The 144,179-nt window shown below is 41.3% G+C and overlaps 2 protein-coding genes across 6 annotated transcripts in view; one reads left to right on the forward strand and one right to left on the reverse strand.

Annotated features, from left to right (window-relative positions):
• Positions 1 to 26,154: 26,154 nt before the first annotated feature.
• On the forward strand, positions 26,155 to 106,439 carry LOC140715956 (scavenger receptor cysteine-rich domain-containing protein DMBT1-like). Of its 3 annotated transcripts, none has more exons than XM_073028553.1 (19): positions 26,155 to 26,269; positions 39,379 to 39,503; positions 41,855 to 41,890; positions 48,235 to 48,552; positions 49,489 to 49,794; positions 50,550 to 50,858; positions 51,294 to 51,608; positions 52,575 to 52,880; positions 54,065 to 54,370; positions 62,885 to 63,199; positions 64,942 to 65,247; positions 74,226 to 74,531; positions 76,019 to 76,321; positions 78,372 to 78,677; positions 79,326 to 79,640; positions 94,314 to 94,607; positions 96,731 to 96,763; positions 99,043 to 99,159; positions 106,223 to 106,439. In XM_073028553.1, exons 2-19 carry the CDS (start codon positions 39,476 to 39,478, stop codon positions 106,309 to 106,311), a joined length of 4,308 nt encoding a protein of 1,435 aa, XP_072884654.1. In that variant the 5' UTR covers positions 26,155 to 26,269; positions 39,379 to 39,475; the 3' UTR covers positions 106,312 to 106,439. The 3 variants fall into 3 exon arrangements, with proteins under 3 accessions (XP_072884654.1, XP_072884656.1, XP_072884655.1); XM_073028555.1 differs by having other exon boundaries at positions 51,297 to 51,608; XM_073028554.1 differs by lacking the exon at positions 26,155 to 26,269 and adding an exon at positions 37,776 to 37,888.
• Positions 106,440 to 124,017: 17,578 nt separating this feature from the next.
• LOC140715957 (uncharacterized) overlaps positions 124,018 to 144,179 on the reverse strand; it is a 56,620-nt gene continuing 36,458 nt past the window's right edge. The window contains exons 17-25 of one of the 3 annotated variants that reach the window (XM_073028557.1): positions 143,510 to 143,803; positions 141,761 to 142,063; positions 138,595 to 138,885; positions 137,144 to 137,434; positions 134,990 to 135,280; positions 131,180 to 131,479; positions 128,334 to 128,627; positions 127,192 to 127,305; positions 124,018 to 124,360 (exon numbers count right to left, since the gene is read on the reverse strand). In XM_073028557.1, the coding sequence (XP_072884658.1) occupies positions 124,293 to 124,360; positions 127,192 to 127,305; positions 128,334 to 128,627; positions 131,180 to 131,479; positions 134,990 to 135,280; positions 137,144 to 137,434; positions 138,595 to 138,885; positions 141,761 to 142,063; positions 143,510 to 143,803 (2,246 nt within the window). In that variant the 3' untranslated portion in view covers positions 124,018 to 124,292. Of the gene's footprint in view, positions 124,361 to 127,191; positions 127,306 to 128,333; positions 128,628 to 131,179; positions 131,480 to 134,989; positions 135,281 to 137,143; positions 137,438 to 138,594; positions 138,886 to 141,760; positions 142,064 to 143,509; positions 143,804 to 144,179 lie in introns of all 3 variants that reach the window. The other 2 variants (XM_073028556.1, XM_073028559.1) reach the window with 2 other exon arrangements.

The following is a 144,179-nucleotide window of genomic DNA, read 5'->3' on the forward strand; positions in this document are numbered from 1 at the left end:
TTTGTTTCATTTCTCCCAGTGTCATAAAACTAAATTTATAATCTCAATAAACCCTATGTGTTGAGTGCACCGATAGAGTACACATCAATAAAACTTCATGTAGTTGAATAAAAAAAATGCAAACTAATTTTGATGATTACGGTCTATTGAATTGAATAACGAATCCGAGATCTTGCATCTTACTAATCCAAAATACCTCTCATACGCTAATGATAAATTATTGAGCTTTCATTGTGTTTAGTCGTAGATTTTGCACTTCATTGCTTTATTTAAACATTGCCTTCTTTGTAGCCTGAAAACGGAATGTTTTCCTTTGATATATTTTTATTTGACTGTTGTCCTATTTGTATACGGGACAACCATTTTCAGGCACACAGACTTTCCTTTTAAACTGCATCTAGGCACTTGAGACGACAGTAAGCAAGTTACCAGATATAAAAAATAAACAAAAGATAATCTTTAAAAATTAGCGATTGAAGAGGATGAAATAAATATGGGTCTTAATTCGTTGGCAGATCTATATTGTGAGTGTTATTACATAGACAGCAATTATCCTGCTTTTCATATATCTGGACAGACGTTTATGGATTCTAGCCATGTACAAAATATTTGTTATCGATTGCTAGACTTACCAACTACGGGTACATGCAAGCTTGTACTTTTTTCTGAGTCTATTATGTGGCCTGATATCTCCGCTTGGTAGGCGCACCAGTAGATTTCTGAGTGATTGACTGATGTTTCAAACACGACAATATTGTAACCAAAGTCAACACTTAAGCTCTCAACCAAGTGGCCGTTTTTGCCTTTGTACAAAGCAAAATTGCGAACGTAATATTGACTTTCAGTTTCGCATTTCAGCCGGATAGTCTCCCCTTTGAGAAACACATTTCCATTCCAATTTGTACTGATTGTCGGCTTCCGTGGGCGTTCTGATTAATGGATAGTAAACAGAATTCATTACACTTGGAAACATTATTTTAATGCCTAATACATTAACTATCAAATGTGATATAATATTTCATCAGTGGCATTATTACCGGTTATTGAGACCCTGATTCTTTCACTGTGTTCTGAATATTCCCAGTTCTCCCTCACGTATATTGCAACGACGCAGGAGTAATAGTCAGTGGCGCTTGGTGTAATCCGAAACGTCATGAAATGTCGACCGTTTTCAGTAGGATACTGAAAATCGGATGTTTGGAGTTCACTATTGTATAAATAATATCTCGTAGAAGAAGCATAAAATTTAATGGCGCATCTCAGTTCCACGGACTCTCCCGTCACAATTAGGTCTTCTGCGTGATTTAGAGAGATGGTTGGCTTCGTGGGCCGACCTAAGGACAGGTAGACAAGTAGATGAGGGGTTGGTTTATCAATGCGAGACTGAAAAAGAAAAATGCGTCACTCAGTAAGTCAAGACGCATTTGTGGGAAAGAGAATCAGAACCGATCTTTCAGGTTGGATATTGTTTATCAGAGAAAAGACGTATTCAATACTACAGGGACAGTCGGGGAGGTTGTTTTACGCATGGTACTAGAAAAAATATCTGTTCGATGACTGCAGAGCAGCAGATGGACCGTTGGTAAAAGAAAACAAGGCTGGGAAATGCAGAGGAAATCCTCTAGCCCCCGGCGAAAAACGCAAATAAAAAGAAAATCGATAACCTGATATAAAGTCTTGAACGGACAAATACAACAGAAACAAAATCAAGCTCTCTGTAACTCCTTCCGGGCTCAACACAAAGATAAGACGCGCTTCTTTATGTTCGCGCTTTAAAACAGACCGATAGCTAACAACGGGATGTCATTGATGAGTAAATTGTTGTTGAATAACAACAGACAAGGTTGGAAACAATGTAAGTGAATTGTTACTTCAACATGGAAAACACAGTATCACTGTCCTCTTTCATGTGTGATTCTGAGGGGGGGGGGAGAAAGGAGAGAGAGAGAGAGGGAGAGAGAGAGAGAGAGAGAGAGAGAGAGAGAGAGAGAGAGAGAGAGAGAGAGAGAGAGAGAGAGAGAGAGAGAGAGAGAGAGAGAGAGAGAGAGAGAGAGAGGGAGAGAGAGAGGGAGAGAGAGAGAGGAGAGAGAGAGAGAGAGAGAGAGAGAGAGAGAGAGAGAGAGAGAGAGAGAGAGAGAGAGAGAGAGAGAGAGAGAGAGAGAGAGAGAGAGAGAGGGGAGAGGGGAGAGTGCCGGCTGTAGGTGTCCTAGATAATTTATTTACAGTTAAAATAAAAGGTCTATAATCTTGGAACATCACAACCACTACAAACCCACCCCTTGTCGCGGCAAAACATATTGTCCTTAAACATACGTACTTATAACAGATACCCTGATCACATTACTGGGATATGATGTCAGCCACACTCCCGATACTGATAAAGCACATTGGCAGGTGTAATGCTCAGACCCATCCGGTACAGTTTCAAATGAAGTGACATAATGGGTATGGACGTCACGATGGACTGCTTTCTTGGATATTGCCTTATCGTTTCTAAGCAAGTACAGCTGATTACACGAGAAACTCATACTCAGTTGACAGGTAATCTTCACGGTCTCTCCTATCACAAATATTGTAAATTGGCTATCCAGATGTATTTCCGGTGTCATCGGACGATCTGAAATTAGAGGAAGGTAAAGGTGAAACAAACACTGCAGCAAAACAGTATGCATTTGCTATCGCGCTGCTATTTAGGACAATTTTATTATTGTCATGTTCAAGGTAGATCAACATCAAATTTCTGTGGATTTGTGGAAAAAGTTGCCGCACGATGTGCTATAAAACATTAAAAGATATTTGACGTGGCGTTTCGATAGAAAATGTTCAGAAGAATTGGGGCAAAAAGATGAAATGCGTTGAGGGCAATATTGCTAGCAGTTGATTTTTAATGAGATTTCACAGGTTAGGATTTCATTCGTTGGAGAATAAGAGGCTGAGAGGTAACCCCTCGGAAGGCGTAGAAATCATGATGGGAATACTCAACATAAATGGACAAATTATTGTTTTTTTTGCCAAAAAAGAACTCAAATCAAAACCAGAAGGCCGAAGTTTAACTTCAGAATAGAAAGGCTAATAATACACTCAGGAGCCAACTCATTAATGCAGACACTGGAAGGCTCAAGTGCAAGCTGGAATTGAAGAGGCAGGTATATCAGTAGCAAAACCTCAGGTGGATATCATTCAAACGCGCAGGCAAATCGGATAAACAGATAGATATGGGCCAAATGAGCTAAAGGTCATGTTTTTAAGCTGCATAACCTCATGTCTCTGTGATCCTCTATGGTATTATCCCTGGTTGCCGTGGATAAATTAGGGCGAAAGGATGTTTTTTGCTATTATGTGACTCTTATCTTGAGAATAAATCGTACGGATGCGCGTGTGCGTATATGGGTGGGGGAGGTGAGAATTCATCACGTACCACTGTGTGTTGATGTTGCAGGCTAGTACAAATGAGGAAAATAAATATACTTCCATTCGTGCTTGAGAATCCAGCAGTTTGTTCGGATAAAAATTGCTTATTTGAGGAGAAGCACAAACATCTGGATTAAGTTACGCCTCTTATCACCGCGAATATTTGTTGGTCTTTCCTCGAGACATTGGCGAATGGGTGATGGAGACATATTCCTGAGAAGCTTTTCAACACAAATTGAATCTACATACTGACCTGCATGTGAACGTATATGTCAACAACTACAATGATTCAAACCAAGTTTCACAGGCAAGGGAATGTCTAAACAATAGGAATTAATAAGCTACATAGCTGGGTCTGACCTAGGCAGCATCTATGAGTATAGTTAACCAGCTGTGCAGACGTCAGACATTTGCACACACAGTTGTTGATTTATTCTCTATGATTACTTGCATGGGCTTTAAGGAGTGTGAAGAAACACTTCAGTAAAATCTCTTTTTATTTCTGGCTTACATTGAAATCATCATTCGCTAGTGGAAATTGGAGTGTCGTTTCAACTACAATATGTTCAATCATTATGGCAATATTCTTAATAAAATAGAGGTACGAGAATTAGCATGCGTTTACGAATACATTTGTATTTGGCACTCAGGGGACGCACGAAATATAACAAGAAAAGGTATCACTAACACTGTATATGAACAACGGAGTTTAACTATTCACTTAAACAAACAATCTGTTGGAAAAACGGAAGTGATTCGAGCAACATCTGTTGGAGGAAATTGATTGTCGACATTTCGAGTCGAAACTCTGTATCAGGACTGAAGAGACGAGATGGCCAATATAAAAAGGAGAAGGGAAGTGCTGAGAAACGCGTGTGGTAATTGGTGGACTGATTAGAAGGTGACGGATGTGCTGTGGCGGGGAGCGAAGCAGGAGTAAAATTAGGCCATTTGACCCATTAAGTCTGTTCCACCATTTCACCATTGCCGATTCAATTTTCCTCTCAGCACCGGTCTCCTCCCTTCTCATCGCATTCCTTCCTGCCCTGACAAATCAAGAATCTATCAACCTCTTGCTTAAATATACATAAAGACCTGACCTCCACAGCTGCCTACAGCAATGAGTTCCAAAGATTCACTACTCTCTGGCAGAAGAAATTCATTCTCATCTTCTTTCTAAAAGGATGTCCATCTATTCCGAGGATACATCCTATGGTCTTAAACTCTCCCACGTTAGGAAATATCCTCGCTATATCCACTATATCAAGACCTTTCACCATTCGATTGATTTTAATGAGCTCAACCCTTATTCTTTTGAATCATAGTGAATACAGACCCAGAACTATCAGACTTTCTTCATATGATAGCGATTTCATCCTGGAATCATTGCCGCGAACGTCCATTGAACCTTCTCCAGTTTTACCACATCCTTTCTCAGATAAAGCGACCAAGTGACGCCTCACCAATGCTTTATAAAGATTCAAAATTACATCCTTGCTTTTATATTCTAGTTCTCATGAAATGAATACTAACATTATACTTGCCTTCCTCGTCACAGACTCAACCTCCAAATTAACCTTTAGGGAATCCTGCAAAAGGACTCCTGAGTCACAGAAAGCCTCGTTTTTTTGTAGTTTTCCTCTATTTAGAAAATAACCAATACTTTTTTTTTTCTTTTGCCAAGTGCAAGTCCATACACCACCCGACAATGTATTGCATCCGACAATTCTTTTCCATCCTTCTACTGTCGGTCCTTCTCTAGCCTCTCTACTACCTAAAATCTACTTGCCCCTTCATCTGTCTTCGCATTGTCTGCAAACAATGCAATAGCTATTAATTTCATCTTCCAAATCATTGACATATAACATAAAAATAATCGGTCCCAACACATATTTGTGTAGAATCCCGGCAGCCCGTCAGAAAAGGGTTCCTTTATTCCCACTATTTGCCTCCTGGAAATCAGCCACAGCTTTATTTCTGCTAGTATCTTTCCTTTTATACCTTGGGCTAGCAGCTTGTTAAGCAGCCTCATGTGTGAGACATTGTCAATGGACTTCTGAAAATCTAAGTACACAACATCAACGTATTTTCCTTTGTCTATCCGGCTTGCAATTTCTTCAAAGAGTTCCAACAGATTTCTCAGGCAAAATTTTCACTTGAAGAAACCATGCTGACTATCGCCAATTTAAACATATGCCTCTAAGTACCCCGAGACCTCATCTTTAATAATCGATTTCAAAATCTTCCCAACTCTAGGCCATTCAGACTAACTGTCCTATAGTTTCCTTTCTTCAGACTCTCTCCATTCTTGAATAGTGGATTAACAATTGCAAAATTTCAGTCATCCAGAACCATTCTAGAATCTTGTGATTCTTGGAAGATCATTATTAGTGTCACCATAATCTTTTCAGCCACCTATTTCAGAACTGTGGGGTGTTCACATCCGGTCCAGGTGACAAATCTAACTTCTGATCTTTCTGCTTCCCGAGATGCCTTCTTCATAGTTATGGTAACTTCACACACCTCACACCTCCTGACACCTGACACTTCCGCTATACTCCTCGTATCTTTCATAGAGAAGACTTATGCAGAATATCGATTTCCAGCTGTCACATAAGCAATCTAACCTCTTTTTTAGACTTTATGTTTCAGAAGAAACTTTTGGTATTGTCTTTAATATTATTGGCAATATTTCGTATTCCATCTTTGCCTTGAATGAGACAAGAGCAAGTAGTAAACAAGCAGAGAGTGTGAGAGGGAAAGGGAAAAGATAAAAAGATGGAGCCTGCTGGGGAGAGTTTAAAGGTTCCTCCCTGTATCTAATTACGTATCACAACAATAAAATAATTCTTAACTTGTTCTGTTGGCAATTATTATCTATAACCATTTCTTCTTGGGTTATAAGGAATAAATGGATAGTGTCCATTGGAACATAGTGTGTTCCTAGTGGGATTGTGGAAAGAATAAAAAAAAAGTCAGATTAAATAAATGGATGTTGGATGTTTGTTACGGATGTGCTGCACGGAAGCTCACGTTTGCATTCTGCATCTTTCTATGTTTCAATGAGTTATTAGAGTCATAGAGTTATACAGTACAGAAGAAGAGCTTCGACCCAACTGGACCAAGCTGATCTAAATAACTCGGTTAATTTGATCCCATTTACTAGCGTTTACCCATAATTTTGCAAATTTTCCTATCCGTGTCCAGCTGTGTCAGTCAGACTAAAATATGGAGACCAAACATAATTTCAGAATCGCTTTTAAGATCCTGAATTTACTGAGCTGCTGCCTCACAGAGGCAGCGAAGCAGGTTCATTTGTGATTTTCCGTACTGTTTGTCTATGGTGTTTGAGGGATTTTCCTGAAAGGGTTTCCTTAAGGTGCTCCGGTTTATACTTATGCGTCCTAGGTGTTAGATTATTTGGCAAATTTAAAGCATCTGCAGGCATTGGTGAGGGGTTAAATACTGAGGGTGAGAATAAAATAAGATTAAGGTAGAGTCTGTTGAAATTGGTGCTTTATGATTATAGGAACATAGAAAACCCAGAGCACAATACAGGCCCTTCGGCCCACAAAGTTGTACTGAACATGTCCCCACCTTAGAAATTACTAGACCTCCCCATAACCCTCTATTTTTCTAAGCTGTATGTACCTGTCCAAAAGTCTCTTAAAAGACCCTATCGTATCCGCCTCCACCACCGTTGCCGACAGCCCATTTCACGCATCACCACTCTCTGGGTAAAAGATTTACCCCTGACATCACCTCTGTACCTTGGATTGTCTTGTACTCGGTGAACGTTAGTCCTGTATCTATGTTATAATTCCACTTACTTGCCTAGGCTGTTGGTATTCAACCTACAAATGAATTTCTGTAAGGTGTGACGGAATGGAGCCACATCTATGAGAGGAAACGAATTGTGGACTGAAAGGTCTGTTCCTGCGATTATACTGTTATATGTTCTATAAGCTATAAACAAGCTCATCTGGAATTGTAGACATTTGGAAATAAATGCTAGCAAACCTCTTCCTCCCACAGATATAACCATATGACGATATAACAATTACAGCACGGAAACAGACCATCTCGTCCCTTCTAGTCCGTGCTGAACCCTTAATCTCACCTAATCCCACTGACCTGCACTCAGCCCATAACCCTCAATTCCTTTCCTGTCCATCTACCTATCCAATTTTGCTTTAAATGACAATACCGAACCTGCCTCAACCACTTCTACTGGAAGCTCGTTCCACACAGCTACCACTCTCTGTGTAAAGAAATCCCCCCTCATGTTACCCTTAAACTTTTGTCCCCTAACTCTCAACTCATGTCGTCTTGTTTGAATCTCCCCTACTCTCAAAGGAAAAAGCCTATCCACGTCAACTCTATCTATCCCCCTCATAATTTTAAATACCTCTATCAAGTACCCCGCCCCCAACCATCTACGTTCCAAACAATAAAGACCTAACTTGTTCAATCTTTCCCTGTAACTTAGGTGCTGAAACCCGGTTAACATTCTAGTAAATCTTCTCTGTACTCTCTCTATTTTATTGACATATTTCCTATAATTCGGAGACCAGAACTGTACACAATACTCCAAATTCGGCCTTACCAATGCCTTGTACAATTTTAAAATTACATCCCAACTCCTATACTCAATGCTCTGATTTATAAAGGCCAACATACCAAAAGCTTTCTTCACCACCCTATCCACATGTGATTCCACCTTCAGGGAACTATGCACCATTATTCCTAGCTCACTCTGTTCTACTGCATTCTTCAATGCCCTACCATTTACCCTGTATGTCCTATTTGGATTATTCCTGCCAAAATGTAGCACCTCACACTTATCAATATTAAACTTCATCTGCCATTGCTCAGCCCACTCTTCTAACTGGCCTAAATCTCTCTGCAAACTTTGAAAACCTACTTCATTATCCACAATGCCACCTACCTTAGTATCATCTGCATACTTACTAAATCAATTTGCCACCCCATCATCCAGATCATTAATGTATATGACAAATAACATTGGACCCAGTACAGATCTCTGAGGCACACCACTAGTCACCGGGCTCGAACCTGACAAACAATTATCCACCACTACTCTCTGGCATCTCCCATCCAGCCACTGTTGAATCCATTTTACTACTTCAATATTAATAACTAACGATTGAACCGTCCTAACTAAACTTCCGCGTGGAACCTTGTCAAAGGCCTTACTGAAGTCATTATAGACAATATCCACTGCTTTACCCACGTCGACTTTCCTCGTAACCTCTTCAAAAAATTCAATAAGATCTGGCAAACATGACTTTCCACGCACAAATCCATGTTGACTGTTCCTAATCAGACCCTGTCTATCCAGATAATTATATATACCATCTCTAAGAATACTTTCGATTAATTTACCCACCACTGACGTCAAACTGACAGGTCTATAATTACTAGGTTTACTCTTAGAACCCTTTTTTAACAATGGAACCAAATGAGCAATGTGCCAATCCTCCAGCACCATCCCCGTTTCTAATGGCATTTGAAATATTTCTGACAGAGCTCCTGCTGTTTCTACAGTAACCTCCCTCAAGGTCCCAGGGAAGATCCTGCCAGGACCCGGAGATTTATCCACTTTTATATTCCTTAATAACGCCAGTACTTCCTCCTTTTTAATCGTCATAGTTTCCATAACTTCCCTACTTATTTCCCTTACCTTACACAATTCAATATCCTTCTCCTTAGTGAATACCAAAGAAAAGAAATTCTTCAAAATCTCTCCCATCTCTTTCGGCTCCACACATAGCTGTTCACTCTGATTCTCTAAGGGACCAATTTTATCCCTCACTGCCCTTTTGCTATTAATATAACCGTAGAAACCCTTTGGATTTATTTTCACCTTACTTGCCAAAGCAACCTCGTATCTTCTCTTAGCTTTCCTAATTTCTTTCTTAAGATTCTTCTTATATTCTTTATATTCCTCGAGCACCTCATTTACTCCATGCTGCCTATATATATTGTAGATATCTCTCTTTTTCCTAACCAAGTTTCCAATATCCCTTGAAAACTATGGCTCTCTCAAACTTCTAACCTTTCCTTTCAACCTAACAGGAACATACAGATTCTCTACCCTCAAAATTTCACCTTTAAATGACCGCCATTTCTCTATTACACCCTTCCCATAAAACCAATTGTCCCAATCCACTTGTTCTAAATCCTTTCGCATCGCCTCAAAGTTAACCTTTCTCCAATCAGAAATCTCAACACTGGGTCCAGTCCTATCCTTCTCCATAATTATATTGAAACTAATGGCATTGTGATCACTGGACCCGAAGCGCTCTCCAGCACATAACTCCGTCACCTGACCTATTTCATTCCCTAACAGTTTCATTCCAACACTGCCCCTTCTCTCGTTGGTTCCTCTATGTATTGCTGCAAAAAACTATCCCGCACACATTTTACAAACTCCAAACCATCCATCCCTTTTGCAGTATGAGCTTTCTAGTCTATGTGTGGAAAATTAAAATTCCCACAATCACAACCGTATGCTTACTACAAATATCTTCTATCTCCTTGCAAATTTGCTCCTCCAATTCTTGCTCCCCATTAGGTGACCTATAATACACCCCTACAATTGTTACTACATCTTTCCCATTCCTCAATTCCACCCAAATAGTCTCCCTAGACGAGTCCTCTAATCTATCCTGCCAGAGCACCGCTGTAATATTTTCTCTGACAAGCAATGTACACCTCCCCCTCTTGTCCCTCCGATTCTATCACACCTGAAGCAACGAAATCCAGGAATATTTAGTTGCTAATCACACCCCTCCTGCAACCATATTTCACTAATAGCTGCAACATCATATTTCCAGGTGTCAATCCATGCTGTAAGCTCATCCATCTTTCTTACAAATTCTCCACCTCTTCCTCTCTGTTTATCTCTAACAGTACAAAGAACTTTACTGTCCTCGTTTTCTTCCTTCTCGCATAAATCTGTTCCTACACTCTGGTTCCCCTCCCCCCTCATATCTAGCTTAAATCCACTGGAGCCTCTCTCGCAAACCTACTTGCAAAAATATTTGTCCCCTTTGCAGGGGGACAAATAATCAACGCTTGAGTTCATCCCACGGTATGATTTTTTTTTCTCTCCAGTTGTAGTCTCTAGTGTCTCTTCCGCAGTTTGTAAGGATAGTTTCATTAATTGCATCGTTAATTTCTATCTATGGCGCCAATAATTCTAAGCTATCGGCTTCCCTGCTTTAATCAAATGTCTACAAACATTATAAGAGCAGCTGAGTAGATGCAACAAACTTCCTAGAACAGCGTCGACGCGTCCAGAGTGCATTTTAAGGCATCCCTTACCGATTACATAAATTGACACGGGATCGCTGTGCACTACATTCTCCTGGTATGAGGTTCCACTTGGGCTGAAAGCACATGTGTAAGATGTGTCGATAAGAGCTTTAATTGCAACGGCGATTGAACATTTTTGTGCAGCTATTCGTGCTTCAATGACAACTGTTTCTTGTTTGTACTTTTGCAAGCGAAGCCATCCACCCGAACATGGCGAACCAACAGTGCATTCGAGGTTAACGGTTTCCCCTTTAACGACACGTTGCAGGGGCGGATTCATCATCATCATCGGTTTCCGTTGCCCTTGAATAAGCAGAAAAAAATGCACAGTATAACGCAACATTGCGGCGATAAACAAAATGGCGTATCTGGAATATGCATGGAAACAGACGAAGTAAAAATCAAACGTTCTCATCCTTAGTCAGACGGAATTAAAAAAAAAACATATTCACACGTTTCTGGCAATTCAGATTTTTTTTACTTTAATGCGCTTGTTAACGAACAAAATAATCAACAAATTTTTTCCTTTGGTCAGTCAATCATTCAATTAAAATTGCTATAAATAATTCCCTGGACGTAGAATATCGTGAATTTACAGGATTGTTTCTCTTTGAACATTTTGGAAATCGTACCTGCTCGCATTTTGCAATATAACTAAAACCAATACGGGACGGCAAAAAAATTTAATTGTTATGGATGTTATTCACGGCTGCCAGAGATACAAGAAAATGTAGATGCTGTAATTTGGAGCAGTAAGCAACTGGCTGGTGGAACTGAACGAGTCAGATTAACACATACAAAATGCTGGGGAGATTCAGCAGGAACTATACGATCACAGGAAGATAAGATAAAAGAGAAGCATTAGGTCATTTGGACAATCGAGTGTTTGTCATGCTTGATCCATTTCCCCCGCCCCCCCAGTCCCAATCTCCTGCCTTCGCCTCGGATACCTTATTTCCCGGACTAATCTAGAATCTCTCAAGCACCATCTTAAATATATGAATCGGCCCCCACCGGCACCTGTGGCAATGAATCCCACAGATTCACAGCAACCTGCCTCAAGGAATTTCTCCTAATGCCCGTTCTAAACGGAAGCCCTTTTATTCGGAGGCTGTGTCCTCTGGGGTTAGACTCTCCCACTATAGGAAACGTCCTGTCGAGACAGCAAAATCTCTTCATATGACAACCCCCGGAATAATTTTCGTGAGCTTCTTTTGTAGCCTCGTCGATGTCAGCACAACCTTTCTCAGCTAATGGGCCCAAACTGCTCACAATACACCAAGTGAAGACTTATCATTGCTTTAGATAGCCTCAAGATTACATCATTACTTTTGTATTCTCTCAAAATAAATGCGAACATTGCGTTGCCTTCCTGACTACAGACTCAACTTGTAAATTAGCCTTTAGAGAATCCTGCACGAGCACTCCCATGTCCCTTTGCATCACAGTTTTGCATTTTCTCTCCATTTGGAACATAGTTAATCTTTTTATTTCTTCACTCAAAATGCATGACCATACACTTCCTGACACAATATTCCAGCTGACACTGCTTTGCCCATTCTCCTAATGTCGGCCGCCTCTGTACTTCCTAAAATCTACCTGCCTCTCCACCTATCTTCGTATGGTCCGCGATCCTGACCCGGATTCTGTAATCAATTCCGTCTCATTGCACAACAGCTAATCTAGAATAGCAGATCCTCTAGTGGGCTCCTCAAAAAGCTGCTCTAAAAAGCCACCTCGTGGTGATTCTAGAAATTCCCCTCTCTTGGAAGCCAGCACAAACCTGATTTTCCTAATGTACCAACAGTTTGAAATCCCCCATGACTATAGAACATAGAACAGTACAGCACAGTACAGGCCCTTCAGCCCACAATGTTGTGCCGACCCTCAAACCCTGCCTCCTATATAACCCCCTACCTTAAATTCCTCCATATACCTGTCTAGTAGTCTCTTAAACTTCACTAGTGTATCTGTCTCCACCACTGACTCAGGCAGTGCATTCCACGCACCAACCACTCTCTGAGTGAAAAACCTTCCTCTAATATCCCCCTTGAACTTCCCTCCCTTTACCTTAAAGCCATGTCCTCTTGTACTGAGCAATGGTGCCCTGGGGAAGAGGCGCTGGCTGTCCACTCTGTCTATTCCTCTTAATATTTTGTACACCTCTATCATGTTTCCTCTCATCCTCCTTCTCTCCAAAATGTAAAGCCCTAGCTCCCTTAATCTCTGATCATAATCCGTACTCTCCAAACCAGGCAGCATCCTGGTAAATCTCCTCTGTACACTTTCCAATGCTTCCACATCCTTCCTCTACTGAGGTGACCAGAACTGGACACAATACTCCAAATGTGGCCTTACTAGAGTTTTATAGAGTTGCATCGTAGCTCTATATCGTAACATTGATGTTTTGACAGGCATTTTCCACCACCCCTGCCTCCCCAACGTTGTAATTTGTAACTTATTATCCCCCTACGTCACCTCTTTCTAATAATTTGATTTCAGTTATTTTTATCAACAGAGCTACGCAGCCCCGTCTACTGCTGCTGATCCTTACATTACTTACGTTAAACTCTCTTCTATAATCTTCTTCTTTTAGTCACGATTCAGTATTGCCCACAACGTCATACATGCCAATCTGTAACTGTGTTAAAAGTTCATCTACCTTAATCCGTATGCTGCGTATGTTCATATATAAAACCTTCAGTTCTGTATTCACCTTTTCCAATGTTGTCCGCCTTTTACATTGTATTCATGCTGTGGACGGTAAATTCATCAACTTTTCCTTGCCAGGAGGTTCTTTACAAACTATTTCTGTTAATAAACCAACTAAACGAACTACCTCTCCCTCAGCACTATCACTTCAGTTACTATCCCTCGCCAAATAAGTTTAAATCCTGTCAAATAGCTTTAGCAAAATGGTATATTGTCGTATAGACTGATGGTCTAAACGTTAACCGTCTATTATGGACCAGCTATTTTCAAAATATGCAACGGGTGTGTATTTCCTTTCGCTGTTAAGAATGTCTGTCCGTTAAAACTGGACAAAATGAAGAAGTGAAAGTGATAGAAAACTAAACAAAACAAATAAAAAACACATTAATATACTCATGCTAACACACTCAGAACCAAACAAGCATGCCAACGTAAATCTTTAATTTTGATGTCACAGCATTTTTTTCTCTACATGGAAACATGGTATGACGTGGGACACCGAGGACATCATGACGATAAAATAGGCACGCGGCACGAGTGAGAAATAGGAATCTGGAAAGTTTCTTCAGGAATACAGTGAGAGTTGCACAATACTTACAAAGCAAATGAATAGGACGAAAAGCTGGTCACCAAATGTCGATGGCAGACGTGATTATTGTATATCCCAATGCATTGTGTATATTTACTGAGAGGACGAGTAATTAGAGAAGATGTCGGTTTGCTTTGTGTTTGCAGTACGTGGAGTCATTATGCGGTGTGTGTTTTGTTCTATGAGTCTCTTTTCCGTATTTTCTATTTTTACTCTCCTTATTCTCCCTCACTTGGAGCTTCACTGACATTGCCAAGTATTCTGTATTCACAATGGAGCTTAGGCAATAGGAGACCAAGTAGTTTAACATAAACACACGACATGCTGCAGATTCTAGGGAACCAGAGAAACACACATAAAATGGTAGAGGAACTCAGCAGGGCAGACAACACCAATGGAAAGGAATAAATTTCTCGATCCGAAATGTCGGCCCTTTATTGTTCTCTATAGATACTGCCTGGCCTGTTGAGTTCCTGCAGCACTTTGTGTTTGCTGCACAGGTTAGTTTAACAGTTATTTTCGCACTAACCTTCTGAAGTAAATGGGATACCAGCAAGGAGAAGCCCTGAAAATAACAATAAGCATGTCAAAAGAACAACACTGGTATAACATATATAAAACAGCAACGTCGATTTATGTCTAGCGATGCACAATAACAATTGCAGTAGAAGTAATAACAAAGTAAAATGGCATTGCTAAAGCAAAACAGAATTTTAAATGTCAAACACCATCGTTGATAATGAGCGGATGTAGCAAATGTTAATGGCTATTACCAACACAAACGAGTACAAGACAAGGTGTTCTGCTTGCAGTTTAACTACTCAAACTAGTTCTCCATTGTCGTAGAAACATTCTTTGCATCACTTACCCAAGAAGACAATACATAGGTTCCCCGAAGCTTGTGAACTGCTCACCCATCTGTTGGAAAAGTATGCAAGGAACGGCTGAAGAAAATCGTGATGGCAACATGGATCAGGTAAATGGTTAAATCTGCTACTTTGAAGATACAGCAAATTTCACTGATTGTTTTTATGTATACAGAGTCGGAGTCGACCATGGCTGTTGCTTCCTAGGTTGCATACACAAGCCAGCACCGAAGCCAGGGAAATACGATATAGAAAACAATCTGTATAACATGTAGCAGGCTCACCCTCTCCACGCAGCTGTTGAATACAAATGGACGACCAAGACCAATACAGTTTGGCAACAGTGGCATCGCAGGACTCAACATAGAACTACTTTAGAGAACTCTCCAAGCATTACCCCTGAGCGGGTATAGCCGCAATACAGGAGAGATCAGAGATTTCCTCATAGATCAGCTGCCACCTACGATTGACGAGCTTCATCTGCCTGAAGTGATGGTTTTTAAAGGCGCCCGTAATCCGCCTTTGCCCTTTTTCCTATCAGTAGAAATGGCTGTGCACTACATACTAAACCCCACTACATACACCCCTCCCTGAAGGGCTATGACAGCCCAGTATACAAAATATTTCAAATACAGATGCAAAGGAACTCTATTTAACCGCCTGTAGATCAGTAATAATGCAACCTCAATAAAATCGCACAGCATCATGAAAAAAGTCTCGACGGTAATGGAAGTAGTCAGAGCAAAACTGTCATGAAAAATCGACAAATCACCCGAAGAAGTTGTGAGGAGAAGATTTTTTTTTTTGGCAAATGAAAATGAGCAATTTGAAAATTCAAAACGTTCGTCTGCATCTCTTTCAGTAATATTACATTCGTTGTAAAGCTTACTATAACAAAGGTAAACTAATTACTTACTCCATGCTGTTTGGCTGACATCGGCCCTCCTTCTATACAACGCAACAGCAATATACCAACTGAATATTTTAGCAAAAACGACCAGTAGTTGAAGCATCGGTCAAGAGGAAATGAACATCATTTCTGGTTCACTGCAATGATAGGTACGTGACAATGGAAACGCAACTTTAACACACAAGCGGTTTTTTGGGGTCTTTTTACAAAAGCTAAAAATAATTGTAACCCTAAAAATATACTGCATATTGATGCATCGTATACCGGAATTCTATAAAGTTACCGCTTCTCTATTTAGCTCTGCTGCAGTGTAGCATTGCCTATGCAGCACTCCGGGAAATGGCTAGTTTGTAGCCACCAATTTGTGCAGCGGGTGGATGGTGTTTACTGACCTATTCAATATAAAGCGATTAGGAGGGTAAGATTTGACGAAAATGTTAGCACCGCGCAACGGTTCATTAGCAGGAGGGCGACAATTTCCAGATTGTTTAAAGATGCTTAAACACAGATTGCATATTCCGCAAGCGGCGGTTCATCTCACCTAGTACCAGGAAGACGGCGAGTGCATATACAGCTGGGAACGGAAGTAAGTTGAAGCCTGCGAATGAGCTAATGGTTAGCTAGCTCTGAAGCTGCAAAGAAAATAAACATTTGTGAAGAGCGTAATTGTCGGCGTGAACTTTGTAGGACTTACAGTACATGAAATACTTGGAACCAGAGTAGGATATTAATCACTAAATTATGTAGTTGTACTAGTTAGAAACCTGGAACTACACAGAAAGGAAGAGAGATTTCGGTAGGAAATTTGAAAAATTCATGGGCATTTTTTTGGTAAGATGCAGAGTAAAGCAGATTTTGGCCAGAATTTCCAGTAAAAGCAGGGATAAAGTATTTGATTGCACTTGCACTACAAATGTTGAAGCTTGATTTATTTTCCTTACTTTGCAACTGCGAACACAAAACAGTGCAACTTTTAACAGGAACTCCCATTGGCCACACATTTTAATTCCACGTCCCATTCCTATTCTGATATGTCTATCCATGACCTCCTTTACTGTCAAGATGAAGCCACACTCATGTTGGAGGAACAACACCTTATATACCGGCTGGGTAGCCTCCAACCTGATGGCATGAACATTGACCTCTCTAACTTCCGTTAATGCCCCTCCCTTTCTTACCCCATCCCTGATATATTTAGTTCTTTTTTCTCTCTCTGCCCATCACTCTGCCTGTTATCGATCTCCCTCTGGTGCTCCCCTCCCCCTTCCTTTCTCCCTAGGCCTCCCGTCCCATAATCCTTTCCCTTCTTTAGCTCTGTAACCCTTTTGTCAATCACCTGTCTGGCTCTCAGCTTCACCCCACCCCCTCCGGTCTTCTCTTATCATCTCGCATTTCCCCCTCCCCTCCTACTTTCAAATCTCTTACTATCTTTTCTTTCAGTTAGTTCTGACGAAGGGTCTCGGCCCGAAACGTCGACAGCGCTTCTCCCTATAGCTGCTGCCTGGCCTGCTGCGTTCCACCAGCATTTTGTGTGTGTTGCAACTTTTAACCTATCTGTCAAAAGGTTTTTCACCATCTCCGCCATGTTATAGGTGTACACAGGATATTCACTGTTCGATTTGGCTCTTCAGCTACGTATCCTGTTATGCCTGGGAAAATAAAACCACTCATGAACGTTTCATGAACGTGTGTGTGTGTGTGTGTGTGTGTGTGTGCGTGTGTGCGTGTGTGCGTGTGTGCGTGTGTGTGTGTGTGTGTGCGTGTGTGCGTGCGTGCGTGTGTGTGTGTGTGTGCGTGCGTGCGTGTGTGTGTGTGTGTGTGTGTGTGTGTGTGTGTGTGTGTGTGTGTGTGTGTGCATTTGCTGGATTATACTTCCTATGTTAGATGCTGGCACTGTAGGTCTAACTATGCCGATTTGTGCTCTCTTGTACTTGTGTAGGCGGGTGTGTATTCACACTTCACGAATCACAGTTATAGGAAAGTACAACGGATATTGTGCCAATCTACTCCTAGCTGAGCATCTAAGCTTCCTATTCCCATCGACCTGCAACGGCATTATAGCCCTACCATACACGGCATATCGAAACTTCTCTTAAACGTTGAAATGGAGCTCATATGCACCACCTTCGATGGCAGCTTATTCTATACTCTCACAACCCTCTGACAGAAGAAATGTCCCTTCATGTTTCCTTTATCTTTTCATCTTTCACCCTTAATTCATGACCTGTAGTTGTCGTCCCTCCCAACATCAGTGCAAACTGCCCAGCCTGCTTGCATTTATCTCCTTTCTATGCCACTCAAAATTTTGTAGACCTCTATCAAATCTTATCTCAATCTTCTACGTTCCAAGGACTAAAGCATGTGGAAAACTTCCATAGGTCAGGACGCTGGAGCAGGGATCCAGTCGCAGACCATCTACTGTGCACACAGAGATATTAATTGATGAGAGAGGGGTCCAGAATGTTACGGACAGGTACCCAGCACCTCTCCTCAGGACCGCAGCCCTCCCACTCCACAAGGTACTGAAGGCCACGGCCCAGGCGACGAACGTCCAGCAGTCGGCGCAGCATGAAGGCCTCTGACCCATCGATGAGCGTTGGGGGGTAGGGGAGGGAGTTTGGAGACAGGACACTGGCGGTGGCTCAGGAAGGGCTTTATGCGGGACACATGGAAGGTGTGCTCTATGCCACGGAGATTGGAGGGGAGCTTGAGACGGACGGCAGCAGGCTGACGACTTAGCAATGGGAAAGGGGCCGAAGAAACGCGGGGCGAGCTTGCAGGAATCCAGCTTGAGGGATAGGTCTCGGGTTGAAAGCCACACTCTCTGTCCCTGGCCGTAACTTGGGACCTTGGAACGATGGCGGTTAACTTGACGCTTGAACCTAGCAGAAGCACGGAGAAAGGCAGGCCAAGTGCTACTCCATGTCCGCTGGCAACGGCAGATGAGTGCCTCGGCAGATGGAACGCCGACCTCCTTCTCCCGGGCAGGAAACAGTGGAGGTTGGTAGCCAAGGCAGCACTCGAAAGGCCAGTTGATGAGGACGGATGAAAGTTTATGGCGTACTCGGCCCAAGGTAGCTGCCGACTGCACGCGGAGGGGTTCTGAGAGACCAGACACTGCAATACAGTCTCTGGTTGTAGGTTGGCCGCTTGGTCTGTCCATTGGTCTGTGGGCGGAATCCTGAAGACAAACTCATGGAGGCACCCAGAAGATTACAGAATGCCCACCAGAAGTTGGATAGGAATTGAGAGCCCCTGTCTGACGTAGCATCTACAGGTAAACCATGTAATTTTAAAACATTCAGTACTAGTAATTTGCTGTTTCATTGGCCGAGGGGAGTTTAAGTAAATGAATAAAGTCCATGAAGTAGATGCCGTTTCGCCTTGCTTCAATATACTCTGTGCCCGTCTCCCTAGTAAAGGCAGATGCAAAAAAAAAAACAGTTAAAATCTCCCTCATCTCTTTAACCTCCACACGTGGATTATGATCGTCCAGTGGACCTTGCATTTCTTTTGCTTTTAACATACCTGTAGAATCACTTAGGATTCTTCTTCATCTTGTCTGCCACGGAAACCTCCAGATATCATTCTTTAAGTGCACACTTGCATTTCTTATACTCCTCAAGTACCTCATTTGTTCCTACCTGCTATACCTGCAATGCACCTTTTTTTTAAAAAAAAAATCTTGACCAAGGCCTCAATATCTCTTGAAAACCAAGGTTCGCTAAACTTGATATTTTTACATTTTATTCTGAAAAGCACATACATGATTTGTACTCTTAAAATCTGTCCTTCGAAGGCCTTCCACTTACCAAGTAAACCTTTGCCAGGAAATTGCTTGTGCTAATAAACATCATCCAGATCCTTTCTGTTACCATTACAATTGGCCTTTCTCCAATTCAGAATCTCATCTCGCGGACTGCACCCTTTTTTTTTGCATATTTACTTTGAAACTAGTGGCATTGTGATCATGAGATGCAAAGCGTTCATCTCCACAAACATCAGCCACTTGCTTTCTCTCATTCTCTAATAGCGCAGCCGGTATTACATGCCCCTTCGTTGTACAGATTAAGGAAACTTTCCTGAATATATTTTACTATCTCTATTCCATCTAGACCTCTAACTCTATGGGAGTCCCAGTCAATATGTGGAAAGTCAGAAGCACTTAGTGTGACAATCTTATGTGTCTTGCAACAGTCTGAGATTTCTCTACAGATTTGTTCCTCTGAGTCACTCGGACGGCTGGGTGGTCAGTAAATCTTACACAGTGTACCAACCAGTTTATTTTTCTCATGCGGGTGACCCTGTGAAACAAACCGATAAGTAAAATGAAACAACCCTGAACACATAATGCGGGAACTCATGAAATGCACTCATTTCATGATCGAAGCACTGTTAAGAGTAAATAATTTTTTGTAGGAACCAATTTCCGATTGAATAGGGCTGGGTGGTCTCAGACTGAGTCAGCCTCGAAAGGGTCAATGCATGCAATACACTCTGTGCAAACTGTGACGTGGGTATCTCGAGAAATTCCACGTTAAATTGCTACAGGAGCTGCTGTCCAATCCAGTCCCGTCACACCTAGCTGCATCACGTCTGAAAGCTAGTTTCACAAGCAAACTTATGCTTCAAGCCGCCTGACAGTTGCGTAACGTGCTTTCGGTACCTAACTGCTCCACAGAGTATTATTTCTTTTTCACGAGGGCACGCCGGTGGTAGAAGGGAAAACCGAGTCTAACGGACAAGAAATAGAAAAGCACCTGTGCGTATTCCATCTCATAATAGTGAACGTTGACGAGTGTTCTGACCCGAGTCATTATAATTGCTTCAATATCCATGGATGCTGCCGGTCCTGCATGTTTGTTCCGTGCATTTCCATGCATCCGTTTCAAATTCCAAGCTTCGCAGGTTGTAGCTTTTCTAAAGAGATAATTATTTTCAACACAATCAAAACAAAATTCTAAATGATATTTGCTGTTGGTCTTGGATGTAGATTTGCATCAAACGGAGGACTTTAAATGAAACATCTCAACTGAGAAATGCACCAGAAAAGAAGCGTGATATTACCTCTGCAATGTCGTTGAAATACAATATACTGATCATTGATTCATCAAGATTTCAGAGGATAATGGTTACGAAATCATGTGCAATGTTTTCTCTATCTTTTTAATTTACAGCTGGGCAGACAAACTCACAGCAGGAATTTTTTTGTACACAACCTGATAACTTATCAAAATAGTATATAGATTTCTTCACATCAAACAAACACAAGTCACAACACAAGAAAGCAATGTTAGACAGTCAAAACGCCTGGAAGGCAAAATGGCAACAATAAAATATTTTGACTAGCTGGTGTTGTTGCTCAGGGGGCTGTCATTTTATTAACAAGGAGCTACAGACTACCATTCTGCGTTTATAGCTGCAATTTGTAACAGTGCTGTAACCTCAAACGTTGAGAATTTAAATAGGTTGAAGCTCTAAAATATTTCAAAGTACAAGCTTGTGCTAAATGTCGCGAAAACGTCTCTATCAGCTGGACACACACACACACACACACACACACACACACACACACACACACACACACACACACACACACACACACACACACACACACACACACGCACGCACGCACACACACGCACGCACACTAGATGACTCGCAATCACTGCAATGCTGATTGAGACATACATTTTTGAATATGTTTAACCAATACCCTTCTTCAATCCATATACAGGACAGAGTATTATTTACGGATTAACAGTGAACTGTGTTTATAGCTTCCTCTGGCAGTCCTTGCGACCCGCTCCCGAGACCCTATTTTAACCAATTCCCTGTAAGCCTTAAATCGACTTCTCAGACTCATTTTGCAAAAAGAAGATGAGCTTTAAACATCGAAGTCCCTAAAATTATGTATGCATCTATTAGTTTATTCCTCTACTTCTTACGCCCCAGCCAATTTAGTCATACTATGACCTCTAGTCCCTGTACAGCCATGACACCTGAGGAACTTTTCTATTTAAGAATAATATATCGGTGTACTTGGCGTCACACTATAAAATTGGTCGAAATGAGTATGACTTCCTTCATGGCGAATCCTGCCTGACAAATCTGTTGAAGCTCTCTGAGGAAAAAGTAGGAAGGTTAGACAAAAGAAAAGCAGTGAATGTTGTTTACTTGATATTCAGAAGGCCTTTGACAAGGTGCCGCACATGAAGCTACTAAATATGGTAAGAGCCCTTAATATAACTAGAAATACACTAACATAGTCAGAAGACTAGCTGACTGAGAAAAGGTAGACTGTGTAATTAAATGGTATTTTCTTGTTGGCTGGTGGTGACCAGTCGTGTTCCACAGAGGGCGCTGTTGGGCCCTTTACTTTTCCCATTACAAGTTAATGGTCTGAATTAATGAATCCATGGCTTTATGGACAATCCTTTCAATGGACGTAACAGAGTTGGAGGGGCAGGTATTGTTACGGAAACATGGAGTCACCCCAAAGTAACTTTTGGCCACTTCTTCCCATGTAAAAAAAATCACTTCATTTATTCCAAATCCCATTTCGGGACCCCGTTCTCTATTTTGATCTCATCTTTCTAGTAATGAATCTTCTTTAAATGAAGCGAGTCTCTAAAGGCCAGTTTCCCTAGCTTCATCCGTATAAATCGCTAGAAAAGTAATCACGTTCTTGCTATCTCCAGTTCCAGGCCACGCATTGTCACTGGGGAGCTGGGGGGCATGAGGGGCAACGCAGAATTTGCTTAAAATCCTTATACTGCTGTACCATTTTCTCACTAAGTTTATTAATCGGAGCTTTTGTCGGTGGATCGGCAGGCCTCGAGGTTGTGTTTCTTCTCTTCAGTACAGCGCACTTGGTTTAAGCGTATTTGTTTTCATTACTACCTATTTATTACCTATTAATTTTAGGTTAATCTGTAGCCAATTGTAGTTAATTTTCATTCACATTAGAATTCCCTTACGCTTTTCTGGCCAGAATTTATCACATTTTTCGAAGTCCCTGTTGTTCCTTGATTTGCCCTTTCAATGAAGAACCCTTGTGGGTCTCGGACTCCATCTTCTATCTAGCAACTTACCTCTCTCCAGGAGCTTTGGGATGTTCACCGGCGGGTGCCTAGCTTGTCTTGGCCTGTTGGTCTTAACACCCCCGGGAACTCACAGCGGTTCATGGACAAACGTTCTTCATAAATGCTTCTTAAGCTTGACTCACGTTCTCGGAGAAATTTCTTTCGCCAATTATACTTAAATAAATTTCTCTTCAGGTGTTCTTTTGGATCCGATATCCTCGTCGCCAAATTGTTAAGGAAATTAATTTGCTATGAAATTTTAAATAAAGTTTGTCACGAATGAATTGGACTCGAACTTCGAAGTGACTAGAGAATACCTTCAATCATGAATAAGAGATGAATGACTCGCGAATGGTGCGGTTGTTAAGTATTCCAAATAGTCACAGCCCTATTTTATACATGCACACAGAAATTCAATTAAAAAGTCAATCCTGTTCGTCTTATCAATTCCCGTGAAAATGCCAGAGCTAGTACCTTTTCTGCCCACAACACGCAGAGATAAGTTGTCAGAACATCCTTGTAACTAAGATAGATTACTGCAAGCATGCTGCGAACCAAGGCCGAATAGATTGTGTTCATTTATTATATAAATCAGGCTCATTAAATCCTTCGATCCAGTAAGTCACTAAACCACAGAAGTTTAATTTGTTCTATATGTTAGTACCAGACAGGTGAAGGACAACCATACATACTGCTTAATTTTCAGAAACATGGCAGCCGCAGAGCCCTCCTTCCAATTTATGAACTTCACTTTCTGCATGTTGCTTACGCTTCTCTGTTATGCACAAAGATCAGTACTAGCCTATTGTTAATTAAAAAAAAGGTGCAGAGAATTAACAACTCAAATATTTTAACTCTTTATTCAGAATTTCCTTCCACAATTATGTCACGTCGGCCAGTGGTGTACAGCATTAGGCAAGAGGGCATTAACACGTAGTCCTGTGTTTACAGCCGTAGGCTAAAGTCCAGCACCACGATTCTCTACTGATTCAGGCAATAAACAATACGGCCAAGCAATTAAATAGTCTTGCAAAGGTATTTATCCGACCCACTTGGCCAAAATCCTCCACAAAGTGGCGAATATTTTTTTTTACAAAAGGGAACCTCGGGAACGCTCACAATTTAATCTGGAGTCGTGAGGGCGGCGAGCGGAAAACAGTCTTTAACACTTCTACAGGGCAATAAACACACCTGGCAATTTCTCCTTTTCTTCGTAATGGTTCAGCTGTCATTTAGGTTTTCGTAAATGACGTTCTGATGGAGGTACTGAACAAATTTGGATTAGTGTACATCCTGAAGATAATATATTGATTTTCGCAAAGTCCTACTAAGAACATATCTCCCATGTAAGACAGGTTCTCGAATGTTCAGTTGATAATAAACCGTTGAACAAACTATAAGAGAGTGAATTTCGCGTTCCTAGAGTTCCCTTTCTGGGTTTTGTGGCTTCCTGGGGTAATTTAATAATGGAGGTTGTGCAAAAATGGCCCATGTTCGCTGCGGTCAAGCTAGTACAATGATTTTTGGAGTTCGCAAACTTTTATAGAAAGTCATATGGAACTTCAACTCCATGGCGCCCTACCAGATCTATTTAACTAGAAAAAGTGGCTGCTTCCTTCTGCTGAACTCCAAACACTGAGATTGACACTAGCGATCATATGAACCATTTTATCTTTATTTCGTCCACCCAATCCAGAACTCCTTTCATCTAGAAGTGGAAGCTACTGATTTGGGAGTAGGTGCATTTTTATACTAGAACTCTAGTACTGACCGAAAACTACCTTTGTGCTTACCTCTCAGGGCTTTTAAAAAAATCTCTGGCAGAGTTTCATTGTGATATTGCCAACAAAAAGGTGTTAAATTTGGAGCTAGCCTTGAGGATGCTAAGATTCCGTTCATAGTGTGAACAAATCATAAATATAATGCCTAAATCTAAGACAACAATATGTTAAACTCTCGGAATCTTGGAAGTCCCTTGGTCACTATATTGCAAACGTTTTAATTTTATAATTACTTATTTTCCTGGAATAATGAACAACAACAACAACGATACTACTACTACCACTACTACTATTACTAATAATAATTATTATTAATATTATCATCATCATCATCATCATCATCATCATCATCATCATCATCATCAGATGAATTGTCACGACAGTTGTGGTGGAAAGATCGGAGCCCATTATTCCAAGTGAAAATCTGATGGCTTCCGTTCCTTGGGATATTGAGTCCTAAGTCACACAAACTCTCGGAAACAGCAACTAGTATCAAAATATATTCCACCTGGTCGATAATTTGTTCCATCGGAATTCAGATCTGAGGTTCTTAAATGGGGTTACGCATCTAAAATAATGGGAGAGGGGTTTAATCTCTTAATTTACATCGGTCAGAGCTAATTAACACTGCAGACTTAATGCTCGCAAATTGAATTAGCGTTATTTTTTTCAGCAGCTGGAGTGAACGTAGTAGGGAAAGAAAAGCACAAATTTCTGGAGGAATCCTGTAAATCAGGCAGCATGAATGCAAAGTAATGAAGAGTTTTGAGCAGATACCCTTCAACAGACTATGACGAAGGGATAATGAAGGGCCTCTGCCCGAAATGTCGAATTTCTATTTCTCCACATTCATGCTACATGACCTCCTGATTTCTTCCAGCATTTTGTATGTATTACCATGCATTTACAAACATCTGTAGAATGTCTTATTTTTAGAAAAAAAATTAACGGCCCGATTCAGCGTTGTACAACTCTTGACTCTTATTGTCCAATTAAGCAGCTCAGACAGTCCATCATCAAGAGAATTCTTTAGAGAATATCCTCAGCCTTAATGTCTCAGGATCAGAATCAGGTTTATTATCGCTGGCATGTGCCACGAAATTTGTTAATCTAGCAGCAGTAGTTCAATGCAATACATAATATAGAAGAATCAAAAGTGAAAAATATGAATAAGTAAATCAATTACAGTATTCGTACGTTGAACAAGTTAAAAATCGTGCAAAAATAGACACAATAAATATTTAAAAAGTAAGCTGGTGTTAATTGTTTCATTGTCCATTTAGGTAACGGATGGCAGAGGGGAAGAAGCTGTTCCTGAATCGCACTGCTATTGGATACAGATTTGAAGGGTTTTTGGCTTTGCTTCTGGGGCGATTAAGGTGGATTCGGAACAACATAAAAAAGTGTTTCGTAACCTAGAGGATGAGCGTAACAGGAATCGATTAACTATTAATGCGCAGGCGCTTAAATGGTTGCTTATCTTATGCGACACATGCAACTACAGCGAAGTAAGTGTACAGAGTAATTAAGTCATCACCACGATTTTATCGGTGGAAGACGAAGAGTATAACAAGGTAGGATTATACATAGCTGACTGTCTTTTAAACGCTGGTTACTGTTACATCCTTGTGACATTATATTTTCCTCATAATATAACGTGCGTCATAAAATTCGAACGTGCGTCTTTTATATTGAATGTTTCATCAAATACTACATGCAAGTGTTTTTTAAAACGAACGTTTCAAAGTATTGTTTTTCCGATGGACAAGAAGACATTGAGCTAAATGGCAGTGTTCAAGATGCAGTTCGATATAGGTATCCATTTTACTAGATTTATAAGAACGGATGAGAACTTAAAGAAAGTACCCTTTGCACGACTTAATTATTTAGCCTGAAGTCTATGGCTTGTTGATTTGGATATTTAGTTAATGTCGAAATAAGTGGACTCTGTTCGCTTTCAGTTTGTCCCACCGAGTATTCTGTTTACTAAGATCGATATCACTTTGAAGTCTACAAACAATGAATGTTTACCGGGTGTACTTTGTCAAGGTTCTGCTATGAAACGTGCATGAAGTGCCTATTGCTCTGTATCTTTGTCCCTTTCTATCTTTCTATCACCCTATCCTTTTCTTTCCCTGTCTATGCTCTCCACGTAGGCTTTTCAACACTGATATTAAGCGTTTCACATAGGGAGTATGCATTAATAAAGAAAGAACTCCACGCCCTGCCTTTTAAAAGAACTTAGCACCCCCCCCCCACACACACACACACACACACACACACACACACACACACACACACACACACACACACACACACACACACACACACACACACACACACACAATGTTTCTGTTCCCCAGCTTTCAAATGAGATAGCAATAACTTATCTACTTTGAGTCCTTTGATATCGAATACTTTCCGTGCTTGTAGTATATCTACTCAATAGTTGATGCCATTGTGGTTCATGTCAACTTACTAGAATGCTCCATCATTTATTACTCTGCCGATATATCAACATCATCCAGTGACACACGGCCGTCCTGACCATCGTCAATGTCCGTGTCGTCTGCGAGCTTACTAATCATATTGCTACATTCGCATACATGTCGCTAATTAATGGTAACTTCCTTCCCTATTCGTCCTTTCTGTACATTCTCGGATTTTGGTACATATGCTACAGACGTTGCAATTGACACAGAACTCGATAAATCTGAAAATTGACGAACAATTTATCCAATCTTTCTAGGGCACTTGTGTAAAAAAAAAGACTAAAGATCGCTGTGCCGTAGAAATTTACTTCGCCATTCCCGCCATACTCATGTTGCTTCCCCTCAGCCCAAAACTTCCTCTGGGCTTACAACGTTCCACCATATTTTCACTTGATTGAAATTAATAAGTAATGCAAAACCAAATAATAATGAATGTTGATCATCTCGCTTCGTTTAGGGCAAACGGGCCTTTCTATCAGTTATTTCTCTGAAAAAAATACGTTGGACCTCCTAATGGCGTCGCAATCATGGACTTTGCTTGATGGCCCTACGATCTGTGATAACCTTGTTTACTTATCTCAGAGCTAAGGTTTGACAAACAAATGCTGGTGATATCTGAGAATCTGATTTTGACCAACGTGTACCAGAGCTGAACGGAGTTGCAATTTAGGAGACTTCTAGTGCTACTGTTTCCTCCGTAGCTAAAAAAAATATTAATACATCACCGACTAATATTGCACTCGCAACATCAGTTTTAACGTAGAAACGATGGAAATACACGGGCTTATTGTTTGTCCAAAACATTACAAGCGGGGCGGAGGGTTGCAGCAGTCTATAGCGTGGCTTGCTATCCACATCAGTTTTCGGGTATTAAACCATGGATGCTGTAACTAAAATTGCGGGTAACGTAACTGATGCTCCTTCTAATCCCCATGTTGTATGGTAATAGCTACAGTGCATGCAAGCATTTTTTTATGATTTTCGTAGCTGAGTATTGTATAAAATAAATATCGCTGGAATGTATCAGCTATTCGTTATAATTTCATAATTATAGAGATTTCCATTCGCTATAATGTGCAAATTAGGGTTGGGGAGTGTAACTAATGTTCGGAGGTATTGCCCAAGTTTCATACTTCTTGTTTCAGGCTCAGGTGCCACCAGCATATGAAAATAGTCTCGAAGTTACTTTTTTTTCTGCATATAACAATTGACTTTATTTTGATGAGGTCACGTTCAGAAAGTGGTTTACCCTCATTAAGTAAATGATGAACATTTGTGCAAAGATGATGTACGGTGGAATCCTAATGTTCTTATGTATGAAGCACAGCATATCTTCATGCGTGCGTTACGCATAGTTAGGAAAGCAAAGGTGTATATTGGATTTTATTGCTTCACACCTGTCGTTTATAAATAGCGTATATAAATACGATTACATGGAGATGAAGACGAACTCACGTTTGGAATTCTGTAGAGTGTTTTGAAAAAGTCTTCATTGGATGCAAAGATAAAAATGCATACTTGGCCTGTTCCTAGAATGAGAGGTGCACTCTATCGTGAGAGGTTAGTAAAGCTGGTATGGAATACACTGGATCGTAGAATTTGAGGGGCATCTTATTGAACGGCATTAAACCGCTAAGAAGGCTGAGTGGGTGAATGTTACGGTATTATCACTAACAGAATCAGAATCCGATTTGTCAGCACTTACTTAATTCATATGACATTTGCTGTTTCAGACACATAAGGCCATAATCATAGGAGCAGAATTGGGCCATGTCGCTCATTGAGTATGCTTCGCCATTCAATCATGGCAGATCACTTTCTTACCTCCTCCTCAACCTAGGTCCCTGGCCTTCTCCCTGTAACCTTTGATGCCATATCCAATAAACAGCGGGTCCATCTCTGCCTTAAATAAACCCAACGAACTGGTCTTCACAGCATCATGTGTTAAAAAGTTCCACAAATTCACAACCCTTTGGCATTAGACATTTTTCCACTTCTCTGTTTTGAAAGGGCGCGGCTCTATTCTGAGGCTGTGCCTTTTTGTCCAAGACTGTCCCAGCATGGGAAACATCCTTCCGCATCTACTCTGTCCTAGCCTTTCAACATTCGAAAGGTGTCAATGAGATCCCCCCTCAACCTTTTGAATTCCAGCGAGTACAGACCCAGAGCCATCAAACATACCTCGTATGATAACCCTTTCATTCCTGAAATCATCCTTGTGAACCACCTTTGGATCCGCTGAACGCCAGCTCAACTTTTCTAAGATGAGGGGCAGAGAACTGTTCACAATACTCAATGTGAAGCCTCACTGGTGCCTTATGAAGCATCAGCATCACATCCTTGCTCTTGTATTATATACCTCTTGAAATTAATGCTAACATGGCATTTGCCTTCCTCACGACCGACTCAACCTGCAAGTTACCCTTCAGGGTGTACTGCACAAGGACTCCCAAGTCCCTCTGCATCACAGATTCCTGGATTTTCTTACCGTTTAGAAAATAGTCCGCACATTTATTTCTACTGCCAAAGTTCAACATTGTATTTCATTTGCCACTTTCTTGTCCATTCTCCTAATCTGTCTAATTCCTTCTGTATCCTTCCTGTTTTCGCAATACTACCAGCACCCCCAGCAATCTTTGCATCATCTGCAAACTTAGCAACAAAGCCATCTATTCCGTCATTCATATACAGCATTAAAAGAAGTCTCCCAACACAGGCTCCTGCGGAATACCACTAGTCACTGGAAGCCAACCAGAAAAGGATCATTTTATTTCTATTTGCTGTCTCCTACCGATCAGCCAATGTTCTAACCATGGTAGTAATTTTCCTGTAATACCATGGCCTCTTAATTTGTTAAGTAGCCTCATGTGTGGCACCTTGTCAAGGCCTTCTAAAAGTCCAACTATACAACATCCACTGCATCCGTTTATCTATCCTACTTGTAATCTCCTCAAGGAATTCCAACAGGTCCGTCAGGCAGCATTTTCCCTGAAAGAAACTATGCTGTCTTTGTACTATCCTGTCCTGTCTCACCAGGTACTCCATCAGAGTCCATCTTTAATAATGGACTCTAACATCTTCCCAGCCACTGTAGTGGAGTAACATTTACAATTTTCCAGTCTTCTGGCACCATGCCAGAGGCAATGAGCTTTTAAAGATAATTTCTAATGCCACCACAATCTATAACGCTACTTCTTTCTGAATCCTAGGGTGCAGTTCCTCTGCTCCGGGTGACTCATATACCCTTAGGTCTTTCAGACTTTTGAGCACCTTCTCACTTGTAACAGAAACCCAACCCACTTCTCTTCCTTTACACTCCACAACATCTGGCATACTGCTATTGGAAACTGACGCACAATACTCATTTAGTTTATAAATTATCTCCTTGTATCCACTTTGGTATTATTTGCTAGCTTACTTTCATATTTCATCTTTTCCCATCTGAGGAAGGTTTTTTTTTGTTGCTCGTTGCAGGTTTTTTTTTTAAAAAAACTTCGCAGTCCTCTAACTTCCCACTAATCTTTGCTTTATTGTATGCCCTTACTTTTGCCTTTACAATAGCATTGACTTCTCTTGCCCGCCACTGTTGTCCTCTTCTGCCATTTGAGTATTTCTTCATTTTTGGAATGCACATGTTCTGCACCTTCCTTAATTTTCCCAGAAACGCACGCTATTGTTGTTCTGCTGACATCCTTGCCAGCAGCTTCTTCCAGTTTACTTTGGCCAACTCCTCTCTCATACCACTGAATTTTCCCTTACTTCACTGAAATACGGCTACGTTAGACTTTACTTACACCCTATCAAATTTCAAGTTGAACACAATCACACTCTGATCATTGGTTCTTAAGGGTTCTTTTACCTTAAGCTCCCAATCGCCTGCAGTTCATTACATAACATCCAATCCAGTATATGTGATCCCCAGTAGGCTCAATGGCAAAGTGTTTTAAAAAGCTATTTCTTTGGCATTCAACAAACTCACTGTCTTGAGATCCATTAGCAACCTGATTTTCCCAATGGACCAGCATGTTCAAATCTCCAGTGACTGCCAGAACATTGCCCTTTTGACTCGCCTTTACTATTTCTTGTTGTAACCGGTGGTCCACCTCCCAGCCACTGTTGGGACACCTGTATGGAACTGCCATCAACATTCTTTTACCCTTGCAGTTTCTTAGGAATCAACACCTCCCGATGGTATGACACATCTTTCAACTGATTTAATGTCATTCTATACCAATAGAGCCACACCACCCCCTCTGCCTACCTTCCTATCCCTCCGATAGAAATTGTAACTTTGGACATTCATCACCCGACTACAACCATCCTTCAGCCGCGATTCGGTAAAAGCCACAATGCTATGAATTGCAAAAGTAAGTAAGTACCAAATTTCTTTAAAGGAAATAAGTTTTTGGTGGTCATCGATTTATTGGCAGTTAAGAAATTTAATGGCCGAGGAAAATCTTCATGAAACGTAGAATGATATACTTAATCTGGAAGAGGCCTCATTATTTCAAGAAAACATGGATGACATTTAAAACATTGATGCATAGTCCTTTCTTCTCTAGGAGTGTGATGAATGTAGAAGGTATGTGTATAATTGGATGAGGGGTTAGCCTATTTGAATGAGCGAGAATTTCAGGGCGATAATCAACTAGCAGAGCAGAATATTTGAATCCTGGTGCATGTCAGTTATTATACTTTTAAGTGGACGGTTCGGTTTGTTTACCTGGACGGATTACTCCTATGTCTGTCTTACCTTTTGCCTTCTTTTATTATCTGCTTCAGACCTAGAAGAGAGAGTTTGAGGGAACTACACTGATTCCATTTACGCCAGCGCTTTAAAATACCAGTTGATGACTGCGCAAGCGCGTGGACGTCAGGAAGTTAGAACGGCGCGACGAGTTTAAAAGGGGAGAGATATTTCTTCAGCAGTTTGGCCGAGGAAAGACTACGCAAGCGCATGGACGTCAGCGAGTTAAACCACGGCAGGGAGTTTAAGAAGAGACTGCTTTACAGAGCGGGCGTATGGGGGGTGGGATGCATTTTAGAAGGAGACAGAGTAGGAGTGCTTTGGCAAAACGGGGCGTCGGCGATAACGGGACAAAGAGTTGTCGATAAACTGTGAAGAATAGAAACAGGAAGTATGTCTGTGAGGCCGGTGTTCTGTACTGGGTATCAGATGTGGGAAGTCCAGGAGACTCTAGGTGCTTCGAGTTGAAGCTCCTTAGGGACCGTGTTAAGGAACTGGAGCTGCAGATCGAATGCCTTTGTCTAGTCAGGGAAAGTGAGGAGGTGATAAAGAGGAGCTATAGGCAAGTAGTCACCTCGGGAGACAGTTAGGAGAGGGAAGGAAGGGCAAGAGTCAGATACTAGAGAGTGCCCCAGTGGTTGGCCCCCTTAAATATTACTCCTGTTTGAGTACTGATGTTGGGGAGGGGGCTACCTGGGGGAAGCAACAGCGGCCGCGCCTCTGGCACAGAGACTGACTGTGTGGCTCAGAAGAGTAGGGAAAGGAAGAAGACAGCAGTAATAGGGAACTCTATATTTAGGGGGTCAGACAGGCGATATTGTGGATGCAGGAAAGAAACGCGGATGGTTGATTGCCTCCCAGGTGCCATGTTTCTGATCGCATCCACGATATCCTGAAGTTGGAAGGTGAACAGTCAGATATCGTGTTTCACATGAGTACCAACGACATAGGTAGGAACAGGGAGGAAGTCCTGTAAACAGACTACAGCGAGTTAGGAAGGAAACTGAGAATCAGGAGCTCCAAGGTAGTAATCTCGGCGGCAGTGATTCAGATTTCTCGATCACTGATGTCTCTTTTGGGGGCATGCGTGATCTGCACGTAAAGGACGGGGTTGCCCTTGCATCCAAGGGGGACCAATATCCTGGCAGTAAGGTTTTCTAACGCTATTGCGAAGAGCTAAATTAGAATTACAGGGTTGAGGGAACCTAACTGAAGGGACAGAGGAAGGGACAGTTGGCTCACAAATAGAGTAAGCTTGCATTGCGAGAGGGAGGATAGGCAGGTGATAGAGACGGGATGCGCTCAGACCGATGGTTCTAGATGTGTGTATTTTATTGCAAGAATCGTCATGAACAAAGCAGATGAGTTCAGAGCGTGCATCAGTAATTGGCGCTGTGATGTTGTGGCATTACAGAGGCTTGGATGGTTCAAGGGAAGGAACGGTTACTTCGAGTGCCAGGCTGTAGATGTTTCAGAAATAAGCGGGAGGGAGGCAAAAGAGGTGCGGGAGTGGCAGTGCAGTTCATCGATGGCGTCACGGCTGCGGAAAAGGAGGAAGGCACGGAGGGATTTTCTACTGAGTATCATTGGGTGGAAGTTAGAAACAGGAAGGTGTCAATAAGTCTACTGGGTGTTTTTTATAGACCACCCAATAGTAACAGTGTCATCGAGATGCAGATAGGAAGACAGATTCTGGAAAGTTGTACTAATGAAAGGGCTGTCGTGCTGAAAGATTTTAATTTCCCAAATATTGATTGGCATCTCCATAGAGCAATGGGTTCAGATGCGGTGGAGTTTGTTAGGTGTGTTCAGGAAGATTTCCTGTTACAATATGTGGATAAGCCTACAGGAAGAGAGGCTGTGCTTGATCTGGTATTGAGTAATGAACCTGGTCTCTCAGTGGGACAGCATTTTGGAGATAGTGATCACAATTCTGTCTCCTTTATCACACGTTGGAAAGGCATAGGGACAGATAAGTTAGGAAAGCATTTAATTAGAGTAAGGGGAAATATGAAGCTATCAGTCAGGAACTTGAAAACATAAATTGGGAACAGATGTTCTCAGAGAAATGGCAGAAATATGGCAAACTTTCACGGAATATTTGCGTGGCGTTCTGCATATGTACGTTCCAATGAAAAAGGGATAGTATGGTAGGGTACAGCAACCGTGATGAACAAAGGCTATTGAAAATCTAACCAAGAAGAATAGAAAAGCTTCCGAAAGGTATGTAATTATAGAGAGCTAAAAGATTATAAGGCTAGCAGAAAGGGGCTTAGGAATGAAATTAGGAGAGCCAAAGGGGCCATGAGAAGGCCTTGGCGAGCAGGATTAAGGAAAACTCTAAGAAATTCTACAAATATGTGAAGAGCAAGACGATCAGACATGAGAGAATAGGACCAATCAAAAGTGACAGTGGGAAAACTCTGCATGGAACTAGAGAAGATAGGAGATATACTTAATGAATACTTTGCTTCCGGATTCGCTACCAAAAAGGATCTTGACGATTGTATGGATGACACAGCAGATTGAACAGATCAAGCATATAGACATTAAGAAAGAGGATGAGCTGGAGCTTTTTTGAAAGCATCAAGTTGGATAAGTCTGCGGGACTGGAGGCATGCGATCCTAGGGGATATTGTTTTATGGATCCAGAACTGGCTTGCCCGCGGATTGCAAAGAGTGGTTGTAGTGGGTTGTAGAGTTTGTGGAGGTGTCATATTCTGTATGGAGGTCGGTGACCAGTGGTGTGCCTCAGGGATCTCTTCTGATCTGCGTGATTTTTATGAATGAATGGTTGAGGAAGTGAAGATACAGGTTAGTAAATTTGCTGATGACACAAACATTGAGGGTATTGTGGATAGTGTGGAGGACTGTCAGAGGTTACAGCGGGACATTGATAGGATGCAAAACTGGGCTGAAAATTGGCAGATGGAGTTCAACACAGATAAGTGAAAGGTGGTTCATTTTCGTAGGTCAAAAATGATGGCAGAATATAGCATTAATGGTCAGACTCTTGACAGTGTGGAGAATCAGAGGGATCTTAGGGTCCGAGTCCATTGGACACGCAAAGCCGCTGCGCAGGTTGATTCTGTGGCGTTCATGAATCGTGGGATTTAGTTTAGGAGCAGAGAGGTGTTGTTGCAGCGATATAGCTGATATAGCGATATAGCACAATATATGTGGAGCGCTTGAAGATCCTGAGTCTATGCTCGATAGAGTTCAGAACAATGTAGGGGGGAGAGAAAACCCTCAATGAAATCTACTGTGTGCTGAGATGACTCAGTGGATTTGGCGAGGATGTGTCCATCATTCAGAGAGTCTAGCCCACGAACACCGTCTGAAGATCAAGGTATATCTCTTTAAAACTGAGATGAGGAAAACTGTCTTTAGCCAGAAAGGTGTGAATCTGAGAAATTCATTAGCACAAAATGGAATTTAGGGCTCTGGGGAGAAGGAGGATGAAAGGAAGAATATGGTTGAAAAATAAATCTGTTAAAATTCAATGTTGGTGTAGACACAATGGTTGGAATGTAATTATTATATTCCTACTGAACATATGGTCGCATTGACTCGGATAAGAAGGCAATAGATGAAGAGATGTGTGCCACCTTAATGCGTTGTAGCTTATTATTCAACAAATGGAACTGAAACAGGTTGGACTTCGAGTTCTTCTACATCATAAGTGGAACATGGACTCACTAAATATTGTTAATATACTTTAAACAAATATATAGCTAAAACATTCTTTTCACTACATTGATATGCGGCACTGAGATTGTATACAGCAGGGGTGTTTCACTTGTGGAGAATAACATGGCAGAGAATACTCCTGCTGGTATTTCACATCATTTAACTTGCCTAAAAGGGTAGAGAATTTCTGTGCTATCATATGCTCCGGTCTCAACATTTAGATGAACGGGCACCATAGATCGTAAAACAAAATGTGGTAGAAAGTTGAAGAGCAGCAGAAAAGGTGACACAAATCAAAATGGTCACAGTAAAGGTTTTAAGAAACAACGGTAGATACATTTATTACAGTATTGAATTCTTGTACAAAAGTAATAATTACATTTATTACGTTCAATTTTAAAAAAAAAAGGAAGATCCTATGTCGGAGCAGTGCTGCCAGGATAATCAAGGACACCACCCACCCAGCCAACACATTTTTTGTCCCTCTTCCTTATCGCCCTGAAATGTTGAAACTGCAGCAGAAAATGATGCGAAGATTCATCTGGTAAACAGCTGTTTACCATTTACGTTAACGATTTGGATGAAGGCATAAAAAATAACATCAGCAAATTTGCTGATGATACTAAGCTGGGTGGCAGTGTGACATGTGATGAGGATGTTAAGAGAATTCAGGGTGACTTGGATAGGCTGGGTGAGTGGGCAGATACTTGGCAGATGGCGTTTAATGTGAATAAGTGTGAGGTTATCCACCTTGGGAGTAAGAACAGGACGGCAGATTATTATCTGAACGGTATAGAGTTGGGTAAGGGAGAAATACAAAGAGAGCTCGGAGTTCTTGTTCATCAGTCACTGAAGGTGAATGAGCAAGTGCAGCAGGCAGTGAAGAAGGCTAATGGAATGTTGGTCTTTATTACAAAGGGAATTGAGTACAAGAGCAAGGAAATCCTCTTGCATTTGTACAGAGCCCTCGTGAGACCACACCTGGAGTATTGTGTAAAGTTTTGGTCTCCAGGGTTAAGGAAGGACATCCTGGCTGTAGAGGAAGTGCAACGTAGATTCACGAGGTTAATTCCTGGGATATCTGGACTGTCTTACGCAGAGAGGTTAGAGAGACTGGGCTTGTACACGCTGGAATTAAGGAGATTGAGAGGGGATCTGATTGAAACATATAAGATTATTAAGGGATTGGACAAGATAGAGGCAGGAAATATGTTCCAGATGCTGGGAGAGTCCAGTACCAGAGGGCATGGTTTGAGAATAAGGGGTAGGTCATTTAGGACAGAGTTAAGGAAAAATTTCTTCTCCCAGAGAGTTGCGGAGGTCTGTAATGCACTGCCTCTGAAGGTAGTGGAGGCCAATTCTCTAGATGCTTTCAAGAAGCAGCTAGATAGGTATCTTATGGATAGGGGAATCAAGGGATATGGGGACAAGGCAGGAACCGGGTATTGATAGTAATTGATCAGCCATGATCTCAAAATGGCGGTGCAGGCTCGAGGGGCCGAATGGTCTACTTCTGCACCAATTGTCTATTGTCTATAAGATTCAAAGGTAGAAGTAAAGGCAAGGGTGTACTTGTTCACATTTATAGTGACTGAACTGGATGTTGTTTCCGTGGTGAGGAGTATAATTGAGAGTTTGAGGAAATTCTCTCAGGCAGCTGTACAGATTACAGATTAATGCAAATGGAAGAAATGGATCATTTGAGAGTACCTGTTTTTGATAACAGAACAGTGAATATCAGCGGCGCAACAAGTTGAACCGCTGACTCACAGAAACAGAACTTGGATTCAATCCTAATCTCGGGAATTCCGTGTGTCTGGACTTTGTACGTTCCAGTTGTTACCGCCCGACTTTCCACCGTGTGCTTTTACATCCTCCTAGATCCACACAGCTTTGCGAGTCATCTGGTTAATTTGCCACTGTAAAGTGCCTGAATTACTAGGTGAGTCGTATAGCATAGGGAACATGAGAATGAGGGAAGATTAAAGCAGGTTTGTTGTAAATGTTTAGCGATGAGTGGCCGGGTCTTAATGATTAGAGAAGTCTATTCCTATGCGTTTTCTGTCTGTAAGCACATGATTGCAAAGTTAATCTGTTGCGAAATAGATAAGGAGATAAGAGATAAAGAGGAGGAATTTACACATTACTCACTGAACTACGAGTCATTGAATAAAGAACGGGGGAGTGCATGGCAAATATATTCGTAGTTGTAACGTTATGTGGCACTTTAGATTTCTGTGGAATTGGGATCATTTTTGAATAACGTAAGTCAGATCGCACGCGATTTATTCGGTCTATCTCCTCGCGGGTAGATTTGCTAGTGTTATTAACTTGTGTATGAAGTAGTATAGCAAACGACAAGATGTTCGTGAGATCTTGGGTGGACTGTAGGAAGTAACTGAAAGTCAGTAGACAACATTCGAACGAGAAAAATAGGGTGTATAGTTATCCTGAATGTCAGTACCGTACTTCGAGGAGGACCGTGAACAATGAACTAATGTTGCTGATGGTAATATGGGAATTAGAGATCTGATATTAACAGCTAATTTATAAAGAGGCAGCAATGAAGTAAAGTACGTTTGCAGGTTTTTTTTTTCAGAAGGAATTGAGTGTAAAAAATTAAACAATTGTGATTCAAGGAAAATCAAACTTATTTCTGAGAGAGGCAATTACATCAGCAGTTTCATCTTTAGCTAAAGATGGAGTGGTCTTCGAATTGATATGTTTCTATCATACAGTTTGTGACGCTCTACGGCTGTCTGGTCTACTACGTGTTCTTACCATCCATATCCTTGTAGAGAATATTGGGAGAAGCTATTTGACAATTCAAGAAAAAAAATAGAACAGAGGGCTTGTAATCGTCTGTTAAAAGAACTGTAAAAAGCCAGCGTATGTAAAAGAGGACAAATCAGTGAACAAGTATCTGATAATTACAGACGCTCTGAATTAGTGGTCATTGGATACTTTAACTTATTACATGAGATAAGAACATTTTGGATCAAAATAAGAAAGACAATTAAATATCAGACCATAAAACATTAACTGAGACAGAATCAGATTTATCCTTTCAGTTCAATTACCATTCATCAGAACTTGTAGTCAGTCGGTTCAGGGAAACAGTCGCCGAATTCCAGGTTTTGTACCTCAAGACATCTTCATCTGTTAGGCGGAGAGTGACGATGTGTTTGCGTGTGCATGCGGTGGAGGGACGGTTTAGTGTACTGGTTAACTTAATTCTGTTTATGAGTGTAGAATTATTACCTCACCATGGATGAAATATTCAGAATTTTATCTCTAAGATATTTGGATGACTTTGAAGACAGACAGTGCAGGATGCCACTTTAATAACTGAACATATAATGAGTGCATGAAAATGTAGTTAAACGAATAAATAGGTATGATGTTCGCAGAATGCGTGTCAGAATGCAGAGAGAACCGAAGTCTCTTCTTCTCATCTAGGTTTTGATTACATACGCAAGGCAGCGAGAAGTGTGCATATAAGATTCATATTTCAGGTAAACAGTAGAAATCGAATTCTCGCCATGTGAATCCTTGCTCAGTCAGTTTATGCACCCATATCTAAAATAATATTTTATTGGCAAAAAAAACCCGTTGGCCCGTCTGAGTCAGCGTGAAATATGCCGTATGAACGCATTCTATATCAAAACTAGTTTACTTCTATTACGGCAGTATGTTAAAACACACCATTCAAATACTAGCCTGACAAAACCTAAACACATTTTTTTTTTCTTAGAAGGTCACCTCGTATGCCAAACGGCAGGGAGAAGCTCCTCATGAGTAACTGAAGTCTGTGTTTCCAACTTCTAATGTGTCATTGAAATTAAATCAAGATGCACCTCAGTTTTGTGCTTTGTGGAGGTGAGTATAGTTGATTTCCAATATTTATTCTGCTTGCCACAAACCGTCGATCGAAAGTTTTATTTCGCATCATGTGTCGCAAACTCGTGATCCTAAATCCCTTCAGAACTGTGGCATCTAAAACCAAAAAGATAAAAGTCCAGACTGTCGAACTTTTCTTCATCAGCCCACTGCACTATTATGCCAGTAACTCTTCTCTGAACGAGGTCATATACATTTAGAGCTTCATTTAAATCGTTTTACTGGAACAAGTGCACTAGATATACAATTTCAGTCGCCCTGTGAAGCAGGCAACATAATCAACAGTGAATCCATCAAGGAATTCTCGCTCCTGCCCCTCTATTGCAAAGAAGGTAGAAACGCCTGAAAAGGTGTACAGCCGGGCTCAAGGCCAACATCTATCCCCCTTTGATATTGAACCCCTCCCCCCACAAGTATAAGGATAAATTGGAATCTTCATCTCAGAGTCTACTACGTCATACCATTGTACTGTGCAGTCTGCCTGCACTGCACATTCTGGAGCTGTAGCAATGTATTCCACATCTGATATTGCTTATCCTTTGACGTACCTCAGTGTACAGATCTGGTAAAATTATATGAAATAATAATTATCTGATGGAATTATCTGATGAAATATAACATGCAAAAGTAACAATTTCTTTCAACCTCGGTATACGCGACAATAAATAACGAGGAATTTAATTTATTATATTAGCACAATGAGGCAAATGAGGCCTTTATAAAGAACCAAAAAGTCACACTGTGCAACAGTTTGCAAATATCGTTCTGATCCCGAGATAACATATTTCCTCCGGCAGTATTTACATTTGATTCTTACTCTTACTTTTTACTCTTGAGTCTACTCCCACACACAATCAAGTTGTACATTTCAAGTTCTAATCGGGTATCATGAAAAAAAATCTACACTCTTTTTACGTCACGCAAAACTAATGACTTTTGGTTTTTCACTATGAAAGTTAAAAACAAAGTAGATTATTTCTCTTCAGTGTTTTTAAAACTTCAGTTCCCCGAATATAATATGAAGCTGTGTTTTCGCCCTCTAGATCAGAAGGAAACAGTTTTATTCTTTCCTGTATTGAAGTGACACGTTTCTACCATTATGTACGCGCTTCTCTCCATCAACGTCTTATATTTATTATTTGTACATAACAAGTTCGTTTGAAAATAAAATTGGATCATCCATCTATCAGTTGCAAAGAGGTTCTGATACTTGACACGGTAGATAATGGAACATTGTCACTCTCAAGATTTCTCCAGATTAATTTAAAATTTGTAATATTGTAAGCAGCATTTTGCCATCCAAAACTGGAATATTAGCGTTTCAAATAATATTGATGTTGAGATTTCATTCTTGGATTCATGAGTGCAAGGAAAAATTAAATCTGTTTGCTACCACGTGAAATTGTTAATCAGATGGTAACGTGCAGACCTAATGTAGAATTTTACCTTGATAAATTAAAACCAAGTTATATTAGTTACATACATTTTACATGGTCAGCACTGTCTTCCCAATTCTTTCTCCACCTCCATCCCTCCCTCTCTCTTGACTCTTTCTTTCTATCTATATATCTATCTTTCTAACTATCTTCTATCTATCTGCCTATCCTCTGACCTATCTAGTCATCTGTCTATCAGTATCTTTGTCTATTTTTGCGCCTGTCTACCTATCTATTAATCAGTCTCCTCATCTATTTATCTTTTAACTTGCTTTATTTCTACTCTAAGTTTATTATTAATTATTTAGCACCGGCTTTCAGACGATAACAGCTCCAAATTTCATTAAACATATCAAGTCAGTAGGTTCCCGTGGATTATCTACTTGTTCAGTTAACCACTTCGCCTATTCTTTGCAACTTGCACCTGTTGTACTTCCAAGCCTTCTGATTGCAGATGAAACAATAGCGATCTTAATGGCTAACATTGTTTCTAATCGCGGCTGTGCTGTCTTACTAGGAGAGTAGTAACAGAGTGGCACTGATTTCTAGTTGGCTCCTTCTGCTTATTTACTATTGCAATGGTAACGCACACATGCGGAGTTCATTGACGAAATGAAGTAAAGAAGTGAAATCCAATGTAGACGAATTATTATTGTGTGAACTTACATACGCTGACCTTCTGCACTGTTAGTACATAACAGGTTTATGAAATGCATTTTCAAAAATTAAAACATACTTCTGGATTTGAAATGTTTTCCTTAGGGAGAAAAAGATAAATAATAATATAACTGCATCTATGCAAAGTGTAAGGTAACGTTTGAAATATTACTATCAGTCTTCATGTTCTCAAATGTAATACAACATTGTAAACTTTTTAAAAAATTTCCTCCACAGTTCTTATTCTTATCAGTGAAAGCGTGGCTTCTGAAGGTGAGTGAAAATTAACAAAATTATAAACTATCGCGTAAATCAATCTTAGTTTTGTTACTCAGCATTCATTATATTTAAAGAATAGATTGATGACTCTGCACGGATCATAAAGGGGATAAATGAGAAAGACAATAAAAACTATCCTTGGAAATCTCAGCGACTAAGCATGCCAGTCTAATTTAGGACACTTCCAGATATACCTAAATGAAGAAGGTTCCTTTGCATAAGTTAGTAACATAGAAACGAGAACATTACAGCACAACACAATTCGATTTTGTTCTCATCATTTCCGTTACTCATTTTCCATCACTTTTCTATCAGTCATATGCTTATCCAAGAGATTTTTAAATGCTTCGAAGTATCTGCTTCTATGACTACCCCTGGCAGTGCATATCCACCAATCTCTGTGTCAAGCACCTACCTGAAGACCATAAGATCATTAGATATAGAAGCACAATTAGGTCATTTTCCCCATCGATTCTGTTATGTCATTTCATTTTGTCTCATCCAACTTTCGATTCAACCTGTACCTCCCCATATCCCTTCATGCCCTGACCAATCAGGAATCTATCAATTTCTGCTTTAAATATACATAAATACCTGACATCCACAGCTGAATCTTACAAATAATTTCCCAGATTCACCAATCTCTGTATAAAGAAATACGTTCTTAACGTATTTCTTTCTGTTTTGGGGTTGTGTATTCAGGTCTTAGACTCACACACCATAGTAAATAGCCCTTCCACATCCACTCTATCAAAGTCTTTCAATATTAGATAGAATTAGATTAGGTCACCCCTCACTCCTCTGAATTCTTGTGAATACAGGGACAGAACCATTAAATGCTCTTCATATAAAAAGCCTTTTAACCCAGCATCATTCTCGTAAACCTTTTTTTCGTAAACCTCCTATGAACCCTCTCCATTATCAGCACATCCTTTCTAAGACAGGGGTATCACGCTAGTTTAAATGAGGCGTCGATATATAAAGTCTCAACGTTACATCCTTGCCGTTATGTCCTATTCCGCCTCAAAAGAATGTTAACGTTGTATTCGCCATTCTCACCACAGATTCAACCTGTACGTTACCCTTCAGGGAATCCTGTACAAGGACTCCCAAGATCCACTGCACCTCAGGTTGTTTTTTTATAGTTGCTCTCCATTTCTACCAAAGTGCATGACCATGCATTTCCAGACACCATACTCCATCTGCCATCTCCTTGACCATTCTCCGAATCGGTCTAAGTCGTTCTGTAGCCTCTCTACTTCTTAGAATCTACAGGTCTCTCCACATATCTGTAACCCCCTGAGTCGCCTCAGGCTCGCTCAGCTCGTTCTTGTCTAGAGGGAGCAGCCTTCGGCCCCGCTAAACTGGGTAATCAGCTTGTGTGGATGCTGTGTGAGGTCCCCGCCTCGCCAAAGCAGCACAGTCAGGACACCATATGCGATTAAATGATTACAGTTTATAAAGATTACTATAACTAAGTAATTAATAACGATACAGTATACATGAAGGAAAATAAAGAAAAGGCGCCAAACTTATCAAAGTCCAAACCACTTCGTGCACAACCGTCGGAGCTCAATTACTGAAGTCTTCTGGTCACCATTCGATCCCCTCCGAACTCCTCGATTCACAGCTCAGGACCACCCGAAGTGGTCAACCAAGCACATCTATCTTCGTCTCCTCTGCTCGGGGTTCCTCCTGGCCTTGGACCCTGCTTGGGGTACGTTCTCCGCCCAGTTTACAGCATCGCGTCCTCTCTCTCTCACCCCCTCGCACCGATCTCCCCAAAAGCCCGCCAACAATAGCTTACAGACTCAGAAGGAAGAACAACATGAATCCCAATTGGTTAACAAAGGAATACAATTCTCGTTATCAATAAATTTTAACCCAAACAAGCTTCCAGCACTCTCTCGCAACAAAGAAGCATTCCTACTTTTAACAAAACAAAGAAGCCGTTTTGATTAACATACGCAGCAACAAAGAAAAAGAAGAAACCCCCTTTACATATCTTTATATCGTCGGCAAACCTGGATACAAAGCCATCAATTCCATCATCCAAATCATTTGTATATACCGTAAAAAGAAGCGGTTCCACCACAGACCCCGGAGTACACCACTAGTCAACGGCCATCAACCAGAAAAAGGAACTCTTTTATTTCCAATCTTTGTCTCCAATCTGCTTTATCCATGCTAGATTTTTTTTTCTTTGTAATACCATGGGCTCGTAGTTTCTTAAGCAGCCTAATGTGTAGCACCTTGTCCAAAGTCTTTAGAAATTCCAGTACACAACATCAACAGATTTTCTTTTGATAATCCTGATTGTTAATTAAAATAATTCAAACTGATTTGACAGGCAAGAAGTTAGCTTAAATAATGCATGATAACTACAGCGTATTTAATCATTTGCCTCCAGGTAGCCTGAAACCTCATCCTTAATAACCAATTCCAACATTGTCCCTAACAATGACGTCAGACTAACTTGCATATAGTTTAATTTCTTCTGCCCCTTTCTCAGTTCTTGAAGTGTGGAGTAGCATTTAAATTTTTCTAGTCTTCCAGAACCGTTCCAGAACCTAGTGATCCCTGAAACATCATTACTAATGCATTCACAGTCTCTTCAGTCATCTCTTTCAGAACCCTGAGGTTTACATCATTTGGCCCATGTGATTTACCTGCCTCAGTCCTTTCTGTTTCCTAAGAAACTTCTAATAATGGCATCTATACACACCTCATGACCCGTGATACCAGGAACTTACACAAAATTGCAATTGTATTCCATAGTGAAGACGGATGCAACATACTTATTCAGTTGCTCCGTCAGTTTCTCATCCCCCGTTACTACCTCTCCAACATCGTTTTTCAGTGGTCCGATATCCACTCTCACCTCTCCTTTATATTTTATGCCTCTGAAGAAACATTTGGTATCCTTTTTAATATTAATGACTACTTTCTTAATGACTTTTTTAGTTGCTTTCTGCTGGTTTTTAAATGCTTACCAATCATCTAACCTCCCACTAAATTTTGTGCTATTATATGTCCCTCTTTGGCTTTTATGTTGGCTTTGACTTCTCTGGTTAGTCACGGGTGTGTCATCTTATCTTTCGATTACTCTTCCTCATTGGCATTTATATATTCCATGCCATTTGAATTGCTTCGAGAAACTTCAGTGATTGCTACTCTGCCGTCATCCCTGCCTTTGTTCTTTTCCAATCAATTCTAGCCAGCTCATGTCTCATGCCTGTGTAAAACACGTCTCAGCACGGACTAGAAAAGCCGAGATGGCCTGTTTCCGTGCTGTAATTGTTAAATGATTATATGGTTAATTGCATTAATTCACTGAAATATTGATACTGCTGACTTTAGCGTAAGTTTCTGAAATTTCAGGGCAGATTCGATCATGTTATGATCATTGCTCCCCAGAGTTCTTTTACCTTAAGGTCTCTGCTCACTCCCAGTTCACTGCACAACACCCAGCAGACCAACTGATTCCCTAATGGACTCAACCACTAGTTGCTCTAAAATGCCATCTCGTAGGCTTTCTAGAAATTCCCTTATTTGAATCCAGCTCAAAGCTGTTTTTCCCTGATTCACGTACATATTGAAATTCCCCATGACTTTTTTTTAACATTGCCCTTTTGCCCTGCATTTTCCATCTTCCATCGGAATTTGTAGAACAGATCCTTACAACTATTTGCGGGTCTGTCTACCACTCTCATCTGTGTCTATTTATCTTTGCAGTTCCTTCGCTTTATCGACAAATAGTCAACATATCACGACATATTGTCTCCATTTTCTAATAATATGATTTAATCTTTGTACCAATAGAGCAACACCACCCATTCTGGACACTACATGTCATTTTGATGTAGTGTGTATCCTTGGGCATTAATCACCCAGCTCTAATGGTCTTTCAGCCATGATTCAGTGATGTTTACAACATCATGCATGCATGTCAATCTGTATCCGTGATACAACTCCATCTACCTAATTACATATCCAGCGTGCATTCAAATATGACACCTTCAGTCCTGTATTCACGATCTCTGACATCCTCTTCTATACATTCCAAAATCACTGTATAATTATGGCCCCTTGTATTACTACTTCCACCATGAGATTAAGTGATAAGAAAATATTTTAATGTCAGAAAGCTACAATCTGCATTTCTCCTACGCGTCTGTTTCTACCAAGAAACGAACAGTGAAAACAAGTTCGTTATCAGGGACCATGCTCAAAATCTATCCATAGTGAATGACAAGAATTCATGCCACGTCATGCCAGCTCCAGTCCTTGCCATGTCTTCGTCTCCCGTTGGCTTCGCCTTCTTTGCTGCTAAGCTTCATGTCCTGTGCAGAAGGATTACCTTGGGATTCCTGCGCTAGCTCCTCAGCGAGCTTCGGACCCGGCCTAATAAAAGACGCTTTTTTCCGCTCTCCTCAGCTTCTGTACTGATATAATTGATAATGATTGCTTAACCCGTGCACTGACAAGGTCGCTTACAGCACCCCCCCCCCACTTCTTTTATGACTCTTTTGAACTTTTAATTTCCAATTTCTGACGTAACATCAATAGCCTTAACTTCCACACTCCCCTCCAATTTTTAAGCATCTTCCTGGCTGCATTGTGCCTATCAAGAGCGCATCTATTTTCAACCATGGTTCCTTCAGTACCATTACTTTCCTGGTTCAAAGGGGCAAACCTCACCTGAACCCTATTCAAATGTTTTCTAAACAACCTCCATATTTCTGTTTTGTATTTTCCTGTGTACATTTGTTCCCAAATTTCTGTGTCCTGTTCCTGTCGAATAGTTTCTTTCATTCTCCGTAATGAAATACTTTCTCATAGAATATCTTCCTATCTTTCTCCAAGGGTATGTTAGAGCTCAGGAAGTTGTGGTCACTGCCTCCAAAATATTCACCGAGAGATCTGACAAATGACCAGTTTCATTTACTACTACCGGTTTCAGTCTTGCAATTCATCGAGTCGACCTCTCCACATTTTGTGCCAGGAATCCTTCCAAGACATACTTTACAAATTTTCGTCGCATTCAAATATTTCGCACTAAGGAGATGCCAATCAATATTAGAGAATGTGAAGACCCGTATGATAGCAACCCTGTTTTGCTTGTACCTTTCCAAACTATATCTAACGTTATGTACCGCACTCTCACTGTTGCTAGGGAGGGTTTTCTAAAGAATACTCTTATAGTGTGATTGTTCCCTTCCTGTTTTTGACTTTCACTAACAGTGAACCAGCCGCAGTCTATACATCGACGAACCCCTCCCTTTCTGCCGTTGTGACACGTTTCCTGATTGTCAATGCTAGTCCCGCACCTCTTTTAGAGTTTAGAGTTCAAATTTCGAACTTCCTGACAGCCAAGTCTTTGAACAGCCACAATGTCTTACTTCTATATGTTGACACATATTTTATGTTCATCAATGGCGCGTGTGACTCTTGCTACCTATGTGGTTTGTATTAGTATGCACCACGACGGTTGGTGCATACTCGCACACATTCGCCATTAAGAATATTGCGGATACCATCTGAGGCATCACTGATCGTTACACAGTGGAGGCAACTAGTATGTTGGAATCTCTTTCATGTCCACAACATCTCCTGTTCATACCCCAAACTATTGAATGTCCTTTCACCGCAGCTCTCCTCTCCTCCCCCTGCTTTTATTAGCCAGAAAGCTAGATTCAGTGTAGTGACTTGCTAGCTCTGGTTTTCCCATGCTTTGTATCCACAGTGTATAATTGTTATTGAGGGGAACGTCCACAGGGTAGTTTGTATTATCTGTCCGTTGCTTTTCCCTCTCTTGCTAGTCACGAAGGTACTTGTTCCTGCAAATTGTCCGTGACAACTTGCATTTATCCCCCTCGATGTTCTCTCTTTATACCTCGACAAATCTCTTCGGCTGTGTTTTTGTATAAGTTATGTACACTTTCATTGTGACAATGTCATATCTTCCTGTTACTTCGGCCTCCACTACTGCCACGTCCCAAAGTTTCTTGACTTACTTCGGCAGGTGTTCAGTTTAAGTTATCCAGTGTATGGGAGAGTGATGCAATCTTTGTTGCGCTGGTTGAAATTTGGGAGGATAAAATGGGTCTTGTGTAGGATCATAAAGGCTTCGCGGTAATTGACTCTGTGTTACCTGCTACTTGGTTCCATCTAGATGAGCCTTTGGACGATCATTACCATGTTATGAGATTCATTGACAATGGTTAAGTAAGATATAGAGAAGTGGCACTGTTTTATCTTGGTTAAATAATTCCAGCATGTCTTTAAGAAACAACATTGGTTAACATCAATATCTCTGCTATTCTGGTTTACTTCAGATGATCTTATGTTGCGACTAGTCGATGGAGACAGCATATGCTCGGGGAGAGTGGAAGTTCTCTACAATGACACGTGGGGGACAATTTGCGATGATTACTGGGATATGGCAGATGCTGTCGTCGTCTGCCGGCAGATAAACTGCGGGTTTGCTGAATCAGCAAGAGGATCATCTCAGTTTGGCGAAGGTATAGATGACATCTGGTTGGACGACGTGCACTGCGTGGGAACTGAGACGAACATACGTCAGTGCAAAATCAGGCAAATTGGGGAACATAACTGCAATCACGTGGAGGACGCTGGTGTAATATGCAATACTGGTAAGAGACTGACATTGATATATACTGAATTTACTGATATACAGGTATAATTTAATATATAAAAGAAAATTGCTCAGCATCCAGACAACGTTACGCTTCCATGCTGGTGTACCATTTCCCACCGTGGTTCTTAAAAGTATGGATAGAACGACTTCAGAATTACCTGGGAAATTATAAAAAGGAATTCAAAAAAAACCTCTAGTAAAATCTGTTTGTCATATGATCGCTCCACAGTAATAACGTAACATTATTTCTTTCACCAGGGGAAGCCAGTGAAAACCGACAAAAAGTTGCTTCAATTAATACTCTTGCAAGGATTCTTCATCATGCATCGTGACATGCAACCATGCAGTGACAAAATAAGCATAAGGCATTTTAAACATTAAAAATTAAACAAATTTTGAAAATTTCTGTGTACAATTACTTCGCTATTACGAGCCTTAAACACGGTAGTCCTTAAATACCCCGTCCTACTTGTTTCTATCAGCCTTTAACGGGAGGATTCTTATGAAAACAACTTACACTTCATTTCCACTGCTACTGAGTGTTCGTTCGTGGTGGCCATTGCCCTCTGATCTCTCATTAACAAGATGCTTTCACCAACAGAACTGCCACTCATTAGACAATGTTTTTCCCATGCCATTCCCTGTCAACTGCAGACACTGTTGTGTGTGAAAACCACAGCTGATCGGAAATTTCTGAGATATTCATATCACCTTGACTCGTACCAACATTCATTCAACGGTCATCAATTAGGTCAAGTTCTTTCCTACTTCTGATGTTTATCTGAAATCAACTGAACCGCTTGTATCCATTGAGTTGCTGCTAAATGATTGATTAGACATTTGCATTAACGAGCAGTTGAAATGGTGTACCTGACAAGTTTACCTCCTGTCTCGTTTCACAACGTTTACTTTTCCGGGCGTTCTGTTGCAGATCACCCACCGAAGCCGTCAATCTACAATGGGAAAGTAACAAACATTTTTATGAAAGGAGAAGACCTGAAGATAAAATGTAGCACTCAAGGTTTCTACACTTCGGCAATGTTTTACCTCTTCAAAGACAATAGCAATACGCCCATCCTAACGAAAGAACCCAGAACGAGACATTACACTGCGACCTTTGTAATATCGAACATTACAGAAGCAAATAAGGGAAATTATAGTTGCAGTTACGATTCCGAAATTTCTGGGAAAATGTTTAGATCCGTGAAGAGTGACAACGTAAACGTAATGTTAAAAGGTAAGTTCTACTTTCAGTAGTGGAATGATGGGGCAAGCTGAATCCATGCAAGGACATATTACGCTGATCTCTTCTTTCGCCGCCTTATACTTCAAGCCTATTTCTTTGGCAAGGACTTTCCACCCTACACCGATGGCTCTCCACTCCGTCCGCATCAGTACTTAATCTCACCATCAAACCCGCAGATAAGGGGGGAGCTGTCGTTGTCTGGCGTACTGGCCACTCCCTTGCTGAGGCCCACCGCCAACTCAGGGGCACCACATCTTAATTACCTCTCGAACAGGACCCCTACTAAAGAACACCAAGCCATTGTCTCCCACACTATCACCAACCTTATTGACTCTGGGGATCTCAAATCCACCGCCACCAACCTCATAGTTCCGAACACCGCATCTCCCGTTTTTACATGATGCCCAACATCCACTACATCCAGGTAAACCCATTGTTTCACCTTCTTCTTGCTCCACTGAACTCACTTCGGCATACCTCGACTCTGTTTTTTACACCCTAGTTCAGTACCTTCTTACCAAAACAGGTGATCAGGTTAAATGAGCGATGCAACGTCGTGAATGGAGAGGACTATACTACGTTTTACCGTTCTACGTTCTAATTATCAAAAAATATAGAACTATACCTACATGTTAATTATCATCTTAAACCCATTCGTGTAATGTTTAGTTCAATTAATATTCTATTTTATCTATCCGGTATAGAAAAAAAATAGCTTGATCTTTTTTTTTCAATCTTTTTTTCAGAATCTCTGCCGCCACCCGATTTTATCCTTAATCGGATTTCTGGTGTTGTAGTGGAAGGACAGGACATCACTTTATTATGCGACTCACCAGATTATTATGAAAAATGCAAATACTATCTGTACAAAGACAACGAAACTAACGTCATTTTTACCCAGATGGCAACCGACGAGTTGCACCAGACTTTGTTTAATATAACAGAGATTAAAAAAGAGGACGAGGGACGTTACTTTTGCAAATATGAAGCATTTTTGTCGGAAAATCTTCGCTGCAACTCGTCGCTGAGCAGTGCCATAAATATTACAGTGGAAGGTAAGTGATCTACTGCACTTCTAACGTTTTTTGCATGAGGCGTCATGGTACCATAGTATCTAGACTAAAAGGTATTACAGCGCCAACTACCCGGTTCACTTCCTGCCGTGGGAATGGTAAGGAGTTTGTACGTTCTCACCGTCACTACGTGGGTTTCCTCTGGGTGCTCTGCTTTCTATCAAATACGTCGGTGTGTGCATTGTAGGTTAATCTGCCACATGGTTGTAATTGGGTGGCGCGGACTCATTCGCTGAGAAAGTCCCTTTACCGTGCTCTATCTCTAAATACTGGAAGTGTTTCAGCAGACAGCAGTATATTGAAATGCTATTTGACAATTGGATTTCAAGTGAAGGTCTAAGAAAAGCAAACATTAATTATCCGTACTCCAGTTTTCTTTCGTATCCCAAAAGCAACCGTTTTATGTCTTCTTATCAGAAGGTGTTAAGCTCAGACTTGCAAATAAGGATAAGGAATGCGAAGGAGAAGTGGAGATCTACTATAATGGTACCTGGGGGAAAGTCTGCGGTAACAGCTGGCACATTTCAGAAGCGCAGGTAGTGTGCAGGCATCTGGGCTGTGGGTTCGTGAAGAAAGCATCCCCTAGTGAACGCTATGGGATGGGAGACAACGAAGTTCGACTGAACTATGTACATTGCCTGGGTACCGAAACACTTTTGTGGAACTGCATTACGCTCTCCTGGACAGACAACATCTGCTTCAGTCACTACAGAGCGGAAGTATCTTGTTCAGGTAAGCACAAAATAAGTTGCAATTTTGTGCAATAGTAGGAAATCCGTCTCTCTTAACATCGCAATCTGGACTTGGTATGATTCAATATCCGTACAACATTTAAACAAAATCTTAGCGCAGGATTCGAGATCAACTCTCGGCCCTCGATTATAAAAGTCAAAATCTTGCTATCTTAGGAGAATTCGCATCCTCTCTAGACTCTTATTGTTTCTAAAAGAAAGTCAACAGTGCAGTGGAAGTCCATAATGCTATGAGGAAGAGGTCTGAGTTCATCAGAAAAAAACACTTTTGAATCTTAAGGTAACATTGTCTGGAGTTAATTTCAGGGCAACCTAAACTACGTATATTGAGTAAAATTGATGAGAACGCGCTTTCTATAATGAATGATCATAAAGATGCACAGCAAATGTCAAATTCTTAAAATAAATGTTCTGTATGCGGAAACCATTTTCCACAAGGCAGCTGTGGCATTACCGTTTACCGTGTTGCTAATTTATTCACATTATTATATTTTGACCTTAAGATGATAATACATAGGAGCAAAGTTAGGCTATTCGGCCCATTGTGTCTGATTTGCAATTCCATCACGGTTGACTTATTACGTCTCTAACGCCATTCTCCTGCTTTCCTCCAATAATCTTTGACACACTGATTAATCAGGAGCCCATCAACATCTGCTTTAAATCCACCCAATGACTGCCTCCACAAACGTCTGAAGCAATGAATTGCACAGATTCACTACCATTTGCCGATAGAAATTCCTCCACATCTCTGTTCCAAACGGATGACCATCTATTGCAAGACTGAGCTGTTTGGTCCTGCACTCCCCTTCCATAGGTGACAGCCACTCCATATCCACGCTATTTAGACTCTTAAATATTGGGTAGTGTTCAATGACATTCCACCCACGTTCTAACCTTCAGCAATAAGACAAAATGTTTTTTTTCTAATTCTTTTTCCCTTCAGAGCAGCCCCTGAAACCATCCATTTCAATATTCCGTTCACCAAGTGTTTACATGCCGGGTGAGAACGTGACAGGCCAGTGTACGTTATCTTCCTTCTACCCCGGCAGTCGGATGTTCCTTCACAGAGTTGGTGAGAAGAAACCGCTCCTGTCTTTGCCAATACCGGAAAACGAAATATCGGTGAACTTCACAGTCGTCAATGCTCAGACCAAGCACTCCGGGAATTACACGTGCAGCTACGATGTAGATGTTGCAGAGTTGGTCTTCAGTTCGGAACAGAGCGATCAGCAAACAATAACCGTGAAAGGTAGGTATTTCAGTCTAACAATTCTGCAGGCAGAAGGAATTGCTTTAGTTGAGTATTTAAATGCAAGTTTAATTAGTTTAGCTTGGCGTTGTGGGAGGACGGTCTGTTCCTTGGTCGTGCTGTTCTATGTTCTGGGCTGATAAGCGGAGTTTGCCTTCAAGTATTACGCATTTGTATTTCTCTGTTAGTTGCATTAGCTTCAAACAATAAGAAACTGATAATATCTACAAGACAAATATACTTAGGACTATGCTAATGCAATCTGTAATGCATTTCTTTTTGTGCAGTACCTTATCATTAGCGGTCTTTGTTAAAAAAGTAGAAGATATTTTGAATAATTTGTATGCTTCAGACGAATGAAGAGGCTTTTTCTCAAAACGCATGAGTTAAATTCAAACACAATTAGTTATTGTATGAGAATTGTACAGCACTGAGCCACTTGCTAGTCCATTCTAGGGAAGTTTCATCTTTGAGACCCATGTATGAAAATAATCCTCCTCTGGTCTTCTTTTAATCTTTCTCCTCAGACCATGATTCTGCGTCCTCTAATTTTCAGTCTAGAAAAATTTCACTTTAGAAAAAGGAATTGTGACCATCATTGTCCCTTGTGGCTTATATATTTATGTGAGATCACCATTTAATTATCACATTTACTCTCTTAGATGGTTAAGCATTTATAACGACTGGAGAACGTCGAAAATCAATAACTCAGTAATAGCATGCAGTTAGCAAGATTAATTGCACCAAGCTAATAACCGGAAACTGCATTAATATTCTGTTCCAATAAACTGGATGCAATATGAACTGCTATGTATACATATATGTCCTTATACTGCTTAATAGCACCCTAGCCAGTGAATCACTGCCACTCTATAAATAAATTCCGACACTACTATAATATTATTTGTCATAGCAATTCATATATACCCAGTAAGTAGTCATCGGTTAACTCAAGTAAAAACATAATCAACTGGAAAATTAGAAGCTATTACCACTATGCAGTTGCGGTAATGCATTTGCTGAAACCTGTACCCGTTTCAAGTAAGTTATAGAATATTCGCTCAACACTACTTAACTCTATTATTTTTCAATATTTATTAGTTATCTCTTCTATCTTCAACACTAAATTAGCATTTAATGTTTCAAGAAACATGCAAGAATAACTGCGCTAATTTATTTTTCAGATGGGCCACCTGAGCCCGTTCTATCCACGAACAAGGATCCTCCAAGTTATCTTCCGGGCCAGGAAATAACCTTGCATTGCAGTGCGCCGATCTATTTTCAGGTTAAGAATTATTACCTGTATAAAGACGACAAAAAGAACTGCATCAGGTCGCAGGCTAGCACTGCGACGGACAGCTCCGCAGTATTCAAAATCATAGCTGAAACTAGCAATGACAGTGGTGATTACACGTGTCAGTATGAAGCCAACTCAACGGGACTGATGTACAATTCATCACACAGTGAGCCCATAAAAATCTCAGTCGTTGGTAAGTGTAACAACCTACGAAAAATAACTGCTAGAAGTTTCACCCTCACAACCGACCCGTCTTCTCAAGATCAGATCAAAGTACGAGTACTCAGATATCTCTAGATCAGAGGGTTTAAATTACCAATCAGAAATATCTTTTCTATACATTAAAAAAACACACAAGGAAGTCGGAATCCCACCGACATTGTATTTACATTGCCAGATTGGCACTTGATTGTCAAATCTAAATATCCCATTCTCATGCTGCTCAGCCGTTCATAGTGATCAAGACGTAGATAGAGTGCTGAAGAAGTCATTATGCAACCTGACCTCCATCAGTCAGCTCGTACAGTAGAGAAGATGAATTGTTATATTGCAGTTATCTAAGACAACGGTGGGGAAATATTTGGAATTTTGTGTGTAGTTCTGTTCACCCTGCTACAGAAAACATAGAGTATTATTATACTATAAAACGCGGAGAAAGATTTACCAGTCTACAGCACAGAAGGAGAGGTTTCGTTGAGTAAAGTTTTATTTAATGTAAAAAAAAAATAAAACCGTATTCTAGGAAGCCAGTCCTTGCACCAGATATCCTGGAATTTAAGATGTTACTTAGAAAAAGCGCATAAGACACGAGGGAAATAGTATCATTCCGGAGAACGTTGTCTCATTTTTTAACTGCATTGCATTTGTGGTTTCTAAATGACAATAAACTGAATCTGAATCTGATGGTGAAACAGCGTGATCGGGTGCCTCTTTCCAGGGAAGATTTGCTGAAGATAAGAAAGTGTAGCTTTAATATCACAGGTGAGAGATTTAAAATGAACATCAGGGGCAGCTTTTTCACGCAAAGGACAGTTCCTTTGTGGAATGTACAGACAGAAATAATGGTTGAAATGGTCAAATAAGCAATGCTTACAAGCCACTTAGATAGGTACATGAGCAGGAGAGGTTTATGTGACTGCCGGCCAAACGCCGGAAAATGAGACGAGCTTGCTGGGCAGAAAAGTCGGCATGGACCAGTTGAGCAGACCAATCTGATATCATGCCTTTTGATTGTGGAAGGTGGGAGCCTACAGCCCAAGCCACGTGATGGCCATTAGTGGTCAGTAATCTAAAAGGAAATAGATAATTATTTCATGACATAGGAAGGAAAAGCAAATATGTCCTAATAATAGAATTTAGAGAGCTAGGTAGATAGATGAGATTCCTGCACCGTAATTTCTGGATTGTTGCCTGTGTCACACGACAGTGAGGGGAAAAACGGGATGATTCGGCAGATTGATAGGTGGCTGAGACGCTGGTGAAGGGGCAGTGCTTCTCGAATCATTGGGATATCTTCTGTGCGATGTATGATCAGTTCAAAAGTGACGGGTTGCAATCGAACCCGAGGGGAATCAATATTTTCGCGGATAGGTTTGTTCGAGCTGTTGGGCGAGGGTGGGTGGGGGTGGTTTAAACTAATTTGGTGGGGATGGCGACCAGAGTGAAGGGTCTCAGGATAGGACAGAGGATAAAAAAGCAAAGATAGCGTATGGTAAGTCCGTCAGGAAGAGCAGGCAGATGACAGGGCATAACTGTAGCCAGCAGGGAGAGTATGCAGGGCATCAGGTACGCAAAATCAAAAAGGGTAGCAAATACGTTATGCAAAATATTATATCTCAATGCACGGAATATAAGAATATTCTTATTCTATTCTTATTATACACGGAATATAAGCCATCACTGAATCGTGGCTGAAGATGGTTGTAGCTGGGAACTAAATGTCCAAAGTTACACGTTGTAGCGGAGAAATAGGAAGTACGCAGAGGGGGTCATGTGGTTCTGTTGGTAAAGAACGGCTTCAAATTAATACAAGGATGTGACATTGAATCGGAAGATGTTGGATTCTTGTTGGTTGAGTTAAGAAACTGCAAGATCAGTTATATATACGCTTCCCAACAGTAGTTGGTATGAGGACCATTGCTGACAATAGGAAGTAGAAAAGCCTTATGAAAACGGCAAAGTTATGATAGCCAGGGGAATTTTAACTGGCAACTCAATTGGAGAAATCAGGCTGGAAATGGCCCACAAGAGAATTAGTTTGTGGAAGGCCTAGGAGATGTTTTTTTTTTTCAGAGCAGGTTGTTGTTGAGCCTACTAGGTGATCAGCTATACTGGATTGGGTATTGTGCAATGAGTCGAAGGCACTTCGGGAGATTAAGGTTAAATAATCTTTAGAAGGCATAGATCACAATATGATTGAATTCAGCTTGAAATTTGCTAGGGAAAAAAGTAAAGTCCGACGTAACAGTATTTCAGCAGAGTATCACAAATTACAGTGGTATGAGATTGCAGTTGGCCAAAAGAAATTGGAAGGAGATGCTGCAGGAATTATAGCAGAACAGCAATGGCTTGTGTTTCTGGAAAAAAAATGAGGAAGGTGCAAGATAGATGTATTCTAAAAACGCCGAAATACTCAAATGGATAAATAGATCAACTGTGGCTGACAAGGGAAGTCAAAGCTAATGTAAAAGCAAAGAGAGGGCATACACCAATGCAACAATGAGTGCAAAGATGGAAGACTGTGAAGCTTTTGAAACCCTACAGAGAAAAACTAGAAGAATAATTAGGAGGGAAACGATGAAATATGACAGCAAGCTAGCAAACTATATCAAAGTGAATAGTAAAAGCTTTTTCAAGTATGTAAAATATAAAAGAGACATGGGAGTGGATATAGGACTGCTAGAAGATGAGGCCAAGGAAATCATGAAGGACAAGGAGATGGCAGATGGTTTAAATTAGTAATTTGCAACATTCTTCATTCTGGGAGACACTAGCCCTATGTTGAGGGGTGTAAGGGAAGAGAAGTGAGTGCAGTTACTTCTACCAAGGAGAAAGGGTAATAAAAGCTGAAAGATATGTTTACATAAGTCACCCGGACCAGATGAACTACACACTAGGTTTCTGAAAGGTTTCTGGCAGAGATTGAGGGAGAATTAGCAATGGTCTTTGAAAAATCATTGGATTCTGTCATTTTGCCAGAGGACTGGAAAATTGCAATGTCACACCACTTTTGAAAAAAAGGAGGAAGGCAGCAGAAAGGAAAGGATATATCAGCGAGACTGACCTCGGTTGTTGGGATGATGTTGGAGTCAATTGTTAAGGATGAGGTTATGGAGTACTTAGTGGCATATAAGGAAAAAATATCAGCATGGTTTCCTTTAAAAAAAATCTTCCGTGACAAACCTGTAGCAATTCTTTGAGAAGATTACACGTAGGATAGATTAAAATAATGCACTGAATATTGTATAATTGAACTTTCTGAAGGCATTTGACAAGGTCTCTCTCTCTCTCTCTCTCTCTCTCTCTCTCTCTCTCTCTCTCTCTCTCTCTCTCTCTCGCTCTCTCTCTCTCTCTCACTCGATTTTCCCTTTCATAATCATCAACAATTCTTTAGGGACGCTTTCATTCTCCCCCAGGAATAAAAATACATTCTAACCAACCCTTCTCCATGACTGCGTAATTATAATCTTCATTTTCGTTCCATCATGGTTAAACCAAGTTTACAAGAATAAGTTGCTCGAGTTTTCCCATTTTTTTTCTTTCGATTATAAAACAAGGGATACTGATGGAAGTGAACCTGAAACAGTGAAGCAGTTATATTTCCATATGTCTCCACATAGGAAGCTTTTATATAAAATAAGCACCCAGGGTATCGGATGAACTGTGTGAGAATGGATCGAAGATTGTCTATCAAGTAAATGGATCCTTTTCAGACGTTGATAACTGGTATAGAGCACAGAGTTCAGTTATTGTCTCCAAGTTGTTGCCCCCATAGTGAACTACCGTATAGTGGTTGAGACAGTTACATTACCAATTTTAAAAAGACGAACAGACAGATGCATGCTGGGAAAGGATCAGAAGTCTATGGGTCATTTGCTGGGAAATCGGATGAGCTGTATAGGGCATTTCGGCTGACATGGAAGAGGTGAATTAAAGGGTCTGATTCGGTGCTGACTCTATGACACGATGAACATTAATTCATTGTGAAATGAAGAGTGTAGGATTTTTTAGTTTGCGGTGATACAACGAAGGTTTAAAGAGCCTGCTGAGTAAAGAAACTGCGATTCGCAACATGACATAGTTAAAATGAAAATACTGGCAAGGAGTGTTTAATGTCGGGAAAAGTGTGAGATCCTACATTTAGGAAAGTGAAATATGGATGAACATACTGTAAGGAAGTACAGATGTTTCAAGGTATTCGGCGCAATTAATTCTAAAAACCCACCTGCTAGTTCCAGTCTGAGTTCAAATGGCAAAGGATATTTTGGCTTTAATTGTCAGAGGTGTTGTCTTTTTAATAACATTAAAGCACCGATCTAATTATACAGAGGGTTGCAGTGGACAAAGCTAGAATACTGCGGATAACTTTAGTCTTCTTCTCCAGCAGTTTGGTAGAGCAATGTTGGCGACGTGCCAAAGGGATTCACCAGGCTAATTCAAAAAAAATGAGAACGGAGAAGATTATTCTGCTGAGCAACACAAACAAAATAGGTTGGGTAAACATTCCCTGGCTTATGAAAATGTGGGGCGAATCGATACAAATGTGTATGCTTTCATGGGGGCTGGAAAGGGTAGAATATCGTAGAAGCATTTACCAATCGGCGTGCATTTAGTAAGGGTGCATCATGACAAAGTAAGGGGTCGGCCACTTGGTTCTGAGATAAGCAGAAATATTATTTCGCACAGGGTGATAAATTAACGGAATTCTCGGCCTCTGTAAATATTAGAAAGCGTATCATAAGAAGTACTCAATGTGAACGTGTCCAAATGTTTCCTAGCTCGAGGAATAAGGCAGTGCGGCGAAGAGCACGGATGAATAGCTGAAGCCAGCATTGATCAATCCCAAGCAATCATATAAGATAGTGGAGCAAGCGGAATGGCCTGATTGGCTAGTCGTGCTCATATTTTGTTGTGTTCTTTTATACCTGAATCGCCGTGGTTAAGATCCAAGCAAATCTTGTTAGACGTAACCATGATAGATACGGCAACTAGCCGGATTATTATTTCTGCATCGCACAGGAATGTGTTGACCGAAAATAATACAAGCGGTAAGACGATAAGACATAGGAGCAGAGCCCTGAATGATCAAGAACCTATCAACATCCGCCTTAAATATATTACATGACTTGGCCCTCACAGCAGAAATTGGCATTGATTCTCCGCCTACTATTTAAAGCAGTTCCTCCTCATCTCTGTTCTTAACCGAAGGCCCTTTATCCTGAAGCTGTGGCCTCAGATCCTAGACGCTCACGTTATAGAAAATATATTCTCCACATCCACCTTGTTTAGTAACTTCAACATTAGATAGGTTTCAGCGAAATCCCCATCGTTCTTCTGAATTCCGGAGAGTACAGGTCTGGAGCAAAAAGAAAAAAACACGCCTCATACATTGAAATGTTAAATCTCAGAACCATTCTCGTAGACATCTTCTTTACTCTGTCCAATACCATCACATGACCTTCACTAGTGGTCTGACCAATATTTTTTAGCATTCGAATTGCACCCTCGCACGTATATTCTAGTCGTTTCGAAGCAAATGCTAACAGCGCATTTTGTTTTCCTTACCGCCAAGGCAACCTGCAAGTTAAACTTAAACGGAAGCTGCTCAAGTGCTCCAGTTTCTTCTCCCCACTTAGAAAGTATCCCATACCTTTACATCCTGCTCTCAAGATGCTAGAAACACACGCAGACATTATATTCCAGCTGCCCACCTCTTCGACCTTTCTCCTAACCTGTGCATTCGCAGATTCTGGTATTTATCAACACAAATTGCAGGTCCGCCTATCTTCCTATCGTCCATAACCTTGTCTACACCGCCATCAACTATGTCATCCAAATAACTGACATTTAAGGAGAAAAGCAAGGGTCAATCAGAGACCTCTATGGTAAACCATAGTCACGAACAGCTAACAAGATACGGTCCGCATTGTTCAGACTCTTTGTATCCTGCCAGACAGCCATGTTTCTATCTATGATAATATCTTTCCGGTATCACCATGGGTTCTTATTCTGTTAAGCAGCCTGGTCAAAGACAGTTGTCAAAGACTTTCTGAAAATATAAGTAAACTACATTCACTGACTCTCCTTTATGTATTCTGCCTGTTTATTTCTTAAAGGATTCCAAATGATTTGTCAGGCAAGACTTCTATCAAAGAAAGCATGCAACGTTTTTTTCTTCCACGTACTCTTAAACGTTATTCTTAATAATGGACTGCAGCATTGTCCCAGCTGCAGAGTCAGCCGAATTGACCTAAAACTTCATTTTTCCTTGCTCCTTTCCTGCTTAAAAAAGTGAATTTTCCAATCCTCTGGAACCAGATGAACCATTGGAGAATCTAGTGATCCTTGGAAGAACAAAATAGTTATCACAATTTTTTCAGCTACATCTTTCAGAACCCTGGAAAGTAGTACATCCATTCCGAATATTTTATCTACCTTCAGATCATTCAGCTTCTTAAGCACCTTCTCTTTAGTAATAGCAACCATATTCTCTTCTACTCTTCAATAATCTGGAATTTTTGGCATACTGCTCTTGTCGTCCACATTGAAGACCGACGCGAGATTTTTGTTAAGAACTTCGCCATTTATTTCTCTGCCATTACTAACTCTCCAGAGCCATTTTTGTAGTGATCCGATATGTATATTTGCCTCTGTTTTTTTTAAAAATCTATCTCAATTTCTTTGTATTCGCTTTTATAATATTAGCTAGCTTACTTTCTTATTTCATCTTTTCTCTCCCTATGGCCTTTTAGTTATTATTTAAAACCATGCAAACTACTAATTCCATCCTATTTTTTGTTACATTATATGCCTGCTATTTTGTTTTCTTCTGTCGTTTACTTCCTTTGTCAGCCACTGTTGAGCCATCCTCCCTTTAGAAGACATTCTTTTTTTGGGATGCATCAATACTACGCTCCTATATTTCTCCTGGAAACTCCAGCTATTTTACTTGGCCGTCATGCCTGCTAGTGACCCCTTCCACTCAACATTAGCCAGCTGCCCTCACTTGCCTCTGTAATTTCCATGACTCCATGGGAATGCTGATTAATACATCTGACTTTAGCTTCTCGCTCCTGAACGGCATGATGAATTCTTTCATATTATGATTACTGCGTTCTAAGGGTTCTTTTACTTAAAGCTCCATAACAAAACTGGTTCATTACACAATAACCAAACCAGAATCGCCTTTTACCTTGTGAGCGCAACCAAACGCTGCTCTGAAAAGGCGCCTCGGAGTCATGCCACAAACTCCCTCTTTTCAGATACAGAACCACCCTCTTTTACGCAATATATCTACATATTGTAATTCCCCCATGAATATCGTAACATTGTACTTATTACGTGCCTCTGCTAACAACCGTGATTAATTAACACCACACTCCAACCACTGTATATAACGCCGTCAAGGCCCTTTTTAAACTTTACATTTCCTTTACACTACCCACAAGGATTTTACATCTTCAGATACTATACTACATCATTCAAGGACCTTTTTCCCTTTTTGTTTTAACAAACAGAGCCTCCCTAGCCCTCTGCCTACATGCTTGTTTTTTCGATGCAATACCTTTCCCCGGATGTTAAGTTCCCAACTATGATCTCATTGTCAAGGTGGCAATGCACTTTGAAAGACTTCACACATAATTGCATTCACATTGCAGCAGACAATTAAACTAATACATTAAAATAATTTTGATAGAACGAACCAAGTGCACAAAAACATCTAACATATACAAGTCAGTCTGATTGAAGAGAGGAAATCAGTGGTTTTGCACATCGAACACGGATGCCCATTCAAGTGATCTGATTTCACGCTTTGAATACGTAATGGTATGGTTTCAGACACAAAAGGGAAAAAAGTTTTCCAAATGTGCCGAAGAATTATAGTTCCTCGTTCTGCTATGAAGAAATCTCCGCACAGTTGTTGCCAGAAGTCCATTCCTCACAGAGTATCCACTTGTCCGCAAAGGAATAACTTTCACAGCTAGTAATTAAATTCCGATCGATTGTTCCACGAATTAGCATTACTTTCCACAAAGACGTGGAAACTACAGAGAAATGAGTCGTTGCGGCTGACCAAATCTGGATTGCACTCTGGCAGCACTGAAGCATCCCGAGGATTCCGGCACCAATATAGCATGCCTACAGTCTACTAACCTTAACCATACTTCTTTGAAATGTAGGAGCACTTACATGGTCAGTTCTTCACGAGGAGAACGTATAAATGCTTTCAATTTGCGGCGGGAATGGTATCCCAATTAATGAATGCTATATATATTATATTATATTATTATAACGCGATTGCACTAACAGCTACGTTAATGTGCCGTTGTTATACCTAGAAAATACCTTTAAAATCATATTTTTTACTTTAAGAATATATCTTGCTAGTGACTAGAAAATTCCGAACCCATGAATTGTTTTTATCTGATTCGAAGAGTCACATTTTAGAGTTGATAATCTAATTTGATCATACATTTTGATGTTTCAGCTGATATAAAACTGAGACTGGTCAATGGACCAGACCCATGCTCTGGAAGGATTGAATGTTTTGTGAATGGAACATGGATGACCATTTGCGCTTCGTATTGGGACCTTCGGGATGCGGACGTTGCCTGCAGGCAGATGCATTGCGGATTTGCTCGGTCAGCGACGCGGAGCGGAAATTTTGGGGAAGGGGATGGGCCAGCGTGGGCGGAGAACTTCGACTGCAAAGGCACAGAGACCTATTTGTGGGTATGTCCCTATGAAACGGTTGAGCCACATTTGTGTCCCATGAAAAACGATGCTGGAGTTATTTGTTCAGGTAAGCAGCCCCCCTGAATATCAGAGCACTGTAGGGAACGCTTGTAATATTTAATTGTCTCTCTCCTCATTTATAGTCGAAATGCACGCATTGGCTAATTTATTATGTAGAGAAATGGGACGCGGAGTGTACTCCTGCTGCAACAGCCCACCCCATTTAACGTGTTGAGGATTCAGAGCAGCTCTTCTGCAAACCAGGGTTGTAACGCGACGTTATTTGAGTTACTGGCTCGTTTCTGTCAGTTTGAAACCGTATGGCCATTCTCCTCCGAGATTTCTCGTTAACAAGGCGTTTACGCCCACAGAAGTGCCACTCACTAAATTTACGTTTAGTTCACATCATTCTTTGTGAACTGTTTAGTCCGCTGTGTGTAAAAATACCAGGAGATCAGCAGTTTATAAGATACTCAAATCCACCCCACCTCCACCGCGCTTGGCACCAGCAAACATTTTGCGGTCAAAGTCACTTAAATGACAGTTCTTCCTCATTATGGTGCTTGGTCTAAAAGTATCTGAACCTCCTGATTATGTTTTATACATTAGCTTCCTGCCACTAAAGAGCCACATACTTGCATTAAGGACAGGTAGCTGCTGTTGTTCCTCTCAGCGCTTTTCGGCACATCGGGCAGCAAATTCGCCGTTTCTTTTATATTTGACCGCTTGTTTACGACCCCCAGTTGCTAGCTCAACAGAAAACGCAGCACACCTGGAAATTGTGCAAGGAGTTCGGACTTGCGACCACCCATCTGGATGTACGGGTGCCACTACAGAACCAGCCGGCTAGGTGTACAGGTGCATCGAATAAAATAATCTGTATAACTGGAGTTAATTCAGGTCATTGTAATGTGGCATCTGATAAGCTGTTCCATGTGCAGAGTCACACTCCATCAAATAGTGTTTCCGACGGTTGACTTACAGTTACAATTTATTAATTTCAACTTATCTCACTTTAGAGGAATCAAATATCTTATCTTGCCAATGTCAACTCAATTAGGTCAACACGACTCTGGCTGTTTTGATCAATCCCAACAGACGAAAATAAAGCATGATGAACTCAGCCAGTCAGGCACAATCTAGACAAATAGAACATAGCAGTACAAGAACAGTCTCTTCGCTCCACGATTTCTTCTCCGAACACGATGAGAAATTAAACTATATATTTTTTAGTAAAGATTGTGACGTCTGCAAATGGACAGTGGACATCTCCGCAGCTCATTGAGCGGTCAATAGGTCAATCCGCATGATTAAGTGTGATAGGCAGATGGAACAGGGAAGAGAGAGGTTAACGACAGACACTGAAACTTGATAGGTAATATTAAACTGGTGACGATGATGGCATCTGATAAGAAAGAAAGGTAGATCATTGAATCAAAAAGGGTAGTGTGTGTAGTTAAATAGCAGATATGGGGGAGGGGAGACTGTAAGAAAAGAATCTGCAGTAGGTGATCAGAACAAGTGAGAAAAACGACAGAAATTAAATAATTTGCTTGAAAATAGAGAATTCAATATGGATACTCTGTGAGAAAAAGTAGCTGTACTTCCAAATGCTCAGAACTGATATGGCAAACTGACAGGATCAATAGATTGAACTGGTCTGCGAATGCATACCCCATAGTGACGTTGTACGGAACTAGAAATAGTATTAGAAAGCTGTATATGATTAAACACCTCGAATAAAAATCTTGCAAGAAAGCGGCTTCGGATTTTGGGCACTATCTCATTGTTTGCTCGTTTTCCTTTTAGATCAACCGCTGAAACCACGCATTAACATGAAGAGGACGAATGGAGTATTTTCTCAAGGGGAAAACTTAACGTTGGACTGTGTTTCGCCGACATTTTACGAAGGTGCTACGTTTTACCTCTACAAAATCGGCCAGCCTGCCTACGTCAAATCCATGAAAGCAGCAGCGAAATCGAATGGAGTCACGTTTGTCATCACACAAATCAACACTGGGGACGAAGGCTTCTACACTTGCAGATATCAGGTGGAAAGAGATGGAAGACGGTATACGTCCGATGAAAGTGATCAAGTACAAGTCATTGTGATAGGTATTTCTACTTCTAAATAGTCAGAACGGTACAGGAAGGGGAAGTGAGAGAATTCTGTGTTAAGTGTTGGCACAGTCGTGTAGCAGTTAGCGTATCGCCATGACAGCGCCACCGACCCGGGTTCAATTCCGTCACCGTCTCTGAGGAGTTGATACATATCTGGTCACCGATTTATAGGAAAGATGTCAACAAAATAGAGAGAGTACAGAGAAGATTTACTAGAATGATACCTGGGTTTCAGCACCTAGGTTACAGGGAAAGATTGAACCAGTTAAGTCTTTATTCTTTGGAGCATACAAAGTTGGGGGGGGGGGGAGGCTTGATAGAGGTATTTAAAATTATGAGGGCGATAGAGTTGACGTGGATAGGCTTTTACCATTGAGAGTAGGGGAGGTTCAAACAAAAGGACGTGAGTTGAAAGTTAGGGGCAAAAGTTTAAGGGTAACACCAGGGGGAATTTCTTTACTCATAGAGTGGTAGCTGTGTAGAACGAGCTTCCAGTAGAAGTGGTAGAGGCAGGTTCGGTATTGTCATTTAAAGTAAAATTGGATAGGTATATGGACAGGAAAGGAATGGAGGGTTATGGGCTGAGTGCCGGTCAGTGGGACTAGGTGAGAGTAAGCGTTCGGCATGGACTAGAAGCGCCGAGATGGCCTGTTTCCGTGCTGTAATTGTTATATGGTTATATGGTTATATCCTCGTGACCGCGAACTTTTCCTCACACAATCCAAATACGTCCATATTGGTTGGTTAACAGCCCGCATAGGTGGCCTGGACTCCTTGGCCAAGAAAGACTTGTTCCCGTACTACATCTCTGAATAAATGAAAAATAACACATCTACCCCGCATTTTTTTTTTTGGGGGGGGGGGGGGAGAGTGCAGGAATATAGTTCACAAATTCAGAATGCAAGGAGGTCAGAGATGGGTATGAACATCTTCAGCCAGAGAGCGGCGAATTTCTGGAGCTCATTGCTATAGACGGTAGTGGAGGTTAAGTTCTTTGAGCATACTGACAACGGACGTTGAGAGCTACTTGATAAGTAAAGGCATCAAAAGTGAAGGGGCGAAGGCAAGAAAACAGGGTTGAAAGTGATAATAGGTCAGCAGGTGGCCTAATTCTGCTCGCATGTTTTATAGTATGATAGTTCTAAATATACAAAATAGATGTGACAAATAAATAGTGCACTTTGGTTATTCTTCAGTTAACAATGAGCTTAAGGTAGAGATGGAGACACGTACAAAATTGTTTTAGATCATCCAACGGAATACATGCTTACGAACCCTGTATTAACGCAGGAAAGACATGCAGTAAGACAGAACTCCTTGTTTTTTTGGTCAGGGGGATTTATTGCACAATGTGCATGTCACTCGCACGGGGTTGTGTTAGAACGATTCTATTTTTAAAATGTTCTGTTTCAGTGCATGCATTGTCATCTTGATCCATTAACACGATTAAGGGATATTCTTATAAGTGATGTGAACGCTTCTGACAACAAGGCTATCTCTCCCTCAGCTCAGCGTCTGTTAATGTTAGCTATAAGGCATTTTTTCTTGAACCATGTGAGATAATGCTGTATAGAGGACACGACGTAGCCGTTCAATACGTAAGCTGCCTTTTTCACCAGGTGGAGACAAACAAGTCAATAGATGTTTACCAATCATTATGAATGTACATACATTTGCATATCACTTTGCTGCTTTCCTCTTGCTCTTGTCCTTATCTTCCATGTAAAGTTAGTGGGTAACAGATTTTGCAAATGACCACTGATGGATGGGCAAGTTAAGAGCCCCTGTCGTGCCACCCACAAAATCTACTATCTCCAGCAGTGCAATAGTGTTTCAGTTTTGTTCTTCGTCTATCATTTCTATGCATAATCCTCTGTTCAAAATTGAAATTAGGTCTTTGGGGAAATTAGGGCTTTTCAAAGTTCAAAGTACATTCATAATTAAAGTACACATATCTCACTATCCACGACCCTGGGAAACATTGTCTTGCAGTCATACTTAACAATTCAATAGAATAATAACCATAAAATAATCAATGAATGACTGTACCAACGAGTGTTCAGCAACTGTGCAACAGGCAAAAATCTGTGCAAATACAAAAAGAAAGAAATAAAAACAAAAATAAATAAACAATGAATATCGAGAACATGAGAAAAAGAAGTCTTGAAAGAAAGTACATACTTTTTGGGAACATGTGAGGCAAATTAAATTAAATGACGGTAGCCCATTTGGTCAAGAGTATGATGGCTGAGGGGTAATAACTTCTTATTAACCTGATTGTGTGGGTTCTGAGGTACCTGGTAGCAGCAACGAGAATGTATGTCCTTTGTTGAGGGTTTCCATGATGATGTATGCTGTCTTCGTACGATAGCGTTACGTGTAGATATGCTCAATGGTGAGTAGGGCCTTAACACTCATGGGCTTTGCAATATCCATCAAATTTTATCGGACTTCCCCTTCAAGGGCATTAAGACCAGCGATATGGAAGCAGAATTGGGCCAGTGAGCCCATCGAATCTCCTTCCACATTTCATCATGTCTGATCCATTTTCCCTCTGAGCCCCAATCTCCAACTTATTCCCCGTATCCTTTCATGCCCTGACCAATCAAGAATCTATCAACCTTTGACTTAAATACAGCCACCTATGGCAAACAAATTCCACAGATTCATCACATTCTGCCAAAAGAATTTTCTCTCTCTCTCTCCGGTCTAAAATGATGCCCCATTATTCTTTGCTGTATCCTGTGGTCCAGAGTCTCCCATGATACAAAACATCCGCTCCGCATCCCCTTCAATCAGGCATTTCAGTATTAGATAGGTTTTTCTTTGGTCTCCCATCATTCTTCAAAATTCTAGTGAATACATGCCCAGAGTCATCAACCGCTCTTCATATGATAAGCTGTTCGGTTCTGCGATGATTTTCGTGAAACTTGTTTGAACCTGCTTCACTGTTAAAACATCGTTTCGAAGATAACGAGAACTACACTGCACAAAATACTCCAAGTAAGGCCTCACTAGTGCTTTGTAAAGCCTCAGTGCTACTTCTTTGTTTTTTTGTTCTGGTCCACTGTGAAGGACCAGGGTAAGCATAAAAATGGGAGAGCAGGTAAAGGTGAATAAATAGGGGCTTTATTACCCAAAATGTTTACAAACTCAACAGAACTGTTCTAGAGTCCAAACTTGAATCAGCTAAACAGAACAGAACTTGGTTACAACGACATAGTAAATACTCCTCAAACCAACAGACACCACTCATCTCCTGACTGTGGGTTTATATTCGATGCTGGCCAGTTCATAGTACATTGCAGGGGAGAGAAACCGTTCCTCTCCTTAAAAAAGATACGGCATAAATGAAGCAGCTCCAGAGAACACCCCTCTGGACGGAGCAGAATGGCACAATCCAGTTATCCAGTTATCCAGCCCCATCTTCTTAGGCTGGTGTAATGCAACCGCTCAGTCGTTTAGCAGATTATTAGGAGGATGGTCGGCTGTAGGACACTTTAATATGCCCAGTTGATGGTGTGGCTGGTAATTGCCTTCTTCACCACAGACTCATCCTGCAAATTAACTTTTAGAGAATCCTGCACACCGACTCCCATTTATTTGCGCCTCAGAGTTTTGATTTTTCTTATTTTAGAAAATAGTCTATGCTTTTATATCCTTCTTCAAAAGTGCAAGCCATACTCTTCCTGATATTTTATTCCATCTTTAATTTCATTGTTCATTCTCCTAATATGTTTCACCTTCTGTAGCCTCTCTCAATATTCGAAACCTATTTTCGTCCCCAAATTTTGCAAGAAAGCCATCAGTTCAGTCATCCAAGTCATTCACGTCATGTAAAAAGATATGTGGTTCCAACAGAGACCAGTTGTCACCGGCAGGGAACCAGAAAATGTTCCATTTCTGTACACACGTTACATCTCGCCAATCAACCACTGCTTTATGCATGCTATCCTTGCTCCTGCAATACCATTTCTCTTAATATGTTTGGCAGCCCTTCCAAAGTTCCAAAGTTCCTTCCAAACTTTTTTTTTCCTGAAAATACAAGTACAGAACATCTACCGATTCTTCGTTATCGATCCTGTTTGTTATTTCTTCAAATAATTCCAACAGCTTTTTCAGTCAAGATTTTCCCTTGAAGAAACCATGGTGACTACGGCCTATTCGTTCATGTGCCTCCAGATGCCCCGATACCACATTGTTAACCATCGACACAAACGTATCCTTAACCACTGCTGTCAGACAAATTGTCCCATAATGTACTGCCTTCAAGATGGGAGTGACATTTGCAATTTCCCAGACTTCTAGAACCATTCCAGAACAAGTGATTCTTGAAAGATCTGTCCTAATACCTCTAAAACGTCTTAACCCGCCTCTTTCAGAATCCGAGGATGTTCACCTCTGGACTTTTTAGCTTCAAAGAACCTTCTTCACACACTTCACACAGTTGTGACCCCATAACACTCCTGCACTTACAGCATATAATTTCCCCCACAGTGAAGAATGCTGCAAAATACTTCTTGAGTTCGTCCGCAATTTTATTACACCCCATTACCGTTACACCCCAGTATCGTTTTCCAACGGAACGATATCCACTCTCGCCTGATTTTTACACTTTCTGTATCTTACTTTTGGTAAACTCTTTAATATAATTGGCTAGCTTACTTCCGTATTCCATCTTTTCCTACTTAATGACTATTTTTAGTTGCATTCTGTTGGATCTTGAAAACTCCTAATCCTCTAATTTGCCTCCAATTGTTGCCCTGTCATATGTCCTCTCTTTGCCTTTTATGTTGGTTTTAATTTCTCTTGTTACCCATGGCTGTGTCCTCTTTCTTTTAGAATAGTTCAGCCTTTTGCGATGTATATATCCTGGGCCTTATGAATTGCTTGCTGGATTTCCAGCAATTGCTATCTGCCATCGTCCCTACCAGTGTTTTTCCCAATCAGTGTTGTCCAACTCCACTCTCATGCTTCTGTTATTCCCTTTGCTCCACTGAATACTGAAACATCTTATTTTAGCTTGTGCTCAAATTCAAGGGTGAATTATGTTAGAGTCTCTTCACTTGACCCTACGAATTATTTTACCTTAATCTCTTCAGTCATTTACAGCTCATTATACGACACCCAATTCAGAATAGCTGATCCCCTAGCTAGCGCAACTACCAGCTACTCTAAACAGGCATCTAGTAGTCATTCTAACCTTCCCTCCCTTGGGATCCAGCTCCAAACTGATATTCCAATTCACCTGCATATTTAAATCCCCCTAAGTGCGTCGATACATTTCCCTTTTGGCATGCATTATCTGTCTACTTACAAACCACATCCTTTCCACTGTTTGGGGCTCTGCATATAACTACGAACAGGGTTGTTTTACCCTTGCGGTTCCTTAACTCTATCCAATACGATTCAACAACTTCTGACACCATGCTAGCCCCTTCTAATGATTTGAATTCACTTTATTTTTACCAACAGAGCCACGCCACCGCTTCTACCTAGCTGCTTGTTGTTTCGACACAATGCGTATCCTTGATGTTAAACTCCCAGCTATAATCGTCTTTCAGCCATACTTTAATGATTGTCACAGCATTTTTGAATGCCAATTTGTAACTGTGGTACAAGTTCATCTACATTATTACGCACACTGACTGTTTTCAAATACAACATCTTCAATGCTGTATCCACCTGTTTTGATTCGTTCGCCCTTCAATAAACAACTCATTCTGTTAACTGCAATTTTGCCCTAACACCAGTTCCTCCTTCCTAGTACTCTCACTACACACTGGGTCTATTTGTAAACCAAACCTTCATCCGCAGCACTATCACGCCAGTTCATGCACCATCTCAGATTACTTCCAGAAAAGCTTAAACCTGACAGCACGGTATTGCTGTCCCTCCGGTTCAGATGTAACCGTCGCTTTTGTTCAGGACATACCATCCCATTAATCCATTAAGACGAGCCGGTTCCCCCAGTTCATCAAGCCCGCATTTAGCTGCCAAATTAATCTATTGTCACTTTCACTGGCACATGGCACAGGCAGCAATCCAGAGACTACTACATTCCAGGCTCTCTTTTTTTTTCAGCTTCTTCCAAGCTCACTAAAATCTCTCTTGAAGGTTGACCCACCTTTTCTACCGATGTCATTGGTGTCAATACATACTCTGGCCAGCTCATCTTTGCCCTTTCAGAATGCCATCAATCCACTTCGTGACATCCCGGATCATGGCACCTGGGAGGCAACGGACTATCTACGTGTCTCCATCCCATCCACAAAATTTCGTTTCTAACTATGGAATCTCTGAACGCTTCTCTGCTCTTCTGAGCCACAGCACCAGACTTAGCGTCAGAAATCCGGTCACTGTGCCACCCACCACCACCCCGCTCAAGCAGGACGTCGGCCTAAACAGTATCTCAACTGATGAACTTTCAGTTGAGGGAATCCGTCGCAGGCGTACTCTGGAGTTTCAGTGCATTTTCCTGCCTTCTACCTGTCTTCTAAAACGTAGGCGTAGCTACCTTCCTGTTGATCCTATCTATTCACCACTCATTCTCGCCTATGAACCGAAGGTCGTGGACCTCCAACTCCTGTTCCTTACTCCGTTCTCTCAGGAGCTGCAGTTCAGTGTTCGCGGTGCAGATGCGTATTTTCTGGAGACTGCAGTGCTCCTGGGATTCCCAGATCTCAGCGCAAACACTGACTCAGGAGCCATCCTCACTAACAGGCGAGGAATGAACAAATAAGAACAAAAACACCAGCTTACCAGATACTTTACATTGCCTAGGCATGATGATCCAAAGCTACTCTAAACAGTGGCACACTCAAACGTATGGCCGTTCCGTATGCGCTTGCGTTATTTTTAATCGCCCTTTTTAATGAATCCCGTTCGGTGACTGGTTGCAGTGCAAGTGATAGAAACTGCCGCTGCTCTGCCTTTTAAATATATTTGGCATTGGTGTTTCCATATAAGTTTGTGATGCAGCCAGTCAATATACTTTCCACGACACACATAGCGAATATATTCAAAAGTTTAGATATAATTTCGAATGTTCACAAACTTCAAGGAAGTGGTGGTGGTGTCGTGGTTTCTTCGTAATTACATTTACGTGCTGGTAGTAGGACAGGTCGTCTGAAATAGTAACACCGAGGAATATTAAGTTGTTGACACTCCCTCACTCTGATTTCCCAAGAAATCAGATTCTTTCTCTTGGAGTTAATAAACAGCTGTTTAGCCTTGCTGTCACTGAGCAAGTTGTAGTTCTTATGACACCACTCAACCAGATTTTAAATTTTAGTATTATATTTTCATTCACCGCCTCCTTTAATTCGATCAACGACAGTGATGTCTTCTGCAAACCTGAATAAGCATCGGATCAGTGCTGAACCACATCCTTGTGGTGCACCTGTGTTGATGGAGATCGTGAAGGAGATGTTGTTGCTAATCCGAACTGAATGAGGTCTGCAAGTCAGGAAACCCGGGACCTAATCGCACAAGGAGATATTGAGCCTAAAGTTTTGGAGCATAATGATTCGTTTTGGATACTGAGTGGTAGTCGATGAAGTCCAGGTGTTCCAGGGTTGAGTAAAGAGCCAGTGATAGTGCATCCACTGTGTGACCTTAGGCAAATTGGAGAGGATCTAACTCACCTCTCAGGCTGCAGTTGATATGCTTCATCGCTAGCATCTCAAAGAATTTCATCAGTACAGCTGGATGATATTCATCGCGTAGTTCGCCACGCTCTTCACAGGCAGTAGTATATTTGTAGCATGTGTGGTGCAGATGAGTATTTTAGACTTCGGAAGCGAGAGGTCACAAATCCAGCCAGTTGATCAGCCCAGGTCATTCTTATTATATCTCGTAGTTTACGTGGGTTCACCCTCCTGAATGCAGCTTGCACTTCGTCCTCATGGACTGAGATCACAGGAACATCGGGATTTGTGATAGTTCGTGATGGTTCGTCCATTTTCTACGGCCAAATCGAACAGAGAACGCATTGAGTTCATCTGCAATTAAAGCCCAGTTGTTGCTTATGTTGCTTGAATTAACTTTACAGCAGGTGATAGCATTCAAGACCTGCCACATCTGTCGAGCATCCTTCGATGATACAAGTTTACTGCGGATTTGCCACTTGATCAGTGAGATGGCTCTCTGGAGGTCGTACGTGGACCTCTTTTATCGTTCTTGGTCACTAGTCCTGAATGATTCTAATCTGATTCTCAACAGATTACGGTTCCTATTGTTCAGGCAGGGCTTCTGATTGTGGAAGACTACGAATGATTTTTGTGGGAACACACTCGTCTACAACTGCTTTAATAATGTCCACAACATTAATGGTGTAATTTTCAGATCCACTACGGCTGGGTCCATGGCTTAAAGCAATTGCATAGCAATCTGTCTACAGCGACGAGCTGCGAGCACGTAAGTGGAATTCTGAAGAAAGCAAGAGACTACCACCACTTCCTTAAAAGTCTGTGAACATTCGAAATTACATCCAAACCTTTGAATACTTTCTATAGCAGAAGGACCACCAAGTGATCCAATTTACTGAAATGCTGTCTAGTCAAGGAACAAGGGAGAGGATCTATTAACAGCGTCGCGGTGCATGGTTCAGAATTTTAGTTTGGTATTCCCGTGGCCAGAGAGTAATGTTTTACACAATGGAATGCGCTTATTACAGGAAGAACAGTAGCAAATATACATAGTTGTTGAGCTCAGATAAAATAAGGTGTGAGGGTTATATTATGAAACATGGCTGATGTGTCGGCATTGGGGTAACAAGGCATTACATATGCTGGAATCTGGAGCCTCCTGCAAATGACTGGACTGAGTTCCTCCAACTCTTTATGTGCGGCTCTGTGTCGAAATATCTTTTTTGCAAAGAGGTAACGTGTTTCTTCAGAGTCATCACTATACTGACTAACCGTTGAATAAGGGTAACTAATACTTACATTTTATTTTTTCCTCCTCACCAGATAAACCACCAAAGCCAAAAGTGGAAATGTTGAGGTCATCTGGCGTATTCTCAATAGGCGAGACGGTGGGTGTCAGGTGCTCGGCGCAAAGTGCCTACATAGGTGTGACTTTTATCCTGTCCAAGGTGGAAAACAGTGCCTATGTCACCGCAGCCGTTGCGAAGACACCGGGATTCTCCAGGATTTTGTACCTTAAAGACATACGGCCCAAAGACCAGGGAGATTATATTTGCGTGTACCAAATTAAAAGATCGGGGAAGCTATATAACTCAACCCAGAGTGACCGAACAAGACTGACTGTATCTAGTAAGTGCTATGAATTTTCTTCGAGGTACGAATGGCTATGATATATTACGAGGGGTCATTGATATGTTCGTTGCCTAACGTAGAATGAGTCAATTTTAGAAAACCTAGCACATTTATTTTTTCAACATAGTCCCCTCCTACATTTACACACTTAGTCCAGCGGTCGTGGAGCATACGAATCTTGGACCTCCAGAAAGTGTCTACAGATATGTCATTGATAAGTTCGTGGCCTAAGGTAGAAAGAGATGAGTTATACAGCTCATATAGTCGCATGCGCATGCAGGTCCACTCTTTGAGTGATTATACAGAAAGTTTGAAGTTGATAACTAATCTCCTTCTCCCTTAGGCCACGAACATATGAATCACCACTCATAAAGTGAACACCAAATTATAGTTAAATATTTGACGAATATGGGAGAAATGAGTCAATGATAACCGATAATATTTTAAGAAATGCGGCATGTTCATGCAACCATTAGTCATTGATTTTTTTTAGTATTGGGCGCTACCTGCCAGTAAGTTGATCTATGTGACATGAACATAATGTTGAACAAGGATCTCAGCGACAGAATGCTTACCACTTGTTCTTTCCCCTAAGTACGGTGGAATATTTACACAGCCTGGCCACAATAGTTTAGATATAGGAACAGATTGAGCGCAATCGACACTGAAGTGCTTGCACATTCTAATAGCGTGTAACGTGTTTCCCGTTAGAACAAATTGGTCTGCAGTTTCTCAGAATTAACCCTCCTCCCCATCCAATTGTAGTATTCGCTATTGTTTTCTTTGAAATAATCCACTCCATTGATCTTACCAGAAAAATTGGAAAACTATTTTCGGACTCTAAAAGGAAGTTCCACAGGTACTCGGTAATGATATATCTGTTACGTCAAATATATATATATATATACATATATTTGAGTTTCACATTCCAGTTATTGGCCATGTGTTAATTGTGATGAAACAAAATCAGATAACCCCTTCAGCAGTGTAAGGTATGGCTCACCGGGTGAACTTAGGAAATTCGCCGTTTTCCAGGCTCGCAAAACTGCCTCCAATGTTTCCCCCCACCCCCAATCACGGCGAAAGCAGCACTTAATTTTAGAGTTAATTCGTGGTACCAAAGCATTAATGGCAGCAGTGATCAGAATAAAAAACACAGTTACTACAGAACGGAAATAGCATTAGAAAACATTGACAACTCTCTGCGGGTTATCTCCTATCTGCGAGATGAAAAGCAGTTCAGATGGAATATGTCCGGGGTATTCTGATGATGAGCTGAATGTTCTTCCTTTCCCTCATATGTTGTTTGACCTTCTGGGAAATTCTGTTACTTTCCGTGATATTTCAATTTATATTATATATTTCCAACGCTCTTTTCAGCTCCAATGTATGGACTAAACGTAGGAACGTACTTGCGTTCTTTGTATGCAAACATGCAAATTAACCTATCTATTTTCAGCAGATCAATTGTATTTGTGTTCCAGCCGAGCTGCAGAGTCCACAGGTTTCCCTGAATCGGCCATTTGGTCAGTACCTACAGGGCCAGGATGCTGCTATCGAATGTACAGCCCCCAAGGTATATACGAACATCAGGTTCTCTCTCTACAAATCGGGTAGCGCCAACGTTATTACGTCGATTGGCCCAATCTCAAATTGGACTACGGTTCTGAAAGTTAGCCAAATGGACAGTAGCAAAGAAGGGTCTTACAGCTGTATTTACCAAACAGACATATCAGGCAGACATTACACGTCAGCTCGCAGTGAATGGCTCAACATAACTTTGACACGTAAGTGAATATTTTTACTCCATGACTATATGTTGATACAGTTATTTTTGTTTCTTGCTACGTAAATTTAAACGCACCTTTACTGTATTTCAAGATTCAAGTTTGTTTAATATTATCTGCAGTGCATAAGTTTAAACAATAACTTTATAATTGCTAGCCTGGATCGAAAAAAGCATGCAAAATCCAATAAGATAAAGAGAAACAATAAAATATATACACAAGATAGGGTATGTCCATAGATTAATTGTAATTCCATAAAGCGGCGCTAGGCACAATAGCGCCTGTACATAAGGTAGCACTGAAGCAGTAACAGTAAATGATAAAGTAATGTTGGTTAGGGTGGGAGGGGTTACAGTGGTGTGTTAGCGGGTGGAGGTGTTGATCAAAGCAACACGTACAACACGCTGGAGGAAATCAGCACGGGCAGTATCCGTGGAAACGAGCAGTCAACGTTTCGGGCCGACACCCTTCGTCAAGAGTGAAGAAGGAGGGGGCAGGGGCCCTATAAAGAAGGTGGGGTGTGTGTGAGAGAAAGCTGGTAGGTACCAGTTGAAAGACTAATGAGAGGAAAGATCAAGGGGTGGGGGAGGGGAAGCAGGGAGGGGATAAGCAGGAAAGATGAAGAAAAAATATAAGGGTAAAGCACTATGCGTAGTAGAAGAAGGCAGAATTATGAGAGATGTGACAGGCAGCTGGAGGAGTTGATCAGCCTTACTGCTTGGCGATGTAACTGCATTTGAGTCCGGTGGTCTTGGTTTGGATATTACTGTTAAAAAACTGTCTACGAGCAGCGTGGGTGGGATCCTTCATGATGTTGCTGGCCATTTTCCGGCACCTTTCCGCATATATATTCTTGTTGACGCCAAGGATCGTGCCGGCGATGCGTTGAGCTGATTTAACATTGCTATACAGCCTTTCTGTCCGGTAGAATGCAGTTACACAGAAACACAGTATTTGGAGACTTATTTTAAAATTTTGATACCAGAGGCTTGTTCCCATCTAATATGATTGTTGCCACTTAAATTCTGCAAATCTTAAATGCAGCAACAATAATTTTGCCGTCAAACTCTACTTCTTTATTAGCCGTGTTGTAGTTTCAAATAAGTTTAACAACTATTTGAGGGCAGAACTCTTTAGCGTGCTTTCTCAATTTACAATATGAGAAATACACGTAAAGAGAGCAGATACTCGAATTCTGAGCCAAAAAAAAAAAAACAACAAACAAACTTACAACAACACACGCTAAAAACTGGTGGAACACCGCAGGCCAGGCAACATCTATAAGGAGAAGCAGTGTCGACGTTTCGGGCCGAGACCCTTCGTCAGGACGAAGGACCCTCTTGACGAAGGGTCTCGGCCGGAAACGTCGACAGTGCTTCTCCTTATAGATGCTGCCTGGTCTGCTGTTTTCCACCAGCATTTTGTGTGTGTTGTTTTAATTTCCAGCATCAGCCGATTTCCTTGTGTTTGCTAAACAAACTTACAATATGTTGGAGAAACACAATGAGTCTAGCAACATTTGTTGAAGGAAATAAATGCCTACATTTCAGGTAGGAATTCAGGAGCTTCAAAATATAGAGAATACACACTCACCACTCAGTCTAATGTCAGTTTGTCGCTATGACCTTATACAGTGATTATTTTTCATTACAGCCTTCGAAATGTGATAACAGGCGTCGCGACAAATAGTTATACTTACTTAAGCTCATCACCCTTAGAGGGGTAGCAACTCGGCAGAGTCCTCTGCCCCGGGCCTGTCTTTTAATTTGACTCCAGGTGGTACTCATCTTCAAATATCCTTTCTCTCCTAAGGATGCTGAATTTTAAAGTTACTGTTGGCGTTTTTGAAGCTCTGGATTTTTACGGGATGGGTTTGTTAGCTTGATGCCCAACCCTACTCGATTCACGTCTAAGCTTGGGACCATATATTGGGGAGATATAAATATTTAAAATGAGTGTAACAAGAGTGTTGTAAATTTTAATCATTGTTGGCTTTGTGAGCATTGTCAAAAAGCGCATAGTTCCACTGTTGATTTTGTCACATTTTCAGGCAAACCAGAGGGTGCGAAGCTCACCCTGACGACAATGTTTGGTTTGTACGTCCAAGGAAAAAGTGTTCGAATCACCTGCATTGCTCCCGAGTATTATACGACACGTATGTTTCGCTTAATTAAGGATGGCAAGGATACAGGAATGGACTGGGTACCCACGCAATGGGCAAACCATGGCGCTGAGTTCCGAATTGCGAACGTCACCGTGACTGATAGCGGAAACTATACCTGCATTTATGAAACAGAAATAAACGGCAGGGTGTTCAACTCCAGCTACAGTAACTTCGTGGCGATAGATGTTGCGGGTGAGCGGAAAATTTCAAGCAATTTTATTGGGATTCTGCATTTGATTATGACTCAAATAGTTGCAATGCCTTCTACTTCTGGGGAAGGATATGGGTGCTGCAGTCTAATGAATTACGGTCAAATTGGTGAAAACAAACCTGATATGAAGCTCGAAAGATAGCCTACTTCAGTCTGAAATCGGGCGATTTAGAATGAACGTACTGTTAAGTTGTATATCATAGTGGAGCTGCTATGGCTTTATGCAGAGTGGACTCGTAACTGGATGATCATTCTGTACCATCATGTTTGATACTTAATACAAACATTTCAAAGAATGGAAAATGGATATCAAATTGGATTGTCATGGTTATGACTCAAACTAGAAAAAAAAAACATTAATATTTATAATAGCAGTTTTATTTTGATTCCAGATTTCAGAATCCTCACACATTTTTCCATCATATTAAGAGATATACTTTCATTATTCATTGTCAAAAAAGAGAAGTCGGCTACCTAATCTCTGCACAAGAGAGCTTTCGTTGTTCATTACAAGATAGTTACAGTTGGATTCAATAAAATATGAAAAATGATAGAACGGTGAGTCAATAGAATGAATGCCAACGCACTTGAATAAAACAAGATTTTTATTATATACTTCTGTTTAACAGAACGAGTAGAAATCCGGCTGCTAAACGGAAGTCATGCTTGCTCAGGTAGAGTGGAAGTATTGAACAACAAAATGTGGGGTACCGTCTGCGATGACCAATGGCAAGTTGAAGATGCCCATATTGTCTGCAGAGAGCTTGGATGCGGGCACGCTATATCAGCAAAGAGTAACGCGTATTTCGGCAAAGGGACGGGTCCTATAATCCTGGACGATTTGAACTGCCAAGGGACGGAATTGTTTCTTTGGCAATGTCCTTCTCGCCATTGGGGCCAACATAACTGTAACCACAATGAGGACGCTGGTGTAATTTGTTCAGGTAAGGAACAAAACACCTCAACGTTTCATCCTGTTGAAGTGTTTGAATGGTTGAAACTAATTATCCTTCAAAGTTTCAAGTGTTGCACATATAATCAATTTGTCAGTATCTCCAGTAGATCTTTTGTGTTTTTGTGTGTTTTCCCCCTAGCCATCAGTATGTGATATTGTGGTTGCCAAGTGCTCTTGTTTGTTTTCATGCTCTACTCCGGCCCCTGTGTTGCTGAGTTCCCCGCCTCTCACCTGTTTTATCATTATTACGTATTTTCCTGCTACGTTTGTCTCATTGTGCTCCACCTATCATCTGCTTCTGTTTATTGCTGAGTGTATTTTAGTCCTGTGTTTTTACCTGTTTGTTGCCAGATTGTGCCAGTGAGTTTTGTTGAGCCTTTACAGCATTCATATCTGAACTCTGTTAGTCCGAATAGCGACTCTACCAGTTTCCCGATTCTGATTTTTGGGCTTACCTGGAATTTTTGATCTCCGCTTGAACTTTGACGCCGACTTTGTTGCCCTTTTGGATTTGCTACTCAGGAAATACAACAGTACGCACAGTACTTGGTTTGCGATTGGTTCACTGCTTCAGCGTCCTGACTGTGCAATCTGGCCAGAATGGATCCACAGACCCCGGGCGTCTGAGAGCTGTCCTGGAACAACAGAGAGTGCAGCTCGGGAGACACCAGAACCAGCTGGAATCCGTGTTCAGGGCAGTGGAGTCGCTTTCTGCCAATGCAGCTGACCTTGTGGCCCAGACACAGTCACTCCAGCTGCCCTAGAGCGTCATCAACATTCTCCGCATTTCCTCTTGCTCCTCCTGTCCAAGAGCCTTTACTGCTTCCTCCACAAAAGTACCCAGGTGAGACCGGTTCCTGCCGCTCTTTTCCCTCCCAGTGCACCCTCATTTTTGATTAACAACCGACAGCCTTTCCGACTGATTGAGCCAAGGTGTTTTACGTCATCACTCAACTGTCCGGTCGGGCGAGAGAATGGGGAACAGCCGGCTGGAGATAGGCTCGCCTTTCTGAATCAGTTTTCATTTATTTTCTGAGGAGTTCAGAAAAGTGTTTGATCGCTCCAAACATGCAAGAGACGCTGACCATGAAATGTTGCTCATGCACCAGGGGTTGCAGATCTACGTCAGATAACGCCACAGAGTTCCGACCCCGAGCCACCTCTAGCGGCTGGAACTCGGAGGCACAATACGACACCTTCCTGAATGGCCTTTCCGAAGACATCAAAGATGAATTGGGCACTCAGGACCTTCCTGCCACCTTTGAAACCCTAGTGGATTTCGCCTTCCGCATTGATGTTCGCCTTCAGCAGCGCCGTAGAGGGAAGGGTTTCGGAGCGTCCCTGGGGGCATTGGGTGAGTTCCAAGCTCCTCGTCAGTCTACTGTGCCCTGCTGTTCGCCCCCAAGAGCAATTCTAGTTCCAGAGCCTGAAGCTATGAAGGTTGACTATACTCGCCTGACACCGAATGACTGATAAAGAAGAATAAGCATCCGTTCCTGACTGTACTTTGGCCAACCAGACCACTTCATCTCCAACTGCCCAGTAAAAGCCAAGTGCTCAGAAGTAGGATGAGGAGTACTGGTAAGCGTGACCCCTGTCCAGCGCCCCTCGACGCCATTCACTCTCATACCTGCTTCTCTGGAGTGGGGCGTCCAACGGCAAGCAGTCTCCATCTTGATTTATTCCGGTGCGGAGGGGTGTTTTATCGATTCCGGTTTGGCTGCCCAGTGTGAATAACCCACGTCTTCTCTCCAGTCACCATTGCTGGACAACGCCTTGAACGGTCAGAGATTCGCTAACATCACTCATGTCATGGCCCCGGCGAGTCTTAGTTTATCTGGCAACCATCATGAACAGTTAACCCTTTATGTTATTGACTCTCCTCAAGTTCCCATTGTCCTGGGCCATCCATGGTTAAATAGAACCACCCCATTGAATGGCTCAGTAGCAAGACAGTAGGCTGGAGCCCATTTTGTCACTCCCATTGCCTCCGTCATGCTCAGGTCCCCTTGTCACCAATCCCAGATCTCCCCCTGGAACTTAGGGACCTTAATGCCATCCATCCTGAATACATGGACCTCAAATCTGTGTTTAGCAAGTCGCGGGCCATTTCCCTACCGCCTCGTCGTCCGACCGATTTTGTGCCATTGACCTCTTGCCTGGCACATATCCCACAAGCGGCCCCCTGTCCGTACCTGAAACAGAAGCCCTGAGTAACTAAATTTAAGAGTCTCTAGCTGCACACATCATCTGGCCGTCTTACTCCGCTGCTGCCTCCGGCCAAGGCGGTGTCCGAATGGCCCAAACCTTCGACTCGTCGGGAGTTACGACGCCTCTCATTATATTGGCTGCACCACTCACTGCTCTTACTTCACCTACTGTCAGACTCTACTTGTCCCCTGCTGCTGAAAAACCGTTCTCTGACCTGAAGGAACATTTCACCTCTACCTCATCCTGATTCAACCCGACATCGACCGGCAGATCATTTTGGAGGTCGATCCGTTTGATATTGGTATAGGAACTGTTCTCTCTCAACACTTGGCCAAGGATGAAAAGGTACACCTAAAGAACCATAGAACATTATAGCACAGTAAAGGCCCTTCAACCCTCCATGTTGTGCCGACTCCTATAATCCTTTAAAAAAAGTACTAAACCCACACTATCGCATAAACCTCTATTTTTCTTTCATCCATGGGCCTGTCCAAGAGGCTCTTAAATACCCCAAATGTTTTAGCCTGCACCATCATCCCTGACAAGTCATTCCAGGCATTCACAACCCTCTGTGTAAAAAACCTACTCCTGATGTCTCCCCTAAACTTCCCGCCCTTAATTTTGTATATATGCCCTTTTGTGTTTACTATTGGTGCCCTGGGAAACAGGTACTGACTAGTCACCCTATCTATGCCTCTCATAATCTTGTAGACCTCTATGAAGTCCCATCTCATTCTTCTATTCTCCAAAGAGAAAAGTACCAGCTCTGCTAACCTTGCTTCATATGACTTGTTCTCTAAACCAGGCAACATCCTGGTAAATCTCCTCTGCACCCTCTCCATAGCTTCCACATCCTTCCTATAATGAGGTGATCAGAAATGAACACAATACTCTACGTGCGGTCTCACCAGAGATTTGTAGAGTTGCAATATGAACTCTCTACTCTTGAACTCAATACCCCTGTTAATGAAGCCGAGCATCCCACAGGCCTTCTTACCTACCCTATCAACCTGCGCAGCGACCTTGAGGGATGTATGGATTTTAATCCCAAGGTCCCTTTGTTCATCCACACCATTAATCTTGTACTCAGTCTTCTGGTTTGTCCTTCCAAAATGCATCACCTCACACTTGTCCGGATTGAATTCCATCTGCCATTTTTCTGCCCAACTCTGCAGCCTGTCTATATCCTCTTGTAACCTTCGACAACTTGCAGCTCCATCCACAACTCCTCCAATCTTCGTGTCATCCGCAAACTTACTCACTCATCCTTCCGCCACACATCCAGGACCTTCATCCACCCTTGCGCCTTCATCTCTCACCGCCTCACTCCCACAGAGCGGAATTACGATGTCGGGAAACGGGAGCTGCTGACTGTGAGCTAGCCCTTGAGGTGTGGAGGCATTGGTTGGAGGCAGCAAAGGTGCCATTGATAGTCTGGACTGACCACAAGAATCTGGAATATATCCGTACGGCCAAGTGTCTGAACTCCTGTCAAGCTCGTTGGTCTCTGCGTTTCTCAGGATTCAATTTTACTCTGTTCTTCTGCCCCAATTCCAAGAATAGAAAGCCTGATGCCCTCTCCTGTAGATTTCTTCACACTGAGACCCCTGAGACACCAGAGGGCATCCTCACTGTCTCGTGGGTGCAGCGCAATGGGACATAATGCAAGCTGCTCAACAGAGCGAGGTAGCCCCTAGTCAATGCGCCACGTACCGTGTTTATGTTCCCATCTCCGTCCGCTCACAGGTATTGCAGTGAGCACAGTTTTGCCTGTTATCCTGTTACCCTGGAATGAAGCGTACTGAGTCCTTCATCAGTCGGCGGTTCTGGTGGCCCTCCATGGAAGCTGACATTTGCAATTTTGTCTCAATCTGATCGGCCTGTGCTCAAGGCAAGAACTCTAACCAGTCACCTGCCGGTCTGTTACAACACCTGTCTACAGTGGCATGCAAAATCTGGGCACACTTGGTCAAAATTTCTGTTACTGTGAATAGCTAAGCGAGTAAAATATTACCTGATTTCCAAAAGGCATAAAGTTAAAGATGACGCATTTCATTAATATTTTAAGCAGGCTTACTTTTTAAAAAAATTTCCATATTTTACATTTTCAAAATAACAAAAAAAAAAGAAAAAGGGTCCGAAGCAAAGGTTTGGGCATCCTGCATGGCTAGTACTTAGTAACACCCCCTTTGGCAAGTAACACAGCTTGTAAACGCTTTCTGTAGCCAGCCAAGAGTCTTTCCATTCTTTTTGGGGGGATTTTCGTCCATTCATCTTTGCAAAAGGCTTCTAGTTCTGTAAGATTCTTGGGCCGTCTTGCATGCACTGCTCTTGTGGAGTCTATCTACAGTTTTTTCATGATGGTCCGTGGTCGAGGGACCGTGACGGCCATGGAAAAACCTTCAGACTGTGCCTCTTGAGGTAGTCCACTGTGGATTCTGTGGTGTGCTTAGGATCATTATCCTGTTGTAGAAGCGATCCTCGTTTCATCTTCAGCTTTTTTACAGGCGGTGTGATGTTTGCTTCCAGAATAGATCCACCCCCGTGATCTTGTTGAAGAGGTGTTCTTTTCATGAAATTCTGCACCCTTTTTTTCTCCAAACATACCTTTGCTCATTGCGGCCAAAAAGTTCTATTTCAACTTCATCAGTTTACAGGACTTGTTTCCAAAATACATCTGGCTTGTTTAGATGTTCCTTTGCAAACATCTGACTCTGTAATTTGTGGTGAAGACCAAGGAAATGTTTTTTTCAGATGACTCTTCCATGAAGGTCATATTTGTGCAGGTGTCGCTGCACAGTAAAACAGTGCACCACCACTCCAGAGTCTGCTAAATCTTCCTGAAGGTCTTTTGCAGTCGAACGGGGCGTTTGATTTGCCTTTCTAGGAATCATGCGAGCAGTTCTTTTGGAGAGTTTTCTTGGTCTGCCAGACCTCAACTTGACCTCCACCCATCCTTTTGACTGCCATTTCTTAGTTACATTACCAACTGAGGAAACGGTTAATTGAAAACGCTTTACTATCTACTTGTAGCCTTCTCCTGCTTTGTGGGCCTCATTTATTTTAATTTTCAGGGTGCTAGGTCGCTGCTTATAGAAGCCCATGGCTTCCGATTGTTGGGACAAGGTTTGAGGAGTCAGGTTATTTATAAAGCTTTGAAATTTGCATCACCTGGCTTTTCCTAATGATGACTGTGAACAAGCCATAGCCCTGACAGGCTAATTAAGGTGTGAAAACATTTGTAAAAGTTATCTGAGAGCTCAAATGTCTTGGGGTGCCAAAACCTTTGCATGGTGCACTTACATTTTTTCACTCTAAAATTGTACAAATCAAAAATAATACACTAATCGTGCTTAAGTGCTGAAAAAATATGTTTTATCTTTATGACTTTTGGAGATAATCTCATCTTCCTCAAGCGGCAGGGGTTCAGATTTCTGGATCATTGGGACCTCTTATGGGGAAGATGTGATCTGTACAAAAAGGACGTGTTGCACTTGAATCCCTGGGGACCAATATCCTACCGGGGAGGTTTTCTAAGACTTCTGGGGAGATTTCAAACTAGAATGGTTGGGAATGGGAACCGAACTGAAAAGACTGGGTTGAGGAGGTTGACTCAGAAATAGAGAAATCTTGTAGACAGTGTGTGAGGGAGGATAGGTAGGTGAAAGAGAAGGGACGCGCTCAGACTGAAAGTTTGAGAGGCATCTATTTTAACGCAAAGAGTGTTGTGAACAATGCAGAAGAGCTTAAAGCGAGGATCAGTACTTGTAGATATGATGTCGTGGCCATTACAGAGACCTGGATGGCCCAGGGAGAAGAATGGTTACTACAAGTGCCGCGATTAAATGTTTCAGAAAGGACAAGCAGGGAGGCAAAAGAGGTGGGGGCGTGACACTGTTGATCAGATATAGTTTCACAGTTGTAGAAAAGGCGGACGCCATGGAGGGATTATCTACGGAGTCTCTGTGGGTGGAGGTTAGGATCAGGAAGGGGTCAGTAACTTTACTGGGTGTTATTAATAGGCCGCCTAATAGTAACAGGGATATAGAGGAACAGATAAGGAAACAGATCCTGGAAAGGTGTAGTAATAATAATAATAGAGTTGTCGTGATAGGAGATTTTAATTTCCCAAATATCGATTGGCAAGGGGTTTAGATGGAAGGGGTCTGTTAGGTGTGTTCAGGAAGGTTTCTTGACACAGTATGCAGATAGCTTACAAGAGGAGCGGCGGTACTTTATTTGGTATTGGGAAATGATCCTGGTTAGGCGTCAGATCTCTCAGTGGGAAAGAATTTTGGAGATAGTGCTCATAATTCTAACTCCTTTACAATAGCATTGGAGAGAGACAGCAACAGACAAGTTAGAAAAGCGTTTAATTGGATTAAGGGGAATTATGAGGCTATCAGGCGGGAAATTGGGGGCTTAAATTGGAAACAGATTCTGTATAGGTATGTTCCAATGGGACAGGGAAGTTATGGTAGGGTACAAGAACCGTGGTGTGCAAAGGCTGTAATAAATCTAGTCAAGAAGAAAGGAAAATCTTACAAAAGGTTCAGAGAGCTAGGTAATGTTCGAAATCTAGAAGATAATAAGGATAATGGGAACGAGTTTAAGAAGGAAATTAGGAGAGTCAGGAGGGGCCATGAGAAGACCTTGGCGGGCAGGATTAAGGTAAACCTCAATTCATTCTACAAGTATGTGAAGGGAAAGAGGATAAGACGTGAAAGTATAGGATCTATCAAGTGTGACAGTGGGAAAGTGTGTATGGAACTGGGGAAAATTGCAGAGGTACTTAATGAATACTTTACTTCAATATTCACCTTGGCAAAGGATCTTAGTGATTGTAGTGCTGACTTGCAGCAGACCGAAACGTTTAGGCATACAGATATTAAGAAAAAGGATGTGCTGGAGCTTTTGGAAAGCATCAAGTTGGATATATCGTCGGGACCGGACGAAATGTACCTCAGCCTACTGTGAGAGGCGAGGGAGGAGATTGCTGAGCCTCTGACGATTATCTTTACATCATCAATGAGGACGGGAGAGGTTCCGGAGGATTGGAGGGTTGCAGAAGTTTTTCCTTTATTCAAGAGAGGGTGTAGACATAGCTCAGGAAATTATAGACCAGTGAATCTTACATCAGTGGTTGGTAAGTAGATGGAAAAGATCCTGACAGGCAGGATTTATGAACATTTGGAGAGGTATCATATGAGTATGAAATGTCAGCATGGCTTTGTCAAGGGCACGTCGTGCCTTACAAGCCTCATTGAATTTTTTGAGGATGTGACTAAACACATTGATGAAGGAAGAGCAGTAGATGTAGTGCATATGGATTTCTGTAAGGCATTTGTTACGATGCACTATGCAAGGCATTGAGAAAGTAAGCAGGCTTTAGATTCAAGGAGACATTGCTTTGTGGACCCAGAACTGGTTTGCCCACAGAAGACAAAATGTGGTTGTAGACGGGTCATATTCTGCATGGAAGTCGGGCACCTGTGGAGTGCTTCAAGGATCTGTTCTGGGACCCTTACTCTTCATGATTTTTATAAATGATCTGAATAAGGAAGTGGAGGAATGGTTTCGTAAGTTTGCTGATGATACAAAGATTGGAGGTGCTGTGGATACTGTGGAGGGCTGTCAGAGGTTACAGCGAGGCATTGATAGGATGCAAAACTGGGCTGAGAAGTGGCAGATGGAATGTAACCTAGATATGTGTGAAGTGCTTCATTTTGGCAGGTCAAATATGATGGCAGAATATAGTATTAATGGTAAGACTCTTGGCAGTGTGGAGGATCAGTGGGATCTTGGGGTCTGAGTCCATAGGACGCTCAAAACAGCTGGGCAGGTTGACTCAGTGGTTAAGAAGGCATCCGGTGTATTGACCTTCATCAATCGTGCAATTGAATTTGGGAGCCGAAAGGTAATGTTGCAACTATATAGGACCCTGGTCAGACCCCACTTGGAGTACTATGCTTAGTTCTGGTCGCCTCACTACAGGATGGATGTGGGCGCAGAGGAGATTTACAAGGATGTTGCCTGGATTTGGGAGCATACCTTATGAGAATAGGTTGAGTTAACTCGGTCTTTTCTCCTTGGAGCGACGGAGGATGAGAGTTGATGTGATAGAGGTGCATACGGTGATGAGAGGCATTGATCGTGTGAAGAGTCAGAGGCTTTTTCCCAGGGCTGAAATGGTTGCCATAAGAGAACACAGGATTAAGGTGCTGGGGAGTAGGTTCAGCTTACTCAGAGAGTGGTGAGTGCGTGAAATGGGCTGCCGGCAAGGGTGGTGGAGGGTTATACGATAGGGGCTTTTAAGAGACTTTTGGATAGGTCCATGGAGCTTAGGAAAATAGAAGGCTATGTGCAAGTTTAGTATTTTCTAAGATAGAGACATCTTCGGCACAATTTTATGGGCCGAAGGACCTGTATTGTGCTGTAGGTTATCTATGTTTCTACTCAGTTAACTATTCACAGTAACAGAAATTTTGACGAGGGTTGCCCAAAGTTTTGCATGCCACTGTATTCCCAAGAGAGGCTGGTCCCACATTGCATTGGACTTTCGCACCGGTCATCCTGCCGCATCAGATGGTGACACCACCATTCTCACAGTAGTTGCTTGTTTCTCCAAGTCTGTACATTTCATTCCTTTACATAAACTCCCCTCTGCCAAAGAATCAGCGAAATTACGAGTACTGCATTTTTTTTTAAAATTCCATAGTTTATCTGTAGTTGTTGTGTCAGATATGGAATCTCAATTCGCATTCAATTTCTGGAAGTGATTCTGTAATCTTCTGGGTGTCTCTGGGAGTCTGTCTTCAGGATTCCACCCAGAGACTAATGGCCATACCGTGCGGGCCAACCAACAGCTAGAGGCAGTACTACGAAGTCTGGTCTCCCAGAACCCCTCTGTGTGGAGTCAACAGCTACCCTGGACCGCGTACACCATGAACTCTCATTCGTCCTGATTCACCGGTCTGTCCCCTTTCGAGTGCTGCCTTGGTTACCAATTTCCAGTGTTCCCTGCCCAGGAGGAGGAGGTCGGCTTTCCATCTGCCGAGGCATTCATCCGCCGTTGTCAGCGTACGTGGAGGAGCGCTCGCTACGCCCTTCACCGTGCCTCTACTAGCATCAAGCGTCAAGCTTACAACCATCGTTCCACGTTTCCACCACGGACAGCGCATGTGGCTTTCAGCCCGAGACCTCTCACTCAAGGTAGATTCCCGCAAGCTCAGCTTCCGCTTCGTCGGCCCCTTTCTCACTGCTAAAGTCATCGGCCCTGTTGCTGTCCGAGAGGGGGAGAGAGGGTGCGAGGGAGAGAGATTGAGAGAGGAGCAGAAGAGGGAGAGGGAGAGACGTAGAGAGAGGGACAGAGAGAGATAGAGACGGAGAGATAGCAAGAGGGAGAAGGAGAGAGGGAGAGGAACAGGGAAAGACTGACTTATGCCGGGCCATCGCAAATGAAATTCAGATCTGATAAATTCACAAGGAAAATGTCAGACTACATCATACCTTTCTGAAAAAGAGGCAGTGTGACGGATATATTTTTCTCCTGATTGCATTGTTCCCCATATCGACATTACATTACATAACATAAATTAACATACATCACAATCCAAGTTCGTGACAAAGAAAAAAATAAACGAGTTGCTGGCGAAGCCCAGTGGGTCAGACAATATTTTCAGAGAGAAGCACAGATTCGATATTTTGTGCAACAGTGTGCAATAGACAAAGCGGTAAAGTAACTCAGCATCGCTGGAGGGAATTGCAGTCAACGTTTCGAAACCCATGTACTGGAGTAAAAAAGAATCATATAGCTATTGATCAGAAAAGACAAAAGGTTGTGCAGTGCTGGTCAGCGATGGGCGTATCCAGTTGCAGGACAGGAAGTGATTGGAAAATCGACTCTGGCAGGAAAAAAACGCTGAAGTTAGGCATAAATGTTGGGCGGTATAAATAGTGGTAGAAACGTGGTAGAATATGGTGTGGAAGTAAGATGAAAAAGAATTAATAAAGACGGATCCAGTAGGAATGAGAGCAGAGCGGGAAAAGCACAATTTTTAAAATCTTGTAAGTAATGGGCAGGTGTAGTATGCACCTGCGCGTGTGGTCGGGGGATGGAGATTATTCGCTGGAGAAACTGGAAAGCAGGACATATCTGACAGGGCCTATGTAGGTCAGGTGGATAGAACTGAGGATGGAATGGAGAAGGTGTGAAGTTACAAGGAAATTGCGAAGTCAAAATCCGCACAATCGTTTTTTTTTATTTGTATTGCTATCGATTTATATTGTTGCATGTACAAAGGTACAAAGAAAAAGTTGCCTTGCATTCTCTTGGTACAGATTAGTTCATTGCATCGTGCTCCGAGCTAGAATAAGTTAAATATAATAAAAACATTGAATGAAGTATAAAAGCTACAGAGAAAATGCAGTACAGATAAACAATAAAGTGGAAGATCATAATGATGTAGTTTGTGAGGTCAACTAACTATTTTATATTTCAAGTGATCCCATCAAGCAACTGACAATGGCGGGATATATGCCGCACTTGATCCTAGTTGTACGTGCTTCTACTCAAATGGAGAGGGGAGACGATAGGACATACACAGATGCTCGTGTCTTTGATTGTGCTTGTTGCTTCACTGATGAAACAATAAGATTGGGTACAGCCAATAGAGGGGAGGATTGCTTCCCTAATAGACCGATCTTTGCCTAAATCATTCCAGTTTCTTGCGGTCACTTGGAGATCATTTCCATATGAACAGATAAAGGTAGTGGTACATATTGGTATCAATGACAGAGGTAGGAAAAGAGAGAAGGTCCTGAATACAGACTACAGAGAGTTAGAAAGGAAGTTGAGAAGTAGGACGTCAAAGTTAGCAACCTCCAGACTACTGCATGTGACACACGACAGGGATTATAGGAATAGAGTGAGGTGGAGGATAAATGCGCGGCTCAGGGATTTGAGCAGGGGGAGATATTCAGATTTCTGGATCATTGGAAAAACGTTTGGGGCAGGTATGACCTGTACAAAAAGGACGGGTTGAATATCCTGGTGGGGAGGTTTGCTAAGGCTATTGGGGAAAACTTAAACTAGAACTGCTGGGGGGGGGGGGGGGGAGGGTGGAGGGTGGAAACCGAACTGAAGAGAAGGAGGAAGATGAATTTGGCTCACAAATAGAGAAAGCTTGGAGACAGTGCGAGATGGAGGATGGGCAAGTGATAGAAAAGAGAAACGCACCGAACGATGGTTTGAGATGTGTTTACTTTAATACTAGGAGTATAATGAACAAAGCGGATCAGCTTCGAGCGTGGATCAGTACTTGGAGCTATGATGTTGTGGCCATTACAGAGACTTGGATGGCTCAGGGGCAGAAATAGTGACTGAGCGTGCCAGGCTTTAGATGTTTCAGAAAGGAGAGGAAGGGAGGCAAAATACTTGGGTGCGTGGGACTGTTGATCAGAGATAGCGTCACGGCTGCATAAAAGGAGGAAGCCATGAAGCGATCGTCTACTGGACTCTATGGGTGCAAGTTAGAAACAGGAATGTGTCAATAACTCTCTGGGTGTTTTTATTTACCATCCAATAGCTAAAGGAGCAAATAAGGAGGCAGCTTCTGGAAAGTTGCAATAATAACAGTGTTGTTGTGGTGGGAGAATTTAATTTCCCAGATATTGATTGGCATCTCTACAGAGCCAGCGGTTTAGATGGTGTCGAGGTAGTTAGGAGTCTTCAGGGAGGTATTCCTGACACAGTATTTAGATAAGCTTACAAGAGTAGAGGTTGTACTTGTTCTCGTATTGTGAAATTAACCTGGTCAGTTTCAGGTTTCTCAATGGGAGAGCAGTTAAGAGATAGTGATCACAATTCTCTCTCTTTCACCAGAGAATTGGAGGGGAAAAGGTACAGACAAGTTAGGAGAATTTTTAATTGGAGTAAGGGGAAATATGATGCTATCAGGAAGGAACTTGGCAGCATAAATTCGGAACAGATGTTCTCAGGGAAATATACGGAAGAAGTGTGGCAAATGTTCGCAGGATATTTCAGTGGCGGTTTGCAGAGGTACTTTGCAATGAGTCAAGGGAAGGATGGTAGGGTTCAGGAACCATGGTGGACAAAGGCTGTTGAAAATCAGTCAAGCAGAAAAGAGAAGCTTACAAAAGATTCAAAAAAACTAAGTCATGATAGAGATCTAGGATTATAAGGCTAGCGGAAAGGAGCTTAAGAATGAAATTACGATAGCCAGAATGGGTCAGGAGAAGGCTTTGGCGAGCAGTATTAAAGAAAATCCGAAGGCATTCGAAAAGTATGTGAAGAGTAAAGCGATATGACATAGGAAAATAGGACCAAACAAGTGTGGCATTGGAAATGTGTGTACGGAACCGGAGGAGATAGCAGAGGTAATTAATCAAAACTTTGCTTCAGTATTCACGATGGAAAAGGATTTCAGCGATTGTAGGTATGTCTTACAGAGGATTGAAAAACTTAAGCATATAGATATTGAGAAAGAGTTATTGCTGGAGCTTTTGCAAAACATCAAGTTGGAAAAATCTCCGCGACCGGAGGAGATGTGCCCCAGGCTGCTATGGTAGGCGAGGGAGGAGATTGCTGAGGGTCTTCTAATGATCTTTGCATTATCAATGGAGACGGGAGAGGTTCCGATGGATTGGAGGGCTTCAGATGTTGTTCCCTTATTCAAGAAAAGAACTAGAGATAGCCCAGGAAATTACATACCAGCGAGTCTTACTTCGGAGTTTAGTATATTGATGGAAAGGATCTTGAGAGGCTGGATTTATAAACACTTTAAAAGCATAATAAGAATAGAAATAGTCAGCATGGCTTTGTCAAAGGCCTTACGAGCCTGATTGATTTTTTTTGAGAATGTGACTAAACGGGTTAATGAAGGTAGAGCAGTAGATGTAGTGTATATGTATTTCAGCACGGCATTTGATACCATGCAAGGTTTATTGAGAAAGTCAGGAGGCATAGGATCCAGGGGCAAATTTCTTTGTAGATCCAGAATTGTCTTGCCCACAGCAGGTAAAGAGTGGTTGCAGACGGAAGTCGGTATACCAGTGGTACGCCTCAGGGATCTGTTCTGGGACCCCTTCTTTTAGTGATTCTTATATATGACCTGAATGACGAAGTCGAGAGATGGGTTAGTAAATCTGCCAATGACATAAAGGTTGAGGGTGTTGTGAATAGTGTGGGGGACTGTCCGAGGTTACAGAGGGACATCAATAGGATACAAAACTGTTGTGAGAATTGACAAATGGATTTCAACCCAGAGTAGTGTGAGATGGTTCATTTTGGTAGGTTATATATGATGTCAGAATATAGTATTAATGGTCATACCTTTGGGAAAGTGGAGGAGCAGAGGGATCTTGGGTTCTGAGTCCATAGGACACTCAAAGCTGCTGCGCAGTTTGTCTCTGTTGTTAAGGAGCCATACGGTGCATTGGCCTTCATCAACCATGGGATTGAGTTTAAGAGCCAAGAGTTAATGTTTCAGCTATATAGGACCCTTCTCAGACCCCACTTGGATTATTGTGCTCGATTCTCGGCGCCTCACTACAGGAAGGATGTGGAGACCATAGAAAGGGTACTGAGGAGATTTACAAGGATGTTTCCTGGATTGGGGAACATGCCTTATGAAAATAGGTTGAGGAAACTCGGCCTTTTCCCCTTGGAGCGACGGAGGATGAGAGGTGACCAGATAGAAGTGTAGAAGATGATGTGAGACATTAATCGTGTGGATAGTCAGAGGTTTTTATTTTACCATGGCTGTAACGGCTATCATGAGTGGGCACAGTTTTAAGGTGCATGGAAGTAAGTACAGAGGAGATGTCAGGAATAAGTTTTTTTTACGCAGAGAATGCTGAGTGCGTGAAATAGGCTGCCAGGGATGGTGGAGACGGCGGATGTGATAGGCTCTTTTGAGACTGCTGGATGGGTACACGGAGCTTATGAAAATGGAGGACAATGGGTAACCCTAGATAATACCTAGGGCCTGTATTCCGCTGTAGATTTTCTATGTTTCTATATCAAGCCGTGATACATCCATATAGAACGCTTTCTATGGGGGCAATAATTTAAAAAAGAACACGATGTTGATTCTGTCGTCAAATTGGTAAGCATCTGACTCGTAAAAGTTTGACCTGGGCCCAGGAAAGATGCTGAGACATGTTGACAACCAGGAGCATCAAACTGCTTACCACTACTGACCCATCGATGAGAACTGGTGTGTTTGTTTTCTCATCTACCTTTCAATGACTTGGTCTTGCCGACGTAGGAAAAAAACAGATGGTTGCGTTATCAGTCAACCAGGAAATGTACAGTATCCTATTGATTAAATCCGATGTTAGTAGAACTGACAAATTGCTGAATTTCCATCATACAACAGCAACCTATTTCCAATAACATGATGAATCATTTTCCGTCAATATTCTCCAGGTCCAAAGCCGAGATTGTCGTTGACTCCAGACTATGATGTTTTTGAAAAAGGGGAGTCCGTCACATTCAAATGTACAATACAGAAACATAATACAAGCAAAAGATTGGAATTTTTAAGGAACAGCGTTTACCTATCTCACGTGCAACTGACTCCCGAGGACGTCTCTGCGACGTTTCACATCGAAGAGATTGGAGAGGATAATGAAGGATTCTATTCGTGTCGATATACATACTTAACGGGAGACCAGTGGATTGTGTCATCAGCAAGTGACCCATTGAAACTAACATTATCAGGTGAGATTGGCAGTTCTTCTGAAAAAAAAAAACATCTTGACGATATCTCCATACGTGACTATACATACTATGATATCACGTCTACCGTGACTTTAACTCTTTCTTTCCTGTCACTTGAAAAGTAGCATTCCTTTTTCCGTACAGAATATTCTCAAGGGACACCTTTATTAAATACCTGTCCTCTCTACCCCTTCTTGATCGCACTGTGGACATGTTTGGTAACAGACTGTCTACTTGCATACTTTATAAACCTACTGATTCTCACTGCTATCTTGACCACAATTCTTCCCAACTTATTAATTGTAAAAATGTCATTCACTTTTTCAGTTTCTCCGTCTCCGCCTCACCTGTTCCCAGGATTAGTTTTTCCTTTTCTGAACTTCTGAGATATCCTCGTTCATCAAATAACCTATTTTACCTTCCTTAACCATTAACTCTGCCATAATCCGGATCTCCTTCTTTCCTCTGACATCGGCCCTCATCCAAACGTCCCGCCGCCTTAGGGATAAAGCTCCTCTTGACGTTCACCTTCACCACATGAGCGCCAGGCCGTATAGAAGTCATAATTCTTAGTAACTTCCGCCACCTTCAGGGGGATTCCATCACCAAATGCATCGTTACCCCAAACTCCGCCACCACTCTTCGCAATCCGCATGTATTGCACTCTCTGTGATCCCCTTGTAATCCGTTACTCTTCACTGATATCCCTCCTGGCTCTTAACTCTGCAAGCGGTACGTTCACGTTCACTTCCTCCCTAACTATCTAGAAGTGGTAATATTTTATGGTTGCCCACGCCCACACTTTTTTCCTCTTGGACGTGCAATATTGCCTGTAGACTATCTAGTCATCTTTGTGGTAGCGGATTCACTTGTGTTAAACTGGTGTTTGAACCACAACTAAATAAGACCATTGGCCTTAAATGAACTAATCGTTGTTTTGCTTTCTAAATGCAACACATGATTAAACACACCTGACAATAACTTTTCTCCCAGTTAACGATATGTTTTAATGGCGATTAATAAACAAGAAACAAAAGGATTCACGACATAGTTTCAAACAAGGCACTCATTACCTGTTTTGTTGAACAACTGCCATATCATACGACTTGCAATTACTTCATCCAGCGAGTTCAAACAGTGAATCATTTTGTTCCGTTGTGTTTACAAATTGCCTGCTCTGAATAAACCTGGGTCAAAGGATCGTCAGTCCCTAACTCGCGGTCCTCTATATTAGTTGCTATCCGGAGATATTGCTCTTCGTCATCCTATGATGGGTTTTTTAATCCATGTTTTCTTTTCGTCTCTCTATTCTCCAATTGCTTGCCACACAAGACCGAAGTCATAGTTAAAACATATAAGACCTGAAACATTGTTCTTCCAGTCAAGTCCTCCTCTCACACAAATTCCTCGTTACATTGGAATTGATACACATCAGACACAGTCTATACCTTCCCCCCAGTTCGTCCAACTGCTCACATTTTCTGGGCCTACAGCATACAATGCCAGTTTAGCGTTCCCGGCTGGCACAACTTAATTGGAATAATACAGTGGACAATTTCAACCTCTCTGCAGCCACAACGTAGGACCAGGTGACCATCATCTGCTAACGAGAATGGTCCGGATAACAGGTAGTAGAACCACTGCCCCCCAGCGTTAGAGAGCAAGTATAAATCTTGGTCTCTCTCTGCTACTGACGATGTAGCTTACACATTTTCGCGGTGTCATTGTGGAGTTCCTCCAGTAGCTCCAGGTTCTAACTAGGAACATAGGCCGAATAATTAAAAAAAAAGACTATCGTGAATGATTTGTGATGGTCGGCTCGAACTCAATGAGTTGAAAAAACCGCATCCGCGACAAATTTCCCTTAGACAGTCGACATTTGAAATCGAACCCCTTCATCTCCAGAGTGAAGTACACGATCAGCTTTAATAAAACAGTGCATGTATCCTACTAAGCCACGTATTTGAATGGCATGGAGAAATACCAGAATAACCAGTCCCATCCAATCATTAACATTGTGAAAATGTGAACATGACTTAAATTTCCACGCACGTAATGTCATCCAAGATGCTGTTTGCAGAACTACAAACCTTCAACTCACCACGTCTCTCTTCTTTCTCCAGATACACCTTTACCCAGAAGACGAAATTCGGCAGGTACTCATTCAATTTTTAAACATAAGTCTAGTTATTCAATTTCGTATTATTTTGTATACCAGTACTCTGTTAGGAAGTCTGTTTGATAGGTTCTGAATCAAAAAATGGCATGAACCTCACAAAAATAAATTGTCCATTCCACTGTGGCTGCTCAACGTTAATTTCAAATTATACGAAACCAAATCTTCCATCTGGACTTTTCGAAAGGGATGATTTTGCATTGATGTCTTGATGATTTTGCATATGTTGCTTTTATCATAGATTTCAGTTGGTTTTAAATGGTTAATTGATCTTCTGCAATGCAAGTATTTATTCTCCATCCTTGAGTACTTATGCGAAGGTGTTCTTCAGCGGCCTAGTTGAATGCTGTTGAGTGGTTGAACGGTAGAATATTCTGCTCAGTACTGTCGTGGAGGGAATACCAGAAATTAAATGTAGCGAGGGAAAAGGACTGGCAATACAGTTTCAAGTCAAGCTCAGTTGTCCAGTCAGGGATATCTATACGTGGTCTCTTATGGTTCGACGTCACAGCTTCATGAGGTGTTGGATGAATCTTGGCAATGAATTGCAGTACATTTTGTGAATGGCGCATAATGACCTCTAGTGGAGGGAAACATACATTTGTTTTACAGAGGAATAACTAAAGTGTGCTGCCATATTCTAGGTGAAGTCAAGTTTATAGACTCTTTTGGGTCCGCGATGTTCAGTCCTGTGGAGAGTGTACCCATTGCATGCAAAGGCGGAGTTCATTGTCGCAAGTACAAGTGCACTGTTGCCATTAATAACTAACTTGCAGCAGCAACATCGGCACGCACCATATGATACACAACATTCACAGAATATAAGGTTTAAATTATATACATTTTATATAGAAAAGAAATTAATTATGAGAAAAAGGAAACGAAGTTCGTGGAACATGGTCAGAACAGTCAGTGTGTTGTTATCCAGGAGTAATAAATTGGGTTGTGCATATTAGTTTAAGTGCCGAGTTGTTGATGGAAGTAATTGTTCCTAAACCTAATAGTTTGCGATTAGGCTTCTGAACCTACTGGCCAATGGTTGAAGTGAGAAGATAACATGTCCAAGATGGTGGGGATATTTGACCATAGGACGTTGTCTTTTTAATGCAGCGACTCTTGACGTTGGGAAGGGATGTTCTGGGAAGAACCTATTTTTCTCCCCGGTTTATTAAGTTACTGCACAATCGGATCGCCGTGGCAGAGGAGAATACGTCCAGAATTGAAGGCCGGATACTGAAATGCAGCTGTTAACAGTCGTCGCTGCGAGCACCGGGGTAGCATCTTACGAGCCGCGGTCCAGAGAAAGCAACCAGACTGTGGGCAGTGGGAGTGGCCAAAACCAGGATTTTGACTATGGATAGCATACAGTTATGGATTACCATTTGAACTGTAGGGGCCGTGTCACTCACTGAGGGACATATTTTCTTTATTACAAACCACTTTATTAAGTTGTTCTGTTAAGAAATGTCAAATGTAAACACCAAGACGTCAATGTTCCGATAGCTGTGAGATAGTCATGTTATTCACTAGATAGTATTGGTAATCCAACACCTTTGTGCGAGAAATTACCAATGCTCGGCATTGATGGGGCTTGGATGTTACTTGTCACTGACCAGACAGTATTTGAATATTGCTTGGTGTTCTTGATATTTCATTCTGCATTGAGTGTGCATATGGTTCCCCATATTCATCGAACGACAAGCATCCATGATTCTGTTCAATCATCTACACATCCATTAATCGATGCATCCATCCGTTAATTCGTGTTGCATCCTTCCAAAATCTGTCCTTTCATCCGGAAGTTCACGTGTTCGTAGCTCCATTCCCCCATCCATCCCATCCATCCACCATCATCCATTTCTCCACCCATCCATGCAACCCACCGGTACGCGCATTTACAGACACGTCCATTCACTCGTCCATCCTTCCACCTGTCCATTTATGCACCCGTCCAAACGTCCACGTACTTTCATATCGGCTGTTCTATATATCAATTCATTGTCACGATCTATCCACTCATGCAATTTCCCAACCATCCACACAACCACGCATTAATGAATCGATCTATTTTTCCATCATTGTGTACGATTATATGTTGCAAACCTTCCTTACCCTTTTAGTCCTGGTAGAATGTCTTGAACCGAAACGAGATTCTACACTTTTTTCCTCCAGATGTGTTATGTGAGAATGCAGCAATATTCAATATACATTGGAAGTTATCATTGTTTTTTAATCGTAAATTTTCAATGTTTTTTATAGGTTCCTCTGGTCGGAAAGGAATCATTGGTTTCTCTGTAGCCGTCATAATTTCAATTGTGATTGGAGTATTTGTAGTAAATCGTTATAGAAGAGCTGGATATATTTGGGATAGAAAAGGTAAGAATTGCGTATTTCCTGAAGACATAATGTTTAAATGAGAAGTTTCATTTTCTCCTTAAATTCAAATGGAAGATTCAAGATTGTTTAATATCACTTCCAGCACATAAGTTTGAAGGGGAACAAAATGTCGGCATGGTGACGATGTACGATCCTATTACAAATCGGGGCGTCGGAATTCTGAGTCAATTCCGACGTCACCTGGAAGGGTTCTGTACGTGATCCCCGTGGAATGCGAGTGTTCTCCCTGTGTGCTCCCAATGCTCAAACACCGAGCTCTTAGTAGGTCAATCGGTTATTGCAATTTGTCCCGTGATTAGGTCAGAGTTAAATCAGCGATCGGGGTTGTCAGGGCCTATTCCGAGCCGTATCTATAAATAAATCAAAATAAAAATAATTTTACAGGATTCGTTGCAGCAGAAAAAAATAACACAATAATATAAAGAACGCATGCATAAAAACACACACAGCAAAATATAAATACACACGAGAGCTTATATCGCGTGCATGGCCTTATTGATAAAAGATGATTCTGACCTGAAATGATAAAGTAGTGGTGGGGTGGGTAAAGGTGTTAATCAAACATTGTGCAGTCAATAAAATAAAAGACAGGTTACATGCCCAGATAACAAGGAGCAATGCGTTTAGTTTATCCTTTAAATTAAAAACAATCACAAAACAGGACTTTAAGTGGAAGGTCACGCGCTATAATTTTGTTACGTATCGTATTACTGTAGAATTATTTCAGGACAACAGGGTTCAACGCTGCTCGAGAGATCAGGTAATTCCTGTGATTTAGGATAGAAACATAGAAATACAGAAAACCTACAGCACAATACAGACCTTTCGGCCCACAAAGCTGTGCCGAACGTGTCCTTACCTTTGAAATTACACAGTGTTACCCATAGCCCTCTATTTTGCGAAGCTCCATGTACCTATCCAGGAGTCTCTTAAAATACCCTATCGTTTCCGCGTCCACCACCGTCGCCGGCAGTCCATTCCACGCACGCACCACTCTCTCCGTAAAAAAAAACAAACAAAAAAACTACCCCTAACATCTCTTCTGTACCTACCTCCAAGCACATTAAACCTGAGCGCTCTCGTGCTAGCCATTTCAGCTCTGGGAAAAAAGATTCTGACTATCCACGCGATCAATGCCTCTCAAACACCTCTATCAAGTCACCTCTCATCCTGCCTCACTCCAAGAACAAAAAGCCGAATTCACTCAAACTATTCTCATAAGGCAATCCCCTCAATACAGACAAAATCCTTATAAGTCTCCTCTGCACCGTTTTTGTGGTTTCCAAATCCTTTCTGTCGTGAGTCGATCACAGCTGAGCATAGTACTCCAAGTCGGGTCTGACCTGGGTCCTATATAGCTGCAACATTACCTCTCGGCTCTTAAACTCAATACCACGACTGATGAATGCCAATGCACCGTATGCCTTCTTAACCATAGAGTCAACCCGCGTAGCAGCTTTGAGTGTCCTATGGACTCGGACTCCAATTTCCCTCTGATCCTTCACACTGCCAAGAATCTTACTATTAAATACTACATTCTGCCATAATATTTGACCTACCAAAATGAAACATCTCTCAGTTATCTGAGTGGAACTCCATCTGTCTCTTCTCAGCCCAGTTTTGCATCCTATCAATGCCCCGCTGTAACCTCTGACAGTAAATTTACTAACCGATCCATGTACTTCCTCATTCAGGCCACTTGTAAAAATTACGAAGAGCAGGGTTCCCAGAACAGTTCCCTAAGGCACACGGCTGGTCACTGACCACCATGCAGAATGTGACCCGTCTACAAACACTCTTTACCTTCTGTGGGCAAGCCAATTTTCGATCCACAAAGCAATGTCCCTATTGGATCCCATGCCTCTTTACTTTCGTAAAAAGCCTTGCCAGGGATACCTTAACAAATGCCTTCCTGAAATCCATTTACACCATATTTACTGCACTATTTCCATCAATGTGTTTAGTAACATCCTCAGAAAATTCTGCATTTGACAAATCCATGCTGACTATTGCTAATCATATCATGCCTCGCCAAGTGTTCATAAAGCTTGTCTCTCAGGAACTTTACCATCAACATACCAACCAATGTGAGTAAGACTCACTGGTCTATAATTTCTCGGGCTATCTCTACAGACTTTCCCGAACAAGAGAACAACATCTGTAACCCTTCAAACCTCCGGACCTTCTTCCGTCCCCATTGATGATGCAAAGATAATCTCCAGTGGCTCAGCAATTTCCTTCATCGCTGCCCACAGTAGCCTGCGGTATATCTCGTCCGGTCCTGGAGCCTTATCCAGCTTGATGCTTTCCATAGCTTACTATCTATATATTACTATCTATATGTCCCCTCTAAATAATACCTACAATCGCCAAGATTGTTTTCCATAGTGAAAACAAAGTACTCATTAAGTACCCCGGTTCCATGCACATTTTCCCATTGTCATATTTGATTGGTCCTATGTTCTCACGTTTTATCCTCTTGCTCTTCACATACTTGTAGAATGGCTTGGGGTTTTCCTTAATTCTGTCCATCCAGGCCTTCTCATGACCCCTTTTGGCTCTCCTAATTTCCTTTTAAGCTCCTTCCTGCTAGCCTTATAACCTTCTGGATCTCTATCATTAACAAGTTTTTTGAACCTTTCGTAAATTTTTCTTTTTTTTCCATCCATTTTCTGTCTCATTGCAACGTACCTATGCAGAACTCATGCAAATACCTCTGAACATTTGCCATATTTCTTCCGTATATTCCCTTGAGAAACTCTGTTCCCAATTTATGTCTCCAAATTCCTGCCTGATAGCCTCATATTTCTCCTTACTCCTGTTAAACGTTTTCCTAACTTGACTGTTCCTATCCCTCTCCAATGTAAAGGAGATAGAATTGAGATCACTATCTCCAAAATGCTCTTCTACTGAAAGTCCTGACACATGACCAGGTTCATTTCCCAATACTAGATCGAGTACAGCCTCTCCTCAAATCGGCTTATCTACATATTTTGTCAAGAAGCCTTCCTGACCACACTTAACAAAATCCACCCCATCTAACCCCTTGATCTAGACAGATGCCAATCAGTATCTGGGAAATTATAATCTCCCACCACGACAACCCTGTTATTATTACACCTTTCCATAATCTGTCTCCGTGTCCGTTCCTCGAGTCGCTGTTACTACTGGGAGGTCTATAAAAAGCACCCAGTAGAGATCGTGATCCCGCCCTGTTCCTAATTTCCACAGATAGAGACTCCGTGGACAACCCCTCCATGACTGCCTCCTTTTCTGCGGCCGTGACGCTATATCTGATCAATAGTGCCATTCCCCCACCTCTTTGGCTCAATCCCTGTTCTGAAACATCTAAGGCCCGGCAATCGAAGTAACCATTTGGACCCCTGAGCCATCCAAGTCTCTGTAATGGCCATAACACCATAGCTCCAAGTACTGATCTAGCCTTGAAGCACATCACCTTGTTCATAATACTCCTTGCTTTAAAATAGACACATCTCAAACCATAAGTTTGATTGCGTCCATTCTCTATCACCTGACTATCCTCCATATTGCACTGTCTCCAAAGATGTTACTTTTTATGCATTTTGCCTTTCGGTTATGTCATCTCATTAAATAAGTGAATACGTGCTTTTAAAATGTTATGCTAAAATCGGTCACCCTTCTCATCGAACATGTGAAAACTAAAGGATCATCATTGGCCATTGCATGTTTTTTTTTCCTCACTGGCTTTCTAACGAGGAGCTCCCTCTTCTACACTTTGTTACTCGATAACTTAACATGCCATGGCTCTTTCAACAAACAAAGTTCCAACATGCCGTGATGTTCCTCTACCTATGTCTGTTTTCGGAACTGTTTTTATTACTTCATATTGCAAAAGCAAGAACAGTTGATAGACAATCTGTCTGCCGCTGTAACAGGAAAAGAAAAGGAAATTGACTCACGCGCACAGATAATGCAGGTGAATGTTTCTAGAGTATAATCAAATGGAAAACAAATATATCGAAATACATATTTATAAATATATAGCATCTCATTCTTCCGCACAACAGAGTAACAGTTTGTTTCTGTCTGTATTCTCTTGAATTCACATCTCAGTGCATCACGCTGGCAATTTTGGATCGTTCGCGAGATGACAACATGTAAAACAGGCGGAACACAAAAACCTCACACAAAATGTCGAGACAGAATGCGTTCCGGTGAAATTGAAAGACAACAGAATATCTAGTGCTCCGATTACCCAACGTTAAACCTGAGTTGTCCAGTTTTGATGTATTTATTTTGACATAATCTGACAAGGTTGCTCAGTCAGAAATACAGTGGCATGCAAACATTTGGATACCCTGGTGAACATGTCTGTTACTGTGAATAGTTAAGTGAGTAGAAGATGAACTGATCTCCAGAAGTCATAAAGTTAAAGATGAAACATTCTTCCAAACATTTTAAGCAAGAATAGTGTATTATTTTGTTCTGTTCAATTTTATAGTAAAAGAAAAAGAAAGGAGCACCATGCAAAAGTTTGGGAACCCCAAGAGATTTGGGATCTCAGATAACTTTTACCAAGATCTCAGACCTTAATTAGCTTATTAGGGCTATGGCTTGTTCACAGTCATCGTTAGGAAAGGCCACGTGATGTACATTTAAAGCTTCATAAATACCCTGACTCCTCAAACCTTGTCCCAACAATCAGCAGCAATGGGTTCCTCTAAGCAGCTACGTGGCACTCTGAAAATTTAAATAAATAATGCCCACAATGTAGGAGAAGTCTAAAAGAAGATAGTAAAAAAGTTTTCAAGTAGCCGTTTCCTCAGTTCGTGATGTAATTAAGCAATGGCAGTTTACAAGAATGCTGGAGGTCAAGTTGAGGTCTGGAAGACCAAGAAAACTTTCCGAGAGAAATATTCATAGGATTGCTAGAAAGGAAAATCAAAACCCCTGTTTGACTGCAAAAAGGCCTTCAGGAAGATTTAGCCAGCTCTGGAGCGGTGGTGCACTGTTCAACTGTGTAGCAACACCTACATAAATATGACCTTCATAGAAGAGTCATCCGAAGAAAACCTTTCCTGCGTCCTCCCCACAAAATTCCGCGTCAGAAGTTTGCAAAGGAACATCTAAACAAGCCTGATGAATTTTGGTATCTAGTCTTGCGAACTGATGAAGTTAAAATAGAAGTTTCTGACCGCAATGAGCAAGGATTGTTTGGAGGGATAAAAGGTGCAGAGCTAGGAGCCTTTTGCAAGGAAGAATTTACGAAAATCCCCCAAACAAAAATTCGCAGACTTTTAGCTGGCTACAGAAAGCGTTTACAAGCCCCTATACTTGCCAAAGGGGATGTTACTAAGTACTGACCATGCAGGATGCCCAAACGTTTGTTTCGGGCCGTTTTCCTTTTGTTTCTGCAATTTTGAAACTGTAAAAGATGGAAATACAAAAATAGTATTGCTTAAGCTATTAAAGAAACTTGTCATCTTTAGCTGTATGCCTTTTGGAAATCTTTTACTGGCTTAGCTATTCACAGTAACAGAATTGTTGACCAGGGGTGCCCAAACTTTTGTATGCCACTGTATATACTTTAAAATATAAAATGAAAGCATTGAGTTTCGAAATACTACGAAATGTACATTAAAAGTAATACTGCAAAATGCAGGTGCGCAGTGAAACTAGATATTTATATTCTTAACGAGGAGTTTTAGTATCTTAAAGATACAGGGATAAAGTGTTCAGTGGTGCACTGCAATAGAATCAGTTTGTTAATAAGGGTGCTTCTCTGCATTCTACTATGTTATGAAGGGGGTGATGGGGGTTGCTCATAATGCTCCGTACCTTCTGCAGCATCCTCCTCTCTAATTCTACTCCACGAATCCAGTTCCACCCCCAGAACAGAACCTGCGTTCCTGGAGAGCTTATCGATTTTCTTAGCGTAGCTGCTCACACTCTGCTACGGCAGAAAACTATAGTGTAGTAGAGAATGTTGGCCACCACGGAGTTGTAGAACATCTACAGCATTGTAGTTGCAGACGTTGAATGAACGGAGCTTCCTCAGGTAGTACAGTCGGCTCTGTCATTCATTCATTTCCATTCATTTACATATTCTACGTCTATGTTTGGGTTCATTTTCTGTTCATTTCTGTTCATAGAGAGACAAATTGTTTGTCAACAGTTCTTGCTTTTGCAGAAAGTAAGGTTTCGTTAACAAAGGGAACGTATTGTCGCCAATGTTCGATATGTCCGCTGTCATTTTAAATTCAGATTGATCGTAAGGATGTGTTCTACAATGACTTTGCTTTTGTTTTCTTACATCGCATTGTCCATTTTCCGCCTCCATCTAATCAACCCGAAGTGTAGATAAGAGATGCTCTAGATGTCCAGAGATGTGTTGTAAGAAAATGAGTGTCTATATGTTTAACTCCATTAAAACTAATAGAACAACTTGTATTCTTCCTCGTCGTACAAATTATATACCCAGAGGCCATGCCTAGGTACCCTGCCGTTCATTGTGAAAGTCCGTAACTTACTAGACAGCAGTGTGCACGTAATGCTTTTACTGAAAATAAAATAGTGCCAATGTTTGTTAAATAGGGCATTGAAGATAAAATGTCAGAAATTTCTACGCAGAAGTCACACGAACTATTGAGTCAATGCCAGCTAGCAAATTTCTATATCGCTATCGGCTGCCTGCTTCCTTTTCCGCTATTCTCCTTTGGTAACCAGCAGCCATTCACCTTATTCTGCTTAGTACTGAACTAATTTACCAGCCGACAGAAGAACCTCGCAAATGTCGTACCAGGCAGCTGTATACCCGCAAATGTTGTTCTGTAATGCGAAATGTTACTTCACACACGGGATTTAATTTAAAATGCAAACCTCATTTTCGGAAAGTTATAAAAGACATGAAAGCTTACATAAAAGCCCATTAAATTATTCACGAATATTAAAATATAAGAAGTAAAATTCGTGTCAATTTTCAGTCGGTTGCAACTTTAGTTTCCTCTGTCGATAAAAATTCTACTTTACCATCTAACTGTATTATATTTCCATTTGACAGGAAGCCGGGTACATAACTTACAGCCATTACTTACCAACCAAGAGGAACAAGACCGTGGGGACGACGTAGATGAAGATAGTTCTATATGAGCAATCTGCATTTTCACGTACTGGAAAATATTTGCATCACACAAGGGTGGCTTCACTACCCAGATGCTCAGATATATTTGTATAGTATTTCATTTTAAATAAACCAACATGCCTTTCCAGTACGAAAACTGGTGTTACTCCTGAAAACTGTTTCTATAGGTCGTAAAATATTTCAGATAATCACCGAATTTACTATCTGTTAATTATAAATGAGGATAAGATAAGGGAGTTACTTGTTCAGGGACTCCTCGAATCACCACTGTTTTATTACCGAAATACCTGCTATAACTTGAGAGTTGTTTTCTTACACACATTTACTAAAAAGAGCTATAGAAAGGAATTTTTGGAAAGATCGCACAAACACAAAGACCGACATCAACCAATGTGCAAAAAAAAAACATATATACAGTCTGTAGGGACTAGAATGCTTTCAGAGTTTTTGTTAAATAAAATTGACCATGTTGGTTCAAGAATCTGTTTATTATACGGCAATGACTATTCTAAAACATGGTTATGTCGGTCGTAATGTGTGTGCCTGATAGTAGTAGCGAGAAAAGTGCATGCCCTGAATGGTAGGAGTATTTGACGATTGATTCTGCTTTCTTTTGACAGCGGTCCATCTAAACGTACTGAATATTGTGCCGGGCTTTGCTTGTAATAGATTGGGCTGTATCTACAACTTTCTGTAGATCTGGTACTATCAAATTTGTGATAGTACACACACACACACACACACACACACACACACACACACACACACACACACACACACACACACACACACACACACACACACACACACACACACACACACACACACACACACACACACACACACAGATTCGGGAATTTTTCCCAAGTGCATTTGACAAACTCTATCCTATGGAGTCATTTTACAGTATGGGTGTTCCAGTCAAAGTACTAAAACGATTGTATGTTTCTTGCAACAATTTGCGATATCCCTACTAATTTGTTTCTCTAAATCTGTCGGATTGTTGGGTGCTCTGCAATATATCCCATTTAACGCCTCACTAGACAGGTTCTCCAGTCTGTCCTGACCGAGATCCGCAGTGATATTTTCCCCGATTAGTACCATCCCCACTCCTCCTTTAATCCGTCCCACCTAGTCACGACTGAGTTAATGAAACCCCGGAATACTGAATTGCCAGTCCTATCACTCCTGTAACCAAGTCTCACTAATGGCTACAATATCATAATTCTACGTTGATTCATGGACTAAGCTCATCTGCCTTTCCTACGAGAACTCTGGCATTGAAATCCTTCCAGTAGAACACATTAGAGGATCAGTTATTCTGGATTTGGTTTTGTGCAATGAATGGGAATTGATTAGAGAATTACTTGTCATGAAGCCTTAGAAGTCAGTAATCATATTATGACAGAAGACACACTGCAATCTGAGAGGGGAAACTAAAGTCAGATGAATCAGTATTACAGTGGAGCAAATGGAATTACAGAAGCCTGAGAGAGGAGGTGGCCAAAATTGGAAAGGAACACTGGTATAGAAGTCCTAGTTTGTATATCTTGAATGATTCCAACACTCAAGAGTACGGTAAAGAAGAAAGAGAACATTGACTGATAGAAATATAAGTTTCATTTCAAGAACATCCTGGCTATTTAGGTGACAGCAGTTGGAAACAAAATGATACGGAAAAACCAAGGAGGTGGGTTGGTGTTTGGAAGACAGTATTGATATGATTTTTCTGATAAGCTGACATATTTTCTACTTCCAAGGGTATTAAAACTGATATACTCGAGACCACAGAGGTTTGATACTTCGATACTGACTAGAGAATAGTAGCCAGTATCTACAGATTTTCTTTTTAAAAACACAGCCTCCAGTGTACATATTCCCTGGGTTTTCCTACTTTATTTTTTTCATACTTTAGTTCGACATACATATATCCTACAGTCTATCAAATTCCTCTTGAATTCTAACATTGCCCTCCTCATGTATTGCTGAATATTTTGAAATTACTCCCAGATACCAAATGCAATCTCATAGAAATATGTAAAGAAAAATAGTCTTCACTACTGTTTAAGTATCTGGTGTATGTTCCTATACCGAGAAAGGAGCACATTCTCCACTGTACGTTGTTGCATATATATATATATATAAACATCCATGTCTTATAAACGCCGCTGGATTTCGTTCAAGTATAGTGACATCTACTCATTGATTTGCATTCCCCTTCACATTGGCAGAAGGAAGATCCATTTGTTGTAGTCCTCGTAGGCACTAATGATGAACGAGGACTGTATTCCTGCTGAGTGATCATGAGTGAATAGGGCTAAACATAAAAGGCAGAACCATAGTAGTTTTAATTTTTGCTCTATTTTCTGAGTTTCAATCAAATTGGCGAAAGGTAATAGGGTTTGTGAAGTGTAGGCGGGGACTCAGAACATCATGAGACAACAACAAGCAAAAGTGCATGCAATGGAGAGAGTTGCGTCTCTGGGTTGGGTTGGCAATCACCCAGATCGTTCTGGGACCAATGCTCGAAGATTCATTATTCCCCGGTGTGACCAATTGTACGGAAGGTGAGTGGCAACAAACTTGTCTGGAATAATTTTGAATTCAGCCGTGAAGTATTGATGCAGGCTGATGCGTTTCTCGCTTAAAACTGGTCACCACTACGTTATCGAAATGCGCGAACAATTTACGTTTCTTGGATTTAGAGTTTCCCACAAATGATTTGCTGTACCTGCGTTGCAAAATCTCCGACCTTTCCTCTAAGTCTCACAAAAAAATATTTATCACTGGTGCTGCTTGACCACTTAACATTTTCGAAACGACAATTTAGATTTGGTTAAATAATTCATGCACTTTCTTGTAAGTCATCCTTCGATTTTTCAATTTGCTTCTTTTTTTACATGGGATCTCTTCCGATACTCCAGACGTGAAGGGTGTAATTTAATTTCACGTTGTCGTTTATTTTAAAGTTTCTGATATTTGTCTATGCCTTTTGTAGTTCTGTCAGCTTCTCCTTCACCAAAAGCAGATGCTGATTCCATTGTTTAACAATGTTCTTACACAGCATCCTACACCTTAATTTAACATCAGCTATTTAGCTGCTTAAGCTGAAAAAGAAATTTCAGGAAATGGCATAATCTTCTTATCATAACTTCACATGCTGTCCGAATATGTGTGATTTTCTGTCTGGTTTGACTTCAAAATACCAGGACTGGTATCAAGATTCCAGTATAACAGATAACAGGCCCAAATGCTCGTTTTGCCATCCTTCTCTCTCTCCTGCCCCCTTAGCCTCACGCCAGTGTGAACAGTTTTCAGTGGTGAAACTCCAGCACATTCAACAAAGTACCAGCGTGTTTCAAACATTTCTGAAATTTTCTGTTTTTCTTTTAGCGTGCAACATCTCAATATTTCAAAACTGATTTTCGTACTCTATGAGAAGTGTTGCCGCTCCTCTTGCGATCTTTCAAAGCTTGCGGCCTGAACACCATGTCCACTGTTTTGCGGGATAACTGTCCATAAATTATTCAGTTAACCTTTCGAGATTAAGCGCAAAACATGGCATAGCTGCAGTCATAAATGAGATTCAGGGCAAAGTAATTGGAAATGCTTCACGGCTATACTGCTATGTTAGCTTTGATGGGTGAATATCCGACGAATACATAGGTAGTCTATTGCAATAATTGCATCGCTAGTTGAAAATATTATTCATTCGTGTTGCAATCTGGAGGACAATTTATCTTTTATAAGTTCATCACACACATGTCGGTTTTAGTTTACAGCTGAGTTCATATAGACTGGTTCACATTAAAACCTTCAGTTAAATTTGTAGTAGCACAATTGGTATGAAAACAATTAGTGGTGTTCTCATGAGACACATATTTTAATCATTCAACGGGTGTTGACTTCTGAATCTGAAGTAGCACAAATGCCGGTCCATAACTGTATCTGCGAAGATGATGATGATGACCTGTCTTCCTGCAGAAAGGTGGATCACTATTTCAATCTACGGTAATACTAAACACACGATTCCTTTCTTCTGGATATCCAAGTCCCTCACCCATAATTATTAACCATGTATCTTTTTTTTTGCATTGACAATCCGGTTTCTCTCATGAAAAAAAAGCGTAAACGCCTTCCACTGAACTAATAGATTCACTTATATTGCCTTCTGCTCAATTCCAGCGAAGGTCTCCAGCCTGTAACTTTGACGATGTTAAAGCTACCCCTCTGCTGATGAATTTTCCACCATTTTCTGTTTTTTTTAATGGATTTTCATTATTCATGGATTGTTTTTGTGTTGAGTATTCACTGCTTTCCTTTCCATTCAAGTTGATCAACCTTGGCTTTGAGTTCCTCCAGCACCCCGCGTCTTGCTCCACATTCCAGCATCTCAATGTCTAAAGCCTACCTTGCTTGCAATGATTTAGTACTTGCGGACAGAAATCACTTGCCTGCAGTGTTTGGCGTACAGGCAATGAAACGAAAGTTGTTAATACGTCCCTCACACTCTTCTTTTCATATCGGGATAATTTCCTCCAAAATTTCTTTCAGAGCTGTGAAGCAAAAGAAGAAGACAAATGAAAGCTGCACATACAGAACACAAGTCATGACCAACTCTGTTTCCAGTCATTTTCATCACGGGCTATGGCTTGCGGGAGCAGTCGCTTCTCCAAAGAGTGCAAGCTCCTTTCACAAAAGAATGGGCAACGATTTGCCGAGATGTTTTGGAAAGTGCGGATGTTTCAGTTGTTTGCCGAAATCGAGATTACAGTTCTGATGCGACTGCCAAGAATAAAAGGAAAAGTGCTGGCAGAATGTACTTCAAGCCCGTAAGACGATAATATATTGGGGCAGAAGTAGGCTACTGGCCTATCGAGTTGACTGCTATTGAATCATGAGCTAATCCAATTCTTCCAGTCATCCCCATACCCTTTATTGCCCTGGGTAATCAATAACCTACCTACCCCTGCCTTAAATGCAGCCAATAACTTGGCCTGCACAGCCGCTCGTGACAACAAATTCCACAAATTTACCATACCCTGACTAAAGTAATTTCTCCGTATCCCTGTTCTAAATGGACGTCTTTCAATCCTGAAGTTGTGTCCTTTTGTCCTAGACTATCCTACGGGAAATAGCATTGCCATATCTAATCTGTTCAGGCCTTTTAACATTCGGAATGTTTCTATGAGATCCTCCTCATTCTCTTGAGTTCCAGGGAATACAGCCCAAGAGCTGCCAGGCGTTCCTCATACGATAACACTTTCATTCTTGGAATCATTCTCCTGAATTTTCTCTGAGCCTTCTCCAATATCAGAATATCCTTTCTAAAATAGGAGCGCAAGATTGCACACGATACGTGGCCTCACGAGTGCCTCATAGAGCCTCAACATCACATCCCTGCTCATATATTCTATACGTCTCGAAATGAAAGCCAGCATTGCATGCACCTTCTTCACCACCGAGTCAACCTGGATGGTAACCTTTATGGTATCCTGCTCAAGGACTTCCAAGTCCCTTTGCATGTCTGCATTTTGTATTCTCTTCTCATCTAAATGATAGTCTTCTCGATTATCCCTTCCACCAAAGTGCATGACCATACACTTTCCAACATTGTATTTTATTTGCCACTTTTTGGTCCATTCTCAGCTATCCATGTCTCACTGCAGGCTCTCTTTTTCCACAACACTATCCGCTTCTCCAACTATCTTTGTATCATCGGGAAATTTAACCACAAATCTATTCATCCCATTGTCCAAATCATTGATATACATCGTAAAAAGCAGTGGTCCCAACACCGACCCCTATGGAACTGCACTGGTAACTGGCAACCAGCCAGAATACGATCCCTTTATTCCCACTCTCTGTCTTCTGCTGACCAGCCAAGGCTTTAACTTTCCTGTGATTCCATGGACTCTTACCTTGGAAAGGGTAGAGAGGAGATTTTCCAGGATGCTGTCTGATTTACAGACTATGCATTATGATCAGAGATTAAGGTAGCCAGGGCTTTACTCTCTGGAGAGAAGGAGGATGAGAGGAGACATGATAGGGGTATAAAAGATAATAAGACGAATGGATAGAGTGCACAGCCAGCGCCTCTTACCCAGGGCAACACTGCTCAATACAAGAAGACATGGCTTTAAGGTAATGGGTGGAAAGTTCAAGGAGGATATTAGCGGAAGGTTTTTTATTCAGAGCGTGGTTGGTGCGCGGAATACACTGTCTGAGTTAGTGGTGGAGACAGATACACTAGTAATATTTAAGTGGCTACTAGACAGGTATATGGAGGAATTCAAGTTGGTGGGTTATATGGGAGGCAGGGTATAAGGGTCGGCACAGCATTGTGGGCCGACGGGCCTGCACTGTGCTGCATTGTTCTATGTTTCTATTAATGAACATGACTTATTTCCCTTTATACACAATATTAGACGCTTGAGGGGAAGAATACCACCCAACCTCTTTACCAAGCTATCTAGTCGTCTGAACTCTTTCAAAGAGCTATGCGCTTGGACCCCAGATACGTTTAAGGGTAACTGCACGGGAGTATCTCACAGATAACCGGATTTAACTCATTCTGTCAGTCATCTGCTGACCGATTTAGGATATTATCGATGATACATTAGAGGTCCAGTCACTGATAACTGGGGAACATCGCTGGTCGCAACCAGAATAACTTTTTCATCACTCCTCGCCGTCTTCTTTTAGCCAGCCAAATCACCGCGAATCCCATGTACCCCTATCTCTTGCATTAGCACGGTAAGAGTGAAGTTGCCAAATGCCAAAATTCCAGGTGCACAGTGTACGCTGTCCTATCCTTGTAAACCACATTCATCAGTTCTTCAAAAACTTTTATCAAATCCGCTAGCCGCGATAGAGCCACACAAAGCGTATCCCGGCTCTTCCTAATCAGGTCATATTTTTCCAAGCGTGTATAAAACCCGTCTCTAAGAATTCTGCCCAGTAATAGCCCGACCACTGAACTGAGCGTTCACGCACCTATAATTATTTAGATAATCCGTATTCCGCATTTGAACGAATGAAAATCATTTCCTGCTCTCTACTACTCCGGAATCTTCCACGTTACTATAGATAATACAACACTTTTTCCTCAAGTTTCCAGAAATGAAGTTTCTTAGCTCTTTCAGACACATGGAAAGTATCTCGTAAGGTCGCCTGCACTTACGTTAACATTGATTTCTCTAACTTCCGCCAATGCCCCCTCCCCTTCTCACCCCATCCCTTATTTATTTATTATCCTCCCCTTTTTTTCTTTTTTCTCTTTTTCCTTTCTCTGTCCATCTCACAATCACTGCTTGCCTGCTCTTCATTTCCCTCTGGTATTCCCGACCCCCTTTCTTTCTCCTTAGTCCTCCCGTCCCATGACCCTTTCTTTTCTCCAGCTGTCTATTCATTTGGCCAATCAACTTTCCAACTGTTAGCTTCATCCCTCCCCCTCCTGTCTTTTCCGATCATTTCAGATCTCCACCTTCCTCTCCCACTTTCAAATCTCTTACTATCTCTTCTTTCAGTTTGTCCTGAGGAAGGGTCTCGGCCCGAAAAGTCGACTGTACTTCTTCCTATAGATGCTGCCTGGCCTGCTGCGTTCCACTAGCATTTTGTGTGTGTTGCTTGAATTTCCAGCATCTGCGGATTTCCTCGTGTCCACATTAACTGTTGTTTATTTTTAAAGGGACGAGCATTTCTCAGTTGCTGATAACTAAATGCCCTACCATTTCCCAACACCCAGCTCCTTCTTTAATTTGATGCATAAATAATGAATTTATCATTTATTTCTCTTCTTCTCTTCCTAGTTATTGTCTTGTATTCAAGGTAAAAATGACTTGGGATTTTCTTACCGACCTTCCCTGGAAGACTTGAAGCCAGAGTAATGTCAGAGGAATAGCATAGTATTGTTCCTGCCATTGTTGTATTTCAACAATCGCCGCAATGCCGTGGCCAGCAATCAATTACAAGAGTAACATTATGCTTGTTTCTTTTCTGGTAAACAACATGCCACAAGATATGACTTTGCTGACATTCTTATATCTGAGTGGAACAGAATTCAAGTAGTTGTCAGTGATCGTTGTTCATGAAGAACAAGTGGAGAACGGAAGTGAAGTAAAATGAATAATTGGGACGGTTTGAAAGATTACCGATATTTAGAGGACGGCAAGGCTATTTGCAATCTGTCTGGTTTTAGCTCTCCAGCGACACCAGTCTCGCAATTACAGCTCGGGAAAACGAGTGAAGAAATCTTGATCGAAAAACGGGAGTCAAAATGAAATAAATCGGCCTTGTGAGCATGCTTCTGTGGTGGATTGCAGATTGACGAATGCAACTACAGGAAACACAGAACAGCTACTTTTTTAGGTTAGGAAACATGTAAACTCCAATATGTAAATTTCTTTAATATTTATTACTTGACATTAACGTAGGCCTCCATTAATCTCGATAGACCATGGATTTGAGCCTCGGAAAGTTTCCAGGGCGCAAGCCTGGGCAAGGTATTTTTTTTAATGGAAGACCAGCAGCTGGCCAAGCTGCAACTCTCCCCTGGATGTTGTCCAAGAAAAGGGCAAACTTGACATTAACAGGACATGCTTAGATCATTATATTCTGTTTCTCCTCAGTATTTTCTGGGACACAATTGGCAAATCTGTAGTTATTGGTATAGTTTTACAAATATTGGTATTACTTCTACAAAACATGGGCGACTTAAATATTTCAAGCAAAATTGCAGGACACGTTAATATCTTTATACAACATTTCAGTTACACTATTGATTCGAAATATATTCAGTGCACAAATACACCAGATTTATTGAGATAGCACTGTGCTGGACAGCTAATACAACTTAGATAGAAAAAATCAGGATATTGAATCGTGCGATGTCAATGTGCAGAGCGACGTTATAAAGAGTAAGTTTAAAGATGTCAGGCCCAGTGTTTGCAACAAGATAAAACACGCAGCACGGCGCCTTATTGGCACTATCCCATGTACTAGGAGAGGCAAGAAGGGACTTTACAAGTATTTCGACTGAGAGCTTTCATTCCTGTTTCTCCACAGGTGAGCTACCACCAGGCAGGAAAATAACCAATGGGCTTAAACAGATAATTATAAGCTTGTGAACCTTATATCAGTGGTAGGAAAATTCTTTGAGATAATGTCTAATGATAGAGACTAATCAAATCAGCAAATTAATTGTCTTTGGTGATACCAGAAGGCCATGCGTCACAAACTTGTTTCAGTTTTTTTAAGGTGGTGAAGAACAGCATGTTGTATAGATATACTTCGGCACAGCTTTCGCCATGTCTTTCATGGGAGAAGGAATCAGAATATTTTGGTAAATTGGATCCATATAGCTTTGGCAAGTAGTGTTGAAACATAACTACTCAAGATAGCAGAAAACAATGCTGTCCGTGTATTATTCCGATTGGAAGTGCGTTTCTGGTGGTACTTCGCATTGATCAGATCATGGACTATATATATATATATATATATATATATATATATATGTAAACCCGAGGAAATCTGCAGATGCTGGAAATTCAAGCAACACACACAAAATGCAAGTGGAACGCAGCAGGCCAGGTAACATCTATAGGGAGAAGCACTGTCGACGTTTCGGGCGGAGACCCTTCGTCAGGACTAACCGAAAGGAAAGATAGTAAAAGATTTGAAAGTAGGAGGGGGAGGGGAAATACGAAATGATAGGAGAAGACCGGAGGGGGTCGAATAAAGCTGAGAACCGGAAAGGTGATTAGCAAAAGGGATACAGAGCTGGAGAAGGGAAAGGATCATGGGACGGAAGGCCTAGGGAGATATAAAGGGGGAGGAGAGCACCAGAGGGAGATGGAGAACAGGCAGAGTGATGGGCAGAAAGAGAGAAAAAAGGAGGGATAAAAATTAAATATATCAGGGATGGGGTAAGAAGGGGAGGAGGGACATTAACGGAAGTTAGTGAAGTCAATGTTCATGCCATCAGGTTGGAGGCTAACCAGCACTCTGGTGTTGTTCCTCTTGAGAGTACAGGAGGCCATGGATAGAAATATCAGTATGGGAATGGGACATGGAATTAAAATGTGTGGCCACTGCAAGATCCTGCTTTCCCTGGCGGACAGAGCGTAGGTGATCATCGAAACGGTCTCCCAGTCTGCATTCGGGTCTCACCAATATATAAAAGACCACACCAGGAGCACCGGACGCAGTATACCACACAAGTCGACACACAGGTGAAGTGTCGCCTCACCTGGAAGGACAATCTTGGGCCCTGAATGGTGGTGAGGGAGGAAATGTAAGGGCATGTGTAGCACTTGTTCCACTTAAAAGGATAAGTGCCAGGAGGGAGATCAGTGGGAACTGATGGGGGGAACGAATGGACAAGGGAGTCGCGTAGGGAGCGATCCCTACGAAAAGCAGAAAGAGGGGCGGGGAAGGGAAAGATGTGTTTGGTAGTGGGATCCCGTTGGAGGCGGTGGAAGTTACGGAGAATTATATGTTGGACCCGGAGGCTGGTGGGGTGGTAGGTGAGGACAAGTGGAACTCTATCCCGAGTGGGGTGGTGGGCGGATGGGTTGAGGGTAGATGTGCGGGAAAAGGAAGGTATGCGTTTGAGAGCACAGAGTTGATGGTGGAAGAAGGGAAGCCCCTTGTTTAAAAAAGGAAGACATCTCCTTCGTCCTGGAATGAGAAGCCTCATCCTGAGAGCAGATGCGGCGGAGATGGAGGAATTGGGAGAAATGGATAGCATTTTAGCAAGAGACGGTGTGGGAAGAGGAATAGTCCAGGTAGCTGTGAGAGTCTGTAGGCTTATAATAGATATCAGTAGATAAGCAGTTTCCAGAGATGGAGACAGAAAGATCAAGAAACGGGAAGGAGGTGTCGGAAATGGACCCAGCAGATCTGAGGGCATGGTGAAAGTTGGAGGCAAACTTAATGAAGTCAACGAGCTTAGCATGCGTGCAGGAGGCAGCGCCAATGCAGTCGTCGATGTAGCGAAGGAAAAGAGGGGGACGGATACCCGTATAGGTTTGGAATATGGACTTTTCCAGAAAGCCAACAAAAAGGCAGGCATAACTGGGACCCATGTGGGTGCCCATGGCTATACCTTTGGTTTGGAAGAAGTGGGAGGAACCAAAGGAGAAATTATTGCGAGTAAGAGCTAATTCCGCTTGACGGAGGGGAATGGTGGTAGAGGGGAATTGGTTAGGTCTGGAATCGAAAAAGAAGCGGAGAGCTTTGAGACCTTCCTGATGGGGGATGGAGGTATATAGGGACTGGACGTCCATGGTGAAAATAAGGTGGTGGGGGCCAGGGAACTTAAAGTCATTGAAAAAATTCAAAGGTCGAGAAGAGTCACGAACATAGATGGGAAGGGATTGAACAAGGGGGGATAAAACAGTGTCAAGGTATGCAGAAATAAGTTCGGTGGGGCAGGAGCGTGCTGAGACAATAGATCTACCTTCTGTGGCGCAGGAGCAAGCTGAGACGATGGGTCTAATATCTTATTACATACATATGTTGATGGATTTTACTCCGGGCAAGTGCGAGGTTTTTCCCTCACAAGAGGGAAGTTTACAGAAAATGGCAGGAACCTTAGGAGAGTTGATATCTGTAGCTCAGTCAAAGAGGTATTGCTATGAGTGCTGAGCAGACCTGATGGAAGTGGGGTGAAGAGTTAACCACCCCCCCCCCCCCCTTTGAGAACTATGAACTATTGCTATTGCTATGCTGCTAATGAGAGAGAGAGATGAAGCACAGAGGCAGGAACATCTGCTACAGATAAGAGAGAGAGACACACAGTTGATTTATGTATTATGGCTTCTTCCTGGATTGTTTACTTTTCGCTACAAGGACGTTACTTTGCTCGTTAACATTCCTAAGGAGACAGCAGGAGTGGCCTGATTTGATGGACATGGTCATTTTGAGCTGCTGGATGGCTAATACCCCATCAATGGGGATAAAAGACAGGTATGGGAGACACCCCTCAGACACACCAGTGGACACTGACCGAGTGTTGTGCACCCACAGGAAGGTGGGGGCTTCGAGGACCGAATCAGGAGATCGGTCAACAAAGCTCACAGTGTGACGGCAGGACTGGTGGGGGCTTGTGTGTGTCCACTCATGCCAGAGTGAGGAGTCCACCACAGAAGAATGGTCTAGCCGAGAACGGAGGGGTCATAACCGAATGACCACAACGGTACGACGGAATAAGAAGGCAACGGAAGGTTTGCCTGCTGCAGCTGTTACATCTCTCTCTCTCTCTCTCTCTCTCTCTCTCTCTCTCTCTCTCTCTCTCTCTCTCTCTCTCTCTCTCTCCAACAAATTACAATACAACAACCGCAACTACCTCAGCACACATGAACTGAACTGAACTCTATATTCTCTTATGACAATTCATTTACCTCTAGACATTGATAGAGCTTGTTTATTATTGTTGATTATTATTCCTACACTTCTATGTTTAGTATTGCTAACCTGTTTTATGTGTATATTTGCATTTTTGATACTGTATTATGTAGTTTACTAATAAACACCTTTAGTTTTCGGTACCACCAGACTCCAACGGATTAATCTATTTCTGCTGGTCTATAAACCCAGTTACGCGGTACGTAACAGTATCGTAAGTAGATATTATGTTAAGGAACACATACACTATGCATGCTTTCATCGGCCGGGACAATGAGTATAAAAAAATAGTCAATCGTGTAGTAGTTCAGTTCAATTGAATTCAAGATTGCTTGATATCAGTTCCAGTACAAAAGTGGAAAGGAGAACGAAATACCTGTCAGTTCGGTTACTATGGGAGAAAAATAAACAAGAAAATGTAGAACAGAATAATAAAACAAATATAACAAATATAAATACATTAGGTATATAGATCCTTTGCGTGTCGATAAACGACGCGAGACACAGAACTGTCTGATGAAATTTGGAAAGTTGTCTGCAGTTGTAGAACATATATGAATGCGTCCTATAGAGCTGAGAAATATGATGTTGCTTAGATTGGAGAGCTTTCGCTATTCGGACAAACTTGAATTATGGTAATTAGGAACACGTGTTTCTTCCTGCCTTGTGCTCTATTGTGGTCTGAATTGCAATCGGGAATATTACCAATTGTTTCAATTACAGTTCTTACGGTTCGGAGAGTTTGGTGCAGGTGGGGTTCAATCTTAGTGCTCCTTTTGATGACAAAAATGTTTCTCGTAATAGGTTACGTATTATTTCAAGTAGGTTTCTGTTAGGAACGCAGAGTCTGTTTTGTTAAATGCAAACCAGTGTTCGTCTTACATCAGGGACTGAGCCAAATGGCAATTCGAACGTTGCAGGGACCATATTTATCAAATCTTATTATATCTAAACACTAGAAATAATTTTAGAACTGTCAATAAAATGTTTATAAATTTTCTTTGAAAAATATGCTGCAAATCTTTGAATTGTTATGAGCTAATACCGATTACTAACAGTTGGTCAAAATCATTTTCTGGTGTGATTTTTGATGTGCCACATCTAACTATTAAAAATACACATAGAAAACACAAAGAAATGATCTGGATATTGCCATTGATCACATGTTGGAAGTGTGTGGTGATTGATCTGATTTTACTCGTTTATAACAGCGCAGCAAATCCATCACAAAACCATTAGACATTGGAGAAGAACTAGACCATTCAGCCCACCGAGTTCGTTCCGCCATTTCAGCATGGCTGATTCCGGATCCCATTCAAACCCATACATCTGCCCTTTCACCACATCTCTTGATTCCCCGACCAATCGGGAATCTATCAACTTCCTTCTTGAACATACCCACGGTCTTGACCTCTATCGCAGCCTATGGTCCAGCATTTCTCATATTCACCACAGTTTGGCTAAAAATAATTCTTCCTTATTTTGTGCTAAAAGGTAACCCCTCAGTTCTGGGCCTCTGCCGTCCAGTTCTGAGTAGAAGCACAAGAGGAGGAAACACCCTCTTCACATCTGCCTTATCCAGTCCTTTCAATATCTCGTAGAGAGATATCCTCTTTGAGGATATCAAAGAGATCCTCAGACATTTTTCTGTCAAGCCTTCCTTATCCGTTAACCCCTTCATTCCTCGAATCATCCTCGCGAACTTCCTCTGGACTCTCTCAAAAGATAATACATCTTTTCTGAGGTAACTGCCCCAAAACTGTTGACAGTGCTCCAGGTGCGGCCTGGTCAGTGTCTTATAAAGCTTCCGCATTATCTCCCTGTTTTTCTGTTCAATTCCTCTTAAAATAAATGACAACATCGCATCTGCCTTCTTTACCACAGACTCAACCTGTGAATTAATCTTCTGGGATTCTTTCACGAGGGCTCATATGTCCCTGTGCACCATTGATGTTTGAACTTTCTTCCGATTTAGATAATAGTTTACATTATCGCTCCTTTTACCAAAATGCATTATCATATATTCCCCAACATTGTATTTCATCTGCCATAATATTGCTCAGTCTTCCAAGTTGTCGAAGTCTTTCTGCAATATCGCTGCTTCCTCAGTACTACCTACCACTCCAACTGTCCTAATATCATCTGCAAACTTTGCCACAAAACCATTCAATTACACAGTCTAACTTAGTGACAAAAAATGTTCAAAGCAGCGATACCAATATGACCCCTGAAGAACCCTACTAGCAACTAGCAGCCAACCAGAAAATACACCCCCCTTTATTCCCACAAGCTTCCGTCTGCCTCTTCGTCATTCCTCTATCCTTGGCACTATTTTTCATATAAGACATGGGAATTTATCTTGTTAAGCAGCCTTATGTGAGACGCCTTTTCAAATGCTTTCTGAATATCTAAACAAATAACGTCCACTACCTTTCCTTTGTTCACTGCCTGTTACTTCTTCGAAGAATTCTAACAGATTTCTCAGTCAATATTTTCCTTTACAGAATCCATGCTGACTTTTACTTGTTTTATCATTAGTCTCCAAACACCCCCAAACCTCTTCATTAATAATGGTCTCCAAAACTTTCGCATCCACTGAGGTTAGTCTATCTGGCCTAAAATTTTTCCTCCAGTCCAGGAGCATGTCGGAATCAAGTGCTTCTTGAAAGACCAGGATCTCAGTATCCATTATTTCTTCAGCAAACTCATCAGAGTACTAGGAAGTAGTATATCTGGTCTTTTCCAAGACATTTCGGTTTGTCTAGCCATTTTTCCACTCCCTCCTGCTCCCTGTCACTGTTCTGCAGCTAGTGCCTTCCACAATAAGGAATGAAGCAAAATCTTATTAAATTCATCTGCGATTTCTTTTACCTCATCAGCATCATTTTCGAGTAATGCAATACCAATTCTCACCGCCCTATTGTTCTTGATACAAGTGAATAATTTTTTTGAATCTTTATATTATCTGCGGGTTTGTCCCGATAGCTCATCTTTGCCATTCTTATAACATTTGAAGTTGTTTTCTGTTGAATTTTAATAGTTTTCCTATCGTTCAGCTGCCTACTCCCGGTTGCTATCTTATCCGCCCTTCTCTGGTCTTTATACAGTCCTTAACTTTCTTAACATTTTAGCCCTGCCATTTGAAAACTTCTGCTGTGGGACATATCTATCCGGCATCTTAGAAAATATTTCCAGCAACTTCAGCCAGCTTTGTTCTTTCGTCATACCCGCCAGTAACACCCTCCGATCGATCTGTGCAAGCTCCTCTCTCATGGCTTTGTAATTTTCTTTATTCCATTGAGATACTGATACATCCGACTTAGCTTTCTCCCTCTAAAGTTGCAGTATGAATTCAAGCATATTATGATCCCTGATTCATTTATGTTAAGCACTCTAATAAGATCTGGGCTATTATGCAACACCCAATCTATGATAACCTTTCCCCAAGTAGGCTTGAGCGCAAGCTCTTCGAAAAAAAAAGCCTTCTCATAGGCATTCAACAAATTCCCTCTCATGTTATCCGACCCCAAATTGATTTTCCCATTCTCCTTGTATATTGAAGTCCCGCATGACAATCGTGACTTCACCTTTATTACATGCCCTTTCCAGCTCTCTTGTCAATCTGAAACGCACATCTTGGCTACAATTTATGGATCAAAATATGATTCTATAACGTTTATTTTCCCCTTTGCAATTTCTCAATTCCACGCATAAATATTTCAAATTTTCGTACCGCTGTCACCGCTTCCTAAAGATATAAGTGCTTCTTATAAAGATGTAATTGCCTCTGTTATCAGCAGAGCCACATCACCGCCTATGTCTTCTTATTTGACCTTCTAATACGAAGCATATCCTTTCATGTTATTCTTCGGACTATGACGTTCTTTCAGCCCTGAGTGATGCGCACAGCATCAAACCGGCCAGTCTCTAATTGCGCCACAAGGTGGTCCACCTTATTTGACATGCAATGCACACTTAAATCCAGCACCTTCAGTCCTGCATTCTTCACTCTATTGAATTCTGCCTCTGTGATACAACTTATCTATTCTCTCTGTCTGCAATTGTGCCTAATCATTTGCTTGTTCTTCCTTACCTTCATACTCCATATTACATAATTTAGTTGTAAACTTGATGACACATTCTCAGCTCTATCATACGAGTCTCTATGTCATCGCTTTGTCAGTTTAAACCATTCTTAACAGCTCTAGCAAACCTGCTGCAGGACATTGGCTTCTCCTCGAATTCAAGTGCAACCCGCCCCTTTTCTATAGATCATATCTGCTTGGGCAGAAGTCTCCTGCCCCCTGCTCCAATTCTCCAGCCACTCACTTATCAGCGACCTCATTCTGCTCCAATCTCTACTGTCGCATGGCAAGACAACAATCGCAAGATCATAAAAGAGAAACAGTGATATGTTTGTCTGCACTTCATCTCATTGTCAAAGATTGCTACTATTTAATTACAGGTTTCCTTGTATTTTTTTCCATAATTGGAGATATACTTGCGCATGTCCATCAGTCAACTGGTCCTCAAGAAACTATGATGGACAGTTAAATAGGGGCATAAGCATGAGACACAGTTATAATTCAGAATACAACAAATTAAGCAAATAACATGTAATTGCTGTGCATTAGTATCGTGTGTGTGCATCTGTTAACTGGCTATCGGGGGTTTAGAATTCGTGGGCATGTTTTGTTGGCACCAGAACTGCGGAGAGTCTTCCGAGCTACCCAGGTCAAAGCTCATTGATTTGATTTTATACAAACGATGCGTTTCACTGTACATTTTGTTGATTCAATATACATGCGAGGACGATCATGTTTATCTCTATGTCCCTTTGTTACTTTGTCTTCTTTAATGAAGTCCATAATCTGGTGTGTTGTTACATACTATTTGTATATCTTTAGCTGTCCAGATGTGGACTTCCCTGAACGTGGTTCTCTTTCTTCACGTGATTGAGTGATCCTATCACTTGATCTCGCTTCATAATCATAGTCAGTATTTGTACTGTCTGCTTTAGTCAGTGAGTTTCACATGTTATTCGCCGATTCACATGTACTTATAAAACTACGAAGTGGTGAACCATTGCTAATGTGACATCAATGGAACAGAACGAATCACCGAGTTACCTCCTATTATAACTTGTTAAGTTGGTTCTTAGAAGGACAAATGATATTTTCTGTCCCTTAAAACTTGCTAAGATTTTAAATGTGTTATGTATTGTATGTGTTGCATGATTTGAATGATGAAGCAATATGTCCAATTATATAAAAAATAAACGGTATAAAATAAGAATTAAATGATAGTTTTAACAATCTTTAAAATCAATTTTATTGTTAAGGCAAGCGTATATGAGTATTATACAGGTAAATTTAAGAAAGATACTCGTGCTATTTAGTTTATCAAATATTCGACATTGAAATAAGTGCTTAACCAATCTCCCTTTGTATTTGTAAACGTGGCGGTAGGCAGAAGCTATTGAAGAACACAGGACTGAATATTGGAATATTGCCAGATTTAAGATGTCCTCGGAAAGACATGTAACTATTCAAATTGCTTTCTCAACAGAACCTTCATGGTTTCAGAAAGTTGTCTCCGCCATGGAAGTAGACTGGGATTTGTTTAGGTCAGTGAAGTTGTATCCAGCAGCTGTACAAGATAGAACAAAGAAGCCTACAATTAGCCAGAATTCATTTTGATGTTCAACCTGTAATTAGTTGCGATTTTCATTCTTATGTGTTATCAGCTATAGAAGAAGCATATTTAGTAAGTACAGTATATAAAAATAAATGTAAGATAATGCTGTTGAGGGTTTGGCAACGTGCTAGCATTTCACCGTAGATTTTAGTGAGGCAACGCAAATGTCCAAATACACCAGGTGCAAAATGCTGGAGCATGTGGTCTGTGGCTCCAGCATGCATACATTCATATGATGTCCGCCTGTCAGTAAGAACTGTGAAAAAACTTCCACATTCAAACTTTTGATTGTATTCCCACCGGTTGCATTATGGTCTGGTACGGCACTTCGAATGCGGCACAGTATAAGAAGCTGCAGAGCGGAGTGCACTGTCCCCAATGACTACACAGTAGGCGCTGTTTCAAGAAGGAATTAACCATTATCGAATTCCCACCAGCCAGCCAGACCATGTTCGGGTACATACCAGCAGACAGAAGGTACGGAAGCCCAATGTCTCATATCTTCATCTTGAAGGATAGCTACCTCCTCCAGTGACTTAATTCCTGACAGAGCCGTACGGACGTTAATACTGCAGTTCTAAACTTGTACTGTACTGTAAAAATTATGTATAATCTGCTGTCTCTCTCTCTCTGTCTCTCTCTCTCTGTCTCTGTCTCTCTCTCTCTGTCTCTCTCTCTCTCTCTCTCTCTCTCTCTCTCTCTCTCTCTCTCTCTCTCTCTCTCTCTCTCTCTCTCTCTCTCTCTCTCTGTGTATATATATCAATGTGTGTGTGTGTGTGTGTGTGTGAGTGTGCGTATTTCGAAGCTCTAGACAAACGACTTCACTCTTCAGTACTGCAACCCTCCCAAGGATTTCACAAACCCCTGCTTCTACATGATCATTTCAACAATCATATTCAGAACGCTTAAGCAGCGAGTCCTGGCACTCGCCTACCTCGGTCTCCATTTTAACGTCGAAAAGGAAACAAAATGATGCTCTTACAAGATACACACTCAGTGACCACTTTATTCGATAAACCTATCGATAATGCAGATATGTAATCTATCAGGTGGTAGCAACGCAACGACGGAAAATATTCAAACCTGGACAAGAAATTCAATTGTTTTTCTGATCTAACATCAGATTGTAGAAAAGTAAGTTGAAAATGGCTTTGACCGTGGAATATTTGTGGGAGCCCGGCGGTATTGTTTGAGTATCTGAGGAACTATTGATGTCCCTTCTTTTCTTTTTATTACACAAAACAGTCTCTAGAATTTACAGAAAATGGCTAGAGAAAGGTGTGAAGAGAATTATGCAGTGAAAGGCAGTTCTGTGGGTGAAAAAGCCTTGTCAATGAGTTAGGTCGGAGGAAAATGGTCACGCTATTTCAAGGCGACAGGAAGGCTCTAATGCCACATACAACCATATGTAATAGCATTGACGTGTATAATAGCGACCCGAACGCACAACACTAAGAATCTTGAAGTTGATGGGTACAGCAGCGGAATAACGAGCATAAACTCAGTAACCACATTATGAAGACAGGAGATATAACTTCCAATATAACTCAGAGTCCTGCCATGTGCAGAAGTTCGCTGATGACACGGCCATAGTGGGGTGTGTCAGGAATGGACAGGAGGAGGAGTATAGGAAACTGATACAGGAGTTTGTGATATGGTGCAACTCAAACTACCTGCGTCTCAATATCACCAAGACCAAGGAGATGGTGGTGGACTTTAGGAGATCTAGGCCTCATATGGAGCCAGTGATCATTAATGGAAAATGTGTGGAGCAGGTTAAAACCTACAAGTATCTGGGAGTACAGTTAGACGAGAAGCTAGACTGGACTGCCAACACAGATGCCTTGTGCAGGAAGGCACAGAGTCGAATGTACTTGCTAAGAAGGTTGGCGTCTTTCAATGTCTGTAGTGAGATGCTGAAGATGTTCTATAGGTCAGTTGTGGAGAGCGCCCTCTTCTTTGTGGTGGCGTGTTGGGGAGGAAGCATTAAGAAGAGGGACGCCTCACGTCTTAATAAGCTGGTAAGGAAGGCGGGCTCTGTCGTGGGCAAAGTACTAGAGAGTTTAACATCGGTAGCTGAGCGAAGGGCGCTGAGCAGGCTACGGTCAATTATGGATAACTCTGAACATCCTCTACATAGCACCATCCAGAGACAGAGAAGCAGTTTCAGCGACAGGTTACTATCGATGCAATGCTCCTCAGACAGGATGAAGAGGTCAATACTCCCCAATGCCATTAGACTTTACAATTCTACCGCCAGGACTTAAGAACTTTTTAAAGCTATTATTAATGCTTTTTGAGATGGTGATTTAGATGCATATCATATTTTTTTTTACTGAGTTAAGTATTGTATGTAATTAGTTTTGCTACAACAAGTGTATGGGACATTGGAAAAAAGTTGAATTTCCCCATGGGGATGAATAAAGTATCTATCTATCTATCTATCTATCTATCTATCTATCTATCTATCTATCTATCTATCTATCTATCTATCTATCTATCTATCTATCTATCTATCTATCTATCTATCTATCTATCTATCTATCTATATGTAAAATATGGGGAATAACAAAGGAGATACAGGATGTACCTAATAAACTGGCCACCGAGTGTAGTTCCATGTACGTTTTTTATATAACGTTGATGGTTATTGCTAAAATGACGCATATACTCCAACTACACAGTATATCTGCACATTATATATTCATTATTTTAAGCATATCTTCCAATTCAGTATTGCATGGGTTATCCTTGATATTCAGAAGTTCTGCACATCATCTTACCTTTCCTCTTGTTCTTGATAATTATTACTATTGCTGTTGCAACTGCGATCATTACCAGCACACCCACGGCGATCACATATATATGTTGGTGTATTAACTTGATCCAGGATTTGACTGTGAAGAGACCAGCAACTGAGTTAGAGCAATTGTAATAAGTCCACTTTGGCTGAGAGTCTATTTAAAACAGGACCCGGGATTTTTTTTTCCCTCTAATAAGTGCTTTACTTAGAGGCCACGCTCCTAGATCAAACACATCATTCAGAGAAGAGGCTAACAAATGCCCTGATCCAGGTTCTGTACTCTGGACGTTCAAAGTTCCAGTATGTATATCTTCCGACATTACAGCGATGTACAAAACATTTTAAAATAAATATTATGTCCGGAAAGTTTTAATCTAACAAATTAAGTTGGGTCTGACAGCACAGATTCATGACTGGATGAATCGAATTACTTATAAAATATATCCATATATTTATATTTTAACAACAGAAATGCCCCACTTCACTATTCACAGCTTTCCAATACAGGCATCTACTTGATCAGACGTTCCCCGATAAATTTATTACTGCTAAGATCATCATCATCGAGGGTAATGATGGTCTCCGTGGCCATAGGTTTTCTTGACAAACTTTTGTCTGCAAGTGGTTTACCACTGCCTTTTTTGTGGGCAGTGTCTTTATAAAACGAGGGATCGCACAGTTATCAATACTCTTCAGCGATTGTCTGCCTGGTGTACGTTGTTGCGTAATCAGCATTGTGATATGCCCTAGCTGCTCAAACGAACATCCATCACCTGTTCCCATGACTTCACCTGGTCCTGATCGGGGGGGGGGGGAGTCGGGGCGGGGGAGCGAAACAGGTGAATTCGCGGCCATGAGGTTACCTGAATTACCTGACTGCTAGTATAGGTTGCTGTTAGATATAAACGTAATACTAACACTCCAGTATCGCTTCAAATGATTGTATTTTCCGCTGTACATGAACGATACAAGTACATTGAGCGCAGCTGATATAAATGAAAATAAGAACAAAAGATTATGTAAACCTTAGGACTATTCTGATCGCTGTCACTTGGTTAAAACCTGTAACTTCTTTGCCATTAATTCCCATCGGATTCCTGTCACTGCGTTTACCACACTTACCATTTACAGTTACCAAGAGAGGAGAGCTAGAGGTTGAAGACAACACAGTGCCATTTAAAACGACTTGATATCGGCAGAAATACTCTCCTTCATCAGAAAGAGTCACGTTGCGAATGTCGAAGGTGACAGAATGGTTTCTGGCTGAAATAACCCGTGACTTGGAATTATCTTCGCTGGCTTTCTGCAAGATAAATATGATTTCCGGGTAGCCACCCGGGCATGTGCAGGTAAACCTGATGACTCCGCCAATTTCCAAATCTGTTGAATGCACTGATAACGTTGGTGCCAACAGTTCTGCAGTGGAGAAAAGTGAATGGAATGAATAGTTTTCAAACGTCGAAGTATTTTCTGATGCTTCTTGCGCTATGATTGTACGTTTTCAACCATTTCAATGGAAACAATTGATCAGGGTTTAACTGAAGCTAAACGATTCTAAAATCAGGGTAGAAGTTGCATTGTACCTAATAAATTGCCAAAAATAAATGTGCTCAGGTATTAGATGAAAAGAATTTAAGTGTCACAGACAACCACGATTTTTCGTCACAATTTGGTCCGAATGATCAATAAACAAAATTAGTTCAGAATCAACTTCGAGTTTATAAGCACGGACCAATGGCATGGAATTAATTGTTTTGCAGTGGCAGCGCAGTGCAATACGTAAAAACACTACAAATTACAATAGGAAATATATTACGAGATTCACTTTAAAAAGAAGTGTAAAATAGAAAAATATTAGAGGAAATAATCATTTGTGCGTCCTTTGCACGGTAAGATATCTGGTGACGGACATTATGAAACTGTTGCGAAGTCGTTGAATATTTGTTTTCATGCTCCTGTCACTGCTCCTTGCTGCAATGAGTTAGCAGAGAGACTGGGTGTGGGTGTATCCCTAATAATGATGCAACCTTCTTGAAACATCGCCTTCTGAAGGTGTTCTCAAAGCTGGGAAGAATAGTGCCCATGAAAGAGCTGGCTAAGTTTGCAACCCTTTACAGTTATCTCAAATCCTCTGTAGTGGCCCCTTCATACAAGATGGTGATGAAAACGTTTAAAATGTTCTCCATAGTACTCAAAGTCATTAGCATTATTGTATGCAATTGTGTAACAAGTAGCCTGCAGGCCTCGTTTACTCATCGACTTGTTTGATCGGCATTGGGTTGAGAAACGTCTGTGATTTCTAATTGGGCTACTTTTTTCTACTTTTGCATAAATTGGTGTATCTGATTAAATGGTTTTCTCTATCTAATCCTCTGTAAGTGATATACCAATCATTGTTTTTCTTTTTATTAGAACAAGAACATATTTATCAAAGCGTGCCTGTACTATGTACGCTGAAGTCAGAAGGCTGCTTGTGATTCCCTCCTGAACATCACAGAACCATAGAACCATAGAATATTACTGCACTGAAACAGGCCTTTTGTCCCTTCTTGGCTGTGCCGAACCACTTTTCTGCCTAGTCCCACTGACCTGCACATGGCCCATGTCCCTCCATACACCACTCATCCATGTACCTGTCCAAGCTTTTCTTAAATGTTAAAAGTGAGCCTGCATTTATCACTTTATCTGGCAGCTCATTTCACGTTCCTACCACTCTCTGTGTGAAGAAGCCCCCCAATGTTCCCTTTCAACTTCCCCCTTAACCCTTAACCCATGTCCTCTGTTTCTTTTCTCCCTTCGCCTCAATGGAAAAAGACTGCTTGCATTCATTCTATCTATACCCATATATACCTCTATCAATTCTCCGCTGACTCTTCTACGCTCCAGGGAATAAAGTCCTAACCTATTCAACCTTTCTCTGTAACTCAGTTTCTCATGTCCTGGCAACATCCCTGTAAACCTTCTCTGCCCACTTTCAAACTTATTAATATCCTTCCTGTAAGTCGGTGACCAAAACTGCACACAATACTCCAAATTCGGCCTCACCAATGACTTATACAACCTCACCATAACATTCCGCCCATGTTTCCACCTGGTCCAGATCCCCCTGCAAGTTTTGAAAACCTTCCTTACTGTCTACTACACCTCCAATCTTTGTATCATCAGTCATTGTTGCTGATAGCGGAGCACAGGTCACCGCCTTTCTCAATGGTGCAAAGGAGATGATGGTTGAGATCTACATGATCCTATGTGTGTATATCACTCGCAATTTATCCTGGTCCTGTCAGTAGACGCTGTGGCCAGGAAAGTGCTCAAAATTCTCTGTCGCATCAAAAGACTAAGATAACTTCGTACGTAACCTTAATTATCCATCCGCCCAATTCTTTACAGGTGTTTTACACCATAGAAAACATTCCTCAGTACTCACAACATAGTATAGGAATTCATCTGCACAAGACCGCAGAGAAATGCAGCGTCTTCTGAACTTATACCAGTTTATCGGGGAAAACAGATTCCACTAAATGGACTCTCTTCAAAATTCCCACTACCTAAGAAAAACTACCAACATAATCATGGGCCACTGAAAGCCGTTTATTCTGTATTTTCACATATTCCATCCAACCGATGATATAAATGCTAGAGAAAACGTATCGCAGACTAAAGTAAGCTGATATCGTAGTTGTATATGATTGTTAATCGGAGATCTAATATCCTAAAGATGAACGCTTGCTCGCCCAAATTAGCAATACATGGCCTTGCACTTTATTTGTCAGTCCGCACTTCATTTACTTTGGATCTATAACACTGTATTATGCATTTCTTTTCTGATTTTTCTTCTTTGCTACAACGGTGTACTTGTGTATGGAATGACCTGTGCAATCAACACCTCCATAGTATTTACCAGTTATAAATTATTCTTTCATCATTTCCCCTGTCCGTTAACAGAAAAAAATATGCGAGAATATTACCTTCCACTACTAATAAGCATGTGTTACTTTCGTCTGATTGCAACAGCCGTCCAGAAATGATAACTTCATACATGCAGGTGTAAGAGCCTCTCTCTGCTTCAGAAATATTGCTTAAGACAATCGAGGCCATATGATCAGAGGATCCAACATCTACTGATCGCAACAATGCATTTCCTTTGTAGAACAAGAAACTGTGGGCGCTGTTTTGGCGAGTGACGAAACACGTAATAGCAGCTGTTTCTCCTTTCATATACACACCCGATTGACGCTCGAAGTACAGTCCAGCCGTTAGCTTTATCCCTGAAACAAATTAATATAATTAGTACAAATATTTGCACAAATATCTGTGCACTTCATCACATCTCAGAGGCCATCTCTGCATCTGCGCTCACTAATCGTTACCAGAAATGAAATTATTAAGCACAACCTCCAACATGTCTGTAACATCAGCCGAGTGCGAGAGGAACATGGGCTGCATTCACTCGGCCCCAAGATCATTCTCATAACTGATACTTCCCTTTCAACGGCATTGCATTAATTTCTCTAGCATACAGAACTACTGCCCAACTTACATAAAGTACCAATTGAAGTATCGAGTAGCATATCTTCGGAGTGTAAGTGGGAACAGAAGTAACTGGGAGAAACCCGCGAGATGAAAGCAAGAACGAGGAAAAGCTAACAATTAGCACTCGAAAATTGGAAAGAGGATGGACGGTTGAATTGTGCATCTGCGGTTCAAGTCACTGTTATATATGCAACGCATCGTAACAATTACTAACCTACTCAGATCATAGAATGGAGAGGCGTTTGTAATTGTTTGCAGAATGCAGCCGTCACATTATTTTGAATATGTGTGTTACAAGCGGGGCATTAGGAGCGGACCGGAGTGCAAGACACAGACACTGAGATAGCATAAAGTGAACAGTGTGTATTGAAAATTACTTGGAAGGCCAGGAATGAGGAGAAAATGTCAACATGGACGTCAATGTTGGATAACAAACCAGTAAAACCTGGACCTGACTTGGACTCGGGACATGGATCTTGACTCGGACTCGGGACTTGGATCTTGACTCGGACTTGAAACTTGGATCTCGACTTGACTTGGAACACGGACTTGACTTGAATTAAACCTAGGACTTGACTTGATTTGAATTGAAACTCGAACTTGACCTGACTTGACTTGGAAGTTTGACTTCATTTGACTTCGGACTCGGACTTGACTTGGAACTCGGACTTGACTGGACAGGAACACAGAGCCTGGACTCGGACTTGACTGGACTGGAACACAGACCTGGACAATGAAGAAACAGAATACCCAACTTTGAGCAGCGGCACACAGCCGGCAGCTCAGCTGGACACGAAAACCGCTGAATTCACTAAGCAACCACAGGCACCGAAGCAACTTTTGTCCACGATTCTCAGCGGCTCGGATGATAGTCCAGACTTCTCGGCAGCCCGGAGCCTGAATCCGCCTGCCTGGCTTCCGGTGACAAGCTTCCGGTAACAGCTTTCTGTGACTGATTTCTGGTGACGACTTCTTGTTGTGAGTTTCTGATGACGGTCTAGCAAAGGAATAGCTGAACTCCGGAGCTAATTATGTTGCAGACTCGAAATGAGGATCAGGTCCCTCCGAGCCTCTACCACGGATTGGATCAAAAGCTTTCTAACTAAACAGCACCAGAAGGTATTAATCGAAAGGCACTGTCTTGGGCACTGTCTTTTTTAAACCTATATAAATGACCTTCCAACTTGTGTAACATCTGAGGTCAGACCATACTTTCCCATACAGACCCATACTTTCTCCAAATGTGTGCAATACGCTTCAACAAGACATTAACTCGTTGTGCAAGTGGGAGTCCTCCTGACAGATGAAATTGAACATCTCAAACTGCTGCATTATAGAATGACCCACAAGAAAAGTATTTACCATCATCAGTTCTCCATGGGAAACGCTGCACTCCAGGAAGTAAAACATCATTCCTACTTGGGTATTGAACTCTCAGATAACCTTTGCTGGGCAAAACACATTAACCAAACTATTTCAAGTTCCCACAAAATCCTTGGCCTTCTACGGCGTAACTTTTGGAATTGCTCAAAAACGACAAAAGAAATTGCTTATAATACTCTCGTCCGTCCAGTACTTGAATACTGTAGTTCCATTTGGGATCCCTAACAAGTCATTCACATCAATAACCTTGAGAATGTCCAGAGAAGAGCAGCCAGGTTTGTAACCAGTGATTATGGAAAGACCAGTAGTGTTACAGATATGCTTCTCAACCTCAAATTGGATACCTTCCAAAGACGCCGCACAACAGCCATTCATTAACTCCATTCAATATTTGTCTCCTTTTGTGTAACCAGAATAATAGACCAGCAACCCGACAAAACCAATCGCTGAACTACTAGACCATCCAGACCAACAAGGACTGCTACCGCTTGTCACTGTACCCTAGGACCATTCCAGTTTGGAACCTCCTGCCGTCACACATTAAATCTGCGGCTGATAGTAAAACTTTCAAGTCGCTGCTCGCAAACATCACAATTTAAATTACAACTGCATGCATGAGGGATTGCACGTTTATAGCCCAAAGGGGCAGAATGGACAAGACAAGACAAGACAATCAAGGCGCCTAACGGAACACGGAGAAAAAGAAATAACCGGAATACGGAGTCCATGGACCGGATCGTGAACTGGAATGCGGTGTTTACGGACCGGACCGTGACAACGTGTCCTTTATGTGAAGGGAAAGTAACTCATTACGTAGGTGCAGAAACAATGAATGGAAAGTAGAAGTGGAGAGCTGGCAATTCACTTCAGTTCGTGTAAATTGCCAAAAAGAAACCACCAATATAATGAATCAATATTGTTGTATATTTTTTTTCAGCTCAAGCTAGTAAAACCTGAGGCAAGGGCATAGCCAAACTCATTCATTTCTCAATCGCTAAAATATCAGTGTTTAGGCCTAAATGTTTAACGCTGTTATGCAGTGACAGGGATGATACCTGTTATCTATATTAATATTGGGACCATGCTTATCTTGTTCATAGTCCATGGTCTTTCAATTTCTTCTTCTACTCCATAATATTTCACGTGTTTTTAACTTATTAATTAGTATTTGTTACGTGACTCTACTGTGTTAACTGCTGTGAATCTAGGAATTTCTCGTACCTAGATTCTACGTACCTTGAGTTACACCTTGGCATTAGTTTTAACTGCTGTGTTAGGACGAGCGCAGAATGTACAAAATTAATAATGTCTCTGCACACCTGCAGAGTGTTGTATGCACAGGCCATCGACCCATGGACTCAGCCTGAAATTTTTGCTGCCTTGGTAAAGCAACAACCACTATCAAAGACCGCATTCTCTTTTGACCCCTCCTATCTAGCAGAAAATGCAATATCCCAAGTCACCTAAAACAAGGCTGAAAGTCTGTCTAGATCCCGCAGATACAAGACTATCGAACTCATCTTTAGTACATAACATGTGGACTTCTCTCCTCACAGAATACAACATTCTAGACTTACAACTTAATGCCTGTCTTTATTGCATTAGCGATGGAAACGTAATACTTTATCGTGTATATTGTTACTATTTTCGCTAGTATTACGTCGATGAACTGCTATATTGAAATGAACTCTATAGAAAATATTCAAAACATTTTTTAACTGCACGTCGGTATATGTGACAAAAGGAAACCAGTTCACAAATTTACCAAATTTAGCAACTTATTGTTTTCTATCATTAGTGTTGTATTGTATGCGTTAAGCAGCACGGCGTATTCAAAAGTCTTTTCCAAAAGAAAGACTTACTCTGGATTTTCGCTGCGTCACTAGGGAAAGATGTTATCCAACGTCCCGATAATTGCTGATCGTATAAACACGAATAATATCCTTCAGTTCTGTTATTTACCACCGTAAATGAATTACTAAAATGTTGTTGTGTCATGTTTCTAGTTGTTTCTTCAAATTTCCACCGTAGGAGCCATTGAAGGTGGTCATAGCCGTGAAGGCTCGGAGCATGGCAGGTAATGCTGATTTCTTCTCTTTCCAGATATATCGGATAATTAGGGTTGAGCGAGACTGTGGGAGGTGGTGGGCGATCTGAAATAATAAAAAAACACCAATGATGAAATTTGTATAGACATAATAGGCCCAAAGTGCGCACAATTAAAAGGAACAGTGCCTTCATTTGCATATTTTCTTGATAGATGCATTGCTATACTCGGTTGACAAAATGAAACAGGAGATGAAAAGTGGCCAGTAACAACAGCCCGACAGATGTTACAAACAGTGACTCGTAAGTACAAGATATGAGCTCACAAACATATTTTGATGTAATGGATTTATCATTGCAGAGTTGCATGCAATAGATATTTTGGCAATTGTAATTCACAGGAGCCAAGACCTGACTGTGGTCTCTAAAGTAGGCGAGGTGCTGAGTAGCCTGAGACGCATTGCTGACTACCTGCTCGCTACGTCAAAGGTACAAACGAGGAGCATGTAACTTTCCAACCATTTGAAAGATCGCAGCCCCATCACCAGATATCAGATCGACATCATGCAAGTCGAAACAGCTCGAATGAATGCTGGACAGCATCCACCTTACGCCTTCATCACATCTGCGGCGATGGTGTTTGCTCTGTGCACTTTTGCACAAGCGAATAAGCTGGTCGATCAAAAATGATCAGGTCGCAGAATTATTCCTGCAATCTGAGCTGGAAGAACAATGGCCAGAACTGCATAGTCCCTGTGAACATCACTTCCCTTGCAAGCGTATCTTGTAATATCATTCATGTTATTTGCATTCGTTGCATCTGATCTTCCGAACCCAGCGTTAAGATGCCGCTGCAGTTGATCAGAGGGATAACAGCCGCTCAAGATTGCGCCTAATCACTCCTTTTAGAAGTGTAACGTGAATATTACAATAAATGTTTGCTTCAACCGCAAACCCTAAGTCCAATGCATGAAGTTTGATACATTTAAAGTGGAATGATTTGTCCAAAAATTTTGACAACATTATGACATATGCTGTGAATATTGAAAATTGTTTTGAAATCACATTAGGTGGAACCGCACTAAGATTCAACAATGTTATCCCACAGGATATCTGCAAACAAGAGAACATCTGCAGATGCTGGAAGTTCAGGCGACATACACAAAATGATGGAGGGTCTCGGGCAAAATCGTCGACTGTGCATTTTTCTGTAGATGCTGCTGGCCTGCTGAGTTCCTCCATCATTTTGTGTGTGTTGTCCACCGGACATTGAGTTTTCCATAACAAGTTCTGGAACTTAATCACGAAACATCCAGCAAAAAGTCGTTAGAGGGGAAAATAAAATCATATTATAAATAATGAGTTGCCCAATGCCTTAACATCCCTACCTTCACGTCGAGAGGACTCATGGAATTTTTTGCGTAAAAATAAATTCGTCTCCCACATTCCATTTATAAAAATCCTTTCATTTAAACCCATGCCCTTATCAATTGACAGTTTTGTCGTGGCTAACAGACTGACGAACTACAATGCCCATGCTTCTCACAACTGTATATTGTTCTCTAAATACTCGCCTGACTCTGAAGCTGCAAAGAAAAACAAGACAATTATCCAATCCTTCCTGACAGCTAAAAATGTGGGTGTAAAATAATACCATGAAAATCAGGCAGTGTCCGCGAAGGATAGAGCAATTAAGGTTAGCCGCCATATAGGGCGTTTACCAATGCATGGGAAAAATGACAATGAGGTGAAGTGGGAACGATCGGTGTGCCAAACCTTTTTAGCAAGACAGAAGCTTTAACCCTAGATCTAAACCCTAGATTTATTGTCTTTCCCAGGAAAGTAAACATCCTGAATAATGGTTGTGCATTGAAAACTTTTCACATGCAATAACTTGTCGTCCGATGTTTCTCAAACAACAGGTGTACATTTCTGCAGAACTTCTGGGATTGTGGAAATATTCGACTTACTTGTTGCTCTTATCTTCAAAGAATCTCTGTATGACATCAAACGCTCTAATATTTCTGTCTCATACAAACAAGTGAAGCTCATTTCATCCTCCAGTGTCACAATCCTACAGGAATAGTTCAGCGTTTGTCCGTCTTGCTCGATCTGCTGATCTGCAATTGATTTCTCGCCTTTCAATATTTGTAAGTGGCCACCTGAATTTCCGCGTGGAGCTATACAACTTATCATGACGGACTCACCAATTACATAAACTGGGTAATTGGGAGATATCAGGATTTCCGGTAGAGTTGACGCTGCTGAAACAATAATAGATACTTGTAATCAACAAAAAGATAGCATCGGAGTTGAATAAATGAAACAAAAAATAGGTACAGTGTCTTCTTTTTGTTCTATTGCACATTTGTCTGGAAGTATATACATTTCACTTTTCATTTTTCATTTCATTTTTCAATCTTTTCTATTGAATTCCAAATAAAGAATATACAAATCGGAGGAGGAGTTTAACAAGTAGATAATGTAAAAGACATATAAACAGCAATAGTAAAAACAGGAAGTATATAATGCCAAAATCAAGTAGATAAAATATTATGCTGTTACATATACAATGGTCAAAAAACACTACAACTCCTCATAGCAATCATTAAAAAAAATAGAAATTTTATAGATAAGGAAAAAAATCCCAGTAATTAAACTGAAACAAAAAAAAGGAGAAAGAGAAAAAAAAGAAAAGAAAAAGAAAGACTGGGCAGTCCAATTGAGGATTTTTTTTCTAATTTCTCTTTTTTTCTAATTTTATCCTCAATTGGACAAATACTTCACTTTTAATCTGGTATCAAAGAAAATGAGAAACAATCGTTCTGGGTTTTCCAAATTCAATTAAATATATGCCTCAGTCGGTTCGGCATAGTTGCATAGTGGTTAGCAGAACAATACACAACTCAGATTTGCTTCAACATTCCAAACACGTACGGGAATATGGAGGGAAATTATTAACTAAGGTTTTACGATTTGCCTCTGCAGCGATTTACCTTCCATTCCCACCACTGTCTGTAAGATATTTGTACATTCTCACCATGACCTTCTGCAGTTCTTCCGGTCCACCGGCTGTACTCTGCACGCGTCAAATGGTCGTTTTTGCTTTTAATTCTAAAGACTATAAGACCATAAGATATTGGGACAGAATAGGGCGTTTCGCCCATTTAATTTGCTCCACCATTCTATCATGGCCGGTTAATTATTCCCCTCAATCTCAGCTCCTACCGCCTCTCCAAGAAGACCATAAGACATAAGAACCACATTAGGTTATTCGGTACATCGAATATGCTCTACTATATACAAACAAAAGCAAGATTAGAAAACAAAACAATACTATCTTAATTTACTTCTCATGTTTGTGTTAAACGCCCTATTAAAAACGATCATATACTGATGGCATTCGGTTAAATCTACTGACCGGTTACAATTATTTTGGTGGACTCAGTTGGAACGGAGTGAAGCCATCTTCCTGAAACCTGTTTCTTAAAGAGGCATGAATAGATTCCGGCATTTCTGTCGCTAATGCTTGGAATTAAATATTTGAAGCTCTCCTGGTTTTCTTGCACTCTTACGGGGATAGAGTTCTGTAGAAGCTCAAGCTGACCATTGATAGCCCCATCTTCAACTGCACATCCGATTGTGAGCGATTCACCAACTATATAAATAGAATGCTTGGGTTCCAGTGAGAGATGGGGGGGAGTAAGTCCTTCTGAAATGAGAAATAATGACATTATATATACGGTATTAAGTTAATTGAAAGGATAATCCCTGCAAAAAAATGAAAAGAAAATTAACTCAGCGGAGTAATGACGTCGAATTTACCATTGGTGGAATTAACAAGCTGTTATTTTAACTTTTCGGCACTGGAAGTATTTTATTATATATATGTTCGAAGATTGAGAATAGAAAATAGTTACGGCTCCAATACAAGTTGATATGTTTGCTCAGTAATTAGATTGTGATCCGGGTTCTGGTTCCACTTTAACTCTTAGTTATGGGTTTACAGGAGTTGATGACAGCTTGCTGCAGTTCCTCAAGAGGCCACAGAGGGATATTTGCATCGTTCCGAACTGACAGAGTTGAAGGACGTTAATGTTCTGTTACCTGTCCCGTGAGTTTCTCATAAGCATGATGTAGTCGTCTTTTGATATTAGGGTATTGTAATGTCACGTGATGGCATGTTCCCGCTGGTATAAATGGGAGACAATAATTTGTTGCGGGGTTGTTTTTTCTCTTTGTGGGGAGTCCCAGTAGGTGGTTCTGTAACCGTAGAGGGAGAGTGAGAGTGAAGAGATACCAGCTTCGTGCGAACCCAAGGATTTGGGTAGGAATCAACTGCATTCTGTGTGTATCAAAGTGATTGACGTGAAGTGCAGCACGCACTTTTGGTTACCCTCTGCAAGGTCTCCGGTGTGTGTTGACCATCTCTGGCGAAAGGTCAGTTACGTTCAGAAATCTTATTCTTCAGGAGTTTCGGAAAAGGCAGTATGCGGATGGGATCTGCATCAGCTGCATCATCTTTCTAAAAGAATCGATTGAAAGCTGGTTCGGAAAGTCTCTCCTCTCGATTATTTCATAAAGCACCTGGACTCTTTAAACTAACACTTTAAGTCTGTGCTTGAATAAGTTCCGTTAAGATTTATCTCCAAGTTCGACGATAGAACTATAGACGCTTAACACTGTTAACTTCCGTTTAAGTTAGCCGTGTGTTTACTTTTCGATGTTTTGAGTAGAGATTAATAAATATCGTTGTTTAATTAAAACAAACATCGACTCAATTTCATATCTATTGCTGCTGTTCGCGTAACAGTTTTCAAAGTCATAGTAATGTATGCCTCGGAGCGGAATCTGATAAAGGTTACACGCACAACACACTTGAGGAACTTAGCAGGTCGGGCAGCATCCCTGGAAACTAGCAATCAACGTTTCGGGACGAGAACCTTCGTCAGAACTGAAGAGAGGGGGGGCAGGGGCCCTATAAAGTAGGTGGGGGGAGGGTAGGAGGGAGATGGCTGGTAGGTGCCATGTGAAAAACCATTAAGGGGAAAGATCGAGGAGTGGGGGAGTGCAAGCAAGGAGGGGATAGGCAGGAAAGGCGAAGAAGGAATGTAAGGGGAAAGCACTATAGAAGTAGACTCCCAAACTTTAAAAAGACTAGGTGGGATAGAGTTTGCTCAATGTGTTCAAGGAAGTCTCCTTAATGAGTATGCATCTCCATCTTGTGTTGGAGTAGCAGAATATCAGAACAGACGTCCGTACAAAGAACTATGAGAACGGCTGACAGAATCATAAGCGTCTCCACAGTTATCAAAGATCTTACCCGTCCACTCAACAGCCTCTAGTATTAAGCAGGAGACTCCAACGTATAAAGGAAAGAATGGTTAGGATGATAAAAATCTCCTTTCGTCAGGCCATTAGGCTTCTGAACTCCCTGCCGGATCTCATTCCAAGTGTCACTGGATAATTGGTACGGTAGCATGTAGTATTTAATTTATGCACTTTACCTTGTTTATTTATGTGTTATTCAATTGTGGAGTTATATCTTAATTTGCTTACTTGCTCTGTAGAGATTTCTACGCAGTACTTGAGAATGTACTTCGTATGTCAGGGGGTTAAACTAACGGCGGATATTCCTCCATTCCATACATCCAGACTGACATAGACAGAAACTTGGTTTCACTGAGTTTACGCCAGCCTAGTTAACAATGTCGGCGATATTAAACCTCATTGTGATTCTGGTTCTGACTGGTGAACTGCAAATGACCGCTACTATTATTCGAAATACTTGGCTAGCTGACGAACGCATCCATCAACATGACACCTGGGCCAAAAGGGCCCGCAAATAGTTTCCTTTTCTGTTAGAATTTATATTTATATTTGCTAAATGAACTGTTGTTGACCACTGGTGTTGTTCATGTTTGCTATTGAGAACTATAATAATTGGATTCATCAAAAGGAATCGCAACATTTAACCGTGAAGATAATAGTGACCGATACTCCATTAATGTATGTCGAATAGGCGGAACTCTTAACAATGTATGGCTAAGGAGAAGCAGATATTTACCAGGAAGCTGCTTAGATTTAAGAAAAGGCATTTTAAGTGAGAGTGGAGAAACCTGCGTTGTTTTCTCTCGAGCTGCAGAGACTGTGGTGAGATCTGGTAGTTATTTATAAAATTATGCGATTCATAAAGTGAACAGACATCCAGTGACTTTTTTTTAATCTAGGGTTGAGATTTCTCATATCAGTGGGCTTGCATTTTAGGCGAGAATAGGAAATTATAAGCAGTTGCGTCAGCATTTTAGGCAGAGAGTGTTGTCTGCCTGAAATATGCTTCCTGACGGTGGAGAATAGGGATTGAGCTAAATATGATAATGAAGTTCTAGAGCACTTAATAATGCAGGATATAAAACGATATGTACATTCTGTCGACAAAGTGTATTAATTTAATTGGACATTTGATACGTAACTTAACTAGCACGCTAGAACATTGTGGATCAAATTCCCGTTTCCCCTGTTGTATTAGATTACGTTCAATGATCAAATACGACCGAACAATTACAGAAACAAAAAGTGTCACTAACCTGTGACTATAACGTGAACAGGTTGGCTAGAAGGGGAAGTTATCCGTCGACCAGATATTTGTGTCTGCAGCGCGCAGGCGTAGACGCCGGCCATATTTTTGCTCACATTTTTTATGATATAAGTGAAATCTCGTTGGTGATCTTGGTGATCACTGCTGTTCATGAGAGGAGCGGAGTCTTTCGTTAACTGAAGCCGCCCATTTTCAATGGGATGTCCGGCAACGCATGTTATGTTGATTGTTTCCCCTGGCACATAGACGGAAAGATCAGGACTCTTGTAGATTTTGGGTCGAGAGGGAATATCTGAAACGAGAGACGTGCAGAAGAATTGCTATGATTGCGCGTTCAAGTCAACGAAGGGAGTTTTCTCCCTCATCTACTGCTGTATTGATTAATTGGTGGAAACACAGCATAAGGTGACATATTGGACTAACTACTTAACAAACACCTGAAACCGAATTCAACGTCCGGTTATGAAGGAGCAGGAACTAACGAAGAATTACTTTCCCTTTGCTTTTATGCATGGAGTGTATGGAGCTTCGTAACTTTCTATGTAGAACACTTGGTAACTGTCTTCTCTGACAGATATGCCCAAACTTAAAGAAAACGTATTTTAAAATAACGTACATATTATTGTATTAATCCCTGTGATTAAGTTTATTTGCAGGTATTTGCAGCAAAGAGAAGGACTATAATAGGGTAAAAGAAAGATAATACGCACAAAAGAGGATGAACTACGCAGACAAGACATACTGAGAGGATGAGTTGTAAAGAAGGCGGATCGTGAGTTTGCAGCTTTTAAAATCCGTTCAGAGTTATAGAGATCGGTTTTACCTACACCAGTAAGACCTCATACGGTACTTGTGTAATAACAATCCTGAATCTGATGGTATATGATCCATTCATAAATAGTTGTAAACAAATAGTACTGAATTCGACGGAAACACCGCGACAGTTACCAGGCCAATGACAAAGGTTGAAAGATTTGAATCCGTTTTCCATGGAATTCAGAACAGGTGATCTGCATTTCATCGTTCAATATTTTAAGGTGGTGATACGTTATTGAAAACACGGAGATCTGAGCCCTTTATGATCTGAATGTGGAAGCATATTTAAGATAAGCGTTCAAGAAGCATGATCGTATTCAATTCTGAGAAGTTTATCAGGACCATATGCCCTGCGCCTGGTGGTAATTTCTTCAATTTCTGTGTGTTTCTCCAGTTTTTTTTATTTTCTAATTATGTTGCAACTTTTTAAAACTAAGGCGGACGGGGATTATCAATTTTAGGTATTGGTTTGGCAGTATTTTTCTCTCCCCTGTCTCCACTAAGCTCAGAAGGCAGTAAATTCCAGCTTTAAGCTCAATGTTTTCTCTCTCACACTTGTATTTTTCCTCAACCGGTTATTGGCACATTTTACTCCGCTTCGGTGCAACAGCAAATTGCCAGTGGGCAATGGTGCTGATTATGGTTGCTTCATAAAGTCATGAAAATCTAATGATCAGGTACCACAACAGTCCCTGTTAGTGCGGGAGTCCTGCTATCCCAGGTATATGAAATCAAAATACATGAAAAGGTACGATAATAAAGTTAATGAAGTGTTCTCAATGTCAGGGTGTACACGGGGAAGTTGTGTGCAAAAAAAAACAAACATGTTGCAACCGAAGGATAACTAGGCTATATTACCCGCTATCATATTGCCTACATTTTCTTCTGAGTACCAATTAGAGAACAGTAATACGCAGCTGACCTGTGGTTATTAATTGAACAGATTGGCTAGCGGATGAACGGAGCCATCGACCTGAGACCTGAGTCAGAAGGGCACAGGTGTAGTTTCCTTCGTTGTTAGAATTCATGTTGCTAATTCGATAGGCGAACTTTTGTTGGTCACTGGTACTGTTCATGAATGGAATAGAGTTCTTCAGTAACTGAAGCTGTCCAGTAGAGCCATGGCCTGCAGTTGCGCAGGTAATGGTGACGGATTCTCCATTAATATAAACTGGGTAATCAGGAATCTTTAAAACGTATGGCCTAGGTGAAGGGTCTGTGAATAAGGAACACGGATAACATTTAAGTAAATGAACTTTGAAAAATTCAGTTAACTAAAATTGATCCTCTTTTAGTCGTATAAACAATAAATAGTGTTCTGAAGTTTCTTTGGTTAATGCTACTCTAATGCCATCGACAAGTGCATATGCATGAATTTTCTTACACATCAGTGACAATTACATGAATAGGCCGTCAGGGGAACGTATCCATCAACCGGATAATTGCAACAGCAAGACACGTGCATAGTCTCCTGCCATGTTATAATTCTGTTCTCTCGCGAAATAGGTGACGACTGATTGGTGTTCAGTGCTCTCGAGGATAGGGACGATGTCTTTCGTTACTTGAAGCAGCCCAAATTCTCCGGGTCGCCC

The sequence above is a fragment of the Hemitrygon akajei genome, chromosome 24, assembly GCF_048418815.1.
Source record: "Hemitrygon akajei chromosome 24, sHemAka1.3, whole genome shotgun sequence".
Classification (NCBI taxonomy): Eukaryota; Metazoa; Chordata; class Chondrichthyes; order Myliobatiformes; family Dasyatidae; genus Hemitrygon; species Hemitrygon akajei.

Coding starts and splice junctions, on each gene's coding strand:
- LOC140715956 (XM_073028553.1), top strand. CDS start 39,476: ATGCACCTCAGTTTTGTGCTTTGTGGAG. Junction 49,795..50,549: donor CGTAAACGTAATGTTAAAAG/GTAAGTTCTACT, acceptor TCTTTTTTTCAG/AATCTCTGCCGCCACCCGAT. Junction 50,859..51,293: donor CATAAATATTACAGTGGAAG/GTAAGTGATCTA, acceptor TCTTCTTATCAG/AAGGTGTTAAGCTCAGACTT.